The sequence below is a fragment of the Apium graveolens genome, chromosome 9 (genome assembly GCF_009905375.1).
Source record: "Apium graveolens cultivar Ventura chromosome 9, ASM990537v1, whole genome shotgun sequence".
NCBI lineage: Eukaryota > Viridiplantae > Streptophyta > Magnoliopsida > Apiales > Apiaceae > Apium > Apium graveolens.
In genome coordinates, this window is record NC_133655.1 from 74,826,163 (window position 1) to 74,970,341 (window position 144,179).

The following is a 144,179-nucleotide window of genomic DNA, read 5'->3' on the forward strand; positions in this document are numbered from 1 at the left end:
ATTTTAAATACTCGGAAAAAGATTTTATAAATTTCATATGATCCTTATAAATCCATAAATTAACATAAAAATAATTAGGAAGATATGACAATTATCTATGTTTTATTTTCGACATATAAAATTAAAATACTCAATTAATATTATTTTTGAATATCCAAGTACAGATAACACTTAACAATTAACTCACAGAATAGATACTAAACACACATAATAATTATTTAATATCAAAAATAATTACACGATATATCCCGGATATTACACCCTATGCCTGTGTTTATATACTACATAGTTACAAGATAATCTTCTAATTGATATCGAATATAATTCTGCTTCTTAATATATATATATCAATCAATTATCTTTTCTTCCAAGTATTCTATTCCTCATAGAATTCTTCTCCATGCATATCTCTTCAAATGTTTGTCTTGATCTTCTTTCCTTTCAATCAGCCGCCTTCCTTATCTGAACGTCTCCTTAAGTCCTGATATTATCTCCTGAAAAATATCTCCTGATAACTTAAGTTCTGACAACTTAAGATTTGATATCTTAAGTCCTGACTTCAGTATAAGTACTGATTTCCAGTTAAGTACTGATTTGTCCTGTTAAGTAAGATCTGAAAACTAAACACAAATCATATTAGACATGACATCACAAATATATCTAACAATCTCCCCCAACTTGTAAATTAGCATAATATACAAGTTCAACAGATATTTGATGATGTCAAAAACATTAAGTATAAATGCATGAGAATTTGACTAGATAACTACAACTTACAGTCCTTATAGCTTTACCATCCTCAAGGTCTGATAACAGCTTCGGTCTGTATACACTTCAGAATTTAAGCAGTTGTAGATCTTTGATTTGGCTTCAATTTCTGATCTCTTTGATATCAGGAGTTGTTCTGAGATAGTTCTTCAACAAACATCTCCCAGCATATTCAAGTTCATTGACCATCCTCCTTTTAGCATTCTTCAATTCAACTGTATTTTCACCAGTTTGAAAGATAGCAGTCCTGGGATCATTTATTTTAGCTTTCCTTATATCCTGATCTAGTCTGATGATATAGGCTTTATCAGACTCAAGATTGAATTCAAGTCCCTTAATACCAGAAAATGTAGTGATGATTTTAGCAGTATTAGGCTTCATTTCAACAATTTTTCCACTGTGAGATCTGTACTTAGGACAGTATGGGCTGTCAGAGTTTACAGAGTAAAGCTTCTTCTGTCTTTGAATATTTGATTTTAAACACCCTGCAGCACCATCTGTTGATTTGTTTTTTAACTTGAAGCAAAAATAGCACATGTTCCAGTTCTTCAAAATACTTCAATGAAATTGCATTCTCCCTGATCTGGAATACCCTCCCATCTGTCATAAAGTATAACATGATATCTTCTTTCAAAACGGAGTGGTAAACCATTTATACAGATTCAAGTTGATTCAATCTCTCAGGAGTTGCTCCTACACCTGGTTCACTTAAGGAAGTTGGATCGTTAGTAGTATTGCTTACTCTCTTCTCTTTTGAACTACCCAATACAGATTTGTATCTTGCTTCAAAACCACTTGATATAGTCTCTAAAGGTTGAGTCTATTGAGCTTTGGTGAATCCTGGTAGTAGCATCTTTGAAGGTTTAACATGACCAATGTCAGAGGTTTCCTTTTCCTTATCTTCTGATATCAAGCCAACTTGAGCTATGTTAGATGTTGCTTGCTTCACTGTCATATCAGAACTTACTACATCTTGACTCTGAACAACTTGAGCCATGTCAAAGGTTGGTTGAGAAATCTTCTTTTTCATCAGAGTAAGACTAGCATCTTCATCAGATATTTCTTCATCCATGACTGGCACATATACCTTTACAGGTTCATCAACTTTTTCTTTGCCCTTGGATCTTGGATCTACCTCCACTTGTGATTTGGCTTTGGTTGCCTCAGAATTTGTCATTTCCTTAATCACAATACCCTTAGGTTTTGGAAGTTTCTTTTCAACAACAGAAGCTTTAGATTTGGAGTTGACTTTTTCTGCTTTAAGTCTAGCTTCTTCTTCCTTTAGACTTTCAAAGTCCATTCCAGGATTTTCTTTAAGAAATAATCTTCTTGAAATTTCTTCATCAAGTTCCAGATGTTCACTAGAACTTATCCTTTTACCAGTATCAGAACTTATTCTTCTGCCAGTATCAGAACTTGTTCTTTGTGTAGAAATTTCAGTTGTCTTTGATGAAGATCCTTTACCTTGACCATGACCTCTACCCATTCCAGAGTTTCCCTGGTCATCATTTCCATCATCCTTACCCTTCAGTGATTTAGTAGATTTGCATTTGGACTTAATTACTTTCTCCCCCTTTTTGGCATCAGCAGGTAAAAGAAGAGAGATAAGCAATTCCACTGAGGATTGGATCTCATTGAGTTGAGTTTGATGAGAAGCTTGATTCTTTAGAATTTCATCAATCTGAGCTTGTTGCTTCTCCTGAGTTTTTTCAATATACCCAATTCTGTCAAAATTTGGCTTGAAAAATCTGTTCTTTTCCAATTTTATATTCATATCTTGCTGGATCAAAGATTCTTGAATTTTATTCACCTTGTCATGAGTGATTGAGTGTTGACCTTGAAGGTGCCCAGTACTCATTGCAGTAACTCTCAGCTGTGCCTTGAAATCATAATTTACCAGCATTTCATCACCTTTGGCAAGGTGCTCGGCAAGAATTTTTTCAGTAGGAACAAACCTAACTGAGTTCCATTCCTTAGTCCACTCCTTTCCTCTAGGAGTTTTACTCTAAGGTACTGGTGCATCCTCCCTAACAAACTTCTTGATCAAATCAGCTTTACATGAAGCTTGTTGAGGTGCATGTCCTGATGGACCAGCTGCATCAGCGTCTACATTTGCAGCAACTTTACCAGTAAGTTCAGCATTATCAGCATCAGAACTTATAGAGCCTGCAGCATCAGCATCCTCTGATAAAATAACAGTATGTGAGGCTATAGAGGCTTCAACATCATCCTCTAAGTGCTGATCTGCAACTAAGTTCTGATCAACAGCCAAATCTTGATGCCCACCTAAAATCTGATTTTCATCATCCAGATTCAGAATTGGTGTAGTTGGAATATCTTCATTGAAATCAGCATCTTGAATTGGTGTTGTTGGTGGAGTGAGTTGAGTTGGTGGAGCTTCCAAGTACAGAACCTCAGGCACAATCAAGTTATGAATATCAATTTCAGCACTTGTACCTGGGTCTTCAGTATGTACTGGATCAATTACGGGAGACACAGGAGGTGTAGACACTTGCTCTTGAATAGGAGACTTTGGAGCTTGAGTAAAGTCTGATTCAGCTGTGGAAAGTAATTCAATTACTATAGGTTCAGTTGGGATCAGAGATTTCTGACCCTCTTCCTTAGCTGTTTCTTCCAGAGTTGCTTTAGAGTGTGATGATACACTTACAGCCATCCTAGCTCTTTGCTTTTAAGTCTCTTTGCAGAATTAGAGACTTTGGGAGCTTCATCATCAGAATTTAGCTTTCTAAGCCTTTTGAGGGGCCTAGAACTCCCAGTTCCAGTATCTTTTTGAGAAGAGATCTTCTCAGCTTCTACTACAACAGGTTCTAATATTGGAACCTGTTCCTCATTGTCTGACTCATCTCTCTGAATAATTCTCCTTCTCTTCTGTTGAGACTGAGGTACTATCTTAGTCCTCTTGGGTTTGGAAGATGAAGGCTTCACCGGATGTGCTGAAGGTTGAGCTTGAGATAACTGTGATGGTTTGAAATATGTCCTGATGGAGGGTTGAGTTGGTTGAGGGTGAGAAGTGTGAGGTGTTTGTGTAGTTGTGGTATGTTCTGATGGCTGTTGTGTTGGCTGTGATGTGTTGGTGGGTTGAACATCAGGGTAAATAGATGTGTATGTTTGTGGATCAGCATTTACCAGAATCTGTTTTACTAACTGAGGAATCTGTAAGGGTCTCTGTACTTGTTTCTTAATATCGGCATTTAACAAATCATTAAAGGCCCTTTTTGCAAGCTTAAAGGGTGGAATTAAATCATTGGTAGGTTGGGGTTCATCAGCACAACAGAAAGTATATATAAGCTGACAGAATCTAGCAAAGTATACTACATTCCTATCCTCTGTCATCCTATCCCCTATGAAACCTAGCACAGCACTTGCAAAATCAAAATGAGTTTGATGAATAAGGGCATACCCGATTTGCTGACTCATGATGGGAATAGCATCAAAGTTGGAGCATTTATTGGCGAATGCCTTAGTGATACAATCAAAGAAAAAGCTCCATTTTTTTCTGATATTTGCTCTTTTCAGTTGACCCAGCTTTCCCAAACTTTTCTCATAGCCCAAACTGGCCATGAGCTGCTGTAAAACGGGATCCTCCACTGTTGAGAATGTGCAACCTTCAGGTAAGTGGAGAACTTTACGAACTGCTCCAGGAGTAACCACATGCTCGACATCTCCTGATGTGAAAAAGATGCTTGGAGTACCAGTAGCACCACCATCATCAAAAAGCCCAGTTCTCCAAAATGTCAGCACTTGTTGGCTTGAAATAGTTTGAGGTTGGGTCAAAGCATACCCAATCTCACTATGAGCTAATAAATCTTGCACAAAGTGCAAATTTGACGGAGCTTCAGCCTTGGTCAGGATTGCACAATAATTATTTGGGACAAACTTGGCTCCATCAACAATTAAATCCTTGGGCGCCATCAGAAATAAGTGAGAAGTTAGAGTGCCTGTAAGGTGTTTGAGAAAATGTCTGTAAAGAAAACTGTCAGAAAATGTGACAGAGAATAAGAAAAGAGAGAGAGTAGAATAAAAATGAAAATAAAAGATTTAAAAATCTCTTATCTCTTTTACTTAGACACCCCACGTGACAGCAGTTAATAAGAAGTGGAACAGACATTTACACATGTCAGGCATGCAGCAGTTAAGGCAAAAGTTAATGGGCACGGTAAATAAGTAATAATTACATTGCACGTTCAGTTTTTTAAAAAAATTGTTCCCACTAAACAAATGATTATTATTGCTTTATCTCACATAAACCAATATTCTGTAGAAATATGACTGTTCAAGTAATGACCAAAAATAAACCAAGTAAATAAATACTGCCACGTCAGCATCAGAACTTGATTATTATCAGGATTTAAAAGTCATCAGAATTTGGCTCCTTTACTCGAAAAGTGAATGTTTATTCCTGTTATTCTTCACACAAATACTGATATGGGTACATCATAACTTAATCATCAGAACTTCCATCAGAACTTGTCCTCGGAATTTATGTAACTGACACTTAAATTGTTCATCCAAAATAACATTTATCACCACAATAATTTTCATCATTCATATGGAGGGTATGTGTGTGCATTAAGCTAAATATCAGACAAAGAGTAAAGTCTGATTCACTTCAGTACATCTTAAAAATAAGGCATAACTAAAAACTTTGCTTACAATCTGTCATTATTCTGAAGTCTAATATAGAATGAGTTCATGCGTGAGTCCACCTCAACTGTTTTATGCTCATTTTATGCATCTTTTGAAATTCCTTTTTACAGTGGCTTCTCAGTGTAAGTGAGTCACAACTGCTTATCAAAATTTATGCTATTATCATAGTATTTCTCCAGTAATCAGAGAATGTGAAAAGTCACCAAGAAAATTTTATTTTGCTTTTCTAATGCAAGTTACTTAATATCAGTAATGCACTTGGGTCTTCCCTTCCACATATATTTTTCTCTAGATCTCAAAGGAGTACCTGATATTTATTACTTTTCTTTTTCTTTTGATAAGTGAGGCTTATCAGCACTTAGTACATCCATCAGATTTACTAACATCAGAACTTAACATATAAGAAGCACTATTCTAGTTTTTGACTTAGTAATAAGATACACAAAGTAAACTATAACCAAGCTCAATATCAGAATTTGCTTGTGTTAAAAGATTTCCATATAAACAATTAGTTCAAACATGGGATTATTAGTATATTAAAGACTACTAGGTCAGCATCTAGCACAGTTATCCTCATTGGATTGAATAGTCACAAAAACATTCATATCACTATCAGAGTTTAGAAATTCACATCAGACAACAATCAGCACTTAGAAAATTTCAATCTAAGCACAGAATACACAAAGATAGTAATATATGTAAATACTGATCATAAAGTCTGATGCATCAGAACATAAACTAAGTAGATTTAGAGAAAGAACCTGAAACCATTCCAAGTTCATTTACCAATCTTGTAGAAGTAGCTTCACACAGTGGTTTTGTGAAGATATCTGCTAGTTGTTGATCTGTTGGAACAAAATGCAATTCCACTGTACCCTCATCCACATGTCCCCTTATGAAGTGGTACCTAATGCTGATGTGTTTTGTCATTGAGTGTTGAACTAGATTACCTGTCATAGCAATAGCACTTTGATTATCACAGTAAATAGGGATTTTAGAATATGTTAACCCATAATCCAGTAACTGATTCTTCATCCAAAGAATCTGTGCACAACAGCTCCCTGCAACAATGTATTCAGCTTCTGCAGTTGATGTGGAAATTGACTTTTGTTTCTTGCTAAACCAAGAAACCAATCTGCCTCCAAGAAATCGGCAGCTTGCACTTGTGCTTTTCCTGTCAATTTTGCATCCTGCAAAATCTGCATCTGAGTAACCTATTAGCTTAAAGTCTAATTCCCTAGGATACCACAATCCTAGATCAGCTGTACCTTTAAGCTACTTGAAAATTCTTTTTACAACTGTTAAGTGAGGTTCTCTTGGATCTGCTTGAAATCTTGCACAAAGACAGGTAGCATACATGATATCAGGTCTACTTGCAGTTAGATAGAGTAGTGAGATAATCATACCTCCGTAATCAGTAATATCTACTGATGTACCAGTATCTTTATCCAATTTTGTTGCAGTGGCCATAGGAGTGGATGCACTTAAACAATCTTGCATTCCAAATTTCTTCAACAAATTTCTGGTGTACTTAGATTGACAAATAAAAGTTCCTTCTTCATTCTACTTGACTTGAAAGCCCAGAAAATAGCTGAGTTCCCCCATCATACTCATTTGATATCTTGACTGCATTAGCTTCGCAAACCTTTTACAAAGTCTGTCATTTATAGAACCAAAAATGATATCATCAACATATATCTGCACCAAAAGTAAGTCCTTTCCATGGTTGAGATAAAATAATGTTTTGTCAATAGTCCCTCTATTGAATCCACTTTCCAGAAGAAACTGAGCTAATGTCTCATACCATGCTCTGGTAGCTTGCTTAAGGCCATAAAGTGCTTTATCAAGTCTGTAGACATGATGAGGAAATTTTGAATCTATAAAACCTGGAGGTTGTTCAACATATACTTCTTCTTCTAATTTTCCATTAAGAAAAGCACTTTTTACATCCATTTGAAAGACTGTAAACTTTTTGTGAGCAGCATAAGCCAAAAATATCCTTATGGCTTCCAATCTAGCAACTAGTGCAAATATTTCATCATAATCAATTCCCTCATGTTGAGAATATCCTTTTGCAACCAGCCTTGCTTTATTCCTTGTAATTATGCCATCACTATCAGTTTTGTTTCTGAACACCCACTTTATACCAACAACAGATCTGTTCTTTGGTCTTGGCACAAGGGTCCAGACTTTATTTCTTTCAAATTCATTTAACTCTTCCTGCATTACTTGCACCCAATCAGCATCTTGAAGAGCTTCTTCCACTTTCTTTGGTTCAGTCTGAGAAAGAAAAGAGTGATAGAGACGTTCATTTGATGTTGGTGTAGTTCTTATACCTGCTTCAGGATCTCCAATAATCAAGTCAGGTGTATGTGCTTTAGTCCACTTCCTTGCAGATGGAAGGTTATCTCTGGAACTGGATGCTCCCCTATGATCCATGCTGTCTCCATCAACATTTTCTGATGCTCCCCATGAAATTATGCTCTCTGAGTTGGATCCTTCAGAATTTGAGTTTCCAGAATTATCAGAATTTGAGTTTCCAGAATTATCAGAACTTGAGTTTCAAAAATTATCAGAACTTGAGTTTCCAGAATTATCAGAACTTGGCTCATCAGAACTTGATGATTCAGAACTTGAAGAGCATGTTCTAGATTTTGATGCTTCTTAAGATATGCTTCTAGACATTGATAGATTCAATGACAACCCTTGTTCTTAAATTATAGACTCTGAAGGCTTTTGTGGAAAGTGGATATCCAACAAAAATTCCTTCATCAGCTTTTAGATAAAATTTGGATAGCTGTTCAGGATGAGTCTTAAGAACAAAACACTTGCATCCAAATACATGAAAATACTTCAGATTTGGCTTCTTTTTATTCACCATCTCATATGGTATCTTTCCATGCTTGTTGATAAGTGTTGCATTCTGAGTAAAACAAATAGTCTGCACAACTTCAGCCCAAAAATAGGTTGGTAATTTTGCTTCATCAAACATAGTTCATGCAGCTTCAATTAGAGTTATATTCTTTCTTTCAACAACTCCATTTTGCTGTGGAGTTCCAGGAGCAGAGAATTCCTGTTTGATTCCTTGGTCTTTGCAGAACTCTTCCATAATCAAATTCTTAAACTCAGCGCCATTATCACTTCTTATGATTTTCACAGAGTCTTTAATCACTTTATCCAGTTGTTTGACATGATCAATCAAGATAGACGCAGTTTACTAATTAGTAAGGGTAGGGAGGTCTTTTACTATAAGTGAGTTGTAGCTGTACTAGTATAAATATGAGAGGAGTCTGTACTTTTCATTATGCTTTGAACTATTATCAGAAAATGGAGTGTATTTTCCACCAACTCTCTCTCTTGTTTCTCACTCTAGTTTCTCTCTCTATAACTGCCTAGCTTCTTCTTCAAGTTATGCAATCTGGTCTCTCTTCTCTCTAAATCTCTTCTAATCTCTGCTCTATTACTTCATTTCTAGCTTATATCTACTGTTATAAGTATGATTATGCAAGATCTGGATCTGGAAATTGAGGTCAAGGAACCTGTTCTTCCGCAACTTCCAAATGGATCCTCAATTACAAGTAACAATGTTTGTACTGATTTTAAATGGATGTTGGGAAATGTTGACTTTACTACTGAAGCTTGACTGGTGGAATTACAAGATTGGGACATCATTCTAGGGGTGAGATGGTTATCTCAGTTGGGAATTATCCAGTGCAATTTTGACAAACACACCTTGCAGTTCCATTGGCAAGGGCATGCAGTTAATCTTACTAAAGATTCAGAGCTGGAGATCTTTGGATATTGCAATCAGCTAACTACCATAGTTCCCTTGTGGATGGAGCAGTTGGCTGAGAGCTACACAGGAGATGAGGAATTAAAGGATATTATGACTGAAACAGTTATAAATAAAACTGGTCCTCAACAATTCTATTTTGATTAATGGACTTTTGCAGTTTAAAGGAAAATGGGTGATTGGTAACCGTAGAGAATTGAGAAGGCAAGTGTTTGAAGAGCTGCACTCTAATGGAGTAGGAGGCCATTCTAGGAATAGAGCTACCTTTAAAAGAATTCGGGAGTACTTTTACTGGAGCACGAGACAAAACATTGGCCAATGGGTGAGAGAATGTGTTGTCTGCCAGCAAGTGAAGGGGGAACATGTCCATACCCCTGGACATTCCACAAGAGCCTTGGAAGGATATAACAATGGACTTCATCACAGGATTGCCTAAATCTAAAGGATTTGAGGTTATTGGGGTTATTGTGGACAGATTTAGCAGATATGCCCATTTTATTGCTTTGTCTCATCCTATTTCAGCAAGAGGATGGGCTCAGACCTTCTTTGAGCAGGTGTATAGGCTGCACGGCCTTCCAGATTCTATTGTGAGTGACAGAGACAGCCTATTTCTTAGTGAGTTATGGCAGACACTCTTTAAGATCTCTGGAACCAGGTTGAATCTCAGCTCAGCCTACCATCCTCAATCAGATGAAAGCACAGAGAGAGTCAACCAATGTGTGGAACATTATCTGAGAAGTATGACTTGTCATAGTCCAAAAAAATTGGGCTAGCTGGTTAGTTGCTGCTGAATGGTGGTACAATACCACCTTTCATACTACACTTAATTCTACTCCTTACCAGGTGGTGTATGGTATGTTAGGTCACACACACTGTAGAGGGGGGTGAATACAGTGTATAGCACAATCAAATCGAACTTTAATAACTCAAGTAACAGAAAACAAACTTTATTGAAACAATAAACTCTGTTACAGCATGGAACTGTTCTCTCTCAGTGATGAACAAATATCACGAGAGCTGCTAGGGTTACAAAAAAAAATAATCTTCTCGATTGTGATAACACTTATAGTGTAAACCCTATGTCTGTGTTTATATACTACTACACAGTTACAAGATAATCGCTAATTGATATGGAATATAATTCTGCTTCCTAAAATATATCAATCAGATATCTTTTCTTCCAAGTATTCTATTCTTTATAGAATTCCATCTTCATTCATATCTCTTCTTATGTTTGTCTCGATCTTTTTTCCTTTAACCAGCTGCCTTCCTTATCTGAACGTCCTTCAGTACTTAAGTTCTGATATCCATCTTCTGATAATTATCTCCTGATAATATAAGTACTGATATCCTTAAGTCCTGACTTCCAGTAAGTACTGATTTATCCTGTTTAAGTAAGATCTGAAAACTAAACATAAATCACATTAGCCATGACATTATCAAAATAACATAGACTGTTCATCTATGCAATCTGACACATAAACTGTTTATCAAAATAACATAGACTGTTCAACAGAACTTCTCCTCAGAATTTATGCAATCTGACACATAAACTGTTCATCTAAAATAACATAGATCACCACAGTAATTTTCATCATTCATATGGAGTGTTAGTGTGTGCATTAAGCTAAATATCAGGCAAAGAGTAAAGTCTGATTCACTTCAGTACATCTTAGAAATAAGGCATAACTAAAACTTTACTAAAAATCTGTCATTATTCTGAAGCCGACTATTGAATGAGTTCATGCTTGAGTCCACCTCAACTATTTTGTGTTAATTTTGTGCATCTTTTTAAATTCCATTTTACAGTGGCTTCTCAGTGTAACTGAGTCACGACTGCTTATCAGAATTTATGCTATTATCAGAGTATTTCTCCAGTAATCATAGAGTGTGAAGTCACCAAGAAAAATATTTATTTGCTTTTCTGATGCATATTACTTAATACCAGCATTGCACTTGGGTCTTCCCTTCCACATTTTTACTCTAGATCTCAAAGGAGTACCTGATTTTTATTCCTTGTTTCTTTTCCTTTTTCTTTTGATAAGTGAGGTTTATCAGCACTTAGTACATTCAACAGTTTTAATAGAATCAGAACTTAACAGATTAGAAGCATTATTCTAGTTTTTGACTTAGTAATAAGATAGACAAAGTAAACGCAACTAAGCTCAATATCAGAATTTGCTTGTGTCAATAGATTTCCATAAAAATAATTATTTCCAACATGGGATCTCTTGTGTATTGGAGAATACTAGGTGAGCATCTAGTATTGAATAGTTACATAAACAGACATATCACTATCAGAGTTTAGAAAGTCACATCAGACAACTGTCAGTACTTAAGCAATTTTCAATTAAGCACAGAATACACAAAGAGAGTAATTTCTGTAAATACTGATCATAAAGTCTGATGCATCAGAACAAAACTAAGCAGATTTAGAGAAAGAACATGAAACCATTCCAAGTTCATTTACCAATCTTGTAAAAGTAGCTTCACACAGTGGTTTTGTGAAGATATCTGCTAGTTGTTGATCTGTTGGAACAAAGTGCAATTCCACTGTACCTTCATCCACATGTTCCCTTATGAAGTGGTACCTGATGCTGATGTGCTTTGTCATTGAGTATTGAACTGGATTACCTGTCATAGCAATAGCACTTTGATTATCACAGTAAATAGGGATTTTAAAATATGTTAACCCATAATCCAGTAACTGATTCTTCATTCAAAGAATCTGTGCACAACAGCTTCCAGCAGCAATGTACTCTGCTTCTGCAGTTGATGTGGAAATTGACTTTTATTTCTTGCTAAACCAAGAAACCAATCTGCCTCCAAAAATTGGCAGCTTCCACTTATGCTTTTCCTGTCAATTTTACAACCTGCAAAATCTGCATCTGAGTAACCTATTAGTTTAAAATCTGATTCTCTGGGATATCACAATCCCAGATCAGCTGTTCCCTTAAGATATTTGATTTTTTTTTTCACAGCTGTTAAGTGAGGCTCTCTTGGATCTGCTTGAAATATTGCACAAAGACATGTAGCATACATGATATCAGGTCTACTAGCAGTTAGATAGAGTAGAGAGCCAATCATACCTCTGTAATCAGTAATATCTACTGATTTACCAGTATCCTTATCCAGTTTTGTTGCAGTGGCCATGAGAGTGGATGCACTTGAACAATCTTGCATTCCAAATTTTTTCAGCCAGTTTCTGGTGTACTTAGTTTGACAAATAAAAGTGTCTTCTTTATTCTGCTTGACTTGAAGGCCCAGAAAATAGCTGAGTTCCCCCATCATACTCATTTGATATCTTGACTGCATCAGTTTGGCAAATTTCTTGCAAAGTCTGTCATTTGTAAAACCAAAAATGATATTATCAACATAAATCTGAACCAGAAGTAAGTCCTTTCCATGGTTGAGGTAGAACAGTGTTTTGTCTATTGTTCCTCTGTTAAATCCACTTTCCAGAAGAAACTGAGCTAGAGTCTCATACCATGCTCTTTGGCAGTCCTCTCTCACAAGATCTTTCTTGACCAACTCATTTATATTGTTGAAATTTAAATGAGAGAGTTTCTTGTACCAATTCCAGCTTTCTTCAATTGATGCTCTACGTAACAGACAGATTGCAGAACCATCAGTACTTGTTGAAAGCTTGGCTTCATAAATGTTACCATGCCTGTATCCTTTCAGAACAACTTTACCTGTAGATTTGCTTACAACTTCACAGTGTTCTTCAAAGAAATCCACATGATAACCTCTGTCACAAATTTGACTAACACTCAGCAAATTGTGATTCAAGTCCTGAGACTAGAGCTACTTTTTCAATGATGAAATTCCCAAGATTGATATTGCCATATCCCAGAGTTTTTCCCATGTTGCCATCTCCATAAGAAACACCTGGGCCAGCTTTCTCCACAAAGTCTGATAGCAGGGCTTTATTTCCAGTCATATGTCCTGAACATCTACTGTCCAGAACTAGGATGTTTTTCCTGTTGCCCTGCAATCACAAAGACCACTAATGATTAGTTTTAAGGACCCAGACTTGCTTGGATCCTTTGGCCTTATTAAGTTTGTTAACATTTGCAGCGGATTTAACATCAGAGTTTATGTTAATATTTTTTTTATCAGAATTTACAGTATCAGACTTTGCATCAGAACTTACACTAGAAGGAATAATGCTAACTTTCTTTACAGAAGGTTTTATTTGATAATAATCATAGTACAAACTATGATATTCCTTACAAGTATAAATGGAATGCCATAAACTACCACAATGAAAACAAGGATTTTGTGGCCTATATCTAACAGACTGACTCTTAACTCCTGATTTTGAAGGTAAGGAGTTTATGTTTTTATTCTTCTTGCAAAAGGAAGCCAGATGGTTAGAATTTCCACAGTTATAACATTTCTTTCTAGGAGCATTAGGAACAGGCTTATAATCATTGCTTTTATTCACACTTTCCTTTCCATTCCTATTTTTCCTAGGTGGTTTTACCTTGTTTACATTCTTAACATCTTTCAGCTTATGCTTAAACTGCTTCTTTGTCATTAAGCCTATGTTAACTTCAGTTGGCTTATCCTGTTTTGGTTTGTCAGAAGTTAATTTCTCTTTAACTTCTGATTTATCAATATCAAACTTTACAGCTACAAACTTAACAGGATTTACCTTTGGGTTTTGTTTAACAACTATAGGCTCAATTTCTACAGTTCATTTATCATTCTTAACATCTCCATAACCTAAGCCCTCTTTCCAGTTTCCACTACTTAACAAATTCTGAGTTGTTCTGCCATAGTTAGTCCAAGTCCTAATAATCTATCTTTCCTTTTCTAACTCAGTTTTTAGAGATTCATTCATTTTAAGCACTTCATCTCTAACATAGAAAGCATTATCTCTATCTTTCTGAGTTTGATGGAACATAACTAACTCTTTTTCTTAAAAATCATTCCTCTTTTTATATGCAAGATTTTCAGAAGTTAATCTTTCACATGTTAAAGTTTGATCTCTATAACTAATGAACATGGTTGTTTGAGGTACCTTTAACTCAGCAACTTTAGAGCTGCTATCAGCATTTGCCATCAAGGCATAGTTCACCTCACTTTCAGAATCTGAAGTGTCTGTCTAGCTTTTCTTCTTTGTGACAAGAGCCTTGCCTTTGTCACTCTTCACTTTCTTGCAATCAGGAGATATGTGGCCTTTCCCACCACAGTTGTAGCATTTGACATTTGAGTAATCTCCTATGTCAGACTTTCCTCCTTTGCCTTCAGATTTTCTGAAACCTTTCTTATCAGAACTTGCACCTTTCCTGGAAAACTTCTTTCCCCTTCTGAATTTCCTGTATGCAATCTTTGTGATTCCTTTCACCATAAGAGCACACAGCTTCATCATCTCTTCATCAGGGTCCATCTCAGATAGACTTTCAGTTTCTGAATCCTCATCACTATCAGGACTTGATGACTCAGTATCAGACTTTGTGATGAGTGCCTTTCCTTTGCCTTTCTTTGAGACAACCACTTTAGGGGATTCCTCCTCAGCCTTAAGAGCAACTGTCCTTGACTTTCTCCCATGTCTCTTGCTTCTTTGATCCATCTCAAGTTCATGAGTCTTGAGCATGCCATAAATTTCATCAAGAATAGTTTTATCAAGAGCATAGTTGTCTCTTATAGTTGTGGCCTTCAAATCCTAACTTTCAGGAAGAGCTAAAAGGAATTTAAGATTAGTATCTTCAAGATCATATTCCTTATCCACCAGTGATAGATCATTCAAGAGTTTGACAAATCTATCATATAAACCAGTCAATGACTCATCAGGTTTTGAGTTAAAGTGCTCATACTCTTGAGTGAGTATAGTCCTCATATTCTTCTTAATTGAATCAGTTCCCTGATATCTTGTCTCCAAGGCATCCCATATCTCCTTTGCAGTCTTGCAGTTAATTACCCTGTTTGACATTACATTATCAATGGCACTGTGCATCAAATGTCTTACCTTTGCATCCTTTGCAATAGATGAGATATATTCAGCTGTATATTCACTTTTCTCCTTTGGTACAGTCTATGCTGGCTGATCTGCAACTATAACAGAGAGCTTGGTTGGCTTGTGTGGTCCTTCATTAATTTTGTCAAGGTATTCTGGATTTGTAGCTTCCAGAAACATAGACATCCTCACCTTTCATATGGGATACTCGAAAGGTTTCAGTATGGGAACCCTAATAGTCTCATATCGATTATGGATTTGAGTCTTTGGAGTTTCTTCAGTTTTGGTGGGCTTGGTTGGAGTTTATACTTCTTCAGACATGATTGTTTTTGGATCTTTACTGTATGTAAGTTAACAGATTGCTCTGATACCACTTGTTAGGTCACACACATTGTAGAAGGGGGTTGAATACAGTGTTTACTACAATCAAATCGAATATAAGAACTCAAGTAACAGAAAACAGATTTTATTCAACACAATAAACTCTGCTACAAAGAACTGTCATCTCTCAATGATGAACAAATTATCACGAGAGCTGCTAGGGTTACAATAAATAATAAACTCGATTATGATAACACATATAGTGTAAACCCTATGCTTGTATTTATATACTACACAGTTACAAGATAATCTTCTAATTGATATCGAATATAATTCTGCTTCTTAAAATATATATCAATCAGTTATCTTTTCTTCCAAGTATTCTATTTCTCATAGAATTCTTCTCCATGCATATCTCTTCTTATGTTTGTCTTGATCTTCTTTCCTTTCAATCAGCCGCCTTCCTAACGTCTCCTTAAGTCCTGATATTATCTCCTGATAAATATCTCCTGATAACTTAAGTTCTGACAACTTAAGTTCTGATATCTTAAGTCCTGACTTCAGTATAAGTACTGATTTCCAGTTAAGTACTGATTTGTCCTGTTAAGTAAAATCTGAAAACTAAACATAAATCATATTAGACATGACATCATAAATATATCTAACAGTGCTAATGCAACACAATAAGGTGATTGCATATGCATCCAGACATCTTAAACCTCATGAACTGAAATATACGACTCATGATCTGGAACTAGCCGCCATAGTGTTCGCACTCAAGATATGGAGACATTACTTATAAGGAGAGAAGTGTGAAATCTACGCGGATCATAAGAGCTTGAAGTATATATTTACCCAAAAAGAACTCAACATTAGACAACGGAGATGGTTGGAGCTAATCAAGGATTATGACTGTTCGATACATTACCATCCAGGGAAGGCAAATGTAGTAGTCGACGCTCTCAGTAGAAAGGAAAGAATGAATATGATCATGTTGCCAAGGGAGTTGTCTGAAGAGATTGAAAGATTTGACTTAAAACTTTGTGATCACGGAAGGGTAGAAGAGATTTGTCATGCTATGACCTTCCATCCAGAACTGAAAGAGAAGATAGGGAAATGTCAAGAAGAAGTGATAAGTCAAGAGGATAACCATCCGACGGGAGAGGAAATATGTATGCAAAGAGACGAACAAGGTATATTAAGGTTTTCATCAAGAATTTGGATTTCTCAAGTAACTGAACTAAAAAAATGAGATACTGCAAGAAGCCCACAACTCGAGACTTTCAATCCATCCGGGAAGCACTAAAATGTACGAAGATTTGAGAAAGAATTTTTGGTGGCCGAACATGAAAAGAGAAATTGCAGAATGGGTCGCAAAATGCTATACATGTCAACGGGTAAAAGCGGAACACCAAAGACCAAGCAGTTTGATCCAACCATTAAAAATTCCAGAATGGAAGTGGGAAAATATTTTCATGGATTTTATAGTGGGTTTACCTCGAACAAAATCCGGACACGATGCCATATGGGTTATAGTTGATCACCTTACAAAATTGGCACATTTTCTACCAATTAACGAGAGGACTTTATTAGATAGGTTGGTTCATATGTATGTGCGCGAGATCGTGTTACGTCATGGCATACCTATATCGATTGTTTCAAACTGAGATCCGCAATTCAACTCAAGATTTTGGAAACTATTCCAAGAAAGTCTTGGCACCAAGTTGAACATGAGCACGACATATCATCCGCAAATGGACGGTCAAAGCGAGCGGACTATACAAACAATTGAAGACATGAAAAGAAGTTGTGCTATCGATTTTGCGGGAAGTTGGGATGCAGTCGGAGAAGGAAAGATTCTAGGTCCCGAATTGGTCAAACAAATGAAAGAGACGGTCAAGCTGATCTAGAAAAGATTGCTTGTTGCTTAAGATAGGCAACGAAAGTACTGCAAACCCTTCTCGAAAGGATGTGAGTTTCCAAGTAGGCGAAGCTGTATTGTTAAAAGTGTCACCATGGAAAGGGTTAACTAGGTTTGGGAAAAAAGGGAAACTAGCACCTCGATATATAGGTCCTTTTAAAATTTTAAATCAAGTCAGGAAGGTAGCTTACGAATTAGCTCTGCCGCCTCAGTATCATCATATTCATAATGTATTCCATGTGTCTTTGCTTAAAAAGTATAATCTGGATGTCAATCATGTGATAGAGTATGAGCCGATAGAATTTCAGGCAGATTTGTCATATGTGGAGCAACCTGTTAAAATACTCGACTAGCAAGAAAATAGTCTTACAAACAAGTCAGTAAGGTTGGTAAGAGTGCTATGGAGGAATCCCAAAGTTGAAGAGTCAACATGGGAGCTAGAGTCTGAAATGCGATCCCGGTATCCTCACCTGTTCTCTTAGATTTTGCGGACAGAATCCTTTACGGGGGAGAGGATGTTATGACCGGTATTCCTTTAATCTTTAATTGAGTATTTTATAATTGTAATGGAGTCATTTATAAAATTATATGGATATGTGCTTGTGTGATTGTATTGGTGCATAATAATTGTGTTAAATTATTTAAGAATTTAGAAAAGCAAAAAATGTATTATTTGCTTTTTATGTGATTTATAGAGTGTAATTCTTATTTTGAGAAAAAATGTTTTAAAGATATTTTTATCAATAAATTTCAAAAGTGATCTTATACAATTTCAAAAATTCTAAGCTATTTTATGTAGGGGTGAGCAAAACCGAACCGAAACCGAAAAATCGAACTGAACTGGTAAATTTCGGTTTGGTTCGGTTCGGTTTAGTTTTTTTAAAAATTATGGTTATTTCGGTTTTTCGGTTTTAACCGAATTAAAATCAGTTCGGTTCACCATAATTTTGGTTCGGTTTTAACCGAATTAACAGAAATAAATATATCTATATTTTTTAATTATATTTTATAATTTAGTAAACATTACACAAAACATAACATGTGACTCTGTGAGTGTGAAGTGTCGACCAGATGACCTAACCTCATCTTAAAGTCGCCGCTGATTCATCTACTGATATACATCATCAAAGATTCATCATAGTTCATCTAAGTATCCAAGATCGAACAGGTATCTCATTTTTTCAATTAATGGAAGTATCCATAATACAGATTCATATTCAAAATTATTTTCCTGAATCTGCAAACCCAGTGAATGGCATTTAAGTTCCTATGTTTTGTTTGTGAAAATGCTATGTTTACTCAAATGCTTAGAATGTCTCTTAATTAAGTGCCTATTTTTTTAACAGAGGGTCTTTGTGCTTTGCTTGCGCCAGACTAGAGCACATATTCACAGACTGCAGTACTGTTGGATTTTTTATACTATTTAGGTTTGAAAAAACGGACCGAATAAATCGAAATAATTTGGTTCGGTTTACGGTTCGGTTCAGATATTAAATCGGTTCGGTTTGGTTTTCAAAAATATTTTATAAATCGGTTTTCGGTTAATTCGGTTCGGTCCGGTTTCTGACCAAACCGACCGAATGCTCAGCCCTAATTTTATGATACCACTCTTGTAATTTAGGAATTTATATTTTTATTTATACAATTATTTCTTGTAAATGATTTAAATATTAATTAGCAAATTACTATGTTACTCATACATGCATTCTACTCCCAATACAAAGACAAGGGTACCATTGGAATTTTCAACCCCACTAACCACTCCTCCACTAGCCAAATTACTCAATTAACCTTGCATGCAAATTTTGCTTTAAAGTGGGAGAGGGGTAAATTGGTAAAAGCAAAGTCCACTCACTCTTGAATGTGTATAAACGTAAAAAGAGATGATTGAACTCACTCCAACACTCAAACACTCCACACCACTCCACTCTCTCCTATTCTCTCCCTCACCCTCTCGGCCGAACACGCCCCACCCCCATTTCTTCCATTTTTCATTCTATTTTATACCTTCTTTTAGTGTAATCTCACTCCCTATGCTTAGTTTACTCACTTTCCAGAGATTTTATGTTGAGAAGTTGATGCTAAATGGTTGCATGTTTATCTTTTTGCTTGAACTCAAGAGAACACATTTGATTCTTGTGAATCCAAGGGTTTCTCCATGAGATACATTACTTATTGGCTAGTAACATGTATTTTTGTAAAGGAAACTTGATAAAACTCTTTGCATATTAGTGATCATTCTTGATATAGCTATTTCTAGTCATGCATGCTAGTTTTATAATGAGATTTTGATAAAAAAAAAACTATGATAGTTTACTAGTTCATTCGAAAGCATACACGTATGGTTTAAATCCTTGAATTTCGAATTTGTTTGTGCATATTAGGAGTTGTTACCATGTTAATTTGCTAAAATTAGCTAAGGTAAGTTAATGTGCATGACCATGATTGTTGGGTAAGTGTTAAAAGTCGAATTTATAAGGAGTAATCTCCCTTGTTTAGTCGAACTGTTGATGATTGATAACTTGTATTATTTTTTGTAATTTATTTGCATGAAGATGCACTAGGGTATGAATGACCTCCAAACTTTTTGAGGCATTAGTTGAGGGTATTAGTGCAGTAGGGTTACTTGGTTAAAGGTTGAGTGCTTGGTTTTGAAGTGGGAGTTAAGGTGGAAGGGTTTAGAGTAGAACACTTTGATTTTCCAGATTTGCACACTAGTTGTAGGAGAGTTTTGAATGGGCATTTCTTAGGCCTTGGTGGGACCGAGCTACCGAGAGTTGGGACTTGATATATATTTGAGTCCAGGGAAAATATATTTAAGAAACCTACCGTTTAGTGAGGTGCACAAACGGAAACGCTAAATCTGCCAAAACAGGGGACAGTTTAGGTTTGGTGAAGTTTGGAGGTCATAAAGTGATATTATGTGTAGCCTCTCATTAGGCCTTGATTAGTACTGATACTAGGAAGTCTAGGGAAGGTTTTCAAGTCGAAATATATTGATTTAGAGTTAGAATCAATGGTTAAAAGTAAGTCAAAAATAGGGAAGTTTTTAAGGCACCAAGCAGATTTGTGTCAACTTTGAGGGTAGGCGGAGGGAGGCCTGGGTTAGACCTTGGTGTCATTCCAAGTACATAAGTTAGATTTAGGTCTTAAGAATCCAGTGGGTTAGGTTTAGGAGGAATACCTAGAGTAGAAGGGTGTCAAAGACCCTAAGTCGCACAAGGTGTCGTCAAGGGAATGCAAATGAAAACGCTATGACTTAGCGTTTATGAACTGTCAAAGACCCTATGTCGCATAATGTTTTGACTTAAAGGTGTCAAAGACCCTAAGTCACACAAGGTGTCACCAAGGGTGTCGAAGACCCTAAGTCGCACAATGTTTTGACTTAAATAATGATGTCATCCATCCCAATTTCGAATTATGAATTGCTATGTTGTTAATTTATGTCTTATGATATATCTTGCTGAGCGTTGGCTCACTTCTTGCTATTTATCTATGTTATTACAACTATCAAGTATGAACAGAATACTCGTAAGTCTACCAGTGGAGACTACCAGTGGAGATGCTTGGGCTTATGTGAGCGCTCAGGTAGTATAGTTAGCGTATGTGCGAGGACCGGTAGTTATGTAAAAGTTGTAATAGTTGTAGTGTTGTACTGTTCAAAAATTGAACATTTGCGATCTTGGATTTTGTTGTAAACAGCCGTTTGTAATGATTTTATTTTTATCAGTTTTTATTTGTTAGTTTTATTTTCGGGTGTGACACAAATTGCCTTAAAATAATTATGTAATGTAGATTTAGGTTTTATTTCTAACAGATGTGCACATTTACTTGTTTACCTAATTTTTGATGTGAATGGTTATTAAAACATATTATTGTTAACTTCTATTTTAATACTTCTGCAATGTTTGCTTATGTAGGGAATTGTATGGCTTTTTGTTTTTTTAGTGTTGTAAATAATTAGGTAAATGTGAATAAAAAATGATAAAAGTGAAATATTTTTTTTAGTAAAAAAAAGTAAATTGTTGTAGTATATAGGGAGATAATTTAGGTTGAAATTGGTAGGGTAAAAGATTTTTTTATATATTCTTGCATTCCGGGGAAAGGAATAAATGCATTGTAACTTTAATTTATGAATTTTTTGTTAAAAAATTGTTAAAAATGAAGAATACATAATACATTTTTTATATATTTTTCCATGTATTGTTTTAAAAACTTATATTAAATTAATATTTATAGATGATTTTTAGGGGTTGTAAAGATTTTGATATATGTGGATTAAATGGTATATGTATTTTAATATTTTTCTAGAAGAGTAATTTAATGAATTACGTGTTGATTTTAAGAATTATTAACATGACTTAAAATTAATTACATAAAATTTTAAAATTGTATTATGGATATATAGTGTTGTTATTGATATAAATTTCAACTAATATGATAAATATAATAATTAAGGTAAGTTTACAATTTTTTGTTACCTCCTAGTTTACTTTACTTTAGCCTTTGGTGGACTTTTGGGTTTAAATAATAATTAAAATATTTAGGTTTTTAGTATCATTTTTTTATTGCTTTAGGTTAAAGCTCATATTTATTTATACACGTGTGTGTTTTATAACAATTATTATGTAAAATAAGTATACAATTTTTTGTTTTTCTTTTGTACATTTGGGGTTTAAATAATAATTTAAAATATGTAACTTTTGATGTGTTGGTTGGAATAGTAATTTTAAATATAGATGTTTTGGTACTTGCATATTATATTTATAGCAACTAGAAATTAATAATCACTTAATGATGTAGGTAGGGGTTTTTTTTTTTTTGTAGGGTTTAGGAGTTTAAAATAATTGTGAATTTATATTAATTTAAAATATGTATATTTAATATATATAAATTTTTAATTTTGTGAATTAATAATAATTTAAAATATGTATATTTAAGGTACTTAATTTTTTTAATAATTATATTTCTCGAAAATACTAAACTAATCTTTAATTATTTTTTTGATAACAATAATGTAGAAAATACTCAGCAATTGTTAAGTTAAATTCGGCTGCAGGTATATTTAGGTTTTTAGTATATTAATAATTTGTCACAAGCAGCCTCCCTCCTCTTCTCGCTCTTCTCATATCATGGGGTTTGGGTTTTTTCGTTTCTCAAGTTAATTGAGGGTTTTGCTGGTTTGCTTCGGTGAAAAGTCCCAATCGCTTTATTTTCTTTTTTTCTCCTTAATTTCTTTTTAATAAAATTTAAATTTTTGGGCGTTTGCGTGTCTCTTCTGTTGGACCGTATGTTTTATCTCTATTTTTTGAGTGTTTTGTTATATTTTTGTACAATTATGGTTGGTTTTATTTGAGGTTAAATCTGTTGAGAACGTTTTTATTGATATTTTTGATGATTTGTAAAGCTTTCATAGAGTCCGCGGTGGTGATTATTGCATGTTTATAGCTGGTACCTGACTTGTAGATAGTTTGGGTGTCTTCGACATATCTATAACTGGTATTCGGAATGTAGATAACTGGGGTGTTGTTTCCCCGATCTCAATTTATGCTATTGATGTTTCTGAATACTGGACCAACAATGATTTTTACATGACGAGATGTTTTCAGGGATGTTTGTGCAATTTGGATCGTTTGGAATGTCCTTGATTTTATTTTTAACGTCAAGAATTTTTAAATTCAATATATTAAACGGTTAGAAATTAAATTATTTAATCATTTTTTGTATGATATTTGTTTTTTATCGGTTGTTCAAGTCAAATGAAAAGTGCTTTTTATTTGTCAAAATAAATGATTTTTCATGTAAAGAGATTCTTATCGTATCTCGGTCAATATATTATGTACCGTACGTTTACATGATTTCAGTTTGCACGATGCAATTATGGTAAACTCAAAACTGACTTAACTCAAAACAAGATAATAGTTTATTTCTAAATAATACTGCAAGATTATACAAATTTTATGTTTGATATGTTTAAAATTAAACTTTAGTATCATGCCAAATTCTAGAACGGTATGTTTAGGGTTTGAACTTCATTTAAAATTCTGAATACAGTCAGATTGCATAATATTTTTTTAAGACATGATTTAATTTACCAAATACTTGCAAAAAAGTTGAGACTACTTTTTACTGGTTATCAAATGCATTCATCGATACCTCACACCGACACCTTTTCTAGGTCAGCAAATCCCAATAAGAGCTGAATGCTCGTTCTCATTTCTCAAGTTGCAATCAGAGGCTTCACAAGACTCATTCACTCATTACTTTAAAAAAAAATCCTGAAAATAATTTCAAACACTAAACCACATCCTAATAATAATATGCTTATTGTAATATTCAATAAAACCTTTAGATATCTGACAAAATGTTCATCTACTGGATGAACTGAAAGAACAGGTTACTAAAGTGTAAACAGAAAACAAATATGTAATAGCAAAATTTTGGTACATTAATAAGTTACAATTACAGCAAAAACTCCTACTTCTCAGTTATTATTACCTTAACTTGATGTTCAGCTTCATCTTTCGTAACTAGTTTATATTCAACTGTCGACAGCAAATAGCCTAATATATATACACTTAATCTCTAAATTATTGCATTCTGGAGAGGTGAGCAAATTAAAATATTCACCTCAGTACAAATTTAAATCATTACAAGAGGCTGTCAGTAGGACATCATCTTTACAAGTTACCCCCTACAATTGTGAAGGGCTTGAGTTATAATTCCAATTTTTTCTGCAAAAAAAGAATAAAATAATAGAAATTTAAATCATGTTGGCAGAATACAGGGGTTAGAACAACATTTTATGTCATGTTATATGGGATAATTTACCTTGTTTCAAGAAAAATGCTTGCATAAATTAATGGCGTACATATCAAAATGGTTACTCAATTGAATGTCATATATTAGTTTAATCATCAAACTTAACGGTGTATCATTTCAATCACTAAAATCATAATAAATATCAAACAGATACCTCAAAATATGTGCTCGAGAATTAAAAATTATTTTTATGGAGTTCGATACATTTTTCTAGAATCATATTACAACCAAACGAAAAGTTATAAATTTCTAGTATTTTAGATGATATAGTGAGATTTTTAAAATGTATCTACTATTAATTTTTATTTAAATTAAAAAATAACTAGAAAATGAAAAATAAATAGCATACAATTTTTTAAAAATCTCACTATATTATCTAAAATCCTAGAATTCATACATTTTTCATTTGGTTATAGTAGAATTCAAGAAAAATGTATAGAACTCCACAAAAATAATTTTAGTTTTTAAGCACATATTTAAAGATATCTGTTTGATATTTATTTAGACTTTAATGATTCAAAAATACCCCGTTAAGTTCAATGATTAAATTGATATATGACTTTCAGTTTTGTGACTATTTTGATATTTAAACCATAAATTAATGAATAGAGAGTTAAAACATCTAAATATAAGAAATTAAAGATAGAGATTTTATTGCTAAGATACCAATGTCTGGAAGAAACTAGCCGGACCTTTAATTTTTCTGAGTGCAAAGTGCAAACTGAACCACCAAATGCACTTTTGCAACAACTAATTCACATGCTTTTGTAAAGTTTGGCACTTCAATTCATCTTCGGCTCTTATCGATGAAAAGTGGGTTATTTTTATGCAACAATTTATATCCTTTTTTTACACTATCAGGAACTCTTGTTTTCTAGAATAGAAATGCAAGTGTTTTTGTGTTTTTGTGTGTTTATAAGCTGTATAACAGTTGATATAAGCTAAAAATGAAGTAATAGAGCAGAGATTAGAAGAGATTTAGAGAGAAAAGAGATCAGATTGCATAACTTGAAGAAGAAGCTAGGCAGTTATAGAGATAGAAACTAGAGTGAGAAACAAGAGAGAGAGAGAGAGAGTTGGTCGAAAATACATTCCATTTTCTGGTAATAGTTCAAAGCATAATGAAAAGTACGGAATCCTCTTCTATTTATACTAGTACTGCTACAACTGACTTATAGTAAAAGTCCTCCTTACCCTTACTAATTAGTAAACTGATACAGGGCAATACTCCTTATACTAATGCAACCATCCTATGTCCTAACATCCCTCCACCCTTCAAGACACAACCAAGTCCTCATGGTTGCTTGCTGAGAGAACTCCGAAAAGTTGCACTGCAATAAGTCTTCATCTTCCCAAGTTCCTTCATCAATGTTGCACCCTTTCCACTGAATTAAGAGCTGACAAACTACCTTCTTATCTCTAAGAATGCTTCTATTGTCCAACTTTCTTATAGGACTCAAATCAATTATGCCTTGAGCATTGACAGGAGGCAATTGGTGATGAGTTCTGAACTGTCCTATAGCCTTTTTAAGCTGAAATACATGAAAAACAGGATGTATCTTGGAAGATTCTGGTAAAGCCAACCTGTATGTTACAGGGCCAATCTTTTCAGTAATTTGATAAGGCCCAAAATACTTGGCTGAGAGCTTCAAGTTCTTCCTGATGGCCACTGTCACTTGTCTGTAAGGTTGTAACTTAAGATATACGAAGTCTCCTTCCTGAAACACCCTTTCTGTCCTCTTAGCATCCGCATAATTTTTCATTCTAACTTGAGCTTTCTCCCACAAATCCTTGAGTTCCATCCACTGTTTCTGCTTATCTTCCAGAAATGTTTCCAAGGTATCAATGTTCGTATGATTTCTAGTTTGCCATTCTAGGTGTCTAGGTTTGATACCATGTTAGATATATTTGATAATTTCATGGCTAATGTGATATATGTTTAGTTTTCAGATCTTACTTAAACAGGATAAATCAGTACTTACTGGAAGTCAGGACTTAAGAATATCAGTATTATATTATCAGGAGATAATTATCAGAAGATGGATATCAGAACTTAAGTACTGAAGGACGTTCAGATAAGGAAAGCAGCTGGTTAAAGGAAAGAAGATCGAGACAAACATAAGAAGAGATATGCATGAAGATGGAATTCTATGAAGAATAGAATACTTGGAAGAAAAGATATCTGATTGATATATTTTAGGAAGCAAAATTATATTCCATATCAATTAGCGATTATCTTGTAACTGTGTAGCATATAAACACAGACATAGGGTTTACACTATAAATGTTATCACAATCGAGAAGATTATTTTTTTTGTAACCCTAACAGCTCTCGTGATATTTGTTCATCACTGAGAGAGAACAGTTCCAAACTGTAACAAAGTTTATTTTTCAATAAAGTTTGTTTTCTGTTACTTGAGTTATTAAAGTTCGATTTGACTGTGCTATACACTGTATTCACCCCCCTCTACAGTGTGTGTGTGTGACCTAACAAGTGGTATCAGAGCCTATCTGTTAACACACAAACAGTTTAAGATGCAAAAACAATCATGTCTGAAGTGGAAACTCCAACTAAGCCCACCAAATCTGAAAAACCTCCAAAGACACAAATTCAAAGCAGATATGAGACTATTAAAGTTCCCATATTGAGATCATCTGAATATGGCATATGGAAGGTGAGGATAACCATGTTTCTGGAAGCTACAAGATGTCAGGGAACGGATACGATTAAGAAGAACAGGAAGACAATACTCACTCAAGAGTATAAACACTTTGACTCAAAGGCTAATGAGTTATTGACTGGTTTATATGATAGATTTGTCAATCTCTTGAATGATTTGGCACTAGTTAATAAGGAGTATGATCTTGAAGATTCAAACCTTAAATTCCTGTTAGCTCTTCCTGAATGCTGGGATTTAAAGGCAACAACAATAAGAGACAACTATAATCTTGATGAAACAACTCTTGATGAAATTTATGGAATGCTCAAGACTCATGAACTTGAGATAGAACAAAGAAGCAAGAGGAAAGGAGGAAAGTCAAGGACAATTACTCTTAAGGCTGAAGAAGAATCCCCCAAGGCAGCTACCTCAAGGAAAGACAAGGGTAAAACTCTCTTCACAAAGTCTGATACTGAGTCATCAAGTTCTGAAAGTGATGATGACTCAGAATCTGAAAGCTTGCCTGAGACGGATGCTGAAGAAGAGATGATGAAACTGTGTGCTCTTATGGTGAAATGAATCACAAAGATTGCATACAGGAAGTTCAGGAAGGGAAAGAAGTTTTCCAGGAAAGGCAAAAGATCTGATAAGAAGAATTTCAGAAAATCTGAGGGCAGAGGAGGAAAGTCTGACAGAGAAGATTATACAAATGTAAAATGCTACAACTGTGGTGAGAAAGGCCACGTATCTCCTGATTGCAAGAAAGTGAAGAGTGGCAAAGGCAAGGCTCTTGTCACAAAGAATAAAAACTGGACAGACACCTCAGATTCTGAAAGTGAGGAGAATTATGCCTTGATGGCAAATACTGATAAGGCAAGTGCTGAAAGCAGTTCTGAATCTGCTGAATTAAAGGTACCTCAAACTACTTATGACTTTCTAATGCTCCTAGGAAAACGTGTCATAACTGTGGAAGTTCTAACCATCTTGCTTCTTTTTGCAGGAAAAATAAGAACATAAACTCCTTACCTTCAAAGTCAGGAGTTAAGAGTCAGTCTGTTAGATATAAGCCACAAAATGCTTGTTTTCATTATGGTAGTTTATGGCATTCCATTTATACTTGTAAGGAATATCATAGTTTGTACTATGATTATTATCAAATAAAACCTTCTTTAAAGAAAGTTACCATTGTTCCTTCTAGTGTAAGTTCTGATTCAAAGTCTGAGAGTTTAAATTCTGATAAGAAAAATGTTAACATAAACTCTGATGCTAAATCCGCTGCAAATGTTAACAGACTTAATAAAGCCAAAGGATCCAAGCATGTCTGGGTCCTTAAAACTAATCATTAGTGGTCTTTGTGATTGCAGGGCAACTGGAAAAACATCCTAATTCTGGACAGTGGATGTTCAGGACATATGACTGGAAATAAAGCCCTGTTATCAGACTTTGTGGAGAAGGCTGGCCCAAGTGTTTCTTATGAAGATGGCAACATTGGAAAAACATTGGGATATGACAATATCAATTTTGGAAATGTCATCATTAAGGAAGTAGCTCTGGTCTCAGGACTTAAACACAATCTGCTGAGTGTCAGTCAAATCTGTGACAAAGGTTATCATGTGGATTTCTTTGAAGAATACTGTGAAGTTGTAAGTAAATCTACAGGCAAAGTTGTTTTGAAAGGATACAGACTTGGTAACATCTATGAAGTCAAGCTTTCAACAAGTACTGATGGTTCTGCAATCTGTCTGATTAGTAGAGCATCAATTGAAGAAAGCTGGAATTGGCACAAGAAACTCTCTCATTTAAATTTCAACAATATAAATGAGTTGGTCAAGAAAGATCTTGTGAGAGAGGACTGCCAAAGAGCATGGTATGAGACTCTAGCTCAGTTTCTTCTGGAAAGTGGATTTAACAGAGGAACAATAGACAAAACACTGTTCTACCTCAACCATGGAAAGGACTTACTTCTGGTTCAGATTTATGTTGATAATATCATTTTTGGTTTTACAAATGACAGACTTTGCAAGAAATTTGCCAAACTGATGCAGTCAAGATATCAAATGAGTATGATGGGGGAACTCAGCTATTTTCTGGGCCTTCAAGTCAAGCAGAATAAAGAAGACACTTTTATTTGTCAAACTAAGTACACCAGAAACTGGCTGAAAAAATTTGGAATGCAAGATTGTTCAAGTGCATCCACTCTCATGGCCACTGCAACAAAACTGGATAAGGATACTGGTAAATCAGTAGATATTACTGATTACAGAGGTATGATTGGCTCTCTACTCTATCTAACTGCTAGTAGACCTGATATCATGTATGCTACATGTCTTTGTGCAATATTTCAAGCAGATCCAAGAGAGCCTCACTTAACAGCTGTGAAAAAAAAAATCAAATATCTTAAGGGAACAGCTGATCTGGGATTGTGATATCCCAGAGAATCAGATTTTAAACTAATAGGTTACTCAGATGCAGATTTTGCAGGTTGTAAAATTGACAGGAAAAGCATAAGTGGAAGCTGCCAATTTTTGGAGGCAGATTGGTTTCTTGGTTTAGCAAGAAATAAAAGTCAATTTCCACATCAACTGCAGAAACAGAGTACATTGCTGCTGGAAGCTGTTGTGCACAGATTCTTTGAATGAAGAATCAGTTACTGGATTATGGGTTAACATATTTTAAAATCCCTATTTACTGTGATAATCAAAGTGCTATTGCTATGACAGGTAATCCAGTTCAATACTCAATGACAAAGCACATCAGCATCAGGTACCACTTCATAAGGGAACATGTGGATGAAGGTACAGTGGAATTGCAATTTGTTCCAACAGATCAACAACTAGCAGATATCTTCACAAAACCACTGTGTGAAGCTACTTTTACAAGATTGGTAAATGAACTTGGAATGGTTTCATGTTCTTTCTCTAAATCTGCTTAGTTTTGTTCTGATGCATCAGACTTTATAATCAGTATTTACAGAAATTACTCTCTTTGTGTATTCTGTGCTTAATTGAAAATTGCTTAAGTACTGACAGTTGTCTGATGTGACTTTCTAAACTCTGATAGTGATATGTCTGTTTATGTAACTATTCAATACTAGATGCTCACCTAGTATTCTCCAATACACAAGAGATCCCATGTTGGAAATAATTATTTTTATGGAAATCTATTGACACAAGCAAATTCTGATATTGAGCTTAGTTGCGTTTACTTTGTCTATCTTATTACTAAGTCAAAAACTAGAATAATGCTTCTAATCTGTTAAGTTCTGATTCTATTAAAACTGTTGAATGTACTAAGTGCTGATAAACCTCACTTATCAAAAGAAAAAGGAAAAGAAACAAGGAATAAAAATCAGGTACTCCTTTGAGATCTAGAGTAAAAATGTGGAAGGGAAGACCCAAGTGCAATGCTGGTATTAAGTAATATGCATCAGAAAAGCAAATAAATATTTTTCTTGGTGACTTCACACTCTATGATTACTGGAGAAATACTCTGATAATAGCATAAATTCTGATAAGCAGTCGTGACTCAGTTACACTGAGAAGCCACTGTAAAATGGAATTTAAAAAGATGCACAAAATTAACACAAAATAGTTGAGGTGGACTCAAGCATGAACTCATTCAATAGTCGGCTTCAGAATAATGACAGATTTTTAGTAAAGTTTTAGTTATGCCTTATTTCTAAGATGTACTGAAGTGAATCAGACTTTACTCTTTGCCTGATATTTAGCTTAATGCACACACTAACACTCCATATGAATGATGAAAATTACTGTGGTGATCTATGTTATTTTAGATGAACAGTTTATGTGTCAGATTGCATAAATTCTGAGGAGAAGTTCTGTTGAACAGTCTATGTTATTTTGATAAACAGTTTATGTGTCAGATTGCATAGATGAACAATCTATGTTATTTTGATAATGTCATGGCTAATGTGATTTATGTTTAGTTTTCAGATCTTACTTAAACAGGATAAATCAGTACTTACTGGAAGTCAGGACTTAAGGATATCAGTACTTATATTATCAGGAGATAATTATCAGAAGATGGATATCAGAACTTAAGTACTGAAGGACGTTCAGATAAGGAAGGCAGCTGGTTAAAGGAAAAAAGATCGAGACAAACATAAGAAGAGATATGAATGAAGATGGAATTCTATAAAGAATAGAATACTTGGAAGAAAAGATATCTGATTGATATATTTTAGGAAGCAGAATTATATTCCATATCAATTAGCGATTATCTTGTAACTGTGTAGTAGTATATAAACACAGACATAGGGTTTACACTATAAGTGTTATCACAATCGAGAAGATTATTTTTTTTTGTAACCCTAGCAGCTCTCGTGATATTTGTTCATCACTGAGAGAGAACAGTTCCATGCTGTAACAGAGTTTATTGTTTCAATAAAGTTTGTTTTCTGTTACTTGAGTTATTAAAGTTCGATTTGATTGTGCTATACACTGTATTCACCCCCCTCTACAGTGTGTGTGACCTAACATACCATACACCACCTGGTAAGGAGTAGAATTAAGTGTAGTATGAAAGGTGGTATTGTACCACCATTCAGCAGCAACTAACCAGCTAGCCCAATTTTTTTGGACTATGACAAGTCATACTTCTCAGATAATGTTCCACACATTGGTTGACTCTCTCTGTGCTTTCATCTGATTGAGGATGGTAGGCTGAGCTGAGATTCAACCTGGTTCCAGAGATCTTAAAGAGTGTCTGCCATAACTCACTAAGAAATAGGCTGTCTCTGTCACTCACAATAGAATCTGGAAGGCCGTGCAGCCTATACACCTGCTCAAAGAAGGTCTGAGCCCATCCTCTTGCTGAAATAGGATGAGACAAAGCAATAAAATGGGCATATCTGCTAAATCTGTCCACAATAACCCCAATAACCTCAAATCCTTTAGATTTAGGCAATCCTGTGATGAAGTCCATTGTTATATCCTTCCAAGGCTCTTGTGGAATGTCCAGGGGTATGGACATGTTCCCCCTTCACTTGCTGGCAGACAACACATTCTCTCACCCATTGGCCAATGTTTTGTCTCGTGCTCCAGTAAAAGTACTCCCGAATTCTTTTAAAGGTAGCTCTATTCCTAGAATGGCCTCCTACTCCATTAGAGTGCAGCTCTTCAAACACTTGCCTTCTCAATTCTCTACGGTTACCAATCACCCATTTTCCTTTAAACTGCAAAAGTCCATTAATCAAAATAGAATTGTTGAGGACCAGTTTTATTTATAACTGTTTCAGTCATAATATCCTTTAATTCCTCATCTCCTGTGTAGCTCTCAGCCAACTGCTCCATCCACAAGGGAACTATGGTAGTTAGCTGATTGCAATATCCAAAGATCTCCAGCTCTGAATCTTTAGTAAGATTAACTGCATGCCCTTGCCAATGGAACTGCAAGGTGTGTTTGTCAAAATTGCACCGGATAATTCCCAACTGAGATAACCATCTCACCCCTAGAATGATGTCCCAATCTTGTAATTCCACCAGTCAAGCTTCAGTAGTAAAGTCAACATTTCCCAACATCCATTTAAAATCAGTACAAACATTGTTACTTGTAATTGAGGATCCATTTGGAAGTTGCGGAAGAACAGGTTCCTTGACCTCAATTTCCAGATCCAGATCTTGCATAATCATACTTATAACAGTAGATATAAGCTAGAAATGAAGTAATAGAGCAGAGATTAGAAGAGATTTAGAGAGAAGAGAGACCAGATTGCATAACTTGAAGAAGAAGCTAGGCAGTTATAGAGAGAGAAACTAGAGTGAGAAACAAGAGAGAGAGTTGGTGGAAAATACACTCCATTTTCTGATAATAGTTCAAAGCATAATGAAAAGTACAGACTCCTCTCATATTTATACTAGTACAGCTACAACTCACTTATAGTAAAAGACCTCCCTACCCTTACTAATTAGTAAACTGATACAGTGCAATACTCCTTATACTAATGCAACCATCCTATGTCCTAACATACGACAACTCTTTCCAGAAACACTGTATATCCCAAGCCTCATTTTTGGTTTTTGCATATTATATTTCTAAAGTTGTACTCAATTAGACATAATGTGAAGATTTTCCTATATACCTGGGATACTATTGGTGATAGCTTCTGCAAAGCTGTTCTATCTCTTTTTTAGGATTGTAACATTCACCATTGCATCAACTCCACTAACATTGCTCTTGTACCAAAGGTACCCACTCAAACCGATATGAAATTTAAAGGACTATAAGCCAATCTCTTTAAGCATTGTTTCTTACAAATGTATATTTAATACTATTGCATCTAGGCTTAAAAGTGTCTTGCCTATTATCATTGATAATGCCCAATCGGCCTTAATTCGGGGTAGGCATATCCCAAATAATATCCTCATGGCTCAAGAGCTCTTTCGTGGCTACGATAGAGGAATGGGAGCATCTATGTGTGCTCTGAAAATTGATCTATTCGAACTTTTGATTCGTGAAGGTGGGAAATATTAACCAGATCCTCAAAAAATGCAAATTCCTAATTCGATTTATCAGTTGGATCAAAGCTTGCTTTGTTCAGTTACGTAACTTAGGCAGTTTCTGTTAAACTAAATGTAGTTGTGCATGGTTATTTCAAAGGCTCCAAAGGGATTAGACAAGGGAACCCCATGTCTCCCTATATTTTTGCTCTCTATATGTATAATCTATCTTGGATGCTCAAGACAAAACCCAGATAGATTCAAATATCACTGAAGGTGTAAGGAAATAGATCTAACTCACTTATTCTTTGCATATGATGTGCTGTTTGCTCATGGTGATAAAACTTCAATAGTTCACTTTATGGATTCTATTGCAAAATTCTCTGCTATTACTGGGTTATATCCCAGTATGCACAAACTGCTTACCAGAATTGATTTCCTGGTTTCACAACACTTATAGTACCTCATGGTGAGCTTACAATAAAATTCTTGGGGTTCCTCTTATCTCCTCAGCTTTTTGTAAATGACTGTATGCCCTTGATACAAAAGATCACTGCCAGAACAGAGGTATGGACTTCCGTCCAGCTATCGTTTGATGAGCGAGTTCTAGTGAAATATGTAATTCATGCATTTTGGACAAACCACTTCCAGCTTCCTTCTACAATTCATCAAATCATTTAAACCATGCTTAAGAGATTTCTTTGGCAGGGCAATATTCACACTAAAGGGGTAGCCAAAGTTAATTGGGATATCATTGCTTGCCAAGACAGGAAGGTGGGTTGAGCTAAAAAGCCTGATCGACTGGAATAGAGCTCAAATCATTCTTCACTTGATCAAGGTGATTATCACGGCTTCTTCTTTGTAGGCCTCGTAGCTTAATGCTACTGTGCTCAAGAGGCAACACTTTCGTGTCATGAAAATTCCTACAGATTTTTCTTAGATTAGAAGAAATCTGTTTCGCCTTAGGAAACTGTTGTTTAGTTCACAACTTATTCTATGACTGGCCATAACATTTCTTTAAGGTCTGAACCTCGGTAATATTTGCCTTGTTCCTAATGACTTGTCTCATTAGGCAATGTAGCTAGCCCAGTGCTCCCACGGTTAATAATATTTATAAGGGAGCAGGTTTCACCTCTTAAAAATCGTAGGCATCAACGTTTGCACCATTCTCTTACAATGACTTTAACGCTTTGATTATCCTGGGTTTGACCTTTCTTCTAGAGATAAAATTTTACGGGATGGAGATCAAAAGTCACATGTCTAGAAGAGCCTGTGTCACAGGGGTCCTCAGGTACCTTGGCATGACGCAGTTTGGCATCGTCTCAAAATAAATGGTTATGCCCATCACTAGCGGTTGCTTTGTCATGGTAGATTGAGTACCCCTCCAGGCTTGCTCGGCTTAGTATTCAAGTGCTTTAGCAATGTTACTTGTGTATTGGAGCTCCAGAATCTAATAACCATTTATTCCTCTACTGTCATTACAACAGATTTGTTCTTACTAAGCTTTTGTCTATGTTGAGGTTGTACATTCAGGGCGATACCTGGTTGGGCTTCCTATTTACATTTTGGGCATTCAGGATATTCCGAAAAGAAGGGTTGCTCTTCTTGTGGTTCAAGTTTATTCGTATCATCGGGATTCCGAAAAGAAGGGTTGCTCTTCTTGTGGTTCAAGTTTATTCGTATCATCGGGAGGGAGAGTAATGCTAAGGCGCATGACAAAGGATTCTTTGGCCCTTTGAAGCTAATGGATGATATTCTTGCAGATGTCAAAGCAAAGCTCTATATTTCGTTATGGTTCTCTACTCTTTCTTGTACTATATCAGACTTCAGTATTTTTTGTAGCTAAGAATTGTTCTGCCCTCTTTCGCTTTCTATATCCAATTCGTAATGCAGATTTCTTATACATAGTCCTCTCTATGGCATGTCATAAAGCTTGGGTTAGGCCCTCTTGTTCATTCTTTTCCTTCTCTAACATATGCAGTATAGCAAAAAAAAGACAGAATGGTCGACGTTCTTAATTAGAATAAATATACTTATAGGTTTAGTTTGGAAGCAAATAACATACTATTAAAGGTTTAGATGACAATTTTGCAGTTCATGGAGACTTTTAATTTTTGCTAAATTTTAAGGTATTCATATATACAAATTAGGTTCACTAAAGTATACCATAACACAATACCTTGTTTCTTCAAAGCATGGATACTGATCAAGCCTCTGTCAGTTTCAAGCGAGGAACAATATTCATAGATTGTAGTTCCTGGTAGGGCAAATACAGAGGAACTATTTAGAATTTATAACCAACAAGACACGTATAACATATCAAAATGGACAACAAACTAGGCATATCTCTTGAATGTGTGGCTACAAGTTTAACATTTTGACTTCCGCTATCTATGCAAATTGTTCAAAAATACAGTTTGCAGTTGAGATACTTACATTTTAACAATAGATCCCATATGCAGTAAAAAAGAAAATTTTCAAGCTCTAGCTACGGCTTTAAAAAATCATATCATCAAACAGAACCTAAACGAAAAAAGGCCCAAAATATCACTATTTGGGGCAGAATGGCCCTCAATGTCACTTTAGAAAAAGATGGCCCCAAATGTCACTTCAAAACCGAGCCTCGCATTTCGTTTTTTTTAATATAAAAAACGCAATTGCGCCTTGCGTTTTTCTTTCTTTTTCTTTTTTAAAATGTCAAAACGCAACTTGAGAAGTTGATTTGAGTGGCTCAAAACGTGAGGTCAAGTTTCGTTTTTGTTTTTTATTCCAAAACATGATCTGAAGTTTGGTTTCTTAAGGGAAACGCAAATTGAGCTGCCGATTTTGCACATTTTTTTTAATTTTTTCTTTACCTAAAATGTTAGATAGTATTGTGTTTTGAAGATTAAAACACAACTCTAAGGGGTATTTTGTTCGTATTTTATTCATATATATAAATATTTCAATATTTTTAAATCTTAAATTGAGAATTGGTGAACCAAAAAATATTACAAAGTGGACCCTAATTTAACAATTTTTAACATTTTAGAGTTCAACAATCCCCTTTTGGGTTTTAAAAATATTAAAAAATAAATTAATAAAACGTACACCGAATTAGGGTTTAGGGTTTAGGGCCTAAACCCTAATTTAATCTCGGGTTTAGGGCCTAAACCCTAATTTTAGGGTTCACCAATTCTCAATTTGGGTTTTAAAAATATTAAACTATTTATAAATATGAATAAAATACGAACAAAACGTCCCTTCGAATAATGTGTTAAGCTCAGAAACATTACATTATCTAGTATTTTTGGTAAAAAAAAATAAAAAGAAATGCAAAACGGAACTACAATTTGAGTTTTTCTACAAAACCAAACATGAGCTTCTGTTTTAACATAAGAAAACAAAAAAATTGAAAAACGCAACACGCATATGCGTTTTGCATGTTGAAAAATAAAATAAAATAAAAAACGAAACGCGAAATTACGTTTTGGATTATAGAAAAAAGGGACCCCGAGACCCCGTTTTGAAGTGACATTTGGGGTCATATTTTCCCAAAATGACATTGAGGGTCATTGTACCCCCAAAAAGTGACATTTGGGGCCAACACCCAACCGAAAAAAACATTCAAAAACACAAATTTAAAATAGTTTGTGATTGGTTCCGGTACACGTAGCATTACCCTTTACTAATGAAGTATTCATGTATTACCACTTATATGCTAGTAATAGTGTGTATGGGGCAGTGATAGTGTCTTGCTGTGATAGTATTGCTGAGTCGTGATAGTAATTGGAGGGTTAGTTGAGTCTTTCCATTAGATTTATCTATACATAAGTCAGGGTCTATAAATACTTGTAATAAATAATTATGTGTTCTCATTATGTGATATATGATATGGAAACAATTTCCACCAACTCCCTTTCTATCTCTTTAACAACTTTCTCTCTCTAGGTTTCTAACTCCAATCACTCTCTAAACTCTCACTACCCCCCCCCCCCTCCCTCCCTCTCATTTCTGCTCTAAGTCTCTCTGTTTCTCTTCTGATCTCTCTCTAAACTCTGCTGATTCTCTTATTTTGCAGACTGCTTGTTTGGAAAATCTATAAATGTTGAAAGTCCATTGCAGCTTACCACGTACTGTTTGGCTACTTCCATCTGGGAGCTTTTTTATAACTTAGGGAAATGGGACTATAATGTGTCTTAAAATCAAGTCTTTTACATTAAATTTTGTTTTTTTTTAATTTGAAATCCATATATTATATAATTTAATTTATAAAATATTTAGTAAATTATAAGTTACAATTATATAAATGCTTCACCAACTAATAAGTAAAATTATCCAAACACAGATATTTACTTCTCACTTGTATGACAGTTATATATTTTATGAATAAGTAACTTGTTTTAACATACCAAACACGCCCTATATCTCTTTCTCTGCAATTATACAATAGAAAATACCAAAAACATACAGAAAAACACATAACCATGGAAACCTGACAAATAAATAGAGAAGTGTGGTGAGTGCGGGAACAGATAAAACTGGTTGAGAATGAAGATCTTGCAACAATTATATTCCAAGTCATTTTTAGATACCAAAACACAAGATATTTATTTTGGTGTACAAAATTGTAGCATCTAATTTAGAAATACTATATGAGATATCAGAACATCAACAATGCTGATACTAACCTGTAAGTACTAATATGTAGCAACAAAATTATGAACAAAATATCGCACTAACCTGGAATAAAAGCTTGCATGCATATGGAAGTTTTAGAGTGGAAATTTTTTCCCCATCCTTGCATGTAGAGCAAATTGCTGCTTTCAGCTTATAGTTGTAATATCCTAGCAAACCACATTTTCTGCAAACCTGGGGGCATACATGATTGTTAAATCTTTAACATTCAAACCTCATTGCAGGCATTGGCATGTAAGTACTTCAATGTTTGCAATTGACCATTGCCAAAATAAACATAGGCATTAAAATGGGAGAAAATAACAACTGTAAGCAGGAGTAGCCCTTTGTTTAGGAAAATTAGATTCTATCTATTAAATAAAATATCATATTAAAATTAAATAATAGTTCAATTTCAGGGAGAAAAAATTAATGCATCATATTTCAAGACTAAAAAGTAAAATCAGAAGAGATTGGTAACTAAGCCCAGAGCACCTTCAATTTGATTTGCTTCATAAAATTTTATATTATTTACAACTACAACATGCAAAAGTGTAGTCAAAGTATTAGAACCTAATCTTGCCTCATGTGCATGAGTGCTCGATTTAGCTTTTACCGCTTCGTGCCTTCTCTAAGGACTCAGCTATTCTAAACTAAGTGCATCTAAATTTTGGGACTGGATCCAGGAACTGTACTCTGTGTTTGTGAGAGAGATTTTGAAAAAAAAGCACATCATTAACTGAAAACATGTGTACACAAATTTTAATACATTTGATCTGAAACAATAAATCACTACATATGTTCAGCTCAAGCAATAGGTTTCTGCTAATTACAGATGTGATATTAACCTGTGTTCCCATCTATTGATGCCACTAGGCACAACATGATTTAAGATGTCATGGTATATACCACAGATTCAGCAATGCAACATACCTGAACCTCAAAAGGATCACTGGATATCATCAAGCGCTCATAAATTAACATACTAGCACCGTATGCAATCAAACAATCACGTTCCATTTCTCCCACACGTAGTCCTGCAATACATCCAAAAATTAAATTCCAAATAGGTCACTAAAGTGATCATGGTTATAATTAAAGTACACACCTCCATTTCGGCTTCTCCCTTCAGTTGGTTGCCGAGTCATCATGACCTTTGGCCCGCTACCTCGAGCATGCATTTTATCTAAAACCTGAAATATGCCAGTATATTAAGTTATGCCAATATCATCACACATTACACATACAACTCCCACTTAGTCATGGGGGGTCTGATACATCTAATGTTTAAACTACCTAGAGTGCCACAACTTTAACAACAAACATTGGGGAAACTAATGTGAAAGAAAAAACCTAACTCAAGCAATGCCATATTCAAGGACTGCTGCTTCAGAAATGTAAACAATCCTCAATATAACATATTAAAAGAGGATTGCTCTGGGACAATCATTTGACATATAATTATCATTCTCCTATATTTTGAAAGTTACAAGAGCCAGGGTATAAATAAATTCTCATTTGAAGGAGACAACACTCCCTCTACTTGAAATTTTTAGGTCCATTAACACTTCCAATTTTCTAAAAAGAACTAATTTGAAAATAAAAATAGCAACTAATTTTTTATCCAAAAAAAATAATTAAATATGTTATAATTATAAATATATAACAGACAAAACAGAGCAACAATTAACATATTAAGCCCCACAAAACCAAAGTTCCCTATTAATAATAGAGATACTATGTTATAAATTGATTCAAAAGTTACAAATGTTTCTCACTGTTGACAACATTGAAAATTCTGTTTCTAGAAGATCCAGTTTGTTCATCAACAATTTTGTATATTTTCTGTACTTCAATTTTGAATGATAAACGTAAGATGATTACCCATTAACTGGTAGAAAGCAGAAAACTTTGGACATAAAAAGAGATACAATTAAATATCTTGCACTTGCTTTATCTGGCCGTTGTTAAGCAACCTTAAAAACTTTATAATGTAAATTTTTACTTCAAATCTAGCATTGTGCACAATATAATATCGAGAATGACAATATGCAAAATCATATATTAAGAAAGCACACTGCACTAGGTTATCGCTGTTTTTTTACTTAAAAAGACGAAACATCATATTTACATAATCACAAACACAGAATGGGCATGTGCCTTCATAGTAAGAAAAGAATTGAAAGTATATACAAGCTTTGAAGCCCGTCTGACATACCATATGTTTCAACTTCTGATAATATATTGGTCCCATGAAAATATATGCTTGTAGTGGCATACCTGTGATACCTGGACAAAAGAGACATTGAGTCTGATCTGGCCAAAATAAACTATATGCAACAAAATTATAAGCATGTTTGTATATTGCACATAGACTCGGCAAGTGGAACATTGTCCATGAGCAAAAAGCAATAAGAACATGTTAGGCAGCACTTGCCTACAGAATGAGCGAATGTTTCTAATTCTATCCTAACACGCAAACTTAAAAAACACAATTTATGCAAATACAGCATGATGCTTGATACACAAATCTCAAAACCAAATTCGACTAAATGACAACATTTTCAGACACTTAATATAATAGAATATTCGCGAAAATTAAGCATCCTGCTGTTTTCCCTAGTCTAACTCATTTAAGCATAATTCAAGAGAATATCTGTGTCACCAAATTATTTAAGTTTATCATGGTAACGTATTAAGATTGATCAGTATTAAGATTGATTAATAAAAGTAAAAAACCTGAATAAATAAAATCTTTTCCGGTGTAGCTGAAACCATGCTTCACTAGAGTTTCACTGCCATGAACAAGAAAAGATTAAAAAATAAAAATCTAATACAAAGTAATTTAAATGGAAAAACTCACCTTATTACTTCAACTTTGTCTGCATGGCCACTAGGTTCCCCAAACGCACTGCCATAATGGAACCTGCCACAAGAAACTCCGGCTTTGCCCCCAAGAAGCTCTATCATCTTACCAACAGTCATTCGGCTGGTATAGAGCATTTAAAATATGTAAATAAAAAAATAAGTAAAACATTACACTGGTGTCATCAGAAAAACCAAAATATTAACCAAAAACGATGCTATGATTTGCTTTTGAAAATTACAATGCCAGCTTAAGAAACAATGTACTTTATGTTGATATAATTATTCATAACTGTATATCTATGACCTAGTACTACCACTATTAAGTGTGCCAACAGAAATATATGATATGTACAAGGAAGATGTACAGATCTGATCATGATTTATGACATTGGCCTAATGGAAATGGATAGAAATAATCCACGAAGCTTGGATCGAATAAAAAAAAGAAACAATTTTAATTTAGCAAAAATTACAGAAAACCCACTTCTGATGATATGTTAATACGATATCTACCTTGGAAATCCATGAGGGTTCATGATCAAATCAGGGCAGATTCCACGCTCAGAGAACGGAAAATCTTCTTGTTGAACAATGGTACCGCAAACACCTTTTTGGCCATGTCGGCTACTAAATTTGTCACCAACCTGAGAGATAAATATATAAACATACTTTAAACACCAGATTACCTTGAGATTGGTCCTGCAAATATGACAGAACTATAAGAAATAAATCAGTTACCTCAGGCCTACGAGTATGACGTATCATAAAAGTGATACTCATGTTATCATTCCTGTCTGTTGAAAGAGCTACTCTATCCACAACAGCAGTCTCCCCTTCAGGACCCTTGTATGTTTGCCAACTATCTTTATAAAAACTGTACACGGAAATAATGGTAAGACCAACCATACACACACATGTGGCCTACGGTTAACAGGAGAAATAAATGTACCTCTCTGGTACGATCCCACTGATTGTATTTTTTGTATCAATCGGTGACTGCTTATAGATATAGACATCATGCGGCCTAATGATTTCTCCTGGGGCAGCAAGTCCATCTTCATCCAAAATCTAAAATAAGAACAAATTGGTGGCAAACTATAACTAATTTATACAATAAATATCAATTAACAATAGTAAACTCCTGAAGATACAATCATGTATCATGCACATCTAGTGGAGATTTGCACAAGCATTAAATTACTAAATGCCCACAAGTAAAAAGACCTTATTTTCAGGTGAAAACTTGATTATATTAACAAACTTGCAAACTGTCAGTACATCGTCACACTCGAGTGTACATCAAAACTAAGGTGGGGAACACATCCATGTCGGGACACAAAAAGTTTTGAGTGGAACAATCAAACTGTCATGGGGCTCTGAGAAACTGGGGCTCAAGGATGATCATGAAATCTGGGTTCAAGTGATTAGGCGCAAATACATAGTGTGACGGAAAGGCTAGACTTGTAAGAAAGCTTAGCCCACGTGAAAGGGAGCAAAAAGGGCATGACCCACAGTTTCTCAGAGCCCCGTGACCAACTTATTTAATTAGTTAAACAATCACAAGAAGGCAACATTGATGAGGAACGAGAATAAAGAATTAATATATAATTTATTAATTAGTTTATCTTTATTTGGTCTAAAGATAAATAATGTATTTATCTATATGTTTTATATGTGGGGCTTTTAGTTTATTAATTAAGTTGATTTTTTATAATAAAGCCCAATTGTTACGGGCCCTAGTCAATTAGATTATTTATTAGGGTTTCTATTCCTCTATATAAGCATTGTAATCCCCGCATTATTACCTAGCTTTGATCATACATTTTCTTGGGAATAATAATGATTAAATATTCTTGGGATTCGCATAATTCCTTGCTTTGATCTTGTTGTCGTGTTTTGTTTAATAAATATTGTTTCTACAATCTTGTCCTGCATCAAACACCGCCAGCCAGACCAGTGTATCGGATTTTTGAACAATTTTTAGATTCTTTTACACCTTAGTTTACCTTTATATGACAAAAAGGAGCTAAAGAGGCAGAAGGTAGCTGGTTTAGAAAAAAGACACCACTCCAATAGATACATACACACAAAGACAAACACTGTGTCTTTGCAGATACATTTAACTTTCCTGTAACATATGGCTTATGTGAGGTGAATACTTGCACTCATGACTACACTAGGAGGATTTTGCTCCTCGATGCACTTGGCCTGCAGATACATCATAAGTTCCCCTTAACATATGGCCATATGCAAGGTGAATACTTGTACTCATGCCTACACTACGAGGATTTTCTCCTAGATGCACTTCGCCTCTTATTTATGACTGAAATTACTAGAAAAAGAACTAGTTCCTGGATCTACAACACATGAGGATTCCAAACATTCTTATAAATAGATTGTTTGTGTATACATATTACATTTGCAGAAGAAAGATTGTTGTCTGCTCTACTTCGACAATGTCTTTGACATCTAACAAATAAAAAATTTGAGACATTGCACTGTATAAACTATTAACTAAATTCTTATATTAGCTAATAACACATAATCGAGAAGTTTCATTCAGACAGGTAATGCTTTGGTTGTAATATTAGGTGATGTAGATTACCTGCATCTTTTCCGCATTTCTTCCGTCTCTTTGTGGTCGAATTATTCTATCTGACGTGTTATTTGCATACTTTTGGTGTACAGCAGCCAACCTATGATAAAATAGCAAACAAGTCAAAAAGAATCTATTTTATATAACCCGAGTACAAGATAACTTGAAGTTCCCAATGTCGCTAAATGTGTAAATCTCAAATCAAAAGGCAATTGAGTTCATACTTTTTCATTACTATACAACGACCAAAACCACGATCAAGCGAGGATTTATTCATAACTATTGCATCCTCAATGTCGTAGCCACTATAACTCATGACCGCGACAGTTGCATTTTGCCCGGCTCCAAGCTTGTCATATCCCACCTTAGAAGGCCAAGAAAAAAAAAAGAATTCATGAAAATAGTAATTAGAATAGGAGAACCAGAAAACACAAAACAATGACAAAACACTAATAGGTAAAGAGACACAACAATACAAAACACTAACCAACTCAATTGTACGTGTTGTCAGCAATGGTCTTTGTGGATACACTAATAGGTAGATTAGTGTATCCATACGACATAGCTGCAGAACAAGAAACAATTTTAGCCATAAACTAAGATCATTTCGGACAGAAAGTCATAACACCAGAAACAGTGTCAGTACTATGAAGACTTTGAAACTAATAATATAATTCCAGACTACAGCATAGCAGCTACAGGTGTAATTAGATGTGTTCTTGATAAGTGGCATTTTATACCACTTAGAACGTCTTAAAATGGCTTAAATTGGTGTCTTGAAATCAAGTATTTTGTGTATTTGATGCGTTTTTCTAGTGTTTATGCATTTCAGGGTATTAGTTGCATTTCGGAGGAGGAATCATCAAGAATAAGCCTTGGCATGTGTTCACCATTGCGAGAGGAAAAGAACGGGCAGATTACGGCGAAGAAACGGAGCAAACCTGGAATTTTTCCAGTAGGGTCCTACGCGCCCGCGCAGCAATGCTGAGCGGCCGCGCAGCAGCCTTGCGTGCCCGCGCAGAAATGCTGAGCGGCCGCGCAGGGTCGGGGAAAAAGCTGAATTATTTTAGACTTCTACTTCTGTTTGGCTTCCAACTTCTATGTAATCTGAGTTTTATGGGACTATTATATAAGTAGATTTGAGACGTTTTCATAGAGAATATGAGAGAGATTATGTTTTAGATTGTGTTTTGCGCAAGAAGCGAAGGAGATAAGGAAGAAGACCGATTTAGCACACCGCAACGAAGAGGAAGCATATATTCTTGTGATTCTTGTTTCGTTGTAACGTTGGATGCTAGTTTTCTTGCTTTGACTTATTTACTCTTGTGACGTACTCTGTTTTAATATAATTAGTTTAGTTATTATTTTCTTGTGTCGTTTATCATGATTTCATATGAACCCATGATGGCGATAAGTTCTATTATGGGCTAATCGTGATCATGGGGTTGCAACGGATTTATTATGAAATTCTTTAGTTAATTGTTTAATACTTTAGTGTGTGATGATTGCATGATATCTAGTATTGGTTGTGCGTATTCGTCTTATGTGCGTCGCGAACATATAAGATAGGGTGTTAATCTCTTGTGAAGCGACGGTGGATCTTGAGATTTAGAACTTGCCATGCTAGCATAGGTTCATGTACGTTGTGCATGATTAGTGGGTAACTCTAACAGTTTTATTTGCCTTATGTAATCAAAAGGAATAACTTGTGCTTAAATCGTTGTGTTGTCAATTTCTGTAGACATATAGGAACTCAACATAATTGATGACTATTCAACTTCTATCTTAATTGTGGATGCTTGGTAGAATGGTATTAGTACAATGAAAGTTGGCTTTTATCAGTTTCGTGTTATTCGATTAATATCATCACTGTCACATGCTAAAGGTAATAACAATGGCTATAGAAGGAAGTAATAATGAAGTTGTGATCTCATGAGTGTTTTATTATTGATAAATTGAAGTGTTAGTTAAGTGGTATAGTTGAGGATGTGCTCGTCAAGGTGGATAAGCTCTTCTTTCCTGCAGATTTTGTTATTCTGGATTTTGAGGAAGATAAGAAGATTCCCATAATCTTGGGGAGGCCTTTCTTGGCTACTGGCCGTACCTTGATAGATGTGCAAAAAGGGGAACTTACTATGCGGGTCCAAGATCAGGATGTGACCTTCAACGTATTCAAGGCAATGAAATTCCCTACAGAAGATGAGGAGTGTTTAAAAGTGGATGTGATTGATTCCGCAGTTACTTCGGAACTCGATCACATGCTAATGTCTGATGCATTGGAAAAGGCCTTAGTGGGGGATTTTGACAGCGATGATGAAGATAGCAACGAGCAATTACAATATCTGAACGCTTCTCCATGGAAGCGAAAGCTCGACATACCATTTGAATCTCTTGGTACTTCTGACTTTAAGAATGCTGAAGGGAAGCTCAAACCATCAATATAGGAAGCACCTACCTTGGAGCTCAAACCATTACCTGAACACTTGAGGTATGCTTTTTTAGGTGATTCATCTACGTTACCTATTATTATTTCAGCTGACCTTTCAGGTAGTGAGGAAGACAAGCTCTTAAGGATTTTGAGAGAATTCAAATCGGCTATAGGATGGACCATAGCAGACATCAAGGGGATAAGTCCTTCATATTGTATGCATAAAATTCTGTTAGAGGAAGGTAGTAAGCCAACTGTGGAACAGCAGCGAAGACTGAACCCGATCATGAAGGAGGTGGTGAAGAAAGAAATTCTGAAATGGCTAGATGCAGGCATCATTTATCCTATTTCTGACAGCTCGTGGGTGAGCCCCGTGCAATGTGTACCTAAGAAAGGAGGTATCACTGTTGTCGCAAATGAAAAGAATGAGTTCATCCCTACTCGAACAGTTACAGGATGGAGATTATGCATGGATTATAGAAAATTGAACAAAGCCACAATGAAGGATCACTTCCCTCTCCCATTCATTGATCAAATGCTTGACAGATTGGCGGGACATGAGTATTTTTGTCTTCTGGATGGTTATTCCGGGTATAATCAGATTTGTATTGCACCAGAGGATCAGGAAAAGACTACCTTCACTTGTCCATTTGGCACATTTGCTTTTCGTAGAGTTTCGTTTGGGTTATGTGGCGCCCCGGCCACCTTTCAGAGATGTATGATGGCTATATTCTCTGACATGATTGGAAATAACGTCGAAGTGTTCATGGATGACTTTTCCGTCTTTGGACACTCATATGATGAATGTTTGAATAATCTGTGCGCCGTACTCAAAAGATGCGTGGAAATTAATTTGGTGCTTAATTGGGAGAAATGTTATTTTATGGTGCGTGAAGGCATTATCCTTGGGCATAAGGTCTCTAGCAAAGGTCTGGAGGTGGACAAGGCCAAGGTGGGAGTCATTGAAAATCTTCCCCCACCTAATTCGGTGAAAGGAATCCGTAGTTTTCTCGGTCATGCGGGTTTTTATCGGCGATTCATCAAGGACTTTTCAAAGATATCTAAGCCGTTGTGCAATTTACTTGAGAAAGATGTGCCTTTCAAATTTGATGATGAATGTTTGGCAGCATTCGAGACTCTCAAGGAGAGTTTGATCACGGCACCAGTTATTACAGCACCAGATTGGACAGAACCGTTTGAGATGATGTGTGATGCGAGTGACTATGCGGTAGGTGCAGTTCTGGGACAGCGCAAGAAAAATCTCTTCCATGTGGTCTACTATGCGAGTAAGACTTTAAATGGGGCCCAATTGAACTACACCACTACTGAGAAGGAGCTTTTGGCTATAGTCTTTGCATTTGAGAAATTTCGATCTTATCTGCTTGGTACGAAAGTAACAGTATTCACTGATCATGCAGCTATTCGCTATCTGGTTTCTAAGAAGGATTCGAAGCCGAGACTCATTCGTTGGGTGCTTTTACTTCAGGAATTTGAGTTAGAGATCAAAGATAGAAAAGGTACCGAGAATCAAGTAGCTGACCATCTCTCTAGGTTGGAGAATCCCGATTCTACTTCACAAGATAGGACGTTAATCAATGAATCTTTTCCGGATGAGCAGTTGTTTGCAATTCAGGAGGAAGAACCATGGTTTGCAGATATTGTAAACTATCTTGTCAGCAATATAATGCCGCTTAATTTGACATCCGCTCAAAAGAAGAAGTTTCTGCATGAGGTGAAGTGGTATATGTGGGATGAACCATATTTGTTTAGACAGGGAGCTGATCAGATCATCAGGAGATGTATCCCGTTCTGTGAGACGGAGGGGATATTACGAGACTGCCATTCCACGGTTTATGGTGGACACTATGGAGGTGAGAAGACGGCAGCTCGTATTCTGCAAGCAGGTTTTTTCTGGCCTACTTTGTTCAAGGATGCTCATCAGTTTTTTTTAAGGTGTGATCGTTGCCAAAGAGTGGGAAATTTGTCAAGGAAGGATGAGATGCCATTAAATGTGATGCTTGAAGTCGAGGTCTTTGATGTATGGGGAATAGATTTCATGGGGCCTTTTATCTCATTTTGCAATAATCAGTACATCTTGCTGGCAGTCGATTATGTCTCAAAATGGGTCGAAGTTAAAGCTTTACCGACAAATGATGCAAAGGTAGTACTAAATTTTCTTCATAAGCAAATTTTCACAAGGTTTGGAACGACTCGGGTAATCATAAGTGATGAAGGATCGCATTTTTGCAACCGTAAGTTCACTTCTATGATGCAGCGTTATAATGTGAATCATCGAGTAGCTACTGCCTATCATCCGCAAACAAATGGTCAAGCTGAAGTGTCTAACAGAGAGATAAAGCGCATTCTAGAGAAGGTTGTTTGTCCGTCAAGGAAGGATTGGTCTTTAAAGCTCGATGAAGCTGTTTGGGCTTACAGAACAGCATACAAAACTCCACTTGGGATGTCACCGTTTCAGTTGGTGTACGGTAAGGGATGTCATCTACCGGCGGAGCTTGAGCATAAGGCCTACTGGGCATTGAAGAAATTGAACCTGGATTTAGATGCAGCTGGTAAGAAAAGAATGCTTCAGCTTAATGAACTTGATGAATTTCGACTTCAAGCGTACGAGAATAACAAAATGTATAAGGAAAAGGTGAAGAGGTGGCACGATAGGAAGCTACATCCTAAGTTATTTGTGCCAGGGCAACAAGTTCTGTTATTCAACTCTCGGCTCCGACTTTTTCCTGGGAAGTTGAAATCAAGGTGGTCTGGACCTTTTATTGTCAAAACTGTGTTTCCACATGGAGCGGTGGAAATTTTTGAGAATGATTCGGACCAAGCATTCAAGGTTAACGGTCAGCGGTTGAAGCACTACTATGGGGACATGGCAAACCGAGAGGTGGTTAGTGCCATTTTGTTGACTACTTGAGAAAGGTACGGAACGTCAAGCTAATGACGAAAAAGAAAGCGCTGCGTGGGAGGCAACCCATGAATTGTTGTTACAGGAACCCTTAGAAGTTAATAACCTATCCAAAAACACAAAAAAATCAGAAAACAGGGGCTGAAAATTTTTTTCCAGAGACCCTCTGCGCGGCCGCGCAGCTTGCTGCGCGCCCGCGCAGAAATGCTGAGCGGCCGCGCAGGGGTCGAGTTCCAGAAAATTTTTTACAGTTCAGAAAAAAAAAAAAAAACAAAAACAAAAACACAAAAACCCATCACAGCCCATAAACCCACGACTTCTTTTCCCATTACCCCATGATTTTATCCCTCAACCCCACTCCTAATCTAATTTAACCTACTCCACACACTATATATACATACACCTATCCTACATATCTCCCACAAACTTCATACACTTAAACCCTCTCATAAACATCAAAAATCAGTTCTTACACACTTTTATTCACAAATCAATGGCACACAAGAGAGCACGCACTATTGACAGCAGCAGCAGCACAGTTCCTACTGCTGATTCATCAAGGGGTACTGCTGCAAGGCCTCGGTTAACTGACAGAGCTGCGGAGGAGGAGTACACTAGGCTGTTGGGGAAGCCGATTCTGAAAGAGAGGGGGTTTTTACCATCAGGGAGGGATGGTGAGTTGTTGCCCATGATTGCAGAGAAGGGGTGGATAGCTTTTTGTGAGTCACCCGAAGCAGTACCGATGAGTGTTGTTCGCGAGTTCTACGCGAACGCGAAGGCTGAAAAGAATGGGTTTTCTGTAGTTCGTGGGCTGACGGTTGATTATCATCCTGCGGCGATTCGCCGTGTGATTGGACAGCGAGAGAGGAAGCCCGAGGAGGAGAACTGGAATGAAAAGACTGCTGAGGATTTTGACTTGGATTTGATTTGTGCGACTCTCTATCGACCGGGCACAGTTTGGAACCGCAGTCCAGCCAATAATGAGTATCATCACTTTCCGGCGATCGCCATGAACAGGTATGCCCGTGCATGGAATGCATTTATATGTGCTAATATTTTGCCTTCTTCACATGCACACGAGGTCACAGTTGAGAGAGCACAGTTGTTGTGGGGAATTCTGAATGAGGAATACTATGTGGACCTTGGTGAGTTTATCTACCAAGGAATTCTGAAGTTTTTGAGGGGAGCAAAGCATATGAACATCCCTTATGCATCCACGGTTACGAAGCTATGGCGAGCAGTAGGAGTGAACTGGCCGGCTCATGAGCAGTTGCAGTTGCCAGCAGCTCCGATAGATTCTGGCACTCTGAATGGGATGTAGGAGTGGACCGGTGGTGAGCCTGAGGAGCATGGGCTGGGTTATCGTCTTCCAGGAGGGCGTCCAGCACGAGGTGCTACTATGGCTAGGTCAGGGCGTGGTGAGGCTGGTTCTTCGAGAGCTCAGGAGGGTGCTGGGATGGGTGATGCCCAGTATAGGAGGCTTTCACGGCGGATGGATGTCATGTATGAGACGCAGAGCAGGTTTGCTCAGGAGCTCACCCTTGCGTTAGGGACTGCTTTTCGAGGCCTTGGAGCTGATATCTAGTGGCCAGTTTTTGGTGAGGACTCTGCATACCCGCCGCCTGATACTCCACCCACTGAGGGTGATGATGATGATGACTCCGAGTAGGTATACCCTGTGTTCCTTTCTACTACCTTCACTGGGGACAGTGAAGATTTTAAGTTTGGGTGTGGTAGTTAAGGAATATTTTGTGTGTGTCATATAGCTGCATATTCATGATAGTTAGTTCATATAGTTGCATAATTTTTGCCATATAGTTTTTTTTTTATATAGCTTTATTTGTTTGTCATATCATATAGCTCATGCATATACCATGATCCCTTTTGCAATGATTTATCGACTGAATTGTGATATTGATGCAAGTGTAGTGATAGCATTAAAGTGTTATTAAGTTGTGTAGGTTGATATGCATGCTAGAAGCACTTGTATTTTCACTAAGTCTTAGAGAATGCTTAAGAGGCTAGATTGTTGTTATGATCTGATTATTTTCGAGGATAATCTATTTATTATGCTTAGAATTTGATAATAGGTTCTTAGTGGTAAAGGCATGAAAAAAAAAAGAAAAAAAAATGGAGTAAAAATGGAATTTGTTGCTAGTTGTGGCTAGGCGTCAAATGGCTAGTAGCCGGCTCGCATGTTATGCGAGTAGTCTAGGGTTGAGCAAGATGGAGCGAAACGCACTTGCTCAGAAAAGAAAAAGAAAAAAAAAAATTGCATTATTGATCAAGAGTGGGTTCTTTGGTATTCGAGTTATTAAGTTCTTAGGGGACTTTGTGCATAGTGACCTAAGGCTTTTAGAGTCTGGGATCCGCTAACCTAACGCTCGTTACATGGATACCATTGTATAAGTCTTTTATGGACCTCACTCATTGCACGGTCAAATAAGCATTTGAGTTGTAAATAAAAAGCACGATTCCGTAGTAAGCTCCAAAGTTCTTGTAGTGTTGTATATCACTTTGTGCCTAGAATTTTTATTCTTTGTATAATCGTAGGATTGCCTTGAGGATAGTCTAGTCATAGTAATTGGTCCAGTTCCGAAGCATATCTGTTAAGCATTTGCACACACCACGTTTCTGGCTGTATGTCCGTTTGCATGAGTTTATTGATCTTTAGTGTCTAACTGCATTTGTTGAGACGTGACAATTTGGTTGGTTAATTGTAGTAAGGGGGATCGTTGCATTTTCATATAGATTGCATTCATGCATATTTTTAGTTGTTTTGAGTCTGTGACGCTTGAGGGCAAGCATCGATTCAAGTTTGGGGGTGTGATAAGTGGCATTTTATACCACTTAGAACGTCTTAAAATGGCTTAAATTGGTGTCTTGAAATCAAGTATTTTGTGTATTTGATGCGTTTTTCTAGTGTTTATGCATTTCAGGGTATTAGTTGCATTTCGGAGGAGGAATCATCAAGAATAAGCCTTGCCATGTGTTCACCATTGCGAGAGGAAAAGAACGGGCAGATTACGGCGAAGAAACGGAGCAAACCTGGAATTTTTCCAGTAGGGTCCTGCACGCCCGCGCAGCAATGCTGAGCGGCCGCGCAGCAATGCTGAGCGGCCGCGCAGCAGCCTTGCGCGCCCGCGCAGAAATGCTGAGCGGCCGCGCAGGGTCGGGGAAAAAGCTGAATTATTTTAGACTTCTACTTCTGTTTGGCTTCCAACTTCTATGTAATCTGAGTTTTATGGGACTATTATATAAGTAGATTTGAGACGTTTTCATAGAGAATATGAGAGAGATTATGTTTTAGATTGTGTTTTGCGCAAGAAGCGAAGGAGATAAGGAAGAAGACCGATTTAGCACACCGCAACGAAGAGGAAGCATATATTCTTGTGATTCTTGTTTCGTTGTAACGTTGGATGCAGATTTTCTTGCTTTGACTTATTTACTCTTGTGACGTACTCTGTTTTAATATAATTAGTTTAGTTATTATTTTCTTGTGTCGTTTATCATGATTTCATATGAACCCATGATGGCGATGAGTTCTATTATGGGCTAATCGTGATCATGGGGCTGCAACGGATTTATTATGAAATTCTTTAGTTAATTGTTTAATACTTTAGTGTGTGATGATTGCATGATATCTAGTATTGGTTGTGCGTATTCGTCTTATGTGCGTCGCGAACATATAAGATAGGGTGTTAATCTCTTGTGAAGCGACGGTGGATCTTGAGATTTAGAACTTGCCATGCTAGCATAGGTTCATGTACGTTGTGCATGATTAGTGGGTAACTCTAACAGTTTTATTTGCCTTATGTAATCAAAAGGAATAACTTGTGCTTAAATCGTTGTGTTGTCAATTTCTGTAGACATATAGGAACTCAACATAATTGATGACTATTCAACTTCTATCTTAATTGTGGATGCTTGGTAGAATGGTATTAGTACAATGAAAGTTGGCTTTTATCAGTTTCGTGTTATTCGATTAATATCATCACTGTCACATGCTAAAGGTAATAACAATGGCTATAGAAGAAAGTAATAATGAAGTTGTGATCTCATGAGTGTTTTATTATTGATAAATTGAAGTGTTAGTTAAGTGGTTAAGTAAGTAGTTAATTATAGTTAATATTTTATCAACAATTTTAAGTGTTATCTTAATATTGAGAAGTAATCATACATTGGTGAGTGAGTTAATTAGACAATAACTTAGTCTGAGTCTCTGAGGGAACGAACTAGAAAGTATTCTATATTACTTGCGAACGCGTATACTTGCGTGAATATTAGTGCGTGATTTCGCCCTAACAGTTCTCATCTAGGCCAAACCAATCAATCAAAGATTGAGAATTTAATATCACTATTGCCAATTTTGGAGGGATATTGAAGGTATAGGCAGCGTTAACAGTTGAATAAAAGGGATTACCATTAGAGCTGGCAATTCGTTCGTTTCGTGTACTTTCGTGTCGTGTACTTTCGTGTTTCGTGTCATGAATGTCTAATCCAAACCCGAACCGTTAAGGATTCGTTTCGTTTCGTGTTCGTGTACCTTCATTTCGTGTCCGTTTCGTGTCATGTTTCGTGTAATTTAAAATTAATAATAAAAATAAAGATAAATAAAATCTATATTTAAATATTAAATTTTTACTAGTCGAGTTTTAAGTCAATAAGTCATAAAGACTCAAGTGCAATCAAGTTTTATGAAATTTAAATTTGAATCTATTTTGTATCTATATTCTGTAAATATTATATGTAAAATATTATTGTAAGATATATGTATTCATATAATTTTGATAAATTTATTTAAATATTTATTTATTTTGTGTACTTTCGTTTCGTGTCGTGTACCCAAGTGTAAACCGACGATAAATTTATCCGTGTACTTTCATTTTCGTGTTCGTGTACCAAAAATGTCAAACCAAACTCATTATTCTCGTGTCGTTTTCATGTCGTGTTATCGTGTCGTATACGAAATTGCCGGCTCTAATTACCATACCTTAGCTTCGTAAGATAAAGTACAGAGGACAACACGGAAGAAGTCAAAAACCCCAGCAGGCAAGCAATTCTTCTACTACACAAAGACGGGCAAAAAAAGAGGAGAGCCCTAAGGTATCTTATTAGCAACCAACATTGTTAATATCTGTGAATTAGTAGGATAACACGGTTTTGGCTTCTGTACTGAGTTAAAATACTCTGCATTCAGTGAAAAGACTAATTTCAATATTATAATAAATCTATACCGTGCATCTTACTAATTCTATTCGAATAGATCTTCAATTGTAGCTTTTCAGCATTGTTCGAACCTTAGCAGCCCAGTTTACTGCAGATCTTCATCACAGCTAGCCAATTTTGAAATCTGGCGCTACGACTAGCTCCATACAATAGCACAATTTCAGTGTCAAAATGTTAGTACTAGTTTCCCGTTAATCTGTATTATATTCTGAGTCTATTTTTTTCAATTTGTTTATCTTTAGGTTTTGTAGAAAATATTGGTATCATTAAAGTGTGATTCAGTTAACAAAAATAAGATCTAGGAATTAAGAAGGAAATCAAATTCTTTTCTCACTAGACTAAGGTCAATCCATACATCAGAGAGACTGTAATTGAGCCCATGAGATGGAAAAGAGAAAACTTAAACAATTACATAAATGCCTAGACTTGGAGCCAAATACAAAAAAAAAATATCATTTATAACCAAACCTTATGCTTATAAATAGTACTTCTCATGTATACTAATGCCGTGTTAGTTGGGGTGTATGGAATGGAATGGGAGTGAAACGAAATTATTGGAAGGTAGGAGCAAGAACTCAGAAATGAAAATTTCGCCATTGGTTACTGGTTGAGCCGCTGGAATGGAATGAGATAAGAATCTCTAGATATTTGTGTGAAAATACAAAAGTCTACTTCAAATGTTGCAAATGTAAGAACTGGGGCTTCACCCAAAGACTCTGTGTGTGTGTGTGTGAACAAAATATACAAGTCTACTTCATATCCTGCAAAATATAGGGAGGGGCTTCGTCCAATGTAGTCAGAGAAAAAGTAGTCAATGTAAGGATTTTTAAGGACAACTTACCTGGTTATAAGCGATATTTCCCATTGCTTGCTTTCCCATTGCACACTAAGGGAACAATGGAAACAAAAAAGATAACTAAATCAAGCTTAAATCAAAAATTGAATTAGAAATCCAAAATATCACTAAAAACAAACTATAACCTGATAGGTGTTTCTTGGTGACTGATTGTGATGAGGAAAAGGAATTAATCCAGCGCAAACACCCAGAATAGTAAAAGGTTCAATTTCGATGTGGGTTGTATCTATTGTAGCCTCTCCTTCGTATAAAGCAATCTATATGCAATTATGCATAAAAGATACAGTAAGAATGACTTTCGATAGATATGTTATACACTACTGTACTAGGTATGAACACACCAATGCATTGTTCTCCTCATTAACATCGAGATACTCTATCAACCCCTCTCGTAAAAAACTGTCGAAATTGCGCATTCCGTCCTATAAAGTAACAAATGTTTATTACGTAACATATAAGGACATATGGAAACAACAGACAGAAACTTACCTTCAACTCTCTCATGTGATGTTCCTTGATTCTAGAAACACCCCTGTCAGCAATTACTAGAGGTCGACATACTCTGCCACCATCTGAAGCAATGTAGAGGCAGTGCTGCCAGATTTCGTTATTATTAATTCAAGTATTCAACTACAAGCATTCAAAAATATCAAGATTCAAAAAAACAAATTGAGGAAACATATACAATAAAATAGTGATCATAGAACGAAACGGATTATTCCTAGTTAAATGACATATGATGAGGATTCAGCAACGGGCAGTAGTAATTTTTTTTCCAATAGAATAATGAAAAAAAGAATCATATGGACGTTTAAAATATCAATGTCGAAATTCAATAATTTTTAAGTCATCCTATCCTGTACGCATTTCAAGTAATGAAATCTGAAATTAAAAAATGTAAGCGAAGCTTTAAAATATAATCTTTAAAAAATGTAATCTGAAATTCAACTTTAGAACTTGAGTAAAATGTAAGCGAAGCTTTAAAATATTTACAAAAGCTATACCACTTCCAGAATTAAAAGAATTTTCAATCAGTTATGGTGCAACTAGTTGCATATGAACATGCCATTAGATACCCTTACACATTCATTTTTATTGTTTGATTTTAGCTCTGACAGCATAATGCAATAGTTAAAGGTAAGGGAAGACTAAAGATCTTGTGTGATAATTCTTTATGGTGCAATAATTTAGACAAAGGTCAAACATCAAAATTTAAAACGAACTGCAGAAAGAAATTGTGTTGATTGAAGCTCCTACAAGTTGCTTCCAAGTTCCAAGTATATCTCAAAATTTTCTACAGAATCAATTATAGCAGTAATAAAGATAATGACAATTACAAAGACGAGAATTACAGTATTTTTTTTAAAATCAACCTGAACAGATTCCTGTTTCCAGGTGCAAAATTAGCCAATTTAAGAAAATAACATAACTATAATAGGAATATTTTACAATCTACTCAGGAAATTGTCAGATTTAGATACTAGGTAATATTTATCTAATAGGAATCTAGAGAATTACGTAAATTAGTTTCCCCATATCCAGGGTTTTTGCTCATTCTTCAGATTTTAAGATATCTGATTAAAAATTTGCAATCTTCATTTCTGAGAGAATTGGAAATAGAATATCCAATGATTCATTTGTTTGTCTACAAATTCTATTCGGAGACAGATTACATCCATTTTTATCCTTGTCATACATGAAAGTTTCAAATGGTGTCATTAATTAGGTAACTAGATAACCAATGAAATTATTATTCGTTTGTTTAGAATAATTAGTTATACTTCGGGTTTACTTCGTGAATATTATCAATAACAAATATTAGATATGTTTGAGGATTTATTTGTGTGTCAATCGATTCTCTTCAGAGATAGGATTCATACCAGAAATCAACCATTTTTAGACTTTGTCCTGCAACACACCCTTATAAAGTTCTCTCCCCGATATCATAAATTAGTAAGTCTTTAAATCACAACTATATACGCACAAGATCTAAAATATGAATATATTGTTTGTTTTTCGTCAAAAAATTTAGGTGTACAGAAATTGCTACATTGTCAGTATCTTTTAATATAGATCATCCGATAGAATATGTTAATGGGAATAGAGAGCTTATAAAGGGGAGTACAGTACTATGCTAACACATTCATATCTTTCATCCTTTTTTTGTTCATTTACAATAGTTAATTTAGCCCGAAGTATGAACAAGAATGATTTATCATGTACCTTTGGCACTAGGTTGCCACCATCAACAAGTTCATATGCATTTTTGAGTTCCTTATTTTGCAAATACTTTTTATCATGGATAAACAATTCAATTCAGCTTGCCAATACTCAAATCAAAGTCCTCAACCAACCTCCAACACTTGAACACATAAACATACAATGATATTTTTTAACTGAGAGTATTGTACTGTAAGCACCAACATAGTCACTACCTTGATGCCTGGTAAATAATTTATATAACAACTGAAATATACACACACACACACACACACACATAACCTTCTCATTCTAAGTCTTAAAAATTTTAATTCAAAATTGGCTACTTTTCTTTGTTTGTTAAAAAACTTATGACACTAAATTATAACTTTAATTTTAAATAGGAAGAAGCTACTTAATTTTTACTTGACATGATTTAATTTTACCCTCGGCCCTCACCACATGGCTTCTTGTATATTCTGTCAATTTCTCACCTTTGATAGCTAACAAGTTGCACATTATCCATTTAATGATCCTGACACATAACTGATAGATAAATATTACAAGTTTCTTTCTACTCAGTAATAAATATTACTTTTACTTACAAGTAATAAAATAACTATAAATTAAATTAGTAAGTTTTCTTAAGCTAAGCCAAACAGGATATCAACAAAGGTTGGTTATAAATCCATACTAAGTAACCCATTTTTAATTCCTGTAGCAATCATATCAAAATTATAAGTAGTCATCACTGAGATACGGATTGACTTTAAGTTACAAGCTCGCTAAACCCTTAAAATCTTAGGACTTAAATGGATCATAACATAAATATACATGTCTAACACTCACCCTAACTTGAAATCTCATAGTGGGTTGGAACCCATCTTTGCTGCAACAATCAGCCTTAGGTCCAAATAAAATAGTTGAGAATATTAGGGTGAGGTGGGTCCTTACACGCTCTGCTAGAACGTGGAGGTGTAAGGAGGATGTAATTAATCCAAATATACACTTGGTAGATATTTAGAAAAAATAATAAAGACAATAATGCTCGCTCAGGCACAGTTTTATATCCAATTCTGTACTACTTTCTGAGACAATAATGTTTACCTGCTTCTCATTTACGAAAATGCTAATGAACTCGCCAATTTTACCAGATCTTCGCAGCTTTCTCATTGCTTGTGCAAATTGCTGGACAATTAATAAGACAGTGCATAAATATATACATATTCTCTTCATTATTAAATACGCAAAAGACTAACAATTATATATAAATCCTTCTGCATCACGTATATCAATAAATGCCTAAAACGAGCACAATACCTTCGGCCTCCGATGCTTGCCAAGAATTAGCCCATTTAATATAATGAGGTATGAATTTGGTGCATGAAGTTCTTCTCCAGACAGTAATTCGAGATCTTCAACACCCAAACAGTAGCACTAACACAATTCAAGCATATGAACATGTAAATATGAGACTAAGCTTAAAAGTTTTATTATTCTAAAGAGGACATCAAAATAGAACTCGAGCAACCACAAACATTGGTAGTAGCAGCAGGTATTTGCAAAAAAATATAAAAAAAAAAATAGCACAATTCTACTTTAGAAAATCTTTCGAAATCATAACTATAAACAGCAATGCAATGATGAGTTTAAATTTGTTTATCCTTCAGTACTTCTATGTACTTAACTAAACAAGAAAACAATGCAACTTGCTCAGAGACTAATGGACCAATTGAAAACTCTAGAACAAGGAGCAATAGAACTTGGCAAACTTATAATCAAGTGAGAGATTTATACAGACAGACAACAAAAATTCTAAATACAGATGCAGTTACGGAATGACGCACTCAAAAGTAAACAAACATGCAACTTAAAAAAAGGGTTGAAGGAAGATCTTACAAGTCAGAAACATCTATTACTTTCCAATATGGTCTAGATTGTAAAATCATCGTAAGTGTGACCCCTTTTTGAAAATCATCTACTGATTGTAAACTCATCATAACTAACAATAGTTACAGGTTATGGTTTATAATAAGTTAATCTAAAATTTTCATAAGAATTAGAAGATAAGAACTCAAAAATGTAAAATAACTGGTGCAATCATGTTGAAAGTAAAGATGCCCCACAGCATACCAGGAAAATGAGTCTCGTGGCAGTGGAACAATGCCAATTTTTTTTGTCTATACATCTCTGAATTAGAACTACAAGAGACAGAAAAGTACCAGAGAAATTATAGGGCCTTCCTCTTGGTCAGTTGTAACATGAGTCATCAAAGCCAAGTTCTTTACCAACCCGCATGCTTCACCTTCTGGAGTGTCACAAGGGCAAAGCATTCCCCACTGCAAGTGAAAAAATTTGATACATATAGAAGTATCACTACAACATTATTAAAAAGTACAAGAAAAAAATTCACCTACAAAAATTTCTAAGGTCTCTATATAGACTATATTAGCATTACCTGGCTAGGTTGTAAGGCTCTAGGTCCACTAACTTTCCTCGACTTCTCAAATTGTGGTTGGATTCTTGTCATCATACCTAATGTTCCTATGAAGGAAAGTCTAGCAACAACCTGCACAGACATGTATGTTTAACCCATATTGCTCTTCATATTAAAAAAAACTAAGATGTGATTTTAATGAATAATAAAGGAAGGAGTAAAACACCTGTGTCATGCCTTTCCGGTTCATTCTAAACCTTTTGACGTCCCAGTTACCTGTAGAAAGGGCCCTTTCTAGACCAACTGTAATTCTACCTCTAGTAATATACTGTAGAAGGCCAATATAAAGTCAAAGGATGAATATTGCAGCATAAATTTAACAGATAAGATTCTAATGACATGTCTTTAGCTAACTTACAGTAGAAAAATCAAACCGAGATCTACTTGGCTTGTTCAGGAAGGCATCCACTTCCTTCACAGCTTCTTCATTCAGCGTCTTGAACAAATCCTGTTATACATGTTCCATCATGTAGCTAAGAAACCATACCGCTTCATCTCTTCTGTTTTTCATTATAGAAGAGTAGGCAATCGTAGGGAGTACCTCAAAGAGTAAAGACAATAATTGCCCAGAAAGCTCCAATCTTTTGTTCCCCACATAATCCTATAACACGAGGGACTTGTAAGGAAAAAAAATGTAAAAGCTTATTTATCACATATGAAACTGGCGGAGACCTTGGTCAGTAGCACATAACAAAGCCATTGAAAGCCTTAGACATGCATGCCAAAATATGTACTTTATTTATGCTTTAACAATGTACAAAATAATACATCTTATATTAAGCAAGCAAAATGCATCACATGAAATAACCATATTTTTTTTAAAGATCGAGAGCTCCTACCAACTACACATACAAGACTCAGTTATCAAGGCAAAAGGTTCGCTATCATTGCTGTTCAAATAGATATATTCAGAGTCAATATGTCATCAATCTGTTGACATTACAACACTTCAAAATGTGTGTTGCAGCCTATCATCACATTACAAAGACAGACAAATTCATAGTGGGTCAATGTGTATCAGGCCTTACAATTAATATTTGAAAGTAAGGTGTACCACTGTACCTATAACTGATGACAAAAGGTCCACAGTTTGTAAGACCATGTTATCTAACGTACTTAATTTTAGTAGGGGAAAAAAGAATTATTTAATAGATATTAAAAAATAGAAGTAACTTACGAAAGATAAAAAAAAATTACTTAAAATTTAATTAATATTAGTACAAGTTAGAAGAATTTATTCCCATTGGCAGCCAAACCTTAATCAATCTATAGTTCAGATGTTTAAGTCAAATGTGACTTTTCAAAAAATCAAATAACTGACACATTGAGTTCTAACTACACAGTAAATTTTACTTCTCTCTCTCAGAGATCTCTGGAATGTCGATAGATAACAAGGTGAACAAAGGGAACTTGTTACTGGTATCTAATCTAACAATGAGATCCTCCCATACTGCATATAACTAGATATTAATATTCAGCCATTCTACTTGACAGCATATCTTAAAGTAGACAATTTCCGTATTTATCGCCAATTCAGGTTAAGTGAAAAAAATTATGATAATCAAGTTTCTTGAAATCACCTTGTCATCCATTGCATCTTTGTTTATAATTGCTTCCATCATGCGTCTCAACATTACAGCCACATACATACACTTCAATCGAAAATTGTTTTCTCGAACCTGCATATATAAATTATGCACACAATGCATGAAGATCAAAAAAATACATGAAAAATTAAATGTCTTTAAAACTTTGACTTACCGGGATGTTAGCAACGAATACATCACGGAGGATAACCATAGCTCGACCTTCCTGCTCACGATAATGAACAGCATTAACTAGTATGTTACTAGAAGAAAGAAAAATAAATAAATGCAAGTACAGAATAGGAGACCTTTTCAACCGTAGCACTATAAAAACGTGACTTTGCTACCTGAAAATGGCAAGTAAAATCACATCAATAAATGTATGAAGGGACAGCCACAATACGTGAAGCCAATAATTACAGTTCAGCAGTATGGTAATAAACAACAATACTTTAGCATCCTAGAAAGAAGCCAACTTGTGCTAGCAGATAAGTAACAACTTTGGACAACATTATGCTCCAGGAAACTTAATTTCATCGAAATGCATATACTGGATTTACTCAAAAGAACATTTAGCAAGTTATATCTGCTCCAAGTTGATGAAAAGTATTGTTTCATTAGAAAGGAAAATTAATTATTTAGATTTAACTAATATTAAACTACAATCTAAATTCTCTACAATTTACACAGAATAAGCCAACCTTTCCCTCAAGGAACTCAAGGGCCTCCTGCTGTGTGTATACATGATGGCTTGCACATTCCTGAAATTAGAACCACATTAAATAATAAATCTACAAAAAACAAACAGAAAATTGATGAATAAATCAGAAATCATTTTATCTGACCAAAATAAATACGATATCATTTGATCTGACTGAAATAAATATTACAAGTTACAATAGACCTGCTCATATTGTGAATAACAAAAAGATAGGGCAATATCTCACAGTAACTATTGAGATTTGAGAGACCTTCAACAGAATCACTACACATGTAAAACGGTTTTACAAGAGGTTTTTCAGCAGAAACCAACACAATCATAAGTGCTGTTCTCTCACTTTATTTCCATTCTTCTTTACAGGGCTTTTGAAGATTAGGACAAAAACAAATTTACCTCAATAGATGGCAAAAGTAATGCACCATATCTAGGATCCCTTCCAAGCATCTGCACAACCTCTTGGTCACTCTCCATATCCATAGCCTTCATAACGGCCATAATAGGTACCTATTAAATCACAATAAGAACTTTTAACTCTGTTTTAAATAATAGACTAAATATGAGGAAATTTTAATGGTAAATCACACGGTACGGGAAAAAAATAAATTTAAGATTCTCACCTTCTTTTCAAATTGATTCAGACTCAAATAAATCTTCTCTTTCTCCATTACAATAACTGTTTTACTTTTCCGTGCTTCTGTACTGCTCATAACAGAGGCTTGGACACTAAAAACAGTAGAAAAAGGAGAAATAAATTAATAAAAATTTCACACAAGTTTAGTGATTACTATGAACTGCATGATGTGACAATAACTGTAGTAAAACTTTCTATGATAGAACTTCTGTGACGAGTGAGAAAACACAGTTTAAGAGAGTAAATATTAATGGTATTTACAAGAAGTGTGACCAATTAATTATATCATCCTATTCTCAATTCTGTTTCCTGCAATTAGTCTAAAATGGCACCTTACAAAATGTAATACATGAAAAGCTCCAGCAAAAATCGGCCTCAACCGAATTAAAAAATACATAACAAATGCAAAAGTTAAAATATCTATACGTTTAAATAAACTTTCTGATTTTATTTGCATCAATGTTTATATCATAGTTCTTTTTTTGTATTCTTTTATGTACAGATATTGTTTGATTTATGTTTACAGTCTCTTGTCTTTTATACCATGCTCTTATGATCTTTGTCTCTCGTCAGTTAAGAGAATGCTCTTTTTACTGTTTTACATATTCTACAAGCCAAGGATCTTTGCAGAAGTAGTCTCTCAAATCTTTTAAAATAGAGGTAAGGTTTGCGTACATCTTACCTTCCGAAAATCCTGCTATATATATAATTAGCATTTTCTGTTTGGTTTTATTGCAGTTCATTCTAACAAATCCAAAAAGTATGCAGCAAGTTGTACATTATATACAGCTCATGTAGTGAAGGAAAAAAATCAGCAGCTTATAAATTCTGTAATTAAGTCAGAATCGTTGACCTAAGACATAAACCCCTCCTGTTTTCAACTAAATGAATTTAGCTGATATTCCACTTACTTAAAGAGGGCATGCAAATTATAACCTAATCACAAGGAAGTAACAATCCAGAAAATAGAAGAAATGGTGTTTGACTATCACTATATTACCTTTTATTATTTTTTACCATTTTTCTAAATCAACTCTTATCATCATTGTTTCTATAGTTTGTTCTATCTAGTTTTGGCATCACATGTTCCAGAGCTAATTTTTTTTATCTACTTCTGGCATGGACAAGTTTTATACTAGTGATATCTGTTCATCTTCCAGGTATTCCTTTTCCCAATTTCCCAGGCAAACTAGGTTTTTAAGTCTTATAAAACTGAATCATTTGATAGAAGATAATTTCTAAACTCGAAATACACTTTTTACTATTGCATGTTATCACACTCACCCACTAATCTAAACTTGATTCTAGTTTTTGCTGTATATTCACCCTAGTTCATCATTCTAATGTTAATATTCTCATTTTACCGCTGCTCATACTTTCTCAGGTTGGTCAAATTGATAAAATAAGAACTAATGATGATATATGTTTAAAATAAAAAGAACAAACATTATTCTGGAATCTCCTTACCATCCTTTCTTATCGGTGTCAATAATAATTCTGTTCTTGGAAAGTTGTTCTTGAATTAAAATCACCTGGAAAATGTTGATATAGTCAATTTACAGATTGTCATATGCATTATTAAAACCAACAAGTTAGTTTCAACAAGAAACATGCCATATTCTGTTCTAAAATTTATGTAATTTAAGTAATGCATAATACAAGTTCCAGAATCACTTGAAAAGTAATCACCTTTTCTGTTCCTTTGACAATAAAATATCCTCCGGGATCAAGTGGGCACTCACCTAAAATATAAAGGAAAGTATTAGCTTCAAACACTAAGTAAACACAAAATATACATATCATTTATATTACAATGCACTGTCCTAGATACTCAATTAAGCATCCAAGCCAGCCTACTGATAAAATAATCTTAAAGACGACTTCAGAAAAATTAAAAAAGCATAATGGAATAAGTATGAATATACTTATTCATAATGGAACATTGAACAACTTCAGAAAATTTGTTCAATGTTGGAGAACCATAATATATGCATAATAATACTGCTTAGAGATTGTAATTCTGATCACTATTACAACAATAATATGTCCATCTAATGCTAAGAAAAACTTGTACTTCAGAATATTGCATGCTTACACGTAAAACCTATATCTATCGGTGAATCGTATTGGATACTTATGTTATGGTTGGGTGTCTCCCTCTTATGTGCTCCAACTGAAGTTATAAAAAACAAAATGATTCTAAAGTTTCTTGTAATTTCCAAATATGCAATGTCAACTGCATATACGTAACTTAAATTTTAAATGTACAACAAAATTTGCAGTTGACTAACCAAGTCTTGCCAGTTCTTCTTCATCTTTCCCATATAAGAGACAACAGCAGCTCCTTAACATTATAGGCATTTTCCCGATGATTACATCACTCTGAAAACACAAGCTTTACATAGTAAGAAGATTTACTAGATTGTGAGCATCACAATGAGAAAATATAATATTGAAATTGGAGAAAGATAAACTTGCCTTAGTCGCTATGCTCTTTTTACCATTACTTTCTGTAACATATTCAATATCAACATATATTGGAGCAGCATACCTAGAAACATATATGTAGATGAAAAAGATAGACCACAAAAAATATCTTAATAAATTTTTAGAAATAACATGTCATGATCAAACACGAAGATAAAGAGAAAGGACAAAGAGGGAAAATTGGGTAGACCATAAGCTAAGACACATATTAATGAAACTTAAGAAGCTATCTACCCCAAAGGCAAAAACAATAACCTTGTTTTACTCATATACATGAACACTATCCGGATCCACTTAAATATAGTGGAATATACCATGAAGTCATGAACTCTAAAGTTTGCAAAGAAAATTTAACTACTCAGAGTTGTTATGACTGTACCCCTAAAGTATAAATTTATAATATGATTTAACTTCTAAAAATAAGATGGAAGAGGTGAAGTGAGGTGATGTGGGAAGCTAACAAAGACTACAAAGCAGACAAGGACAACTGGGTAAAGGACAATTACTGTCCCTAGTACAATATTTATATAGGGATAGACATTTACGTGATATCAGATAAACGGCATCTATGAGGGCTGAGCTGATCCATGACACTATTAACCACCACCGAAGGTTCACCAATTCGAACACTTTTATATCTAAAAGCAAGTATAAGCAAATGAAACAGGAAAATTTTAGTCCAGAATCCACATAGCAATTCAGTGCAAAACATTGCAATATGATTCAAGCACAGTGGACCGGAATTTTAAGTGTTACCTGAGGTAAACATTTTTATCAACAGTAGATCTTATCTCTTTATTGGCACGCACAATATTTTTCATTCCTGTCCTGACGAAGTAATTAAAAGAATCAAGATGTTGCTTCACCAAGCCTCTCACCTACAACTCCAAAACAATAAGACATAACAACCATAATTCAACTTCATATCTGGATATCTGCAACTTAAACCATATCACAAATCATGATGTTGCTAAGTGGCACTCCAAAAAATGCCTAGTTCTGGGGTATGGCTAATCTCAACACCTAATAACCTCATTCACCACTTAACCTAATTCTCACTTTCATGTTCTAGCATATGTGTGTGTGGACTGGAGAAAAAAATAGGAAACCTAACAATTTCATAAAATCGTGAAGCTACACAGAACTTTACATAATTATAGTTCTATTAATTAAATGTATTCTGTCGTCCTCTAATTAGTTTAAACTCTATAACAGAACTTCATGTTTCTTTTACCATGAAATAAAAAACAAGTAGGCTTTTCATTGTTCATTTGTAATCAATTATCCTCCAAATACTCTTTAAATCAGTAAGAACGCTACAAGCAGACAAGATACTAAAATATAGAACTTAAAGTTTCTTTTATCATAGATGAAGAAGCCTTCTATTATTCTCATTAAGAATCACAATCAAGGAAGCAGGGATTCTTCGGTCACCCAACGAATCCCCGTATCTTCACGCACCCCCGTATCGGATACTCGGATTCTTGGGGATACTCCGATATTCAAAATTCTCAAAAATTCTCAACTATAATACATATTTTTTAATATTTATACTACATATATAAGTAATTTTAGTTTAAATTCACGTTTTATAGATGCTTATATGATGTATTTGATGCAATTTGCATAAAACTATCAGTTTTGTAAATAGATTTCATAATATATTTATAATAAATATATGTACCGTATCCCCGCACCCGAATCCCCATATTATTTTATTTACCGAATCAATGTATCCCCGCACTACGCACCCACATCCCCGCACCCATATCCTTGCTTCTTAGATCACAATGGTATAATAGCATACAATTCCATTTTACAGATTCAGGGACATGAATCAATGTAATAAATTTGGATTAAACAGCTTGACAAATAAAATGAGACGAAATCAAACGAAACATTATTAACCAGGTAAAATAATAGTATAACAATTCCCCTCACAATCCATCGTCTCTCAACATTCATTAAATTTTACCTTTAGAAACTCAGGAAGAAGCTGGAACTTATCCACAGCAGATTTCACCGGAGCGGCAAGAAATTGCTTGTCGATTCCAACACTACAACACACAAAACACAGTTCCAAACACATTAGCTAATAAAAATTCGTACGTGTATATATAAATCTCACAATTAGAAATTATGCGTACCAACTACTAAGTTACTAGCTGTCACGACTTGAGTTTGGTGGTAATGTTGGGCTTGATATTATGTGGGCCGAGTATAGTGTTAGATTATATGTTTGGTCCGGCCCAATAACTTAGTAGCCAGAGGAGTGATATTGTGTATCGCATATATAATGTTCCTTATTCTTCATTTTGGGATTATCAAGGAGAATGAATGTTTAAGTTTTACTTTAATTTCCAGTATTGTTTTCTTTCATGTTTTCTTCTTGTTTGTTAGTTTAACTTTAACAAAAAGCCTAAAAGAAGTGTCAAAATCATGACAAATGGTATCAGAGCTAGTGGTTTCTCGGACATGTCTACCGCCGCTAGTGTCACTGCACATTCCTTGTACCCAATTCAAAACCCTAACCCTAATTTCTATCATTCCTACCAGTACCCATCCCTTGTAACTCCTCTGTACACACCACCTCCAACCCCTACATATCAGTATACACCTGCCCCAACACCTCCTCATGTTTACCATCATATTCAACCACCACCAGAACCACTGTATTATTTCTACACTACTCCCGAAACAACTTATGTTACCACATCTTCGATGCTGATTTCTGATACTACCAAGTGTTTTCTACACCAAATGGATAGCAAAATCACTCAACTGGATGACAAAATCAATCAAATGCGAGTGTTAATTGAGGAGAGGCAGATAAGCCTGCTTAAAGATGAAGAAACTGTTACAACTTGCGAAGTGTCAAATTCCTGTCCTGTTGGTGATGTTGGGATCAATATGGAGGATAAAATGACTCGAATAATTCAAATTCTTGAGAAGATGGGGAAAAGCTATGAAAAATCATCAAAGCTAGTCAATGAGGCTATATTAGGAAAAGAAGTTGAAGCAGATGTATCCAAACTAGTTAAGGATGATGTGTTGGAAATTATTGAAGATTGTGAAAAGAGAACCCTGCAGAAACAGTCGAAGCAAACGGGCTCAAATATGGTGAAATTACTACCTGCAATACCAGCACACAAGGTGTTCGATGATTACTCTAAGAGAGTATTTTCCCGAAAAGCGCCAGTGTTGATTCCCCGAGGTACAAATCCAATTATTTACTCTCCCACACTCTATTGGAATGTTTTGAAAATAGATTATTACAGTGTTGTGGTTTATAAGCTCCATGAGAACGAATATGGTAAAGTTTTTGAAAATTTTGGTGTTAAATTTAAAAACGATGTAAATGCAAATTTTTTGGTAATGAAAAGATCACTTGGAAGATGAATTTATTTGGGTTGGTTAATCAGTTCTTGTAACACGAGAGGATGTGAATTGTTTGGAAATATGCTTCAGAGGAAATCAGTGGCTCATGATATTAGACATGGAATTAGTACTTACCGCAAGCAAATTGTCAAGGGGGGATTAATGATAATTTCCCCGAGAAATATATATGTGATTTGCATCAGAATTTAGTTGTAACTAGGAGGAGGACGGTTCATGTTAAGAAGTGCTTTCAGTGTTGGGACAAAGTTGGTGAACTAAAATGTTATAAGATTCACGAGAACGAGTATGGTAAGGTTCCAGGTAAAAGTAGTATAAACCCAGGTGGTTTGGAGTTGCTCGACAAAAGTATTGAATTAAATGTTCAATTAAACTGTTCAGAGGTGAAGGAATTTATGAAAGTATTGCAGGCTGGCGTTGATGTAAGGTTGATTGGGCAATTTGGTGTAGGGTTCTCCTCTGCTTACCTTGTCGCGGATAAAGTCATTGTGACTACTAGGCACAACGATGATGGACAATATGCTTGGAAGTCCCAAGCTGGTGCTTCATTTACAGTCACAAGAGGTGTAGATGGGAAACAACTTGGTTGCTTCAAGGAAGATCAGATAGAGTATCTTGAGGTGAGACGTATCAAGGACTTAATCAAGAAACATCTGGAGTTTACTAATTTTCACATTTATCTCTGGGTTGAGAAGATAAATGAGAAGGAGATTGGTGATGATGAAGAAGATGAAGACCAAGAGAAGGAAGGTGATGTGGAAGAAGTTGAGGAGGAGAAAGAAAAGAGCGAGCCTAGGAAGAAGAAAATCAAGGAGGTCACTCATGAATGGGGGTTAACTAACAAGCAGAAGCCTATCTGGTTGCGGACGCCTGAGGAGATCATAAATAAGGAATATGCAGCTTTCTACAAAAGCTTTCCAAATGATTTAGAGGAACATTTTGATGCTGAAGAGATCTCTTCTAGGGTTCTTATCGAGTTGAAAGAGATTGCAGGGGCGTTAGACTCAATCGTAAAGAATGTTGTTACTGTTCCAGATTATGTCAAGGATTCGCAAAGGCTCGCAAGAAAGGATATTATTTCTGGCCTTAATTTACTGCGAATTATTAACAAGCCTACTATAGCTACTATTTCCTATGGTCTTGACAAGAAGGCTTCAAGTGTTGGCGAGAAGAACGTACTAATGTTTGATTTAGGCGAGGGTACTTTTGATGTGTCACTTTTTACAATTCAAGAGGGTATTTTTGAGGTGAAAATTATTGCCGGTTACACTCATTTGGGAGGTGAAGATTTTGATAACAATATGGTGAATCATTTTGTATAAGTGTTTATGAGGACGAACACGAAAGATATTAGTGGAAGTGCGAGGACGTTGAGAATTCCCAAAGTCCAGCTACTGTTGCATGACTTTTTAAACGAGAATGAGTTATGCAAGATTATTAATCCTGAAGAAGCCTTTACTAATGGTCCAACTGTTCAGGCGGCAATTCTTAGTGGTTTGCAGGCAGAAATTGAAGTACAAGGAAACCAAAGAAAATTGAAGGCTCTATATGTCAAAGTTATGAAGAAATTACAAGATGCTATAAACATCCTTGAGGACAAGGATATTTTGAAGGAGTGGAGTATGTTACGATTGGACCTATGTGACAATGTTGGGCCTAATATTTAGAATGGGGTTATTAGTTTAGTTCGGCCCAATGATATATTCACCAGAGGAGTGTTAATGCATATATAATGTACTTTCTTCTTCATTTTAGGGTATCGAATGAAATGAAATGAACCTTTATTTTATCTTTTATTTTCTCTGCATTTCTATTCCTTTGTTCTTAGCTTAACTTCAATCAAAAAACCCAAAAATATTGTCAAGATCATGACACTAGCTAATCAGAAAATTTCAATTCCGACTCAACATTACAGGAACACAGTGCCAGATAAATAGCAAACAAGAATACTACAATACAAATATATATCTTTATATACATATAATCATCTGAATTTGTCAAATACAGAATCCAAAATCACTAGTATATCAAAAAAAACTCAATTCCGACTCCGCAACACAGCAACGGAGCCCCAAACATATCGTCAACAAAGAAACTTCACACACACACACACACAATCAAAATATAGATTCTGTGTGTTTCAATTCTGTACATAGGCACCAAAATCAAATACATTGGCACTGCATTTACAAATATATAAACACACACATACATAATTATCTGTATAATTAAACATATGTATGAAGCTATTTGTGCACATAATGAACAGCATAAAATTAACATTTAAACCCTAATTTAAACAATAATCATTTCAAAAATTAAAAATAAATATTGATAATAGAGCATACTCTTGTTGATTCTCGTTGGCAACCATGGTGTATGTGTATAGAAGGCGCGGCTGAAGCGTAAGGGTTTTATGGGTTTAAAGATTGAAGTTGTACGGTAAAAGAACGGTAAATATAAGGATTTTCCCTGTCACCCAAATTATTGTTTCATCATAAAATTACCATTCAACTATAATTTTTTTTTTGTTTTTTGTTTTACTCCCTAATGTTATATTTGGATTTTTTTTAGTCATTAATATTAGGTTCGGATTTGATTATTAGTATTTTGTCAATTTTCTATATATTATTAAAATATAGTGATAACCAATAAAAAAGTGAACAAAGGACCAAAATGTCACTATTTGAATAAATAATGCCCAGAATGTCACTTCCTGGAAAAAAAGGCCCAATATGTCATCTCATAACGGAACACAAACTTCCGTTTTAAAAAAAAGTAAAACGGAACATCGTTCCCTGTTTTTGTTCTTTTATATTTAAAAAAAATCTATCAGTTAAACATTACGGTACATAAACTCCCGTTTTTAAAAAACACAAAAACGGGACATCGTTCCCTGTTTTGCTTCTTTTATATTTAAAAAAAATACCCGTTAAACATTAAACAGATACATTACACGAACAAAACACGACAGAGCTGTAAATTGTCTATTTGTCTAGGGAATTTTTTGTGAATTTTGAAGTCGTTGATTGGAGAGGGAGAAGTGCGATCTTCAGTGCAAGCAGAGCTTTGAATTTAAGTTACTTTACTGCATCAATCATGAATATTGAGGTAATTTTCAAAATTGCGTCCATGTTGTTTGATGAAATTACCCAATGATAAATATACTTTGATTTGCGTTTATATAGTCTAGTGCATTACAAGTTATCAAGAATGTGAAACTAACCCATATTATATGATAAATATACTCTGATTTGCGTTTATATAGTCTAGTTTATTGTTTTTATGTGATAATCAAAGCTTTGCAATATTTTTCGCTCTCTGGAGACTTTAGCATGAATGTAGAGGCATCAATGTGCTCACTCGCATAATATACATCAAAAGTTTTATATAGAAATGTACTTTTGATGATTCTATGATATGAATATTATTGACATTAGATAGAAATGTACTTTTGATGCTTCTGTGATATGAATATTATTGAGATTAAATAGAAATGGATGCTTGTACAGTGGAAAATTGTTTCTTAGGCATTAGAAAAAGGGTCCAGTATTTTTGGGGATCGATTATCGAACATATGTAATGACTGGATTGTCAAAGATTGGGTGTCTTTACGCAAATTGCATCTCTATTCCTATGGAGTGGAGGTAAAGTTTGCGTACATCTTACCATTCTTTAGAAGCGAGATGTACTGGCTGTGTATATTTCAACCAGTTTGGAAAATGTTTTCTGGTTTTTTGATGTGCCTTAAGATCTGATATTTATGCTACCAGTTATCTCCATATACAATTATAGATTTCTCAGAGTGGCTAACAAAGACTGAAACTTATATAATTCGTTTTTTTAATCTTGATCACAACTATTGTTATAGTACTAGACTACTAGTGATGAATTGAACTTTCTGTTAAGTTGAAATGGAGTACCTCCCGGTACTTCATTTCAGCTGCTACAACTCAATCTCAGTAGTAAATTGTGATTGTTTTTTTGCTTAAGTTCTGTTTTTGCAGCAACTGTAATTGTTTTTTTAACTAGTTTTTCTATATGTTTGCAGGATGTGCATCTGGGTCCTGTTAACCCTAGCCTTCTTCATCTTCAGCATACACATACATCTTTAGATATTTGGAGGTTAGGTGGTGGTGATATGTTGAAGTGTCGCCGAAAAAACCCTAATAATGAAGATGATCTTCCACCGCTAGATCTTCGTATGGTCCCTTTACTTCAGTCTACTGGTTTCTATAGCGTTACTCTAGTGGCATCTTTACAGCTGGATTGGAGTCTAATATCAGCTCTTGTTGAGAGATGGCGGCCAGAGACTCATACCTTTCACTTGCCTATGGGAGAGGTTACTATTACTCTACAGGATGTAGGTGTTCTTTTAGGGCTTCCTATTGATGGTGATGCTGTTATTTCTGATATCACCCCTGGCCCTAATATGAGTTGGCATTCTTATGTTGCTGAGCTTTTTGGTAGAGATCCCGATCCGAAGAGAGACATGAATGGATCCAGAGTTCGGTTGTCCTTTATTACTTCATGTGCTCCAGCACGTTTACCGCAGGATGCATCAGCAGATGATATTCGCTTTCAGGTCTTGTGTTATCTTGTTCATCTATTTGGTGGTGTACTCTTCACTGATCATTCGGGAGGTCTCTTTCGTCCCATGTTTTTACATTTCATTCGTGATCTAGATAGATGCGGAGATTATGCTTGGGGTGCTGCAGTTCTTGCATATTTGTATAGGGAGTTATGCAAGACAAGTAAGAAGGACGTTGATGAGGTAGCTGGTTGTCTGTTATTGTTGCAGTTATGGGCGTGGGAGAGATTGCCCACTCTTGCTCCCATTCGCACCTCTTCTATCTTGTTTGATGCTCGTTTCTGGGAGGGTCAGGTTGCAGCTCCACGTGGACTGAGGTACTTAGCATTTATTATTTTCTTTCTGTTTTAGAATCGTTAAAAGAACTTCCTATGTAATGGAACGGTTAGGGTTTAGGGTTATACTTTATTTGCATGTTAGATTAGAATTTATCAATTTTTAATATATTAGGGTTCATTAATCCCCAAATTGGGTTTTAGAAGCGTTTACGTGAGCTTAATAAGATATTTAACGGCTTAGGGTTTATGATTCGTGGTTTAGGCCGTAAACCATGGAGCATAAACACTAATTGTTGCTAGGGTGGCCTTAAACCCTAGGAACCAGAATTTATTTTCATGTTAGATTAGAATTTAACACTTTTTAATGTTTTAGGGTTCATTAATCCCCAAATTGGGTTTTAGAGCGCTTAAATGAATTTAATATGATATGGAACGATTTAGCGTTTAAATGTAGTTGATATGATATTTAACCGGTGAGGGTTTATGGTTCGTGGTTTAGGGCATTTAGGCCCTAAACCATGGAGCATAAACCCTAATTGTTACTAGGGTTTAGGGCGCCCTAAACCCTAGGAACCACAATTTATTTTCATGTTAGATTAGAATTTAACACTTTTTAATGGTTTAGGGTTCATTAATCCCCAAATTGGATTTTAGAAGCGCTTAAATGAACTTGATATAATATGGAATGATTTAGCGTTTAAATGTAGTTGATATGATATTTAACTGGTTAGGGTTTATGGTTCGTGGTTTAGGGTCTTTAGGCCCTAAACCATGGAGCATAAACCCTAGGAACCAGAATTTATTTTCATGTTAGATTAGAATTTAACACTTTTTAATGTTTTAGGGTTCATTAATCCCCAAATTGGGTTTTAGAAGCGCTTAAATGAACTTGATATGATACGGACTTTTAATTTAAATATGAAACTGACTGTTTATAGTAATGTCATTATAGGTGGCTTCATGGTCATTCCTACACTAGCACGGGTGGCCGTACCCTTTCAGCTATTCGGACACTATTGGATGGGCTTGGACCATCTCAGTTTATATGGCAACCATACTCTGTTGATGTCATTTTTGAGCTTCCTGCATATTGTTTCACTGGTGAGTGTATTTGGCGCTACTACGGGCCTTTGATTTGTATTTTCATAGTCGAGCTTCACTGCCCTAATAGAGTTGCTAGACAGTTTGGGCTCGTGCGGACTATACCAGTTGATGTTGTTTACTCGGAGGCAGAGCATAGTACAAACTTGAGGGGCAATGACAAAATCAGATGGATTCAGAAACATGCAGCTAGCACATCTATCTGGGCGTATCGTTTAGATCATTTGTTTGTTGGAGATGCGATTGTTACCGAGAGTTCAATGCCTGAGTACCATCCTTGGTATTTGGAGAGGACTGTTAGATTCATTTCACGTGTTGGTGCATTTAATCATCGCATCGTAAGTTTTCTTATTGTTCATTTAATTTATTGAATAAGTTGTTTTTCTTTCCTAGTTTCATCACAAATGCTTTAGTAGTTTCTTTATTCCATACAAGAATCTTGTAACATGTGTGTCTTTTCTTTGTTTGTTTATTCAGGATCTTATATTCAGGCAGATATATGAGCGGACACAGGATGTTCTTCCTGATGTTTCTCGTTATGCTGACTAGTGTTGTGATTTTGTCAGAGCCTACACATTATATGGTTTTGATGAGATGCCTGTGGAGGTTCGTAGAGCTAGGCAGTTGGAGGAGAGGCAGCAACCGGCCCGTCGAGGTAGACGCGGCGGTGGACGAGCTGGTGGTGGTAGGCGAGCTAGGGTTTTGGTTAACGATGATCTTGTTGCTATAGAGCTTGGAGATGATGGTATTCCATTACATTCTGATTCTCATGATGTGCCCGAGTCATCTACTCATGCTCGTACTGATCCTATGGCTACGGATCTTGGCGATGATCGGGATCCTCCTGTACGTGATTCTGTTGTTCATACTGTTTCTGTTCATTTAACGAGATCATCTACTCGCTTCCAGCATGATTCTCAGATTCCGGATAGGTATGGATATGTTCCTCCTTTTGATATTTGCTTGACTCCTACTCCCGAGCAGCCTCGTACCGAGGACCCTTCCACAGAGCAGCCTTGTATCGAGGACCCTTCCACTGAGCAGCCTCCTCCTCTGCATCGTTCTCACAGGCCTACTGAGCATGTATGTATGGATTTCTCCATTTATCATTCAGTCTCCATGTTACACCTTCACCTCCTACTGATCCTGATGCCGGTACGGATGTCACTTCTTCACAGAGTACCCAGGACCAGAGTTCCCAAGACCGGCCCGGGAAGTATGGTCATTTCTACACTTATCAGGGTAAACGGCGTTCAAAGAGAACTGCTAATCCTCCAAACTGTGGAACAGATGGGCAGAAGTGCGCGAAGAAATGAGGGTAAGCTTAACTTTAAGTTCTTAAGTGTGTGTGTTTAATTGTGTATGTTTAGTATGCATCTTAATTGTAAATTTAAGTGTTGAATTGTGTGTTACTTGTCAAATGTAATTTCTATTTTATACTGTATATTTATAAAATTTATTTTTTATGCAGATGATGGACTGGATTGTGGATCATAGCTACTATGCGGATATTGAAAAATGCAGATGATATAGTTCCTTGTGCTTATTTTCACTATTTGTGTTATATTACTGTATTTCGTAATGTAGTTTGTATTGTAGTTATATTACTATATTGATTGTGTTGATTGTGTTATATTATTGTGTTGTAGTTTATTTTGTAATATATTTGGTTAAGAAGTTAAGATATTTTATTAAGCAATTTTATTTTAACAAAACAGGGCTTTCATATTTTTTTAAACAGAACAGTATAAAACAAAAGAAAGAAAACAGCAGATAAAACCACGTTTTGGTAGATGTAAGGCAAAACGGAACTTCGCCTTCCGTTTTACCTCTTTTAAAAAAAATAAAACTAAAGGGTTGATCGTCCTCCGTTTTATATGTTTACATGATTTAGATATAAAACGGAAGTTCGTGTTCCGTTTTGACAGTTTTTAAAAACAACCTCTAACGGCTCATCGTGTGCCGTTTTACTTGTTTAAAAAAAAATAGCTTAACGGGGGACGAAGTTCCGTTTTGCATTATTATTGCAAATATAACAGACGCACATAACTGTTTGCTGTGTCTCTCACTTTGCAAACACAAGTGTCTTCTGCTTCTTACTTTGCAAACCTAAAATTCGAATGTCAAGATAAAATTATATATATATTTAATAAAATTCTTAAAGATTTATTAATGGCTTCGGGTTCGGAATCTGGAGCATAATCAGTGACGATGATTGCGTGTATTTATACCGATGGTAATATACGACAAACTCAATTAGAGGGTTACGTATATGATAAACCGGTTTTTAAGCAAGTAAGACTCGATTCTAGTATGAATTTTAATAATTTGCGCGACGTATTGTTTTTGAAATTAAAAATTGATAGGAGTTTGTATGATTTTAAGTTGTGTTATCGATGGAAAAATTTCAATGATATGAAATTTGGTATTATTCCGGTTGATGATGATGATGATGTTGAGATGATGTTTGGAATTATTGTTTCGAATGGACCTCCTTTCTTTGTTGAAATTTATTTACAAAAAAATTCAACTTGTCCATTGATTGAAACAAGTACGAGAGTTGTGGAAACTAGTTCGAGAGTTTTCGAGATGAGTGGTAGTAGGGGTTTTGATTGTCAAACTACTAGTAGTATGTATGTTGGTGGTGATACGGTTAGTAGTAGAAGTTTGGATGCTTACGATGTTGTTGATTCGACTTTGATTACACGAGAGGAGACATTGGAGCCAATTGAGTTGAGGGAGGGGATGATATTCGACTCAAAAAAAGTGTTGATGCATACGGTTAGAGATTTTCATATCTGGAATCATCAAGAGATTAAGGTGGTTAGATCAAGTGATGTGTATTGGATTGTTGTTTGTAAGAATAAGGATAGTGGTTGTGACTGGAGTTTAAAAGCTAGGTTGCGAAAAACACTTGTAAAATTTCAAATTATGGAAACTTTGGGACCACACACATGTTTGCGCACCACAATTACTCAAGACCATCCTAATATGACATCTCATGATATTCTTGAACTAGTTAAGGATCAAATCGTTGTCGATCCCATATTTAAGGAAAAAGTGTTGATGGCCACGGTGAAAAGTATTTTTGGTTACCAATCGGGAAGAAAGAAGATTAGAGATGCGAAAAAGCTAGCAATGAATAAGGAACATGGTTCTTGGGAAGGTTCATATGATGATCTCCCTTTTTTGATGGAAGCGTTTCAATGTTTTAATGTGAGAACCAAGGTTGATTGGTTTTTTAAGGAGGATGAGATGGAAGATCGTGGGAGCTTAAAGGTATTCTATCCCTTTATACTAGTATCGCATAGATTTTTAAATGATTTTCCATATTTATGTAATGTTTTTGTAGTTAACGAGTATATTATGTCTTATTTGGAACAGGAAGTGACATTCAAGAGACTCTTCTGGGCTTTCAAACGATGCATTGATGGATTTGAGCATTGTATGCCTGTCATACATATAGATGGGACTCACATATACGGTCCATATTCGGGTGTACTATTGAGTGTTGTGGCAGTGGATGGGTTTAGTCATATTCTTCCACTTGCATTTGTTATTGTCGAATACGAGAATGTTTCTAGTTGGGGGTGGTTTATGGATAGATTGAGGAGGTTTGTGGCAGGTAGGAGACATGGGATTTGTGTTATTGTTGATAGACATGCTGGTATTATTGCTGCTATGTAACATATAGAATGGTGCGAGCCCCTTGTGTAATATCCGGGATATATCGTGTAATTATTTTTGCTATTAAATAATTATTATCTGTGTTCAGTATCTATTCTGTGAATTAATTGTTAAGTGTTATCTGTGTTTGGATATTTAAAAATAATATTAATTAAGTATTTTAATTTTTATATGTCCAAAATAAAATATAGATAATTGTCATATCTTCCAAATTATTTTTATGTTGATTTATGGATTTATAAGAATCATATGAAATTTATAAAATCTTTTTCCGAGCATTTAAAATCTATTTTATAGAAACGGGAACCAATCGAAATCATCTGTTGTTACGTTTTTGGAACCCAAAACTCTTCCGAGAACTCCTTCTTAACCTAATTGTATATTCCGAGCATATTCCATATTTCGACTTTTTCGATCCGGCGTACGGTTTGTTCTACGCGGGTCCCGACGCAACATTTTTGATACAATATTTGTTTCGGTAAATCAATAAAACCCGTATTTTCAATAAACGGAAGTTTTTTATTAAACTATCCCAATTATCACCTTGTAGTACGTGTAACCAGGCGCTGAGACCAAGACCGCAGTACAAATTGTACTGGTTTGGATAATTATCCCGAAAACCGATACCGTTTGGATCAGTTTTTATAAATAAATGTACCATTTTATATCCGGAATGATCCAACAGGATACTAATTTTCTGTAATTATAAATAGCCTTTTACCGTATTTTATTTCGTATCAAAATCATTTGCAGACAGATAATTATATAATTTTACAGAGAAAAATCATATATTCATAAACTGTTCCAAGAATCAAACCAACTTTTGAAGGTGTTATTGATCTTTGTTTGAAAAGCTCGAGTACCAGATTTGAAGGTCTTGAAGAGATCTATCAGATTCCATTACCTGTTTTACTGCAGAATCAAAGGTTAATTTTATATATTTTTATTAATTTTCGAATTATTTTGATTAAAAATATGAATTTTTGTTCGGATGATTGTTTGTATGATTTGATGATTGCATGTTGTAGAGCTTGTTTTCCTGATGATTTTGATATATTATACGTCTGATTTGGAGTTCAATAACATGTTCAAATTTGAGTTTGATTTTCGAATTTAAAATTAGGGTTTATAACCCGTATGAATGTTTTCAATTGAAATTTGGGGGTTTTTGATTTAGGGGTTATTAGCTGTTGATTTATAGTGGGTTGTGTTCCTTATGAAATTTGCAATCGATTGGTATATAGCTCGTTAATAGAGGATTAGTGAATCGAAGGGAGTTGTATTTTGAAGTTTTCCGATGTTCGCCGGAAACCGGCGATGTTCTTGGCCAATTTCCGGCCAGAACAAGAATGATTAGAATGATTTGTTTCCATAAATATGTTCCTGGTGAAGTGTAGTTGTCATCTGGACAGTTTGGTGGCCTAAGGTGGTCGGAATCATGTTCTCCGGCCACACTCCAGCGAGGTCGACGGCGGGGCTGGCAAAATTGCAAACAGGCCCTTGTAGTTTTAAAAACGATACAGTTAGGTCCCTGAAGTTTCCAGACTTTGCAAATTTAGGATTCTTGTTTTAAAAATGTTTAAAAAATCATATTTCCTATTTATTTTTATTATAAAAATTCATTTTTAATTTCTGAAAATTCTAAAAATTATTATTTTAATTCCGAAAATTATTTTTAATTCAAAAATAAATCTGAATTAATTAGTTAATTAATTCCAGTTAATTTTTAATTGATTAATTGGTCAGTTAATTTGAAAATTAATTGATTAATTGATTTAATTAATTATTAATTGATTTTAGTTAATTATTTAATTAGATTTAATTATTTAAAAGTGATTTAAAAATTTTGAAAAATAAATTCGAGCTTTAAAATATTATTCTAAATTATTTCCAAGCCTCGATAATTATTATAAAATTGTTTCGGAGCCAGAATTGGCCAACCGAACCCTGTTTATTATCCCGAAATTGATTTAACGGCCCGTTTTAATTCCGAAAAATATTTTAAAAATCGTTTTAAATACTAGAAAACCTTTTTATGACCCGAAATGTCTTTATAAATGATATGTCATTGATTATGTGACGTATTATGTGATATATGTGACATGTTGGTTGACTGTCGGTCTATATATATTCGATGTTTACTGTTTATCGCGTAACTTTCAATCCGTTAATCGGATTTGGATAAAATGAAGGGTAGATAGAAGTATATGTTAAATAGAATCATATGAGTTGAATATTGATAGATGCTTATGATATGTGAGCAGAAGAGGCAAGACGTAGGAAAGGGAAATAGGTAGTTGAGAAGTAAGACGGTTGAGATTGGAAGCGAGTGCAGTGTAATAAGCTAATACCAGGCAAGTGCTCTGAACTTTCTCGAGATATTGTAGTACTTGATAGTCTTGTTGATATTGCAAGTGCTTTAAAGCACTAAAACCCACACCCTGATTCCAGTTATTGTTCTTGAGCCGTAAACCTTATTCTTTCTAGGCCATTGATTATTGCATACCCAAACACAAACCACAAATCTACGATACTACTCTACAAATACATACAAAATAAATACTAGACACTGGACTGAATTACTTATATACTCAACCCAATCTATTTTATGCTTTGAAAGACCAAATCTTTGAAACCCTGAAACGTTGATTCCTTTGTTATCCAATTCTTTCATTACCCAACATCCAAGCTTTGAAGTTACCTTGTAGATCCGTACAAGGATTGAAATCCTTTCATTGTTAAGCACTCACTGTTGTTAATGATTCTGGTTATTGTTTATTATTGTTCATTTTATTATTATGTTAGAATTGGATTGTTTTTATAAAATTTTGGACCAGATTCGTGGTCAGACCATATAATGGTCAAGTTAGGCCAATGTGTGCCTTGGATCCAGTAGTTAGAGCAATGTTGTGTGCTTTGCTCGGGGTTAGTGCGTGACTGATCAGCAGCCTAACCTTGGTTTTAAAATAAAAGTACAATGTCCAATTCTAAATCATAATCCACTGTTCACTTGATATCATAACCATATTCACTTGATGATCATTATTCTCAGTTTTGTCATTGTGACTTGCTGAGCTAGTTAGCTCATTTGTGCGATGTTGTTTATATTCTTTCCAGTTAAAAAGGAACCAGTTGGTAGCAAGGATCCCCAATACAGCGCGAGAGCTAGGGATTAAGGTTGAGAAAGCTGAGCTAGTAGGCTTCTTTTGAAATAAATTAAGTTTGTAAAAGTTTGTAATAATGTTTAATATTCAGTTTGAGTTTGAATGGTTGGGATTTGAACGGTTTGTAATATAAGTAGATGTGTTTGGCTTGTGTGCATACTTTAAACTGTTGCGGTTCGTGGTAGTTAGTAAGTAGGGTCACTGCATCTTATTGTTATCTTTATTATTGTTATAAGCAGGTTATAATTAAGGTATGTGTGTGGACCCCAAACTTCTGACCCGGGTTTGGAGGGCGCCACACCTTGACCATCATAGGTTTTGTATTAGACACTTGGCTGCAAATTTTTGTACTACACATAGGAGAAAGGGTTTGAAAAATAGGTTAGTTGAGTTGGCTTCTCAGGTGCAAGAGAAGAAGTTTGAATTTTTATGGGAGCAATTGTTGATTGTGGAGCCTAGGACGACAAAATGGTTTGAGGATAAACCATTAAGTAAATGGTCTTTAGCATATAATGGAGGGAAACGTTATGGTATGATGACCATCAACCATGCGGAAAGTTGGAACAACGCGATCCTTGATGCTAGAAAACTCCCGAATAGTTCATTGGTTAGAGCACTATTTTTGAAGACGGTTGAGTATTTTGATGAAAGGCGTTTGGAAATTGCAACCGAATTATCTAAAGTTTGATTGTTTACTAATCATGCAAGCAAGAGGTTGAGTTGGTTTATTATACGTGCTAGGGGTCATAGTGTTAAAGTTTATGATCGAAATTCATTATTGTTTGAAGTAGTCACTAGAAAGGTTGACCAAAAGGGGGGAATAAGCATACTGTTAGGATTCCCGAGTACTTGTGTTCTTGTGGGAAATGGCAAACGTATCGTATTCCATGTTCTCATGTTATAGCATGTTGCGCGCATTTGAAATTGAGTCATGAATCGTTGGTTGACGAAATCTATAGGTTAGACAATGCATCGATGGTTTACAATGGTGTTTTCGAACCCATTCCGAGCAAAGGAGATTCTCGTTGGCCGACGGGTATTAATTTCCCAACCGTGATACATGACAAAGATGTTGAGAAAAAGAAAGGAAGAAGGAAGTTGACGAGGTATCAAAATGCAATGGATTTTCAAGCACCCAAGGGGAAAAAATTAGTTGTATTAGTGATTTGTTTAGTAATAATGATTCTTAAAAAATTGTATTGAATTTGAAGATTTTTATTACTTATTATAATATATTCATGTGTTTTTTTTTTGTCAATTTAATTATATGTTTTAATTCCATGAAATAGCAAGTTTTTATAATATTTTTTATGTATTTTAGTAAAAATTTTAAAAATTTCCAGTAGCTGCTGAAAAAAGCAGAAGCTGCTGAAGTTCAAGAAGCAAAAACGGAAGATTAAACCACGTTTTGGTGTAAATAAACAAAATGGTGCTTCGTCTTCCGTTTCAACTCTTTTAAAACCAAAGCAGTAAAACGTTTCTTTATAAAACGTTTTGCCTCTATCAAAAACAAATGAAGTAAAACGTTTTTTTAAAACCCGTTTATTTGTTCAAAAGGATAACGCCTCTTCGTGCGCCGTTTTAGAAATTAAATAATATAAAACATTATTTCGTGATCCGTTTTACAGTCATTTAAAAAATAGACAGTATTTTAATAGTATTTAGAAATTTTTTTTAAAACCCCAAAACGGAAGACGAAGTTCCGTTTTACCTTAAAAAAAAAAGCAAAACGGAACACGATGTTCTGTTAAGAGGTGACATATAGGGCCATCTTTTTCTAAAATAACAATTTGGGCCATTTTCAATGTCAAAGTGACATATAGAGCCACCACCCTAAAAAAGTGACATATGTGTCTTATAAGAAAGTTTATATGTGTTTGAGTTTGTTAGATGCATATGGAGGAGTCGTATAATGTCAATTATATACGCATGTTATAGAAAGGACGCATATTATTTTAAAAATCTGATCAGAACAGATGTATATACATTGTAAACAGACGCATAAAATCAGTTAATATATGTATTTTACTTTTTAGGTGGGGTACTAAGCTCAAAACCAAAATTATTAGAAAGAGGCATCCCAATCCGTACTAAAATTATTGGGAAATAAATAAAAAATAAAAAATTCTATATAATCAAATTAGCAAACTGATCATAAAATACTAAAAATATTAAAAAAATTACATATCAATATTTTACCAAATGACACTTTCAAAAACCAAATAAAATCACTAATCACAACTTTTTCATGCAACTTTTACCGACCCAAAATCAAAACTATAAACACATCCACTTTAATAGAATTGTGAAACAAGTATATATAAACACAAAAATAGAATAATATTGTAATAATGTGAATTTGTTATTAAATCGAACAACTCTCACAAGATATTTTTTTTACAAACATAGTTTTATAACTTATTTTTAAGATTTTTTTTGTATATAAAAATTTAAACGTTAAATTATTATTCAGAAGACAAAAAATAAAACAATTCATGAAACTACATCTTTTAGGAGGCTTAAAATGTTTGTCAAACTCTCATCACCAAGGTAAACGTCTTGGGGGACATATGGAGTACTATATATAAAGATATAAATATATATCTAATCATTAAAATATTACAGACTACCACTATATTTTAATAATGCTACAAAAAATTGACATAATGTTAATAATCAAATCTGAACCTAACGTTAGTGACTAAAAACAAATATGAACCTAATATTAATGAGCAAAAGAAAAAAATAATAGTTGAATTATAAGTTCCCAAAAACATGATAAGTTGGGTGACAAAAAAATGTATTTCCCCTAAATATAAACAAAAACTTGTCCTAAATGTTGCCTTGTTCAATTGAAAAATGTTACTAGGCATACGATCACGACTCACGAGAGTTCATATATTATTTTTAATTTCATTATATAAAAATTGATCATTACACGAAAATTTCGGATATTAACTTTACTAGCTTATAACTTGTGCTATGCACGGACCGATTATAACATTTGTAATTTTATTATTTTTATATTAATAAAATATAATAAAACTAATTATATATTATTGAGATTAATTAAGTTAAAATATTTACTTATTATTTTGTAGTATCATATTATTGAAGTATTCAAAATTTTGATAGTTAATATTTTAAATGTCCTCCTATTACAGCCAATAGGTCGCTTCGTTGTGGGGTTAGATAGCCTATAGGAAAGTGGGAGTTTTGAATAGCAATGATATATGCGGATAATTTGGTATTATTTTTAATATTATTTTTTATTTTTTTCTTGATTTATTAATTATTTTTTTATATTATAATTGGAAATACTAAAATGAGTTTGGAAGTGTTTGGTTCCCTACATAAAAGATAAAAAAGAAGTTGAGTGTAATTAGAAATTAAGTTGGATAATAATTCATAAAGTTTGTAGTCATATTAGATACGTGATTTAATTTCTTTAATAAAATTATATTTGTTTAAAATTTGTTTAACAAAATCATGTTTCGCTTACAATAATAGAGTATATATGCAGTCTCAATCGGCGAAGCCTTCAGCCCAGGGAAGCAACAATTGAATTCTTAATGTGTGTGCCAGTACCGAGCAATCCTGGTCAGGGAAGGCTAAGACGGCGCCTCGAATATGGGTAGCAAGAGGGCGCTTTTGAAAACTCCTTATTTTCAATATTCAATCATTTTACATTTGTAAACAGTTTGTCACTTGTTTGATAACTTATTTGTATTTTTTATTAAACTAAGTTGAACATCAGTTTAAATACTTTGAATATTTATCAAATAATATTTCATAGTCAAAGTTGCAGAAAGTTGATATACATTTTTTTAGTATAATGGAAATGGAATATCTTGAGGAAAAAAGCCTAACAATCTAGCACAAGTAGCTTAAACATCTCGGTTACAAAAATAACCGTTTACATTCTGAATTAGTAACGGGTCTAATTGACTTGGAGAACGCTCAATAATGAAGACTCCAGGGGAAAAATCCCATATGAAAAATAAAATCAGCACATCGATTTGCTTCCCTCACGACATGCCGTAAAGAAAGTTGACATGTTTTTTTTTGGCATCTCCTATATATCATAGATAATGTTAAACTGAGGATGACTCGAATCTGTATGTAAAACACAATTAATTGCATCAAGAGAATCAAAATCCCCAATATGTTGTTCAAGATCCCCGAAAATTGTATATTCTCAAAAAACTCATTTTTACCCATTGTCATGCCAACGCTAACATTTTTTTACAATTATCAATCATGTTTCACGCTCAATCAAGTACGTAATGATGATATGCAATTTGATTACTACTGAACCTTAAAGTTGTATCCATATTAAGTGAACATGGTATGCTGTTTATCATCCCCACAAATTGCATTTACTTAATAAACTCATTTTTAGCTCATGTCGATTATTTGGTCAACACTAAAATTTCGTTATAATGATCAATTATGTTAACTTTCATTCATCTTAAAAATATTGTTTATGTGTAATATATTTTGCACACTCTCATCAAACATTACGTCATATATGTCATAGACTTTCCGAAATTTTTTGGCGTATTTATTAGTCTCGAACACCTTTATTAGATCATCTTCACAAATATCTGAGGTAGTTGCACTACTTATAAAATATTAGTCAACATTAAATCTCAAATATCATACTTGTTTAATGTAAAAATAATTACCAATAAATATGACATGTAAGAGTCAATCGTTGATAGTTAAATACTATCGCAATAATATTGCGTCTTTTAATTTATTTTCAAAAACAATATTATAATACTATTATAATCATTTTTTTATCTAGTTTGTTTCCTAAAAATATTTATTGATGTTGTTATATATGAAAATAATTTTATCTAGTTGGCTCGGTTTGAATTAAACCGATAATTCTAGATGAAATTAATTTTAAAATAATTTTAAAAGATATAAAGACTGAGTTTTTCTTGGATGTAGATAATAAATTTTAAAGGATAAATAAAAATTCATGTGATGTAGTTGTTTTATATGTGAATAAAAACTATTCTTATACTTTTACTAACCTTGAGGTCATGAGTTCGATTCTCAACAAAACATTTCTTTACCATATCTTTTGTGTTCGACGAGAATCGAGTTCAAAAAAGTTCGGCTCGACTCGAGTTTTTTATCGAGTCTGAAAATACGATCGAGTTCAAGCCGAATCGAACCTCATTTTATTGAGCCGGTTTTGAGTACTTCACTAATAAATGATAAACGTAAAGTAATTTATGAAAAATAATAAAAAAAAATTTATAAGATAGTTTAGTAATGACACATAAATTAACAAATGTATAAATCTATTTATTATTTTTTTTAAAAAAGAATCGAGTTCGAGTCATGTCGAGTTTAATAAAACTTGACTTGACACGAGTTTTTTTATCGAGGTCAAAATGTTTTCGAACTTGATAATAAGTTCAAGTCGAGTCGAGCACCATTTTATTGAGTCGAGTTCGAGTTGTCTCGGCTCGAACTACATATATAGTTTAACATGAAATTAATTTTAAAACAATATAAAAAGAAGATATAGAGACCAGGTTTTTAGTAGATTTAGATAATGATTTTTAAAGTAGTAACAAGAGCCTAGTGTGATGTTGTGGTTGTAAATGTGAACTAAAATATCCTTTATTAACCTTGAGGTCATCAGTTCAATTCTCAACAAAAACATTTTTCTAACAATTTTTTTTCATATATGACTATTGAATAAATGGTACATTGGTAATTTTCTAAATTAGAATAAAACACCATGTTGCTCCATAACATATACAATACATAGATAGATATATTTCACCCATACTTATTGAAATCGATGGATTTTATAAATCGCTAAAAAATTGGTCAAAAATATTTGTACAATAAAATCGATTCATGATAAATTACCTATAAATTATCCGATTTTTTAAAAGTTACTTGATAAATCATAAATCGATACCTCAGTCGAATAGTTCCGATTTTTGAAATCTGTAACCATGATTGCATTAAATTTTTATTTTATTTTTAATTAAATATAGCATAAAAATGCATCTTATATTGATGCTTATAATTTGGTAAACTATTTTTTGGTTGATTTAATTATCCTTGATCTTCTTAATTAATGATCCTCCAAATACTAAAGAATATACACAAATCAAGTTCTTATATTCGAACCCCACCAACAACATTTATTTATATAATTATATATACATTATTCAAATTTCAGGTTTGAATCTCGGCAATAACAAAATATTATATTATTATTTATAAAAATACTAATAAGGTTAATGGTTTAAATCTCATCAATTTTATATTTATTTATTTTTTTGAAATAAAGGTACTTGCTTCTATTAAAAATCATCCATCATAAGAGTACATGAAATAAAATCTGGCATGGTAATGAACCACTCCATTAGACCTCTACTAGAATAAGCAGCTCGAGCAATCTCATGGGCTACCTTATTCACAGATCGTGGTATGAACTAAAACAACACGTTCTCATAATATTTAGCTAACTCATTACAATCCTCTACGATTGTATGAAACAAAGAACTCCCTGATTGTTTATCCATTGCATCGATTAATAACTTGGAGTCTGATTCATACACAGAGTTACTACTTCCCCGGTCCTTTATCCAGGATAAAGCTTCTCGCATACTTAAGGCTTCTACTTCCCTTGGCGATCTAGCACCTCTGACTATGTTACTCATGGCTCGTAGAAAATGACCAGATGCATCCCGAACCACACACCCAACAGCCACAAACTCCCTTTCTTGATTACAGGCTGCATCGTTATTCACTTTAACCCATCCATCCAAAGGTCTACTCCATGATTTAGCCTGCTCTATTTGCCTATTTTTCTGCTGTGTATCCCGTGCATTAGCTCGGTTCAAGGTAGACAGAAAATTGATAGCCATATGTTTTACCCCAAAAACTGACATGTTTATCTTTTCCCACACCCACTTATTTCTCCTCATCCATAGTCCCCAGCAAAGCAAACTAAACATTACACTCTTCTCCTTAGTAGTTGTCTGGAAAACTCGTTTGATAGTCTCCTCTCCCGTCTCCACATTCCCACCGAACACTAAATTTTGCATGCCTATACTCTCCCATACCTCTCGTGTAAAAGAACACTGGAACAATACATGTGCTACGTCTTCTATATGATTATGACACCACAGACATGCTGGTAAGATGTCAACATATTTACTACACAGAGCACCTGCTGTTGGTAATACACCTCTGGTTACTCGCCATAAGAAATTTGAAACTTTACCTGGCAATTTCAGTTTCCACAGTCTTGCCCACACTTCCCTTTCTTGACCAGATGATTTACCCCACAACAATCTGTAGTAGCCGCGTACTGTAAATTCACCCCTGTTACCTGGTAACCAAAACCAAGAGTCTGATTTTTTATGGGAATTGGTATTTGGTAAATAAGCTTTTTGTCTCTGTCATTACACATCTCATCCAAAATCTCTGCGTCCCAAGTATGGTCCTCTACCTTCATCAGGCTATCCACCGTCACTTCTGCAAGCTCCGGATACATAATACTTGTCATATATCCATTGTCCGTATTTGGTAACCAAGCCACCTGCCATACCTTTGTGTCCTTCCCATCTCCTATATGTCTCCTACAGCCTTGATTTACAACAACCTTTCCTTCGACTATACTACGCCAGGCATGATTTGGATTGTTCCCCAGAGAAGCATCCAAAAAATCTGTCTTTGGATAATACCGAGCCTTCATTAGTTGAGTTACCAGAGGATTGACATTTTTCAATAATCGCCAGGCTTGTTTTGCAAGCATTGCCACATTAAATTCACATAACTTCTTGAACCCCAATCTCCCCTCCTCTTTCACCTCACACAATCTATCCCAAGCCAACCATTTTATTCCACCTGTATCTCCAATATTACACCACCAAAAAGCATTCATCTTTCTTTCAATTCTATCAACGATCTCTCTTGGAATTAAAAATAAACTCATCCAGAAATTTGGAATAGTTTGCACCGCTGCTTTAAGAAGAGTGATCTTCCCTGCTTTTGAAATGACTTTGTTTCCCCAGTTCTGCAACTTTTAGTCGACTTTGTCCAATAAGAACTTAAATTTGGCCACCTTTCTTCTTTCCACCATCATGGGCATTCCCAAATAACTTCCCGGGTTATCAACTTCACGCACACCCAGCTGAGTACATACTTTCACTCGATTTTCTTCCTTCGTATTAGGAGAGAAAACAACAGTAGATTTATTATAATTGACGACTTGTCCCGAGATTTCTTCATATCTATTTAATATACGTTTCATTACCACGACCTCTGCTTCCACGGCTCTGAAGAAGAAATAACAGTTGTCGGCAAATAAGAGAAGCGATATTTTGGGTGCCTCTCTTGCAATCGTGCATCCATGTACTAAACCAACACTTTCATTTCGTCGAAGCATTGCACTTAGACCTTCAGCGCATAATATATAAATATATGGGGACATAGGATCCCCTGGCGCAGACCACGGGACAGAACAACATTACCAAACTCTTGGCCATTTTGAGTGAAACTATATGATACCGAAGTAACTATCTTTATTACTCGATCAATCCAAACTTGCTGGAACCCAAACTTATGCATCATGTTTATAATGAATCCCCATTCTAATCGATCATAAGCCTTCGAGATGTCTATTTTGAAACCAGCTACACCCTTATTACCTTGATTTTTCCTCCTCATATAATGGTTTACGTCGAATGCCATAAGTGCGTTATCATTTAACAACCAACCCTCAATAAATGCACTATGTTTATATGAAATAATAAAACCAAAACATGGCTTCAAGCTGTTAGACAACACCTTTGATAGTATTCTCATAAGAACATTACATAAAGATATTGGACGTAAGTCTGCCATTGTTTGAGGTGTTTTGATCTTCGGTATGAGACAAACTAGTGTCTTGTTCACCCTATTTGGTAACTCACCCGTGTACATGAACCTTCGGCAGAACTGAATCACATCACCCTTAACCACATCCCAAAATGATTGGTAAAATGTGGGATTAAACACATCTATCCCCGGAGCTTTCTCAGGATGCATAGAGAATACCGCTGATTTCACCTATTCCTCGGTAATAATTGGAAGCATGCCTAGTTTGTGTTGCTCAGTTAACTTCTTGACTTCTTCATGTTCTGACAATCGACCATCCAATGTTGCTGCTGTGAACAAATTTGAGAAATAACTCTCGATAACATTCTGGATTTCTTCATTTTTTTCACACCATACCCCATCACTATTCTGTATTTTCTTCACTGAATTCATTTTTTCCTCTGTGAAGCATATCTGTGGAAAAAACGTGTGTTTTGATCGCCATCCTTTAGCCAAAACTCTTTAGCACGCCATTTCCAATAGACTTCTTGCTTTTCTAACAGCTGCAGGAACTCCCATCTGACCTTCTTATACACCTTGATTCCATAAGCATCTCTTCTGGATCTCATATTACGTAACTTAGTTTTACATAACTTCATTTTCTCATTATACTCCTTGCTTATACCTCCCCCCCACTCTTGAAGTTTCAACCCATAATATTCAATCTTTTCCAAGATTTCTGTATTACCCGCTTCTTCCCACCCGTTGACAATAATTCGCCTACACACATCCTCTTTCAACCATAAATTTTCAAATTTAAATCTATGCTTCTTTGGCACATACACTTGTCTGTGTAGCTGAATATATATCGGTAAATGGTCAGATGTCGAGACATCCAACACTTTTAATCCCGTCTGAGGGAATAAGTCACACCACAACTGATTTGTAAATGCCCTGTCCATTCTCTCCTGCACCCAGTTTGCCTGACCTCTATACTTCTCCCAAGTATATTTTTCACCCGTGAAACCTATGTCCAGCAAACCACATTCATTTATCATTTCTGAAAAACCCGTTAACAAGCCAAATAGCTGTGCACACCCACCTCGCTTATCCTCTGCCATCATCATGTCGTTAAAATCACCCAAAACACACCATGACAACGTTGAATTTTCAGCTAGACCCCGTAAAAACTCCCAGGAAAATCTCCTTCGACTCCTTTTGGGACACCCGTAAAAACCAGTATATCGCCAACGCTCAACTTGGTCATTCTCCACCTCAAAATCAATATAATGAGTGTCACTATCCTTTACCTTACATCCCCCTTCCGTTTTCCATATCAATACTAAACCACCACTACGCCCTCGTGCCTCCACTGCCCAATACTCTGCAAAATGAAGAGTTTTACACAACTCCTTTATTTTATTTTTATTAGACAAGGTGTCTGATAGAAAAATAACATTAGGTTTTATTTCGTGTGAAATTTTCTTAATAAATTAAATTGCTCGTGGGTTACCCAGCCCACGACAATTCCACGCCAAGATACTCATTTGTCTAGGTGGGCCTGCATCACAGGTCCCACCTTTTGCTCATTTTTGGGCCCATTTCTTATCTCCATAGCTGACTATTTTACAGGCCCATTTTCTTTGATGTCCGTTTTCTTCTCGATTCGTTTCCTTTTTGGGTCCAAGATAATAATTTAATTTTCAAACTTATTCCCGCTTTGCGTCATCTCATCCATGTTTATCGCTTCACTCTCATTTGATTTGTTCCCCAAATCTCGCGACACATAACGAATACCCCCATCAACTCCCGAAATCTCTCCTATCAGCCCATCAACCTTCATGAAATGCGTTGTCACCGTTTCACCACTATGACTCTCCCCTGAACTATACGATGTGCCACTACTTGTTGTCCATGACTATTCTCCGGCAACTCCGTTCCTCAACCAACAAGCTCCAATATTTTGATTCCTCGTATTTCTCATAGGTGCTCTTAGCCATGTCCCGTAAGCCTTTTCAATGACTTTGTCTAGATTTGCATATGTTACCGCACAGTCTCGTTCTGCATGCCCTAATAATCCATAAACAAAACAAAAAGTGCTCAGTTTCTCATACTTAAATTCACCCAGCTCCAATCACCCCCTCTCTTAATCTTTATCCGTCTTTTCAATGGCTTGTTAATGTCCATTGTAACTCTAACTCGTACATACATTCTCAGTGCACCAGAATTGTTATTTGGATCAACCTTGCAAAATGACCCTATATAATTTCCAATGCTTTACAATACCCTTTCTAAGTTCATTCTAATGGGCAAGTCATACAGTTGAACCCATATATCTACTTTATTCAGACTTAATGAGTGTGGATCTTCATTTATATCCAATTTTTTGTAGACCAGTAAGTTTTGCTCAAATGTCCAAGGTCCCCCGTCTAAGACTTTCTTCAGATCCAGCACATGAAAAAATGTAAATGAATACCTCTGCTCGCCCAAATCATGTATTTCAATCCCTTCTTTAGGCCTCCATTAAGATGCTAGTACATTCTGCATGGCCTGAAAATTTATAGTCTTATCCGTGATGAATTTCCCTATCAATACATATGTGTTTACAGTCTGAATCCCCTCCGCTCCTATGACCACCCCCTGTTTCCTCCTCCTCCAACATCATCTTAGAATACATCTCTTCCGGATTACCCATAGGCGTCGCCATTAAATCTACGTATCAAAATACCAAATAATACTCTAAAATTTCGGCAATACTAAGCAAAAAGAATGAGTGAATGATAAAATTAATTACTTGTCATATTGACAAGACAGAAAAACTTACAAAGATGCAAGACTACGTTGCGTGATTTGATTTAGGCAAGTTATATGTTCACATGAAGGAACTTAAAGTAAAGAAGTAAATTCATCAATTTCATATTATTTAATTTTAACTAAAGTGAAATTTTATTACAATTATATAAAATATTAAATTTATAAAATACATGGGATTATTAAGCTGGTAAATTATAAATTAAGTTTTGAGTTTGAGACTACTATGTACGTACTCTCCCAACTTAGGTGAATATAAAGTTTTTTTAATGTGAATACATAAGGGATACATATGTAATTACACAAATTAATCAAAAATCACTAATTTTATTAATAAAATACAATATATACTCATATAACTCTCTTAAGTACATACTTGGGGATCATTTTTCTCTTAAGTATTTTGACCTTTTTGTAACTTATAAATATTTTAATACATAGAATTATATTGGTGTTTTAGTCATAACACGTATCCATTAGGCGAAAAGATAGATCATTCCTATTTTAATTATTACAAAATCATATAATCATTGTAATGTTATTTAAAAATAATAAATGCTTAATATTTTGGTTATTGCAATAATGTTAGTATTATTCTTATTATTCAACTCAAATACTTCAATGACTATTTGATGTAGTACATTTTGTTTTCATTAACATGTAACATCTCAATTTTTCTTTGTGCCGCTTTTTCTTGATTGAGAATTTGAGGTGCCGCTTTTTCTTGATTGAGAATTTTGTGTTATATTAGGATGGTTCAACATTTCCACTAATATATTAGATATGCAAAAAAACATGGCAACTTTCTTATAGGCATGTAATGAGGTAAACAAATCGGTTTGCCGGTTTTGTTTCTTATACCGGATTTTCTCATAATTACAGAGTCTCCATTCTTGAGAGTTCCCCAACTGATTTAGACCCGTCACTGTTTAATTTTTTGATAAGCATGTTTAAACTATTTGTACTAGATTGTTGAGCTTTTTCCCTCAGGATATTATTTTCCATTGAACTGAAAAAATTATAAGTACGTGGGAAGTAAAATGTAAGGACTAATGACGTGATTTCGGTTTTTGAAGCAGAGGTAGTAATAATTTTTGAATCTCTTTTTTGATTTTTATGTTGTCAATTTTTATTTTTGATATTGTAAATGATTCACTCTATCTGGTGCAAGTCTAAACAAGGATATTGCAACCAACTTGAAGTAGGCAATATTCTTGATTATTGCGTTAAATGCTTCTCTTTTAGAGTGATAGTTTAGTACAATTTTGTTTAAAAGCAAGCAAATGGTTGTGATGAATCGAGTTCCCTACGAGTTTATTGACTATAGTGTATTGATGTCTCATCCCCGTAAAATAGTGGAGATCTTTTTATCTGATTTATTCCCATATTAACGAAAGTTCCTCAATTTTTCAGAAATAATATTTTTTAAATTGATTATAGTAGCTTATAACCCGTGCCATGCAAAGGCTACCTACTATATTTGAATTTTATATATTAATTTATTATTTTTCAATGCTAAATAATTTTATGTATTCTTATAAATTTATATTCTATTATCATTTATACATATTATATACAAGTATAATCAAAATAGGGTGTCTTTGTAAGTTGTTTAATTACATCATAAAATAATTCGTACAAAATTAATTTTATAAAATTAAAATAAGAAAGGTGTAAGTGATTTCTAGATAAAAATTCAAACTTCATATTAAAGACGAAGAAATAAAAATTATTATGTATAGTAATTTAAGGTTTTAGTTAAAATCATCTAATTTAAACACATGACCTATTTACTTTGCGGGTACATGTATTTCAAAATCTATTAACTTATTTAATGAACTTATTTATATAAAATCTAATTTAATGGTTTTGACTATTTTTAGAATTTGTTACCTATTTTCACATGTCTAATAATGTACATAGCTATTTTATTTAAGAATTTATTTACACACACATGTGTGTGCGCGTGCGCGCGTGTGTGTACTTATTAGGCAGATTTACCTTTTTTAAAAAAATAAAAAAAAAATTAATGAAATAACAATTATTAAAAAAATCATGAATCGCACTAGTCATGGGTTAGTATTAATTAATGCCACTATTATGATAGTTTAAATAATCTATAATTTAACGGAGTACTAATACAATTTTGTACCCTATATAATTTGTCTCATTAATTATTTTTTTCTAATGAATGATAACTTTGTAATTTAGCTTTAAAAGGTTGTTTATTGGATGTGAAATTGTTGAATCTTGGTAGCGTGTTTGTTTCAAATAGCTAGAGTTGTATTGTGTTTCAAATAAATAATTGCACTGAAAATTATGTTACTTGTGTTTTCAATCATACACATGGTATGTATGTGTGTGCCGCGTGAATAAAATAATATTTGGTATTATTATTATGATTTATTAACAATTTTTTATCAAAATTTTAGTTTTACATATCTTAATTCGGATTATAATATATTATTTCACATTATAGTATGAATAAATTATATATAATATATAGATGGACTATATTTCAAAGTAGTGTTAAATAATAATAATAATAATAAACTACTACATATGAAAATAATAATAATAAACTACTACATATGAAAATCAGATCACGCGCCCACCTAATCTTATATTTTCACTCATACACGTGATACGTGTGTGAGCGTGTCGCGTATAATAGAAATATTGGGTATTTTAATTATTTTAACTTATTAAAAATATTTAAACACAGTATTTTTTTGTATTTATTTATTCAAATTATATTATATTACTTTATGATTTAAAATAAAACAAGCAAGTTAGATTAGACTCTAAAGTAGCGCATACCTTTAGTGAATTGCTAACAACATTCCCATATATATTGAATCGATGAAGAACATCAGGGACACATCAACCCAATTATAGAGAAGGAAATTTGACAGATAGGCCATCATGTACCAATATACATTTCAAATCAAAATTACATCATGTACTAATAAATATTTCACACAAGAACTGTTATGTATGGATGAAACTATATAAGCTGGAAAAAAACTCTACTTTTATGAATTGGGTACATAAAGAAATTTTTTGTCCACAATTTTGTTATCTATGTGACTCTTTGCAAACATGGACCAAAAACACAAGTAAGTCATTTATAAACATTGTGCACAATCTTGTAAACTATTAAGTATCTACACTACTCATTTCGCAAAACAAAAATATTTCAATTATGGATAGTTTTCATCTATAACTAGGTAATTCTATAGCTAAAATACAACATATTCATCACCAAATAATGAATATGGCACACACCACACAATCTCGAAAATTTAAAATTTATACTAGAACATGACCCGTGCCTCGCACGGGTTTTCATGCTAGTAGATAAATAGACTTTAGAATACGTGTTAGTCCATTTTAGTGTAATTTTTGTAAGCTGTGCATGTTTTTCTATAAAACATGTCACGGGTTCTCTGTTTAGGGGTAACAAACAGATCTAGAAATCTTATATTCTCTCAAGAGAAGTAGCTGAGTTTTTATTTTTCAAGAACATGGATTTATAACACAACAAATTTGATTTAAATATAAATCAAGCGAGTTTTGATAAATTGCTTATGTCTTTTACATTCAGTTATTTATCACTACAAATTCATATCTAGCTGTTGAAGTTCCAAAGCCTAAAATACAATCTGATTTTTAAGACTGTAAAATCAAGAAAATCAAGAAAACACATTCACCCCCTATGTGTTGCACTTCATACCTAACAAGTGGTATCATAGAAAAATCTGAAAGTAAACAGATTAGATCTTGGAAGTATGTGTGCACAAAAGATTTGCAGTATCAAGATTCTTATCTTTGATAAGGTAAACTACACTCTGTGGAAAAAGAAGATGATGTCGTTCATCAGGATGGCTAACTCACTATATCTTGAAATTCTCAAGCATGGACCCTTCATTCCTATGATGAGGATACCTAAAGCAACTGATGGTGATATGGTCATTCCTGGTCACCTTTCTCCTAAGAATCCATCTACATATACAGAACAGGAAAAGGAGAAAGTTTGACTTGATTGTAGCTTGCAACTCATTCTTATTGAATTTGTTGATAATGTCATGTACAACAACCTTATCAACTGTGAGTCGTCCAAGCAGAACTGGGAAAACGTAGAGATTTTATGTGAAGGTAATGAGGAAGTGGGTCAAACCAAAGAAGGATTCCGGTCTCACACTATGAGGGTTTTATGGCTAAACCTAAAGAAGGTATTACTGAGATTTTTGAAAGGTTCAACAAATTGATAAATGGCTTGCAGCTGCATGACAAATACTATGAAGCTAAGGAGGTCAAACTAAAATTCTTTCTCACTTTTCCTGACCATTTAGAACAAAAAAATTCTGTAATAAGGGAAGGGAGAGATCTAGGGAGAATAATTTTGGAGGTTTTATATGGCATTCTTAAAATTTTAGGAGTTGGAGATGATGCAGAGAAAATAATTAAATCTGAGTCAAGAATATGTTGTAGATGTGTCAAGTGCCTTGATAGCTACAAGAAAATAACTAAAGATGAAACTGAATCTCAGACTCAAGTTATGCAACTTGTTGAGTAGAAGAATAAGGAACCTCAAAAGCAAGTCATTCTGGAGTTGGAAGAGAATGAGTATTACACTCTAGATGAGTTGGATGAAATGGACCAGTCTATGGCCTATCCGGCAAGGAAGTTTTCAAATATAAGAGTCAAGAATCCTAGGTATTTCAAGGGTAAAGGTCAAACATCCTACAACAACTGGAAAGGAAAAACTCAAACAAATGCAACTGGAAAAGGTGGCTATAAATCAGGACTTGTGGCAAGATCTAAGATTAGATGTTATAACTGTGATGAACTTGGTCACTTTGCCACAAAATATAGATAACCAACAAAGGTGAAGAAATATAAGGCATATTTGGAATTTGAAGCTATGTATGAAGCACTTTCGAAGAAACAACAAGGAAAAGCTTATATTACTGCAGGAAAGAGTTTGGATGACATAGATGATGAAAATGATTATGAAGAATAAAGAAATTATGCTCTCATGGCCTTGAAGGAAGGAGAATAATTTGCATCAAAATATGAGGTACCTATCCTAACCACCATTAATTTGAATATTTCATAATATAAGGAAAGTGTTGAAAAGATGAGTGTAGAAATGTTTCACATTCACACAAGCATGGTGGCTGCTACTAAGGAAATGAGTAGGCTATCAAAAGTAAATGAAAAACTTGAGATTGAGAAACAAGAACTAGAAATACAGCTTGTAATCCTAGAGTCAGTCATGCAATAGAATGAATATCTTAAAAATAAGCTGAAATGTGCAGATGAAGTAGAAGCTGTATTGAGAGATAAAATTGAAAAAATTAGATTCAAAAATCATTTAAAAATGCTTCTCAATAGGTTGGTCAATACCATGAAAAGAACAAGCCTCGTGCTAATATAGCTATTGGATTGGACTACGAGACTGGTTCATCTCAAAATAAAAGCCAAATTGACAAGGGAAATGAAAGGTTGAAAAAAGAAGTTTATGTTGTGCTTAAAAAGGTGAATGAATTTTTGTTTAAAGTTTGTAAGGTGAACTTCAGTGAAGAGGAGCTTATCATCAAGAAAGAAATTGTAGATGAAGATGAAGAAAAGAAAAATGTCAAATCAACTCTCAACACTAAAAGTGAGAAAAAGCCTAAAGCTAGTCCAGTCATCAAAACACCAGAAACTGAAATAAAAAAATGAAAGCACATGAAAGAAAAAGTAGAACAGAAATGGAAAGATAGGTGTCAAAAAAAGCAACAACTATGCATATGTTGCAGATGCTCCCAGAAAAAAGTGTCAAAGATGCGGCTCAACAAATCACCTAACTCATATTTTTAAAAAGATTGTTTGTGAGCCAAAATATGAAGCATGCAAGTATAATGAAGCTCAAGCTGATGACCCCTACTCTTTCTGTGATAAGTATGATTGCATTCCATGCAACATGAAAATTATGACTAGCTGTCATAAGTTAAGAAAAGATCTAAAAGAAGTTAATTTTAGATCTGTGATCAAAGAAGAAAAATGTTAGTCAAACTAAGAAAGCTTTCTCTCTCTTGATTGTTCAAGTTTTACTCCTGCTAACTCTGTCAAGAAAAAGAATATGCCCAACATTGATTGGGTAGCTAAAAACACTTAAACCTCCTTGTGTGCATGACAAGAAGAATAAAGTCATGTGGATCATTGACAGTGGATGATCCAGGCACATGACAGGTGATAAAGCCCTGCTATCACAGTTTATGGAGATGGCTGGCCCTATGGTGACCTTTGGAAATAACAACAAAGGATTTATGATGGGATATGGAAGTTTAATTTATGGGAATGTTGTCATTCAAGATGTAGCACTGGTTGCAGATCTTGAAGTAAATCTTCTACGTGTCTGTAAATTTACTGATAAGGGTTTCAAGGTTATTTTTGACAAAAAAGATTGCTCAATCACAAGCAAGAAGACTGGTGAATTTGCTCTAAAACGAGTAAGAAAAGGAAGCCTGTTTGTTGTAGATATAAATTCGGTAAACAAGGATAAGATATGTTGCTTTTACACCAAGGAATCAAGTGAACAAAGCAAACTCTAGCACAAGAAGCTCTCTCACTTAAACTACAAAGAAACCAATACTCATGTGAAAGGAGAATTGGTGAGAGACATGTCAGCCTTAGAATTTGTTTAAAATGAAGTTTGTTAAGCTTGTTAGAAAGGCGAAATAAGAGATCAAGTCATAAAAGGAAAGTTGTGAATTCCATTAATGTTCCACTACAACTTATCCATATGGATTTGTTTGCTCCTATAAATGTCATGTCCATTTCTAAGAGAAGATATACACTGGTAATGGTGGATGACTACTCAAGATACGCTTGGGTGGAATTTATGCATTCAAAAGATGAAATTGTTAGTGTGTGTGCCCTAGAGATAACACTGTTATGTTTATATTATGAAATATTTGGATTATTAATTATTATTCTATGAATTATTCTTTAGTAATTTATTACATCTTTATTTTCTGTGATAAAATGTTAGATTAATAAATGCCCTTAGAATATGATATGTAAATCTATATCTCTAAGTACGTGACTTAGAAATGAGATTATGAGAATAGTATTGATATTCCTAAATGTCCCTAGTCAAGTATTATTGTTAAAGGACGATAATAAATATATTGAGATTAGTGTGTTTGTTGACTGATGATCACATCTCATTGATCATAGGTATTGTGATACTAAAGTCAAAATACAGGCACATGTATTAGATACATGGTGCTGGATTGACCCGTTGTGAGATACTACATGTTTAAAGTGTCATAAGTTAATCTCATAGTGATAATGATGTATTGGTCCTTAGACCTGAAATCATTATATTTCTATACGATAATTAATATACTTTGATACTATTGAAAGTTATCCTTAACCGGGTAATAATAAAAGTAGACATTGGGTATATTATGAATCGTATGAGAAATATGAATGATCAAGATGGGATTTAACTCTCATATATTAAAGGAGTGATATTATTGGCCTATTAATTGAGTAAGACTATAAAATGCATGGCCGTGCTCAAAACTGATTTGTTTAATAGTTTACTCATTGATCAAGGAAGGAAGGATTAAACGTTAACAGAGGATGACAAAATACATGCCTCGAGTTTGATCTATAATATAAGGCTAACGGGATTATATTATATTGTACATTATTCACGAAAGGTTTAATTGAACCAATTATTATTATTACTTGGGGAGCAATGATGTATTACTAGATGCACTCATTGTTTATAATTTTATTATTAGATAATAAAATTATTGCCAACATAATACTAACCTAAAGGGTCACACACAAAGAACGTTTAAAACAGAGTGTTATTTAAATTATGAATTTAAATATTTTTATTATTAATTCAAATTTAATTATTAAATTAATTTAGTGAGACTTGATTAATTGTAAATATATTAGAATTCAAATTTAATAATAATATAAACCCAAAATCAGAATGGATCATATTAGAAGACCATTAAGATTAGGGTTAGGTCCTAATCCTCTCTCCCCTATATATATACATGAAGATGTATATTTTTAGGGTTAGAAGTTGCATCACGTTTTTGAAAAAAAACCCTAGCAACTCTACATCTTAGAGAGGCTAGATAGAGAGAGAAAAAAGGCAACCAAATCAGTTAGTACCGGCTCCGGTGATCGTTGTACGATCAGACGTTCGTGTGGATACCTTGGAGAGCATATCTCTGAAAGGAGGGCTGTTGTGGTTCATCAAGAATCGGAACGTCCATTACAATCAGAAGGAAAGCTATATTAAGGTAAACATGTATTCTCCATAATTATCTAGTCATTATACATAGATCTTGCGATAGGAATTCGAAATTTTTATTTTTCCGTTGCGTTTTATTGCTCGAATCCCTAACAGAAACTTCATACATTATCATTAAACACATAAAAAAGATTGAAAAGTAAGTTGAAGATCAATATTCTGTGAAAAGATTGAGGAGTGACAATGGTACTGAATTCAGAAATTCCATACTAAAGAAAAATGCATCATTAAAAAGTTCTCTGCTCCAAGAAAACTTCAACAAAATGGCGTGGTTAAAAGAAAGAACATAAATCTAGTTGAAACTAAAAGGACAATGCTACTGGATGCCAAGTTGCCAACCAGTTTTTGGGAAAAAGCTGTTAACATAACATGATATACTCAAAATAGATATTTGGTGAACAAAAACTTTGGAAAATCACCCTATTCAATCATGTCTAAAAGGAAGCTTACAGTTAAGCATCTTCATGTGTTTGGAAGCAAGTGCTTTGTGTTAAAAGACAACCCTGAATATGTTGGAAAATTTGACTCCAAAGTATTTTAAGCTATTTTTCTTGGATATTCATCGGAAAGGACTGCTTATAAAGTCTATGTGCTAGAGCAAAAGAAGATAATAGAAAGCACAGATGTGACATTTGATGATGACAAGTATCTTGGTTTAGAATGCCTTGATGAGAATGAAGCTTAAGCTTTGAAATTTGATAACCTCAATTTTGATAGTGATTCTGTAGATGAAATTGAAAATAATGCAGACAACAGAGAAGAAGAGGAAGCTAGTGAACCAATGAATTCTTCAAATGAGAACTCATCTCAAGAAAGAATCTTACCTGAATTTGATAGCACAAACTCAGGAGAAAAGAGATGATGGTTCTGCAAGTCATGCCAACAATGAGAAAAATGAGGACACCTCTAGTCATCAAAATTATCACACCAGAAAATGGGATAGGAGTCACATGAGAGACACTATCAATGGTGACCCCAATGCTAGAGTGAGGACTATTAGTGCCACTGCAAATGAATGTCTACATGCATGCTTTGAGTCTCAAATTGAGCCCAAAAAAACTGAAGAAGCTCTACTTGATCCTGACTGGATAACTGCTGTGCAAGAAAAGCTAAATCAATTTGAAAGAAACAAGGTTTGGGAATTGGTTCATGCACCAAGAAACAGAAGCATCATTGGAACTAAGTGGGTGTACAGGAACAAAATGGATGAAAATGGTATTGTCACTGGAAACAAAGCAAGACTGGTTGCCAAGGGCTACTCACAAGAAGAAGGAATTTATTTTGATGAAACTTTTCCTTTAGTTGTTAGACTTGAAACAATAAGAATTTTTCTTGCATTTGCTACACACTCAAATTTCAAGGTGTATCAGATGGATGTGAAAAGTGCATTCCTTAATGGTGACCTAAAAGAAGAAGTCTATATACAACAACCTCCTGGCTTTGAAGATTCAAAATTTCCAGATTTTGTTTACAGACTATTAAAGGCTCTCTATGGAATAAAGCAAGTACGAAGAGCATGGTATGATAACTTGTCAGAAGTTTTAATCAAGAATGGATTCATTAGAGGCACAATTGACAAAACTCTATTCTACAAGCAACATGGTGATGACATTATTCTAATTCAAATCTATATGGATGATATCATCTTTGGGTCTACTATTGAGAAGCTGTGTCAAAGATTCTCCAAACTCATGCAAAGTGAATATGAGATGAGCATGATGGGAGAATTAAGTTACTTTCTTGGCCTTCAAGTGAGTCAAAGAAGTGTTGGAATTTTCATTAGTCAGATTAAATATGTCAAAGATCTTCTAAAGAAATTTGGAATGGTGGATTGTTCACCTGCATCTACTCCTATGTCTACAGTTACCAAATTGGATGAAGATAAAAAAGGAAAAAGTGTAGACATTTCAAGCTATATGGGTATGATTGGATCTCTACTTCATCTGACTACAAGTAGACCAGACATCATGATTGCTACATGTTTGTGTGCAAGATTTCAAAAAAATCTTAAAGAATCACATCTAATGGCTGTCAAGAGGATTTTCAGATATTTGAAGGGAATACCAAACTCGGGATTGTGGTATTTTAAGGGAACTAGTTTTGAAGCTGTTGGATACACATATGCAGATTTTACTGGATGCAGGGTAGACATAAAGAGTACTAGTGGAAGCGGTCAATTCCTTGGTCAAAGACTTGTATCATGGTACAGTAAGAACAATAATCTGTGTCAACTTTCCCAGCTAAGGCTGAATACATAGCTGCTGGAAGTTGTTGTGCTCGAGTGCTTTGGATTAGAAATCAATTAATGGATTATAACCTAGTGTTATAAAAGATTCTCATCATGCGTGACAATACTAGTACAATATTTATTATTTCTAATCATGTTAACTATTCTAGAACTAAGCAAATTGATGTGAGGTACCATTTTATTAGATAACATGATGCAAATGGTACCATTGAGCTTGTTTTTATTCCAACAGAAAAACAATTAGCTGACATTTTTACTAAACCTTTGGACGAAGCAATTTTCACAAGGCTTGTAAGTGAAACTGGTTTTAGCAGATTAATTCTTCATGAATCAAAACTATTTTTGATTTAGTTAGGAATTAACTGGAATATGATTTATAAATATTTCAGCATTCTCTATATCTTTATTTCTCAAAAATAAATCGAAATTAGAATTTTTCTAATTCTAAGAAAAACTGTCCATATATTGGCTCACATTTTGACATGTGAAATTAATATAGGACAGAGTCTAGTAAGAAAAAAAGTATGTAAAGAATTGAGTTATCGATAAGTATAAATGACTTGTCAATAAGTCTCTAAGTGACTTCTCAATAGAGTTCTCAATAAATATTTTTCATGACTTCTCGATAGACTTCTCGATAAGTCTTTTCATGACTTCTCGACAAGCAATGTCGAGATCTCGATATACTTATCAATATGGAGTTCTCTATAATTCAAATTTTAAACTTCTCGATAACTCAGAACTGGAATGATTTAATTCAATAAATTATTTCATTAAAATACTTTGATATAAAATTAATTCTAATTTTATGTTGATTTATCAATATAAATTAGAATAATTTAGTCCAAAAGGATAAACTTGGTATTTGTACAACATATTGATATATCACTATCTAGTTCTCGATAAGAGTCAAGCAAATGACATCTCGACATGGGTTCTTTATATGTCACGTGACTTTTCTACATGATTTTTAACCGTTCATTATTCTCTTATCGATAAGTCATACCTCTACACTATAAATACCCAAACATCTCGACATAACCCCTCTTTACTCTTTCGAGATCTCAATTAACCTAATTACTGCGATTTTTCACCATTCTCAAATCTTTCAAGCTTTCTCTCTCACAAACACTTACCCACTCAAATTCAAAACAATATCAAATGGCATCAAACACTAACAATGTAATAGCAGCAATCCCCAAGGATTGAACCAACTGTCTAGCTTTTGTTGACCCAACACAGGCACCTGATAATTTCAAGTGTTTATGAAATTTGTGGATGATTCTTACCTTGCAAGAGCCCTAACAGCCAACCTTGTGCTATAATTGGATGCTCTCAACGAATTCTGGAACACTACGGTTCTTCACACCAATTTAGATAATAATCAAACCGTTTCCATGGTGGTGAACTGCACAATTAAGGGTGTAGCTGTTGAGTTTAATGCAATTGACATCAACAAGGCACTGGGCATCTCTACAGAAAAAATGGGTGCATCTCCTAGCTCAGAGAAACTTTCTGAGTTCATAAGCTTTATCAATTACAGTGATAAAGTTGATTTCTTCAGGCTCAATAAGAATTATCCGAGGAAAGAATGGAGTTTTGTATTTAACACTATCATCAGGGCATTTACATGCAGGAAGACACGCTATGAAAATATTTTAAGTATGGTACAGAAGCTGGTGTACTCAATGGCCTATGACAAACACCTTGATGTTGGAAGTGTGATTCTTGGAGAGGTGAGCACAAGGCTAACCATGCCTTTGGAAAATAAAGGCAAAGAAATATTCTATTTTATATTTATTATGTCTACTTTAAATCATAAAGTAAATGACATACATTTACTTGAAGGAATAGATGTCAGTAAAATAGACATTTGTAAGTCAGTGTCCAAGATTCCATTTGGATCACTAAACACAAAGAACCAGGTAAAGGTAAGTCTAAATATCACTGACTCCATGTTGGAGAAGTTTAGAAATTACCCTTACCCCAAGCCTAACATGGGGAGTAATGCAATATCTTGTACAACTATGGCTTCTGGTTACGTAGCAGCACAAATACAGGAACACCCATAAGAGCCTACCATAGCTGAGACCACTTCTTCAATACCTCTAGATGCTACAAAACCAACTTCTTCATCCTCTCAAAAGGGCGGAGTTAGTAAAAAGAAGAGAAAGAAGACAAACATAGTAGTAATTAGTGAGAGTGGAGAGGAACCAAGTGATGATACGTCACCCTTGGTCAAGAAACCAAAAAAAAGAAAAAGCTAGAGCTTACCACTTACTTGACCACCTCTGCATCTTCTAAAAAAGATGTAGTTGCAAATATAAAACAGAATTAGACTCTAGTGGAACCTTCTCAACACAGTGTCACTATTGAACAAAGCATTCTCCTAAATACACCTTGTAATGAGTCTACACCCTCTCTTGAGCACTCTCAAGAAGGTGAAAGAAGAATTTTGGAAGGCACACACATGAGTGAGATCATATCATTTGAAACTTCCTCTTTTACTTAGGGAGAGTTCTTGTGCAAGACATGCATGTATATAACAAGACTAAGTCATATTGACAACCCTAAGATTTAGTTGTATGATAATCTATATTTGTATTATGTAATAGTATTCCTTGAGTCTGTAAAAAACTTTAGTAGATTAGACTGGGGATTTTTCTGTGAACAACCTTCAAGCTAAGGAATAAACTATGAAAGAAGATCATATCCTGATCATGCCTTAGAGAAAAGTGTAGCAGTTTGGATTTGAATAATACTGTTCCAGGAAAAATGTTCTAAGTCAGATATCGACAAGTCACAGATCAAGGGATATCGAGAAGTCTATCGAGAAGTCCAAAATGACTTATCGAGAAGTCCCGTGAGATATCGATAAGTAAATCCACATGTAGAGATCTGAGATATCGACAAGTCAAATTTCTAATGTAGAGAACTGGAGATATCGACAAGCCATTTCTTCATCTAGAGTTCTAGAGATATCGACAAGGCAAATCCTCATGTAGAGAACTCAAGATATCGACAAGTTAAAAGCTTATATCGAGAACTAGAGATTCAATAAGCTATTCTACATTCCAAGAACTAGAAAACTCTACAAGTCATTTATATATGTCAAGAACTCGAGATATCGATAAGCCATTTCATTTATCGATATATCACTTCTTGATAGAACAAAAGGAGACCTCGACAACCTATCTCATAATTCAGAATGTAGACAAGTTCAAGATTCAAGATTATCAGTCAACAAACAATTCATTCACTGAATTGGAAAGACTACAAAAACAGCTTGAAGAATACAAGATCAAGGGCCAAGATTTACTGGATAAAGGATGGTCACAGACCTACAAGATTCTGTAGAGATTTGCTAACAACAGAAAAGGAAATATACAAGGGTTATTTAAAAAATGGTTTAGTACATTTTAGTGCAAGTTTTGTAGACCCGTGCTACTAGTCTATAAAGCATGCACGAGTCCTTAGTTCAGATGTAACAAAAACAGTTCTAGAAAAATCTTATATTTTCTCTCAAGATAGCAGCCGAGTTCTTATTTCTAAGAACACAGATTTGTATCAAGACAAACTTGATTAATACAATGATGTGAGTTTTTGGATATTGTATTTTGTGTGTTCACTATTAAACATTATATCTACAATTCTTAGAGAGAATGGTCATTTATCTTTGACTCCATCATTAGAGCCTTCACATGCAGGAAGACTGGATATGATAATATCTTCAATATTGTGTAGAAGTTGGTGCATTCTATAGCATACAACATGCACCTCAATGTTGGCATGTTGATTCTGGAAGAGCTTAGCACAAGGCTGACCATGCCTTTGGTTAGTAGAGATAAGGAAATTTTCTTTCCTAGGTTTATAATGTCCACTTTAACTCATAAAGTAGCTGACATTTATGTGACTAATGGTATAGATAGAAACCAAATAGGCATTTGTAAACAGGTGTTCAAAGTTTTATTTGTTTCACTAAATACAAAAATCAGGTAAAGGTAGCTCTAAATATCACTAACTTTATGTTGGAGAGATTTAGAACCTACCCTTACCGAATGCCTGACATGAGATCAAGTGCTATAACTAGTACAACTATGGCCTCTACACCTTTAGAAGTACACAAATAGGATAGCACAAAGGGGCCTTCCACAGTTGAGACCATTTCTTCAAAACCATTAGAAGCTAGGAAACCAACCACTTCATCCTCTCAACAGGGCTGAGTCAGTAAAAAGAAGAGAAAACAAACACCCATGGTAGTTGTTACTCAGAGTGGTGAGGACCAAACAAACACAGAGAAACCTGGTTAGAAAGCCAAAAAAGAAAAGGAATCTTGAGTTGACCACTCAAATAGCCACCTCAGCATCTTCTAAAAAAGATGCAGTTCTAACAAAGGGGCATCAACAGACTCCCGGGGCACCTCCTCAACAAGGTGTCACTATTGAACAAAACATTCTCCCCAATACATTCTGTATAGAGTCTGCACCGCCTCTTGAGCACTCGCAAGAGGTTGAAAGAAGTCATTTGGTTGTCACACACAATGTGAGCACATCAGTTAAAACTTCCTCATCCATTCAAGAGGAGTCGCCAAAAGTCAATTATGAAATCTCTAATCTTATTTCCTAAATTTCTTCTTCATATAATGAAGGCTTGAATCCACCTATCAAGCATTTCCAACATCAAGTGACACAGTTCAAAAAACTATGGTCATCACTCAGAAACAATCATTAAATGGTGTAAGGCTACATACTGAGGTAGACCTTGATGACACCATAAAAAACATATGGGTTTCATCAGTTCTTATTGAAGAACCAGTGCATGTTACTATTTGATAAGTGGCATTTTATACCACTTAGAACGTCTTAAAATGGATTAAATTGGTGTCTTGAAATCAAGTATTTTGTGTATTTGATGCGTTTTTCTAGTGTTTGTGCATTTCAGGGTATAAGTTGCATTTCGGAGGAGTAATCATCAAGAATAAGCCTTGGCATGTGTTAAGCATTGCGAGAGAAAAGAAAGGGGCAGATTGTAGCGAAGAAACGGAGCAAACTCAAGAATTTTCCAGTAGGGTCCTGAGCGTCCGCTCAGCTATGCTGAGCGGCCGCGTAGAAGGCTGAGCGCCCGCTCAGCTATGCTGAGCGGCCGTGCAGGGTCGGGAAAAATAATAATCTGTTTTAGACTTCTACCTCTGTTTGGCTTCCAACTTCTATGTAATCTGAGTTTTATGGGACTATTATATAAGTAGATTTTGAGACGTTTTCACAAGGTTGGATCGTTGTATTAAGCAAGGAGCGAAGGAGATAAGGAAGAAGACCGTTTTAGCATACCGCAATGAAGAGGAAGCATATTTTCTTGTGATTCTTATTTCGTTGTAACGTTGGATGCTAGTTTTCTTGCTTTTGAACCTAATTACTCTTGTGACGTACTCTGGTTTAATATAATTAATTTAGTTATTATTTTCTTGTGTTTATTTATCATGTTTTCATATGAACCCATGATGACGATAAGTGCTATCATGGGCTAATCGTGATCATGGGGTCGTAACGGATTTGCTATAGAATTCTTTAGTTAATTGTTTAATACCTTAGTATGTGATGATTATATGATATCTAGTATTGGTTGTGCGTATTCGTCTTATGTGCGCCGCGAACATATAAGATAGGGTGTTAATCTCTTGTGAAGCGACGGTGGATCTTGAGATTTAGAACTTGCCATGCTAGCATAGGTTCATGTATGATGTGCATGATTAGTGGGTAACTCTAACCGTTTTATTCGCCCTGTGTAATCAAAAGGGAATAACTTGTGCTTAAATCATTATGTTGTCAATTTCTGTAGACATATGGGGACTCAACATAATTGATGCCTATTCAACTTCTATCTTAATTATGGATGTTTGGTAGAATGGTATTAGTACAATGAGAGTTGGCTTTTATCAGTTTCGTGTTATTCGATTAATATCATCACTGTTGCATGCTAAGGGTAATAACAATAACTATTGAAGGAAGTAGTAATGAAGTTGTGATCTCATGAGTGTTTTAATGTTGTTAATTCGAAGTGTTAATTAGGTGATTAATTAAGTAGTTAATATTTAGTCAATAATTCTAAGTGTTAGTGTCTTAACATTGAGAAGTAATCATACACTGGTGAGTGAGTTTAATTGAACAATAATTAGTCTGAGTCTCTGTGGGAACGAACTAGAAAGTATTCTATATTACTTGAGAACGCGTATACTTGCGTGTATTATTAGCGCGTGTTTTCATCCTAACAAGTTTTTGGCACCGCTGCCGGGGACTCGGCGAATTTGTTTAGTTTATGTACTTACCATCATTGGTCGTTAGGACTCAGTGATTAAGACGTATTAGTTACTTATTGTTTCTGGTTGTGTTTCAGGTACTTTAGTGAGCGTTTATGCAAAATCGTTCTCGTACTCGCAAGAGAACTTTAGATACAGCTGAGGAGACAGACGAAGTTCTTGATATTCTGGAGAAGATAGATTTTGAAGATTCGGATTCAGGAAGTGAGCAGAAAGAACCAGTAATCATGGGTGATCGTACTGCTCAGGACGATCCAGCTCTTATGGACTTTTCTCGGCCTTAAATTGATGACATTCAGTCAAGCATTCTTCATCCGGCTATTCAAGCTAACACCTTTGAAATCAAGCCGGGCACTATTCAGATGGTGCATAATTCTGTTTCTTTTGGAGGTGCTGCCACTGAAGACCCCAACATGCACATAAGGAATTTTGTCGAGATCTGTAGTACTTTCAAGTATAATGGCGTGACTGATGAGGCTATAAAACTGAGGCTTTTCCCATTCTCACTGACGGACAAAGCTAAGGACTGGTTACATTCTGAACCAGCTGGGTCCATCACTACTTGGCAAAATCTTGCGCAAAAGTTTCTGGTGAAGTTTTATCCGATGGCAAAGACTGCTGCTATGAGGAGTGCCCTTACTCAGTTTGCGCATCAACCTACAGAATCTATGTGCGAAGCTTAGGAACGCTACAAGGAAATGTTGAGAAAGTGTCCACATCATGGAATGCCCGATTGGATGGTGATCACTGGTTTCTATAATGGTTTGGGGGCCCAATCTCGGCCCATGCTCGATGCAGCAGCTGGAGGCGCCTTGTGGGCCAAAAGCTATACTGAGGTGTATAATCTTATCGAGACTATGGATGCAAATGAGCATCAAAACCCAACTCAGAGGATGATGCCTGGGAAGGTAGCAGGTATTCTGGAAGTCGATAAAGCCACTGCTATTGTAGCGCAGCTCCAAGCACTGTCTATGAAGGTCGATTCTTTAGCTACATATGGAGTTAATCAAATAGCTATGGTCTGTGAGCTTTGTGCAGGGTCGCTTGCTACGGATCAGTATTCTCTCGTCAACGAATCTGTTCAGTATGTGAATAATTATCAGCGACAACAGCAGCCTGTATCAGCTACTTATCATCCTAACAACAGAAATCATCCAAATTTCAGCTGGGGTAATAATCAGAATGCTATTCAGCCACCATATTAGCAAGGTGTGAGTAAACAGTTTAATCCCCCTGGATTCCAGCAACCGCAGCAATATGCTCAAAGGCAATCATATCCTCAACAGGGAAGTGCAGCTGCACCTACTATTGCTGATTTTGAGGAACTTAAGCTGTTATGCAAGAGTCAGGCGGTTTCTATCAAGACCTTGGAAAATCAAATCGATCAAATAGCCAATGCAGTGCTCAATCGTCAACCTGGAAAACTTCCCAGTGACACGGAAGTGCCAGGCAGGAAGGAAGCTAAAGAGCAAGTCAAGGCTATTACCTTAAGGTCTGGGAAAGTTGCTGATGCTGAAAAGGCAAAAGAAGGAGAAGCTGAAGTTAGAGATGAAGAAGCTAAGCAAAAGGAGAAAGTGAAAGGAATATGTCCTAAGTCCAATCATGTATTAGGATTTAGGAATAACTTTTATGTAATCTGTTTTGATTTCATTGATATTAATAAAGACTTGTTTTGTTTTTATTACAGGCTTTATCTATTTAAGTGTTTAAATAAGATATACCATAGTTTAGAGTAAAGCTTTTTATGGATTATGATGAGATCATAATAGTGAGACCTAAAAAGATGATAACTCTAAACTTAAATAGTTCCTGGTCATAGGATTACTAACTGGTAATTAATAATCCGCAAAGATCGGTACATACTATGCTTGCTTCATTATGAAGGATGTCTGTTCTCATAGACATTTGTGTGGTGACACTATAGCTAGTATGTAGGTGCTTATTATAGAATAAGTTCATTGAACATGACTCACCAAGCTGAACAACTGATGGAGTTCACTCACGTGTCAGCAGTTGTTCGCTTAGTGATAGTTGTACAAGTATCCTTAGACTTGAGGTCATCATAGTCATCTTGTGTACACTGAACTATGCTTTGGTTTAGTTCTTAGTCTCCAGGGACAATTATTAGGGCTCTTCTGGGTATAGGAATTTGTACACGAAGATAGTGTATGATCAATAAAGGATCTACCCCTTCCAGTGAAGGAAGCGAATGTTCAAGGCTGATCCACTTATGCTAGTTCAGGAATCTCTGGCCAGAGTGAATGAAATTAGAAAGGAGTTTCTAATTTGCATAGAACTACGCATAGTAAATGGTAAGCAAGTGATTGAATTAGATAGGCTTGACACGAGATCCATGCCTTGTATTTAATCGGGACATTGTAGGGTAGAAGGAGTTTATTGTACGGTAACTATTCACTGACAGGTTCTTGGTATTCTAAGCAGTGAATTCATATTATCCGGATAGTCGCGATATGTTGAGAAGCATCACTCACGATGTAGAATAAATGTGATTAATTAATTAATCATATTTAATAAATTAGAGAATTTATATAAATAATGATAAAATAGTTTTATTATTATTTATTTCTACTACCGGCTTAATATTGAACCTACATGGTCACACCATAAAAAGAGAATGATTTATTGGTGGAGGAATTAATTAATAATTATTTATTTGTGAAATAAATAATTATTTGGCAAATTTAATAATTGATTAAATGAGATTTAATTGATTATAAATTAATTAAGAAAAGTTCTTAATATTATTAATTAAGGATTTAATTTTTGGAAATTAAATCAAGAGAGAGAATTATTTCTAAAGTGTTTAGAAAAAGGATTAATGATTAAAATGTGTTTTAATTATTAATGAGAATAATAAATGGGATAATAATAATAATATTTATGGGAAAATTTCAGCTGAAAATTTTGCCTATAAATACACTATTATAGACCCTAATTTTATTCTAACCTCGAAACCCGAAAACCCAAAAAGTTTGGAAAACCCAATTCTCTCCACCTCCTTCCTCCTCCTTAACATCGTTTTCTTGGTGGATACCGGTGGAGTGCTTCACACTTGAGGAGCAACTGCTAAGGATCTCTGATCGTTGTCTCCGAATTATTTTAAAAGGTTAGATTCGATCTCTCGAATTTTTATTCACGATTTATATGCTTTTATTTGGATTTTATATGTGTAAAAGTGTTTTGCCATGGCCCCGCTGCGTTTAAAAATCCAACAATGGTATCAGAGCATAGGTTGTATGCATATAGATCTATGGTAAAAATTTCAGAATTTTATGTGCTTGTATGAATTAATTATGATTTTTACAAGTTATATCATGGATTAATTTTGTCTGATGAGAAATCGTTTCTCAGAATTATTTTGAATGTTGATCTGGGTTCTACAAGTGTTGTAGATCGTCTGGATATTTTTTTCATAATTTTATGATGTATAGATTTTTTATTATGAATTTTTGAAGATCTTACAATTAAATTCGTAATTAAATAAATAAATATATGTGTATATAGTATATATATATATGTTTGTATTGCTGCTGTAAAAGAATACATCTGTCTGCTGTATTGTCTGTTATTCTGCACGGAGAAAAGAGAAGATGACAGAGAAGGTACGGCGGCTCGCTAATCGAGAAACGGCGGCTGCTGCAGAAAAAAGAAAAAATAAAAATTAGGGGTGTAACGCATTCCGAGAATGCGTTACAGACCTGTGGCGCATTCACGGAATGCGTTACCCCCTTTAATGGCTGAAAAAGGGTGTAACGCATCACCGGAATGCGTTACAGGTCTTGTAACGCGTTCCTGTAATGCGTTACAGCCCTTCTGTTGATTTTAAAATTGATTTTCTGGGAGTTTCGTAACTCCGTTTTAGGCGTGCAATATACCGTTGGATTCGTTTTTCCGAGACGGATCTAATGGAGTGATCAATTTTAGTCTATATAAAAGTTTTGAACTATTTATATTTCCATGAAGTGTTTTCAAGCTGTTTTTGATTGTTTTAATTGATTTTAAATGCTTCATGTGATACATAGAGATGTATAATGCTTAGACTAATGTGCTAGATGATGTAACATGCCTACCTTGATGTTTATTCATGTTGATATATGTGATATATGCTTAGTTTATCATGCGATGATAGATTTAGGTGAACTTAAATAAACATAAGGCATTTTTTAGACAACCTAGTATAGTGAAATTGTTTCATAACCTTAATAACAATATTATGAATACAATCATGAGATTCTTGTGTTTGTGAAACACGTAACTGAATATGAATTTTCGATATGAGAGAAAGGATGATTCTGTCAACAACAAATTTCTATCTGTAAGAAAAGGTTATTAAGTGACGCTTCTTGACAATGCTCCACCCGATCTGGGAATCATCTGATTATTGATTATTGATTTGAAATATTTAATTTAAAAGGAAGAATTTCTTTATAATATGATTATGATTGTAACGTAATATAATCCCTCTAAAATTAAATAATATCAAGTAGTAATTGGCCAATGATACAACGGGCTTGTGTCGGTCATAGCCTTCCAACATGATAGAAAGTAGTTCTTATTTTTGAATCATTGTCGGTTCGTGCTACAGCCGAGGGCTTTGATTTCGAAATAAGAAATACTTGTCTATTACATAGAGATGTGTACATTGAATAAGAATCTAAAGGTCGGTACGTGCTACAGCCGTGGGCCTTTGGGGACTGATTCAACTGTACGGAATGTTGGGTTAGACTTGACTTAGAATATTGAGTTTGTCGTGCTACAGCCGAGACTCAATTATTCAAGAGGCTAAAGTTTGATTAGGGAATAACATGAGATGTATTTGACAAGAGTTGTCTGCCTATTGAACATTACATGGCGGTTCGTGCTATAGCCGGGGTTGTGTATTGGAATGTAGGATCCCTATTCCCACTAGCATTATGAATGCTTAATTTTTCACGTAGGGGGTTGAATAAATTAGGTAAACTAGTGGGAGCCACTTATGAATAAAGACCCGATTCATATAGTGTTTTGAAATGAAATCAATTATTTGCTAAGTGTTGTTATGTGTTTATCATTTACAGATTTACTTTGTACGTTATGTCTTCTGCACTATCACTCAGGAGCATACTGGATGCTCACAAATTGACTGGTCCTAATTATGCTGACTGGCTTCGAAACTTGAGAATTGTTCTCAGGATTGAGAAGCTGGAATACGTGATTGACTCACCTAAGCCTACTGAACCTGCTAGCGATGCGCATAATGATAAACATGTTGTGTATCGTAAGTGGATAGATGATGCAAATGTTGCTCAATGCATCATGCTAGCTTCCATGAACATTGAGCTACAGAAGCAACATGAGCATATGGATGCTCACACTATCCTCATGCATCTACAAGAGTTGTATGATGTGGCGGGGAGGACAGCTCGATATGAGATATCGAAGGAGCTGTTCGGTTGTAGGATGTCTGAGGGATCATCTGTGAATGACCATGTACTTAAGATGATCAATTTGATTGAACGTCTTGGACAACTTGGTTTTGCCATGGATGGGGAGCTGAGCCAAGACTTGGTCTTGCAATCGCTTCCTAGTTCGTTCTCGCAGTTTGTTGTGAACTTTCACATGAATAAGTTGGATGTCAGCCTGCCTGAACTCCACAACATGTTGAAGACTGCGGAATCAAATTTTCCCCCTAAGAAGAGTTCTGTTCTTCTAATTGGTGAAGGTTCCAATCCTAAGAAAAGGAAAAGGAACCCTTCCAAGAAGAAGAAAGTAGGTGAGAAAACGCCGGTTCCACCAAAAGCTGAAGAACCCAAGAGCAAAGTTGTTTGCTTTCACTATAACAAGGTGGGGCACTGGAAGAGGAACTGCAAGGTTTACCTTGCAGAATTGAAGAAGAAGAAGGGTAGTGAGACTACCGCTTCTGATTCAGGTATGTTCATGATAAAAATGAATATGTCATTAAATTAAATTTCTACTTGGGTATTAGATACCGCCTGTGGTTCTCAAATCTGCAATTTGTTGCAGGGACCAAGGAGAAGTAGGACTCTTGAGGAAGAGGAGGTGATTCTACTGATGGGAAATGGAGCAAGAGTTGTTGCTGAAGATGTAGAATCATTTCATTTACATAGGCCTACGGGCAAGAGTATTGTTTGAAATAATTGTTATTTTGTTCCCTCGATTGTGAGGAATATTATTCCCATGTTAGACTTGGCTGGATTTTCATTTATTATTGAGAATAATGAATGTTCTATTCTTAGAGATAATATTCTTTATGGACGTGGTACTTTAAATAATGGTTTGTATATATGTGACATAATTTATTTCAGATTGAACAAACTAATAAAAGAAAATGGATGATGAAAATCTCACTTTATAGTGGCATTGCAGTCTCCATTTAGTAGACATGGAGAGAGGGCTGCAAATTTGCTAGGAATGGTACACACAGATGTATGTGGACCAATGTCTACGCAAGCCATGGGTGGATTTTCATACTTCATTACTTTCATGGATAATAGATCTAGATTCAGATATGTTTTTGATGAAACACAAGTCTGAAGCCTTTGAAAAGTTCAAAGAGTATAAGTATGAAGTGGAGAAACAAACCAAACATAGTATTATAATTCTTCGATTAGATCGAGGTGGTGAATACTTTAATGGAGTGTTTCTAGACTATCTCAAAGTAAATGGTATAGTCTCCCAGTGGACTCCTCCAGATTGGTATCTGAAAGGAGAAATCGAACTTTGTTAGACATAGTTCGGTCCATGATGAGCTATGCAAATCTTCCAGTATTCCTATGGGGTTATGCATTGGAAACCTCAGCATATGTACTGAATAAGGTGCCTTCCAAAATCTGTTCCTCAAACTTCGTATGAGATATGGAAAGAAAGGAAACCGAGTCTTAAACACGTTAAGATTTGGGGATGTCCAGCTTATGTCAAGAAAGTTGACCCAGATAAGCTGGAATATCGATCCGTAAAATGTAGTTTTGTGGGATATCCTAAAGAGACTTTAGGGTATTACTTTTGCACCGATCATCGGGTGTTTGTCTCCAGACATGCTACCTTCTTGGAAAAGGAGTTTATCCTTGAAGGAAACAGTGGGAGCAAAATTGAACTTGATGAAGTTCAAGAAGCACAAACTACTACGGATCAAGTGGAAACACCTGTTCTGACTGAACAACCTTTTGTGGAACAGCCCATTCATAGGTCAGGGAGAGTGTCTCGCCAACCTGAGAGGAAATATGGCCTTGTCATTGAGAATGACAATGAGTTGTCGATCATTGATGATGACGACCCTGTGACCTATAATGAGGCTATGAGTAGTGTTGACTCAGAAAAATGGCATAGTGCCATGAAATCCGGAATGGAATCTATGTATACGGTATACGTAAGAATGATTAGAGCAGATAACCAGGTGGAGACCTTTAAGGCCAGGCTTGTGGCAAAAGAATTCAAACAAAGGCAATGGATTGACTTTGATGAAACCTTTTACCTGTAGCCCTGTTAAAATCAGTTCGGATTTTGCTTGCGAATGCTGCTTACAACGACTATGAGATCTGGCAATTAGCCAGATGGTTTTCTTTCCAAGAGAAATGAAAACCTAGTGTGTAAGCTGCTGCAAACCATATGTGGTTTAAAGCAGGCTTCTCGAAAGATGGAACATTCGTTTTGATGAGACAATCAAAGAGTTTGATTTTATCAAAAACGAAGATGAACCATGCATCTACAAAAGGGTTAGTGGGAGCGCGGTAACATTTCTTATATTGTATTGAATTAGAGTTGACACACATAACAATATAGCAGACCCACTCACAAAGCTACTTTATGAAAGTCACTTTGATCGTCATAAAGACAAGATGGGTATTAAATACCAGAGTGATTGGCTTTAGTACAAGTGGGAGATTGAAATGAATATGTCCTAAGTCCAATCATGTATTAGGATTTAGGAATAACTTTTATGTAATCTGTTTTGATTTCATTGATATTAATAAAGACTTGTTTTGTTTTTATTGCGGGCTTTATCTATTTAAGTGTTTAAATAAGATATACCATAGTTTAGAGTAAAGCTTTTTATGGATTATGATGAGATCATAATAGTGAGACCTAAAAAGATGATAACTCTAAACTTAAATAGTTCCTGGTCATAGGATTACTAACTGGTAATTAATAATCCACAAAGATCGGTACATACTATGCTTGCTTCATTATGAAGGATGTCTGTTCTCATAGACATTTGTGTGGTGACACTATAGCTAGTATGTAGGTGCTTATTATAGAATAAGTTCACTGAACATGACTCGCCAAGCTGAACAACTGATGGAGTTCACTCACGTGTCAGCAGTTGTTCGCTTAGTGCTAGTTGTACAAGTATCCTTAGACTTGAGGTCATCATAGTCATCTTGTGTACACTGAACTATGCTTTGGTTTAGTTCTTAGTCTCCAGGGACAATTATTAGGGCTCTTCAGGGTATAGGAATTTGTACACGAAGATAGTGTATGATCAATAAAGGATCTACCCTTTCCAGTGAAGGAAGCGAATATTCAAGGCTGATCCACTTATGCTAGTTCAGGAATCTCTGGCCAGAGTGAATGAAATTAGAAAGGAGTTTCTAATTTGCATAGAACTACGCATAGTAAATGGTAAGCAAGTGATTGAATTAGATAGGCTTGACACGAGATCCATGCCTTGTATTTAATCGGAACATTGTAGGGTAGAAGGAGTTTATTGTACGGTAACTATTCACTGACAGGTTCTTGGTATTCTAAGCAGTGAATTCATATTATCCGGATAGTCGCGATATGTTGAGAAGCATCACTCACGATGTAGAATAAATGTGATTAATTAATTAATCATATTTAATAAATTAGAGAATTTATATAAATAATGATAAACTAGTTTTATTATTATTTATTTCTACTACCGGCTTAATATTGAACCTACATGGTCACACCATAAAAAGAGAATGATTTATTGGTGGAGGAATTAATTAATAATGGCTAATAATTATTTATTTGTGAAATAAATAATTATTTGGAAAATTTAATAATTGATTAAATGAGATTTAATTGATTATAAATTAATTAAGAAAAGTTCTTAATATTATTAATTAAGGATTTAATTTTTGGAAATTAAATTAAGAGAGAGAATTATTTCTAAAGTGTTTAGAAAAAGGATTAATGATTAAAAGGTGTTTTAATTACTAATGAGAATAATAAATGGGATAATAATAATAATATTTATGGGAAAATTTCAGCTGAAAATTTTGCCTATAAATACACTATTATAGACCCTAATTTTATTCTAACCTCGAAACCCGAAAACCCAAAAAGTTTGGAAAACCCAATTCTCTCCACCTCCTTCCTCCTCCTTAACATCGTTTTCTTGGTGGATACCGGTAGAGTGCTTCACACTTGAGGAGCAACTGCTAAGGATCTCTGATCGTTGTCTCCGAATTATTTTAAAAGGTTAGATTCGATCTCTCGAATTTTTATTCACGATTTATATGCTTTTATTTGGATTTTATATGTGTAAAAGTATTTTGCCATTCCTCCGCTGCGTTTAAAAATCCAACAGAAAGCGGCGGAACCAAGGAAGACTACTGTTGAAGACACTCTGCCTGAGGGTAATACACGGGAGAAACAGCTCTATCCTCTACCACCTTTCCCTAAGAGATTGCAACAACAAAAGCTGGATAAGCAGTTTGGTAAGTTTCTGGAGGTGTTCAAGAAACTTCACATCAATATACCTTTCGCTGAGGCTCTGGAGCAAATGCCTAGTTATGCGAAGTTTATGAAGAGTATTCTTTCAAGGAAGGTGAAATTGGATGACCTTGAGACCGTTGCTCTAACGGAAGAATGCAGCGCTGTTCTGCAACAAAAGTTACCTCCAAAGCTTAAAGATCCAGGTAGCTTCACCATTCCTTGCACCATTGGCAAGTTGTCATTTGACAAGTGCCTTTGTGATTTGGGAGCAAGCATCAATCTGATGCCGTTGTCGATCTTTAAAAAGTTGGACTTGCCTGATCCAAAACCCACCTTCATGTCTCTACAATTGGCTGATCGTTCTATTACTTACCCAAGGGGCATAGTGGAGGATGTGCTAGTCAAGGTGGATAAGCTCTTCTTTCCTACAGACTTTGTTATTCTGGATTTCGAGGAAGATAAGAAGATTCCCATAATCTTGGGAAGACCTTTCTTGGCTAATGGCCGTACCTTGATAGATGTGCAGAAAGGTGAACTTACTATGCGGGTGCAGGATCAGGATGTGACGTTCAATGTATTCAAAGCAATGAAATTCCCTATAGAAGATGAGGAGTGCTTAAAAGTGGATGTGATTGATTCTGCAGTTACGTCAGAACTCGATCATATGCTAATGTCTGATGCATTAGAAAAGGCCTTAGTGGGGGATTTTGATAGTGATGATGAAGATGGCAACGAGCAATTACAATTTTTGAATGCTTCTCCCTGGAGGCGAAAGCTGGACATGCCGTTTGAATCTCTTGGTACTTCTGACCTCAAGAATGCTGAAGGAAAGCTCAAACCATCAATTGAGGAAACACCTACCTTGGAGCTCAAGCCATTACCTGAACACTTGAGGTATGCTTTTTTAGGTGAGGCGTCTACTTTACCTGTTATTATTGCATCTGACCTTTCAGGTAGTGAGGAAGACAAGCTCTTAAGGATTTTGAGAAAATTCAAATCAGCTATTGGATGGACCATATCAGACATCAAGGGGATCAGCCCTTCATATTGTATGCATAAAATTCTGCTAGAGGAGGGTAGTAAGCCAACTGTTGAGCAACAGCGCAGACTGAATCCTATCATGAAGGAGGTGGTGAAGAAAGAAATTCTGAAATGGCTGGATGCATGCATCATTTATCCTATTTCTGATAGTTCTTGGGTGAGCCCCGTACAATGTGTGCCTAAGAAAGGAGGTATCATTGTGGTAGCAAATGAGAAGAATGAGCTCATCCCCACTCGAAAAGTTATAGGATGGAGAGTATGCATGGATTACCGAAAGCTGAACAAGGCCACAAGGAAGGATCACTTCCCTCTCCCATTTATTGATCAGATGCTTGACAGGTTGGCTGGTCATGAGTATTATTGTCTTCTGGATAGCTACTCAGGGTATAATCAGATTTGTATTGCACCAGAGGATCAGGAAAAGACTACCTTCACTTGTCCATATGACACGTTTGCTTTTCGCAGAGTTTCGTTTGTGTTATATGGCGCACCGGCCACTTTTCAGAGATGTATGATGGCTATATTCTCTGACATGATTGGGAATAATGTTGAGGTGTTCATGGATGACTTCTCCGTCTTTGGACATTCGTATGATGAATGTTTGAATAATCTTTGTGTCGTGCTCAAAAGGTGTGTGGAAACTAATTTGGTGCTCAATTGGGAGAAATGTCATTTTATGGTGCGTGAAGGCATTATTCTGGGGCATAAGGTCTTTAGCAAGGGTCTTGAGGTGGATAAAGCCAAGGTGGGAGTCATTGAAAATCTTCCACCACCTATTTCTGTGAAAGGAATCCGTAGTTTTCTTGGTCATGTGGGTTTTTATCAGCGGTTCATCAAGGACTTTTCAAAGATATCTAAGCCGTTGTGCAACTTGCTTGAGAAAGATGTGCCTTTCAAATTTGATGATGAATGTTTGACGGCATTCGAGACTATCAAGAAGAGTTTAATCACTGCACCAGTTATTACAGCACTGGATTGGACAGAGCCTTTTGAGATGATGTGTGATGCGAGTGATTATGCGGTAGGTGCAGTTCTTGGGCAGCGCAAGAATAATCTCTTTCATGTGGTCTACTATGCTAGTAAGACCTTAAATAGGGCCCAAATGAACTACACCACTACTGAGAAGGAGCTCTTGGCTATAGTCTTTGGTTTCGAGAAATTTCGATCTTATCTGCTTGGGACAAAAGTGACAGTATTCCCGGATCATGTGGCCATTCGCTATTTGGTTTCCAAGAAGGATTCGAAGCCGAGACTCATTCGTTGGGTGCTCTTACTACAGGAATTTGAGTTGGAGATCAAGGATCGAAAAGATACTGAGAATCAAGTGGCTGACCATCTCTCTAGATTGGAGAATCTCGAGTCTACTTCACAGGATAAGACATTGATCAACGAATCTTTTCCGGATGAGCAGTTGTTCGCAGTTCAGGAGGAAGAGCCATGGTTTGCCGATATTGTAAACTATCTTGTCAGCAATATAATGCCTCCTAATTTAACCTCGGCTCAAAAGAAAAAGTTTTTGCATGAGGTGAAGTGGTATATGTGGGATGAACCATATTTGTTTAGACAGGGAGCTGACCAGATCATCAGGAGATGTATCCCGTTCTGTGAGACGGAGGGGATATTACGAGACTACCACTCCAGAGTTTATGGTGGACACTATGGTGGTGAGAAGACGGCAACTCGTATTCTGCAAGCAGATTTTTTCTGGACTACTTTGTTTAAGGACGCTCATCAGTTTGTTTTAAGGTGTGATCGTTGCCAAAGAGTGGGAAATTTGACGAGAAAGGATGAGATGCCGTTAAATGTGATACTTGAAGTCGAGGTCTTTGATGTTTGGGGAATCGATTTCATGGGGCCTTTTGTCTCGTCCTGCAATAATCAGTACATCTTGCTGGCAGTCGATTATGTCTCAAAATGGGTAGAAGTCAAAGCTCTACCGACAAATGATGCAAAGGCAGTGTTGAATTATCTTCATAAGCAGATTTTCACAAGGTTTGGAACGCCTCGGGTAATCATAAGTGATGAAGGGTCGCATTTCTGCAACCGTAAGTTCACTTCTATGATGCAGCGTTATAATGTGAATCATCGAGTTGCTACTGCCTATCATCCGTAAACAAATGGTCAAGCGGAAGTGTCTAACAGAGAGATCAAGCGCATCCTAGAGAAGGTTGTTTGTCCGTCAAGGAAGGATTGGTCTTTAAAGCTCGATAAAGCTGTTTGGGCTTACAGAACAACATACAAAACTCCACTTGGTATATCCCCGTTTCAACTGGTGTATGGTAAGGGATGTCATTTACCTGCGGAGCTTGAGCATAAGGCTTATTGGGCGTTGAAAAAGTTGAACCTGGATTTAGATGCAGCTGGGAAGAAGGGAATGCTTCAGCTTAATGAACTTGATAAATTTCGACTTCAAGCGTATGAGAATAACAAAATGTACAAGGAAAATGTGAAGAGGTGGCACGATAGGAAGCTACATCCTAAGTTATTCGTGCCGGGGCAACAAGTACTTTTATTCAACTCTCGTCTCCGACTTTTTCCTGGGAAATTGAAATCAAGGTGGTCTGGACCTTTTATTGTCAAAACTACATTTCCACATGGAGCGGTGGAGATTTTTGAGAACGATCCGGACCAAGCATTCAAGATTAATGGTCAGCGTTTGAAGCACTACTATGGGGATACGGCAAACCAAAAAGTGGTTAGTGCCGTTTTATTGTCAACTTGAGGAAGGTACGCAACGTCAAGCAAATGACGAAAAAGAAGCGCTGCGTGGGAGGCAACCCATGATTTGTTGCTACAGGAACCCTTAGAAGTTAATAACCTATCCAAAACCACAAAAAAATCAGAAAAACTGGGCTCAAATTTTTTTTTTCCAGAAACCCCCTGAGCACCCGCTCAGCAAGCTGAGCGCCCGCTCAGCTTTGCTGAGTGACCGCTCAGGGGTCGGCTGCCAGAAATTTTTTTTAGTTCAGAAAAAATCCAAAAAAAAAATCAGAAAATAAAAAAAAATAAAATTACAGCCCCATTACCCACGATTTCTTTTTCCCATTACCCCATGATTTTATCCCTCAAACCCACTCCTAATCTTATTTTAACCTAATCCATACCCTATATATACATACACCTATCCCATACATCTCCCACACACTTTCTACACTCAAACTCTCTCCCAAACACAAAAACACTATTCTCAAGCACTTTTATTCAGATTCAACACCCAAGAGAGCAAGGACTATTGATAGCAGCAGCACAATCTCTACTGCTGATTCATCGAGGGGTACTGCTGCGAGGCCTCGGTTGAATGACAGAGCTGCGGAGGAGGAGTACACTAGGCTTTTGGGGAAGCCGATTCTGAAGGAGAGGGGGTTTTTACCATCAGGGAGGGATGGTGAGTTGCTACCTATGATTGCAGAGAAGGGGTGGATAGCTTTCTGTGAGTCACCTGAAGCAGTGCCGATGAGCGTGGTTCATGATTTCTATACGAACGCGAAGGCCGAGAATAATGGGTTTTCTGTGGTCTGAGGGCTGACGGTTGATTATCACCCAGCGGCAATTCGCCGTGTGATTGGGCAGCGAGAGAGGAAGCCCGAAGAGGAGAACTGGAATGAGAAGACTGCTGAGGATTTCGACTTGGATTTGATTTGTGCTACTCTCTGTAGGTCGGGCACAGTTTGGACCTTCAGGACAGAAACTAATGAGTATCGTCACTTCCCGGCGATCGCTATGAACAGGTATGCCCGTGCATGGAATGCGTTTATTTGTGCTAATATTCTGCCTTCTTCGCATGGACATGAGGTCACAGTTGAGAGAGCACAGTTGTTGTGGGGAATTTTGAAAGAGGAGTACTATGTGGACCTTGGTGAGTTCATCTACCAAGGGATTCTGAAGTTTTTGAGGGGAGCTAAGCACATGAACATCCCTTATGCATCCACGGTCACGAAGCTTTGCCGAGCAGTGGGAGTGAACTGGCCGTCTCATGAGCAGTTGCAGTTGCCGGCCGCTCCGATTGATTCTGGGACTCTGAATGGGATGCAGGAGTGGACCGGTGGTGAGCCCGAGGAGCATGGGCTGGGTTATCGTCTTCCAGGAGGGCGTCCAGCACGAGGTGCTACTATAGCTAGGCCTAGGCGTGATGAGGCTGGTTCTTTGAGAGCTCAGGTGGGTGCTGGGATGGCAGATACCCAGTATAGGAGGCTGTCACGGCAGATGGATGCCATGTACGAGATGCATAGCAGGTTTGCTCAGGAGCTCACCCTTGCGTTAGGGACTGCTTTTCGGGGCCTTGGAGCTGACATTCAGTGGCCAGTTTTCGGTGAGTACTCTACATACCCGCCGCCTGATACTCCACCCACTGAGGGTGATGATGATGATGACTCTGAGTAGGTATACCCTGTGTTCCTTTCTACTACCTTCACTGGGGACAATGAAGATTTTAAGTTTGGGGGTGGTAGTTAAGGAATATTTTGTGTGTGTGTCATATAGCTGCATATTCATGATAGTTTAGTTCATATAGTTGCATAATTTTTGCCATATAGTTTTTTATTATTTATTTATAGCTTTATTTGTTTATCATATCGTATAGCTCATGCATATGCCATGATCCCTTTTGCGATGATTTATCGACTAATTTGTGATGTTGATACGAGTGCAGTGATGGCATTAAAGTGATGATTGAGTCATGTAAATTGATATGCATGCTAGAAGCACTTGTATTTTCGCTAAGTCTTAGAGAATGCTTAAGGACTAGATTGTTGTTATGATCTGATTGTTTTCGAGTTTAATCTAGTTATTATGCTTAGAATTTGATAATAGGTTCTTAGTGATAAAGGCATGAAAAAGAATAAAATGGAGTAAAAATGGAATTTGTTTCTAGTTGTGGCTAGGCGTCAATTGGCTAGTAGCCGGCTCGCATGTTATGCGAGTAGTCTAGGGTTGAGCAAGATGGAGCGAAACGCACTTGCTCAGAAATTTTGAAAAAAAAAAGAAAAAAGAAAAAAAGAAAAAAAACAGAAAAAGAAAAAGGGAAAAAAGAAGAAGTATGTGTTTATGCATAATTGATCACAAGTGGGCTCTTTAGTATTCGAGTTATTAAGTTCTTAGGGGACTTTTTGCCTAGTGACCTACGGCTTTTAGAGTTTGGGATCCGCTAACCTAACGCTCGCTACATGGATATCATTGTATAAGTCTTTTGTGGACCTCACTCATTGCACGGTCAAATAAGCATTATTGTTGTGAATAAAAAGCATGATTCCGTAATAAGCTCCATGATTCTTGTAGTGTTATAAGTCACTTTGTGCCTAGAATTTTTATTCTTTGTATAATCATGTGATTGCCTTGATGATAGTTGAGTCATAATAATTGGTCTAGTTCCGAAGCATATCTGTAAGCATCTCCACACACCACGTTTCTGGCTGTATGTTTGTTTGCATAATTTGATTGATCTTTAGTCGCCTAATTGCATTTGTTGAGATGTTGTAAGTTGGTTGGATTGGTCATAGTAAGGGGGATCGCTGCATTTCATATAGATTGCATTCATGCATGTTTTTATTTGTTTTTGAGTCTGTGACGCTTGAGGACAAGCATCGATTTAAGTTTGGGGGTTTGATAAGTGGCATTTTATACCACTTAGAACGTCTTAAAATGACTTAAATTGGTGTCTTGAAATCAAGTATTTTGTGTATTTGATGCGTTTTTCTAGTGTTTGTGCATTTCAGGGTGTAAGTTACATTTCGGAGGAGTAATCATCAAGAATAAGCCTTGGCATGTGTTAAGCATTGCTAGAGGAAAGAAAGGGGCAGATTGCAGCGAAGAAATGGAGCAAACTCAGGAGTTTTCCAGTAGGGTCCTGAGCGCCCGCTCAGCTATGCTGAGCGGCCGCGCAGAAGGCTGAGCGCCCGCTCAGCTATGCTGAGCGGCCGCGCAGGGTCGGGAAAAATAATAATCTATTTTAGACTTCTACTTCTGTTTGGCTTCCAACTTCTATGTAATCTGAGTTTTATGGGACTATTATATAAGTAGATTTTGAGACGTTTTCACAAGGTTGGATCGTTGTATTAAGCAAGGAGCGAAGGAGATAAGGAAAAAGACCGTTTTAACACACCGCAACGAAGAGGAAGCATATTTTCTTGTGATTCTTATTTCGTTGTAACGTTGGATGCTAGTTTTCTTACTTTTGAACCTAATTACTCTTGTGACGTACTCTGGTTTAATATAATTAGTTTAGTTATTATTTTCTGGTGTTTATTTATCATGTTTTCATATGAACCCATGATGACGATAAGTGCTATCATGGGCTAATCGTGATCATGGGGTCGTAACGGATTTGCTATGGAATTCTTTAGTTAATTGTTTAATACCTTAGTATGTGTTGATTGTATGATATCTAGTATTGGTTGTGCGTATTCGTCTTATGTGCATCGCGAACATATAAGATAGGGTGTTAATCTCTTGTGAAGCGACGGTGGATCTTGAGATTTAGAACTTGCCATGCTAGCATAGGTTCATGTATGATGTGCATGATTAGTGGGTAACTCTAACCGTTTTATTCGCCCTGTGTAATCAAAAGGGAATAACTTGTGCTTAAATCATTATGTTGTCAATTTCTGTAGACATATGGGGACTCAACATAATTGATGCCTATTCAACTTCTATCTTAATTGTGGATGTTTGGTAAAATGGTATTAGTACAATGAGAGTTGGCTTTTATCAGTTTCGTGTTATTCGATTAATATCATCACTGTTGCATGCTAAGGGTAATAACAATAACTATTGAAGGAAGTAGTAATGAAGTTGTGATCTCATGAGTGTTTTAATATTATTAATTCGAAGTGTTAATTAGGTGATTAATTAAGTAGTTAATTGTAGTTAATATTTAGTCAATAATTCTAAGTGTTAGTGTCTTAACATTGAGAAGTAATCATACACTGGTGAGTGAGTTTAATTGAACAATAATTAGTCTGAGTCTCTGTGGGAACGAACTAGAAAGTATTCTATATTACTTGCGAACGCGTATACTTGCATGTATTATTAGAGCGTGTTTTCGCCCTAACACTATTGCACCTTCATGTGCACCACGGTATTCACAGACTGCTAGGTTTGTGCGTAGTACTCTTGAGGGGAGCTACTTAAATCCTTTCTAATTCCAATGGAGGTTTCTCAAGCATGAACAACTCCCCTTATAACCCTAGCTGAAATTGTTTTGTCAATTGAAGCTGGGAGTAAAATTGCCAATGATCCGGTCATTGAAAAAGAAATTCTAGCACATCCAGGTGCCAATTCCTTCTAAGAAGAACAAGGGTTTGAGGCCATGGTACGTGATAGTAACCTGGTCAAATCCCCTCTAATTCAAATGGAGGTTTACTCTTCTAGTGAACAACACGTTATCACAACCACAGTTCCTACTGTGAGTCCAATTGTGACCCCTGTCATATGAACAGTTACCCCCTCTATCCCTTCCACTTCAAACACTTCCAACCAACCAACCCTCAACATCAACCACTACACACCATCCTGAACACCTTATTTCTCAATGGCTGCAAGATGTTCAAGCCCAACCAAACACAGTTAATGATATTTTGGTTGATCAACTTGCAAGCCTAGCCAACATAACCCAACAACTCCTTACCACTGACATGTCCAACCAAGAGTATCAGGCCATACTGCTCTCATACAAGGAGGATGTTGACGAGCAACAAGAGAAGATTGCAGATGAAGCAGATGGTAATATGGATATATGGTTGTCAAAGGACTTCACAGTATCCATGGAAGAGGCCTTGGCTTAGAGAGGAATATGTCACCATTCTGGGAAACAATGTCAAGGTCCTCACTCTTCAAGAGGTTTATGATGCTATAACAGAAGTATACAAAGCTTAACTGAAGACCTTTCATCATATTGGAAGAGCCGTGGAGAACACTCTAGACAAACATCAAACTGGAGTCAAGAAAATTGTCAATGATAGGATTGATGAATTGATGCCTACTTTCTCAAATATGAAATCCAAGTTCAACAAGTTTTCAGATAAGCTTCAAGCTCTCTCTCTTGCATTAGTTGAAGAAAGTGTTAAAAAACTGAGGGAATCTTTCATAGCCTTGCATGAGGTGATCCAGAAGCAGATAACTCAGAATAATGACTCCAAGGTCAAGCTGGATTAGTTGGGGAAATTGTTGTGTAAGACATGTCTGTATATAACAAGACTAAGCCATATTGACAACCCTAAGATTTAGTTGTATGAAAATCTTTATTTGCAATTTGTAATTGTATTCCTCGAGTTTATAAAAAAGTTTAGTAGATTAGACTGGGGAATTTTTTCTGTGAACAACCTTCAAGCTAAGAAATAAACTCTGGAAGAAGATCAAATCATGATAATGCCTCAAAGAAAAGTGTAGCAGCTTGGATTTGAATAATACTATTCTAGGAAAAATGTTTTAAGTTAGATATCAACAAGTCACAGATCAAAGGATATCGAGAAGTCTGTCGAGAAGACCAAAATGACTTATCAAGAAGTCCCAGGAGATATCGATAAGTCAATCTATATGTAGAGATCTCAGATATCGATAAGTCAAATTTCCTATATAGAGAACCGGAGATATCGACAAGCCATTTCTTTATGTAAAAATCTAGAGATATCGACAAGGAAAATCCTTATGTAGAGAATTCAAGATATCGAGAAGTCAAAAGCTTATATCGAGAACTAGAGATGTCGACAAGATATTCTACATGCCAAGAACTATAGAACTCGACAAGTCATTTATATATGTCGAGAACTCAAGATATCAATAAGCCATTTCACTTATCAATATGTCACTTCTCGGCAGAACAAAAGGAGATCTCAACAACCTATCTCATAATTCAGAATGCAGACAAGTTCAAGATTCAAGATTATCAGTCAACAAACAATTCATTCACTGAATTAGAATTACTACAAAAGTTACTTGAAGAATATAAGATCAAGGGCCAAGATTTACTGGACAAAGGATGGTCACAGGCCTGCAAGATTCTGCATAGATTTGCTAATACCAGAAAAGGAAATAAACAAGGTTGCTTTAGAAAATGGTTTAGTACATTTTAGTGCAAGTTTTATAAACCCGTGCTGCTAGTCTATAAAGCATGCATGGGTCCTTAGTTCATATGTAACAAAAAAAGATCTAGAAAAATCTTGTATTCTCTCTCAAGATAGCAACTGAGTTCTTATTTCTAAGAACACATATTTGTAGCAAGACAAACTTGATAAATACAATTAAGTGGGTTTTTTGATATTGTGTTTTTTATGTTCACCGTTAAACATTATATCTCTTCAATTCTTATTTGCTCCAAACAGTTTTAAAAGTCAAGTAAAATCCAAAAAACACATTCACCCCTGTGTTATATTTCATTGCACTTAATATCTAACAAGAGTTTCCAACACTCACTTCTAAAATATCAAATCTTATTTCTAAAATTTCATCTTCATATAATGAAGAGTTTGAATCCACCTCTCAAGCTCTGCCAAAATTAAGTGACATGGTTCTTGAAACTGTGATCACCACTCAGAACCCATATTTGGATGGTGAGAGGCTACATGCCGAAGTTGACCTTGATGACACTATCACCAACACAGGGGTTCCATTAATTTTTACTAAAGACCTTGGAATTAAAGTTACCAATGCACCTTCATGTGCACAACAGTCTTCACAGACTGCAAGGTTTGAGGGTAGTACTTTTGAGGGGGAGCTACTCAAATCCGCTCCAATTCAATTGGAGGTTTCTCATGCAGGAACAACTCCCCTCACAATTTAATTGGAGGTTTCTTATGCAGGAACAACTCCCCTCAAAATCCAAGCTGAAATTGCACTAACAATTGAAGCTAGGAGTCCAATTGCCAATGATCCACTCACTCAGGAGGCAAGTATAATATTACATTCAAGTGCTAGTTCTTTGCAAGAAGAACACTGGTTTAAGGCCATGGTACATGAAAGTAACCTGGTCAAATTCCCTCCAATTTAAATGGAGGGTCACTCTAAAAGTGATCAATACACTATCATAACCATAGTTCCCACTGTGAGTCAAACTATGACATTTGTCATATGTGCACCATCCACCTCAACCACCATACAACCAAACACTGAACAACCTTCCACCTTTACCCAACAAATACATCTTCTTAAAAATTGGCTTTAAGATACACAGGCTCAAACACAAATTGTAGATGAAATGCTTGTAGAACAGATATAAGGGTTTGTAAATATAGCTCAATAACTTCTTACATCAGACATGTCAAACCAGGACTACCAAGCAATTCTTCTAAACTACAGAGAGGAAGTTGAAGAACAACAAGAAAAGATGGTAGATGCAGCCGAGAGAGATGGAAATGTGGATGCTTGGTTATCTAACTCTTTCACTATTTACATGGAGGAAGCTCTCTCAAGGTTCAGGAAAGACTACATCACCATTCTTGGTAGCAATGTTCGAGAGCTTACACCTCAAGAAGTTTATGATGCTGTCACAGAGATTCAAAAAGCTCAACTCAAGGATTCAATTTTATTGGTAAAGCCTTAGATAAAACACTAGAAAGACATCAAGAACAAGTCAATCACATGGTGAATACTAAAATTGATGAGTTTTTACCGAGTTAAGGGGAATTTAAGAGCAAATTTGGAAAATTCCCTGATAAGCTAATCAAGCTAGATCTCATAATCGTTGAGCCTAGTATCAAGTAACTCATGGAGTCCTTTGTGGCCCTTCATATAGTTTTCCAGACTCATATCACTCAAAATAATGACACTAAGGTCAAACTGGATCAACTTCACAAGGCTAGGTATGAACCATCTACCTTGATGATGGATGAAGTTAGAAGGGTGGTTCAAGAGTCTTTTGGTGGTGGAATATCTACAAACTCAATGCCCTCTTCATCAACCTCTTCATCTTCTCAATAACAATCTCTATAAAACCATGTGGCTGAGCTTACAACCTCCAACAATTCTCTTATCTCTCAGGTCACTCAATTCACATCACTGGTTCACAGTCAGTAGAGTGACATCAAAACATTGATAGTCTCCCAAAATTATTATCAGATGTAGACAAGAGTGTCATTGGGAGCTATCATGGGTGCACTCAAAGTCCCTCTTCAAGAAACACCACAAGTTATTAGGAAACAGATGCCCCAGGATTTTCAAATGCCTGCTACGAAGCCTAGGGGGAGATGAAATCCAAGCTAAAAACCCTCAAGTCAAAATATAGATGTTGGAATTGAGGAGAGACTCATAATGGCAGCTGAAGGCCCTTGTCTTGACAAGGAGTTTGGTGACTTCCTAGAAAGCTTAAGAGTTTCACTAAATTTCAATCATTTCTTCTACAAGAAAGCTGTCAAAAACAATGTGAACTTCTTGAGAGAGACAAATGCTGAAGAAAAAGAGAGCTGTGATCAATATAAATAATTCTGGAGTTGACAAATGTATGCAAGTCTCACTAGCATTTCTCAAATTAAGGAGAGCATCAGAACTAGACATCTTTATAAATAAAGTCAAAGTGATGATCCACGAGGACACTCAATTGCTTAGGGAACTCAAAGAAGGCTGATAAGGAGCTTTTCCTGAGACATATCTTGAACCTAACAAGGGAGTGGCCTACATCTATCCAACTACCAAGAAGTGCATACACTTTCAAATTCCAAACCACTGTGTGATGAAGAATAAGAAGACCATGATAACTATTGAGACAAAGTTAAAAACCAAGAAGATCAAGTTTGATGAGGATATTGAGATGATCACTATTCTTTCAAATGTTATGGATTAAAACTAATATATATATAATTGCTGTATCTAATAATAAGGAATGTGAGCTTCAAGGCTCGATTTGACTGCTCTTGTGTTTCGTGACTCAATCTGCCTTAACAAGATGCCTACGTACCTTTCTGATTGCCAAGGATCAAGTCAAAAAATGTAGTTCTGATCTGTGGGGTGAGGCCCCTTATATAGATGTTGAGAGTCCTTGAATTGGACTTGGTATAGGAGACTTGGTGGTCAAGTCTCTGAATTAGGATAGACTTAGGAGTCCTAGGGAGTAGAAAGCTGATTCCTTATCCCATGAGGTTCTTTGGAGGCCAATCTACAAGGATTTATATCCTCACTAGGACTTATCTTAATAGATGTTTTTCTCCCTTATTTATTAATCACGAAATTAATAAATAATCGGGGTTTTTGGGCCTTCTTTGTTCCATCAGGCCTAATCTGGTCCACCAGGCCTGATCGACATGTTAACCTTTCTGGTCTTGAATGTCATACATCTTCTTATTGGGCCTTGCAGCCCAAACTAATATGTAATCAGAATTTATTTATCCCTATCATTTACCCCCCAACTTTTGGGAAACATTGATTAGGTTTTGCAGAAGTTAAGTCTATTCATTCCCTTACATGGTTTCATTTTTGCGTAAAGTGTGGAGCGACCTACACGTTTACAACGATTGTTCCTTTTATCCAGGAATTATCTTAATTTCCAGGAATTTTTCCCTTACTTCCGGGATTTTTCCCTAATTTTCTGGATTTTTTCCATAACTTCTAGGATTTATCCTTAATTTCTGGATTTTTCCCTAATTTTCCGGGATTTATCCTTAATTTTCCAGGATTTATCCTTATTTTTGGGGATTTTTCAGATTTCCAGCCCTTTTTCGACCAGGATCCTAGTCGAAATTTCGACCTGGATCCTAGTCGAAGTAGGGGGCAACCTTGCAATCCTGGTCGAAGGAGTTCGACTAGGATCCACGACCTGGAATTCGACCAGGATCCTAGTCGAACTTTCGACCTGGATCTAGGTCGAATACTCACCCCCCTTTTTTTATTCCTGGACTTGAGCCTATCGACTAGAACTCTAGTCGATATTTCGACCTGGATCCTGTTCGAGAACTCTTTGATTCTTATGCTTCGACCAGGATCCACGACCTGGTTTTCGACCAGGATCCTAGTCGATCTTCGACCAGGGTTTTTATCTGGGTTTTTTAATCCCCATTCCTGAAAAATGCTTGATTCCTTTGACCTCGTTCCTGGTCGAGGTTTCGACCTCAATTCAGTCCTGCTATTCCAGTTATTTTCGGGTGTCTGCTCGAAAAATTTCGGGCAGGATTCACGACCTGAATTTCGATCTGGATTCTGGTCTTTTTTACCCGTTATTTTCGGGTGTCTGCTCGAATAATTTTGGGCAGGATTCACGACCTGGATTTCGACCTGGATTCTGGTCTTCCACTAGCCTTCTTCATTGGGCTTTACATCTTTTAGGGCTTTAATTTAGGGTATTGTTTTTTCCAAAACCTAATTGGATTTGGGCCTGGCCTTCTTTTATTGGGCTTAATATTGATCTGGGCTTATTATACCCTGTTTAGAATCCCTTAGAATTCCCAGGAATATTCTGGAATATTCCTTTTTCTGGGCTTTTTCCTTTGGGCCTTTGTCCCTAATGGGCTTTTGTCCCTTCAACTTCCCTTTTCCTCTTATATAAAGGACTGAGGAGAGGCTACTACTCCTCACTTTCTCATTTCTAAGTTCTTCTTCTTTCTCCTCCTGCTAAGATTCTCAGAGCAATAACAGCAAGTCGGAGCTCAAAACCTTTTTTAGGAGCGCTTCTTCAGGTAAAATCCCTCCCTTTACTTTTCGTGTCTATTTTTCCATTGTGTGCCCTTTTAAGATAGCCTGTCTTCGTGCCCTTTTTATCAGATGGCTGACAAGAAAATGACTCGCTTGGCCAAGATGAACGGGGCTAGAAAGTCCAATGAATTTCCTATTCGATCGAGGTACACTTCCTTAATCGACATGATCAACACTCGAGGGGATGAGTACCCGTCTGATGCGCATCTGGACGCGCACGACCATATTAATGCTTTGCGGGATCCCAAGGAGCTGGAAAAGTTGAGGAGCTGCTTCAAAATCAAGGAACCTTTCAAGCTGGTTCTTGCAGGTCCGGCCGATAGGGCCTGCCAGTGGAGGAAGGACGCATTATGCGTCTATAGGGATACTCTAAGGGCAGGTATCAGACTCCCTTTTCATCCGTTCATTCCTCTTTTACTAGCTGATGTGGGCATCAGCCCTTGCCAACTTCCCCCTAATTCTTGGAGGCTTATTTTGTGCTATCTGTCACAATGTGCCAAGCACTATGTCCCCACTTCTGTTGCCGTTTTCAGAAAGATTTTCCAGTTCAAAAACAGCCCTGATAAAAGTCCGGGTTGGGTTTCTCTAAACCAGCGCCCTACTATTCCCCACATTGTGAACGGGAAGTCCATCCCTGACAACAACTTGGGGTGGAAGAAAGATTTTTTGTTCGTCGTTTGGGAGGGTGGCGATTGGGGCACCCTGTTTCGATCGTCCTTTGGGCTTGCCATCGATGGGAGCCAAAATGACATAACTTTGTCTGAGGAGGAGGCTAGAGCTTTCAACCTCCTCACACAAGATAATAGGACTTCCCATTCTTGGGATCTTATCCGGGAGACCGTTCTTGTAGAACGCGGCCTCTCTCCCGTCCCTAAGAAAAGTAAGTTTCCTTCATTATATCTCTTTTTTATTTCCTTCATTTTCTATTCCGCTGATTCTTCAACTTATCTCACTTGTTTGCAGTGGCTGAGAAGATTGAGGAGGCTACCAAGCCTAAAGACCTGGAGACAACCAGGATGAAGTGGACTGGGAAGGTCTTTAAAGACCCACGCCTTGGTGATCGCTTCCCTGAGTTCCTACTCCAAGTAATGGAACCAGGCGAGGAAGGCCCCAGCCAAGTTATGCGCACCAAGCAGAGGCCAGGGGCCTATTTTCAACCTGCTTGGGGAATCCGGGGCAAGGATTCAATCATTGGCAGCACGGCTCTTGCCAAGGAATGGTCTAAGCATTCCATCTCCCCGGTGGATTATCAAGACTTTGTCCTTCAACAGGATTTAGAGGGGAACGAGCTTTTCGGAGCCCAGGCTTTGGCGACGGTACGTTTTTTTTTCTATGCCCTTCATACTTGCCCTTTTCGATTTTCTTATCTCATACTTTTGCTGCTTCTCTTATAGGCTAACGCCCACTTTCAAGGGGCGATTCACCAAGCCAAGGCTTGGAAGGTTGGCCTGGAGGACGCTAACAAGAAGTTGGAGGAGGCCAACCAGAGAATAGAGGCCCTTGAAGCTCAACTTGCCTCTTCCACTTCTGACTTGGAAACGGCCCGGGCTGAGAATGTTATCCTGAAGGCTCAGAAGGATAAAGCCTTTGATGGCTGGATGGACACTCAAGAGTTCAAGGACTTGATGGTGGAGCACGATGCTCTCCTACATCCAGTTAGCTATAGAGAAGGCTGGGATGCTGCTGTGGAGGCCATACAAGATGAATTTACAGAAGTCCTCGAGCAGTCCTCCTTTCCTTGCCCTGTGCGAGTTCCAGAGCTTGGGGGTGTTACTGAGAAGCTTGCTGATATGATCAAGGACGACCCTTCAGGGAGCCAAGGCCACAAGAGAAAAGAGCTTGGGTCCAGCTCCGGAGAGGAGGAAGATTATTCTGAAGAGGAGTTTGAGCCTGTCACTAAGAAGGTCAGGGTGGAAGAGCCTCCAAGAGCAGCGCCTCAGCAACCAACATCTCCCACAGAGGGATCCTCTACAGGGACTTCGGAGGGGACGACCGAGACGTCCGAAGGGACGACTGAGACATCCGAGGAGACTTCGGATAGTGGTTCCGAGGAATCCCAGCCTTCCAAGGCCTAAGTTTTTTTTATGTATATCTTCTTTTTGAACTTTATTCATATCATAACTTGTTACCCTGCGGGGTTATATTTCATATGCTGCTTTTCTTACTCGCCTTTCTTTCCAATACTTAATACGCGTTTAGGAATGAATTTTTGTTATACCCACACAAGGTATTATCATAACTTAAACATCTAAAGGTTGAAATAATTTCAAACTCTTAATCATGAAGTCTGGATTTTTAAAACCTTACATGGTATGGGTTCGACCCTTAACAATAATAACTCGATAATGTAAATTCTACTGGAATATAAAATCCTACACAAGCAAAGCTTCAAGGTGCTTTTAAACCTACTTGTCATACTGACAAGTGAGAATCGTACTTCAATTATCCTACACATAGTAAACCTTCAGGTTTTACGCATGCCAAGTTCTCGGGATTTCAAAACCATCCATAGTCTCTAGCTTGTAGGTTCCTCTACCCTGAACACTCCTGACTCTGTACGGCCCTTCCCAATTCGGGGCAAGTTTCCCTTTTTGTCCTACACCAGATGCTTCTATCTTCCTCAAGACTAGATCGCCTTGCTTGAAAAACCTTTCTTTAACCCTTAGGTTGTAGTAGAATGAAGCCTTTTTCTGATATTCTACTATCTTTGCATGTGCCTTATCTCGCACTTCATCGATTAGATCCAGGGCTAACCTCTGCTCTTCTTCATTTTCTTCTGCATTGAAAGCCTGAATCCTTGGAGAGGAATGTGATATCTCCACTGGAACTACTACTTCTGCCCCATATGCCAATATGAAGGGAGTTGCTCCTGTCGTGACTCTACAGGTAGTCCTATAGGCCCATAATATGGGAAGTATCTCATCCACCCAATTATTTCTTGACTTCTCGATCCTCTTCTTTAGTCCATCCAGGATTATTCGATTTGCTACTTTCGCTTGCCCATTGGCTTGTGGGTGAGCCATAGAGGTGAACCGTAACTCAATTTCATTTTCTTCACAATACTTTTTGAATTCCTCATTGTTGAATTGTGTTCCATTGTCAGTGACGAGGATACGGAGAATTCCATATCGGCACATAATATTTTCCCACAGGAATTGTGCAACTTGCTTAGTTATGATTTTGGCCAAGGGTTTGGCTTCAATCCACTTGGTGAAATAATCAATGGCGATAATAAAATTTTCCTTTATCCCGGGGCCATAGGGAAAGGCCCCAGAATATCCATCCCCCACATAGCAAAGGGAATGGGCGAGTTGATAGATGTCAGCATCTCGGGAGGTTGTCTAACAACAGGTGCATGCTTTTGACAGCGATCACACTTCTTCACATATTCTTTGGCATCGGCCATCGTTTCTGGCCAATAAAAGCCTAGACGAGTTATCTTATGAGCCAAGGCCCTGCCCCCCAAGTGTTGTCCACAAATACCTTCATGCACTTCTTCAAGAGCCAAGCGTGCCTCATCGGGCCTGAGACACCTCAAGTAGGGAACCACGAAAGATCTTTTGTAAAGAATCCCATCTATCAAAGAGTACCTTAGTGCTCGAACAGTTAACTTCCGTGCTTCAGTTGCATCACTTGGCAACCAACCGGTTTGAATGTGAGCCTTGATAGGATCAATCCATGACGTCCCCAGGCCTATGGGAGCCACAAGCTTAACATCTATGCTTCGTGTCTTCAAAACACGGAAGTACACACTTCCTGAACTTTCTTCTATCTCAGATGAAGCAAACTTTGATAGCGCATCTGCCTTAGCATTTTCTTCCCTTGGAATGTGTTCAACATGGCATTCATTAAATTGGGTCATCACAACCTTTACTAGGCGGACATACTTAGCCATCGTATCATCCCTTGCCTCAAATTCTCCCTTTACCTGGGATATGATCAGCTTCGAGTCTCCACGGACTTTTAAGTTTTTGACTCTAAGTGTCCCAGCTAGACCAAGGCCAGCTATCAGGGCTTCATATTCTGCCTCATTGTTTGTGGTTGGGAAGTCTAGCTTCATAGCATACTCAATTAAGAACCCATCAGGGCTTTGCAAAACCAACCCTGCTCCACTGGAATTTGTTTTTGATGCTCCATCAAAATAGAGGACCCAATATTCTTTGTCCTTATCATCCTTCTCTCTGTCCCCATTATCGACTCCCTTGTCTTGAGGTATGGTATCTTCCTGCCCCCTGACTTCTTGGTTGGGTATGGTACATTCCACCACGAAGTCAGCTAGTGCCTGGGCTTTTATGGCCGTACGTGGCTTATACTTGAGATCGAACTCTCCCAACTCTATTGCCCACTTAATCAACCTCCCACTTGCCTTGGGACTGTGAATGATATTTCTTAGTGGCTGATTCATTAGCACCTCAATCTGATGAGCCTGAAAGTAAGGACGCAGTTTTCTCGAAGCCATTACCAAGGCTAGAGCAAATTTCTCAATAGTTGAATAATTCAATTCAACACCATGCAGAATTTTGCTGACATAATATACGGGTTTCTGAACTTTTAGCTCCTCCTTAACCAACACCGCGCTCAAGGCGCTCTCTGAAACAGCCAAGTACAAGAATAAAACTTCATTCAAAGATGGTTTGGCCAACAACGGGGCCTAAGCCATATACTTCTTTAACTCTTCGAACGCCTTCTGGCTTTCCTCATTCCATACAAAGTTTTTGATATTCTTTAGTGACTTGAAGAATGACAAGCACTTGTCTCCTGACTTGGAGATGAATCGTCCTAGTGCAACGACCCTTCCTGTGAGCTTCTGAACATCCTTGACAGTTTCTGGTGGTTCCATGTCCAGGATTGCCTTTATTTTATCGGGGTTAGCCTCAATTCCTCTCCTTGAGACCATCAATCCCAAGAATTTTCCAGATCCTACTCCGAAAGGGCACTTCGTAGGATTCAACATCATCTTGTGGTACCTCAGGACCTCAAAAGCTTCCCTCAAATGGGTTATATGATCAGTCTTTACTAGACTCTTGACTAACATGTCATCAACATAGACTTCCATAGTCTTACCAATAAGATCCTTAAAAATTTTATTTACCAACCTTTGATAGGTGGCTCCTGCATTCTTGAGACCAAACGCCATAACAAGATAACAATAAACACCAAAGTCAGTGATGAATGATACCTTTGGAATGTCATCCTTATGCATTTTGATCTGGTTGTATCCGCTAAATCCATCCATGAAACTCAGCATCTCATGCCCAGCAGTGGCATCAATCAAAGTATCAATTCTTGGCAGCGGAAAACAGTCTTTAAGGCATGCATCATTCAGATCAGTAAAGTCTATACACATCCTCCACTTTCCATTAGCCTTCCTCACCATTACATGGTTTGCTAACCACTCCAGAAATTGGATCTCCTCAATGAAACCAGCCTCTAAGAGCTTTTCTACTTCCTGTTTTATAGCCTCTTGTCTTTCCGGGGCAAAATTTCTTTTCTTTTGCTTCACTGTCTTCTGGCTTGGATCCACGTTTAACCTGTGAGTAATCAATTCCGAGTCTATGCCTGGCATATCAGCTGCTGACCATGCAAACACATCACTATTTTCTTGCAAAAATTTCACCAACTTCCCTCTAAGGGGCTCCTCTAATATGGCTCCAATGAAAGTCATCCTCTCAGGATTCTCGGGGTCTAAAGGAATGGAAACCAAGTCTTCTGTTGGCCTTCCTCTATTCTCGTCATTTTCTCGGACATTCATATCTTCAATAGGAAGAACCTGCCCCCCGACTCCATCTGCCCTTAAAGAGGCCACATAACAGCTTCTAGCCATTTTTTGATCTCCTCTCTCTTCTCCAATCCCGTTTCGGGTGGGAAACTTCATAACTGAATGGTAGGAAGAGGGGACCACCTTAAAGGCATGTATCCCTGTTCTCCCCATGATAGCATTATAAGTTGAACTAGCCTTTACTACCACGAAATCAAACATCTGCGTTGCTTGTCTTGGTTCCGTACCTATGGTGGTTGGCAATTTGATTATCCCTTCCATAGGACTTTCTACTCCAGCAAATCCATATATCGGCATGTCGGTTGGTGTCAACTGGGAATCGTTATACCCTATCCTTAGAAAGGCATCGTGGAGCAATATATCCACAGAAGCACCATTATCCACAAGAACCCTCTTAACCGGGCTATTTACTATTATTGGTGTTATGACCAGCGGGTCGTCATGAGGAAACTTTACATCCTCTAGATCAGAATCATCAAAAGCCAATGTTACTTCTGTCCTGGCCCTCTTCGGGGCTTCTCCAACAATATGCATAACCTCTCTAGTATATGCCTTTCTGGAATTTTTAGACAATCCAGCAGCAATTGGACCTCCAAATATCGTGTTTATCACAGGGCCTTGAGGTCGCGACCCTCCAAAAATTGCATTTATAACCGGCCCTCTAGGTTGGGGATTCCGCCCCTGATCATCTTGGTCCCTCCTATGATCTTCAAAGTTCTTCCTTCCATTATTATTCCTGTCCCCTCCTTCTCCAGTATACTTGTTCAATCTTCCTTTTCGAATCAAAAACTCAATTTCGTCTTTCAATTGCCTACACTCATCGGTGTCATGGCCAACATCTTTGTGGAATTTGCAATACTTGCTCTTGTCCAGCTTGGCAGGATCAGCTTTCAAGGGCTTAGGCCAACGAATATCTCGATCTTTCTCGATTTCCATCAAGATCTGGCTTCTAGGAGCATTCAGCTTAGCGTATTCGGTGAACTTTTGCCCAGGTCCTCCCTTCTTGCGGGTTGAATCAGGGTTTTGTTCGGTTCTAGGATATTTGTCCTTGGCGATATACTCCAGATCAGTTTTTCGCTTCTTGCCTCCAGTGGACTCATTACTTACTACGGTCTTCTTCATGCTTTCTTCAACCTTGATATACTTCCCTGCCCTCTCTTGGAGCTGCAACATGCTTTCAGGGGGATGTTTGGCCAAGGACATCTTAAAAAACTCATCCCTAGTTCCTTGTTGCAGTGCTATCATGGCTACCTTATCATCAAGGTCTGGGACTTTTAAAGCCTCCTTTGTAAAACGATTCAGGTAATCTCTCAAAGACTCCTTAGCTCCCTGCACAATACTCATAAGAGATGCTGAACTTTTCTCATGGACTCTCCCACTGATGAACTGCTTAATAAAAGCCTGACTTAATTCTCTGAACGATCCAATAGAGTTTGGGGGCAAGCGACTGTACCATCTTTGAGCCATACCCGACAGGGTTTGAGGGAAGGCCCGACACTTTATAGCATCATTCACGGGTTGCAGCAGCAGTGCATTAGAGAATGTCCTAACATGATTAGCGGGGTCTCCCGTGCCATCATAGGCTTTAATAGTGGGCATATTGAATTTCCTTGAGATATGGGCATTCATTATCTCTTCTGTGAAGGGTGGAGTTGGATCATCAGGATCTCCAAGGGGAAGGAGATTGCTTGGATCAGTTCTTGGGACGACAGCCCTTCTTCGTACCGGACCATCCAGGTCTATGACAGGAGGAGGATTTCTCCCCCTAGGAGGTATCTGGGGTCTGGTGGCCTGGTGAGCCTCCAAATCACGCCTCAGCCTTTGGATCCCAGTCTCATGAGCCCTGATCCTTTCCTGCACTTCTTGGGGATTCGCCCCTTGGGTGCTTTGAGGGCGTTGCCTTCCATCGGCCATTGGCTCTTTCCCAGGACGCCTCCTTCTCGGGGCCACTTCATCATCCGAAGATTCGGAGTCTCTCTCAGTGTAAGGACCAGAAAATTCCCGATCCTCGGGGATAGGAGCCAAACCTCGTATATAGGGGGGCGATTGCCCTAGTGCTTCACTTCGCCCAACATATCCACTTCCTCCAACCTCGGGGTGAAGGGGCATCCCATAAGGGGGGTTAGTAGTAACAACAATTGTATTCATACCCGACGGGTCGGGAATTCACAGGTATATGTACTTGTTGAACTTGAGGATTCGTACCTTGAATAGTCGGGGGAGTCGTCCCTTGTGGCTGAGGTTGAGTTGCCCCTATCTGGGTTTCCGCTTGAGTAGATGCATAAGTTGAGTGGGGAGGTATCTCCACGGTGGACGAAATCATCTGGGTTATTCCCAATGGTGTTCCTTCCTCCAGAGCTCTAGTTGTTCTCCGTGTTCTCGCCATGGTTGTTGTTGTGCCTTCCCACAGACGGCGCCAAATGTTATGGATTAAAACTAATATATATAATTGCTGTATCTAATAATAAGGAACGTGAGCTTCAAGGCTCGATTTGACTGCTCTTGTGTTTCGTGACTCAATCTGCCTTAACAAGATGCCTACGTACCTTGCTGATTGCCAATGATCAAGTCAAAAAACGTAGTTCTGATCTGTGGGGTGAGGCCCCTTATATAGATGTTGAGAGTCCTTGAATTGGACTTGGTATAGGAGACTTGGTGGTCAAGTCTCTGAATTAGGATAGACTTAGGAGTCCTAGGGAGTAGGAAGCTGATTCCTTATCCCATGAGGTTCCTTGGAGGCCAATCTACAAGGATTTATATCCTCACTAGGACTTATCTTAATAGCTATTTTTCTCCCTTATTTATTAATCACGAAATTAATAAATAATCGGGGTTTTTGGGCCTTCTTTGTTCCATCAGGCCTGATCTGGTCGACCAGGCCTGATCGACATGTTAACCTTTCTGGTCTTGAATGTCATACATCTTCTTATTGGGCCTTGCAGCACAAACTAATATGTAATCAGAATTTATTTATCCCTATCACAAGATATGTAAACAATGTTGATGCCCTCCTACCAAAAACCAATATAAACATAAAATATGCTGATCATGATGATGATGATGAGCAAAAGAAAAGTGAACCTAAATCTTTTGGCTAAAATCGTAGTCACTCTAGCAATGGTTATGGCAGTTAGAAAGAGGCTTCTAAGAAAAAGGATGAGAAGAAAGGTGGTGATAAAGATGGAGAGAAGAAGAAGAGTGGAAGAGATGGTAAAGATACAAAGAAAACATCAATAAGCCAAACATTCAAACCTCTACAAACCTCAACCCAAATTCCTAGCCAAACACAAACTCAAAGCTTCAAACCTTCAAGAGTAAATATCTTTACAAACCTACAATCAACTCTCTACTCAAAATAGTTATCCTAGCCAATCATACCTCCTTGAAGAAACTGATCAAACCTCCATCATTCAAACAACCAACCAAAACTCACTTCAAGTCTACTGGGAGAAAAACAAAGAAAAGAGAAGCTGAAATGGGTGCTCTTTGGAACTGCTTCAATCAAAATGATTTTCTACCAATCTCAGAAGAAATATCAGATGATGACTACAATAATCAACTAGCTGAAGAAATAGTAAAAGTCTATGTAGAAACTCTAGAAGTGGTAAAAAAATTACTTTAAAGACGCACTACGCCATAGATCGGATTCTGCAACCCCAAGAAACCTTTACTAAAAGCCAAAAAACCATTACTACAGGTCAAAAAAATGCTATTGCAACGATTTTTTGGGGTTGCAATTTTAGCCGTTGGGAAAGCACTTTTTTGCAAACCCGACAAATTCTATTGCAACCCCTGCTTATCTGTTATAGAAACATTCTATTGCAATACCAACTGAGTTGCAATAGGACTTGACCAGTATTACAACAGGGTTTGGGCTATCAGTATAATATTGTGGGCCCCACATGTGGGCCCCCATTTTGTATTATTTACTAATTTGCATATCCCAAAAATATATAACATGTTAATTTCAATACTAAATAATACCAAAGGCAATCAATATTTACCAAAATTGTGACAATCAGTAAATATTTGAATTATTTTATAAGTATGATATATATATATATATATATATTTGTAAATAATTTATGATATAATGTCAATTATGCGGATTCCTTATATATTGTGTATAAATTTATCGTATAGTATTGCGAATGTTGTCGGGATATTTTTAAGCGTATAACTTTTGTACGCGAGTAAGATTTTCGTTACGCAATTAAATAAGTAGCGCGAT

The 144,179-nt window shown here is 36.0% G+C and overlaps 6 protein-coding genes across 9 annotated transcripts; 2 read left to right on the forward strand and 4 right to left on the reverse strand.

The window, feature by feature from the left end:
* Positions 1-23,863: 23,863 nt before the first annotated feature.
* LOC141684183 (DNA-directed RNA polymerase III subunit 2-like) lies at positions 23,864-70,918 on the reverse strand. Of its 4 annotated transcripts, none has more exons than XM_074489019.1 (39): positions 70,795-70,918; positions 67,026-67,107; positions 65,807-65,928; positions 65,596-65,688; positions 65,042-65,114; positions 64,855-64,945; positions 64,253-64,305; positions 64,031-64,095; positions 62,550-62,655; positions 62,326-62,436; positions 61,913-61,972; positions 61,520-61,558; positions 61,387-61,437; positions 61,206-61,304; positions 60,167-60,226; positions 59,984-60,073; positions 59,792-59,893; positions 59,587-59,697; positions 59,351-59,467; positions 58,449-58,565; positions 58,236-58,316; positions 55,419-55,523; positions 55,271-55,351; positions 55,055-55,186; positions 54,915-54,959; positions 43,984-44,061; positions 43,721-43,860; positions 43,506-43,596; positions 41,850-41,968; positions 41,639-41,774; positions 41,414-41,544; positions 40,896-41,021; positions 40,772-40,827; positions 40,251-40,321; positions 39,141-39,225; positions 38,966-39,069; positions 38,099-38,227; positions 35,556-35,633; positions 23,864-24,170 (listed from the first exon to the last, which is right to left on the reverse strand). In XM_074489019.1, the coding sequence occupies exons 1-38, from the start codon at positions 70,818-70,820 to the stop codon at positions 35,583-35,585; spliced, it is 3,429 nt and encodes a 1,142-aa protein (XP_074345120.1). In that variant the 5' UTR covers positions 70,821-70,918; the 3' UTR covers positions 23,864-24,170; positions 35,556-35,582. The 4 variants fall into 4 exon arrangements, with proteins under 4 accessions (XP_074345120.1, XP_074345122.1, XP_074345121.1 ...); XM_074489021.1 differs by lacking the exon at positions 70,795-70,918 and adding an exon at positions 67,198-68,248; XM_074489020.1 differs by lacking the exon at positions 65,596-65,688.
* A 1,442-nt stretch (positions 70,919-72,360) lies between these two features.
* LOC141685329 (serine/threonine-protein phosphatase 7 long form homolog) lies at positions 72,361-74,965 on the forward strand. Its single transcript, XM_074490438.1, has 4 exons — positions 72,361-72,375; positions 72,498-73,354; positions 74,268-74,754; positions 74,894-74,965. Exons 1-4 carry the CDS (start codon positions 72,361-72,363, stop codon positions 74,963-74,965), a joined length of 1,431 nt encoding a protein of 476 aa, XP_074346539.1.
* Positions 74,966-76,627: 1,662 nt separating this feature from the next.
* LOC141685330 (uncharacterized) lies at positions 76,628-81,955 on the forward strand. Its single transcript, XM_074490439.1, has 3 exons — positions 76,628-77,695; positions 77,801-78,099; positions 81,628-81,955. Exons 1-3 carry the CDS (start codon positions 76,628-76,630, stop codon positions 81,953-81,955), a joined length of 1,695 nt encoding a protein of 564 aa, XP_074346540.1.
* A 5,785-nt stretch (positions 81,956-87,740) lies between these two features.
* On the reverse strand, positions 87,741-88,355 carry LOC141685331 (uncharacterized). Its single transcript, XM_074490440.1, has one exon. The coding sequence runs from the start codon at positions 88,353-88,355 to the stop codon at positions 87,741-87,743; it is 615 nt and encodes a 204-aa protein (XP_074346541.1).
* A 188-nt stretch (positions 88,356-88,543) lies between these two features.
* Positions 88,544-90,342, reverse strand: LOC141685332 (uncharacterized). The gene is made up of 3 exons (XM_074490441.1): positions 90,228-90,342; positions 89,570-89,712; positions 88,544-89,329 (listed from the first exon to the last, which is right to left on the reverse strand). Exons 1-3 carry the CDS (start codon positions 90,340-90,342, stop codon positions 88,544-88,546), a joined length of 1,044 nt encoding a protein of 347 aa, XP_074346542.1.
* Positions 90,343-90,363: 21 nt separating this feature from the next.
* LOC141685333 (uncharacterized) lies at positions 90,364-91,658 on the reverse strand. The gene is made up of 3 exons (XM_074490442.1): positions 91,625-91,658; positions 90,696-91,495; positions 90,364-90,585 (listed from the first exon to the last, which is right to left on the reverse strand). Exons 1-3 carry the CDS (start codon positions 91,656-91,658, stop codon positions 90,364-90,366), a joined length of 1,056 nt encoding a protein of 351 aa, XP_074346543.1.
* Positions 91,659-144,179: the final 52,521 nt, after the last annotated feature.

Bases quoted from the DNA above. Each gene is read 5' to 3' on its own strand.
- LOC141684183 (XM_074489019.1), bottom strand. From the start codon at position 70,820: ATGGTTGCCAACGAGAATCAACAAGA. The intron at 64,096-64,252 runs GTGATTACTTTT...AACATTTTCCAG, and splicing joins TTGTCAAAGGAACAGAAAAG to GTGATTTTAATTCAAGAACA. The intron at 58,566-59,350 runs GTACTTTTCTGT...GAATTGTGTTAG, and splicing joins AAGGCCCTATAATTTCTCTG to TGCTACTGTTTGGGTGTTGA.
- LOC141685333 (XM_074490442.1), bottom strand. From the start codon at position 91,658: ATGAGTATCTTGGCGTGGAATTGTCGTGGGCTGG. The intron at 91,496-91,624 runs GTAACCCACGAG...TTCATTTTGCAG, and splicing joins GTGGAATTGTCGTGGGCTGG to AGTATTGGGCAGTGGAGGCA. The intron at 90,586-90,695 runs GTCAGATGGGAG...TTTTTTCCACAG, and splicing joins GAATCAAGGTGTATAAGAAG to ATATGCTTCACAGAGGAAAA.
- LOC141685329 (XM_074490438.1), top strand. The intron at 73,355-74,267 runs GTACTTAGCATT...ATGTCATTATAG, and splicing joins GCAGCTCCACGTGGACTGAG to GTGGCTTCATGGTCATTCCT. The intron at 74,755-74,893 runs GTAAGTTTTCTT...TTGTTTATTCAG, and splicing joins GTGCATTTAATCATCGCATC to GATCTTATATTCAGGCAGAT.
- LOC141685332 (XM_074490441.1), bottom strand. From the start codon at position 90,342: ATGCATCCTGAGAAAGCTCCGGGGATAGATGTGTTTAATCCCACATTT. The intron at 89,713-90,227 runs GTGAGTTACCAA...TATGCGCTGAAG, and splicing joins CCGAAGGTTCATGTACACGG to GTCTAAGTGCAATGCTTCGA. The intron at 89,330-89,569 runs GTAATGAAACGT...TAAAAGTTGCAG, and splicing joins CCGTGGAAGCAGAGGTCGTG to AACTGGGGAAACAAAGTCAT.
- LOC141685331 (XM_074490440.1), bottom strand. From the start codon at position 88,355: ATGCAAAATTTAGTGTTCGGTGGGAATGTGGAGACGGGAGAGGAGACT.
- LOC141685330 (XM_074490439.1), top strand. From the start codon at position 76,628: ATGATTGCGTGTATTTATACCGATGGTAATATACGACAAACTCAATTA. The intron at 77,696-77,800 runs GTATTCTATCCC...TATTTGGAACAG, and splicing joins AAGATCGTGGGAGCTTAAAG to GAAGTGACATTCAAGAGACT. The intron at 78,100-81,627 runs GTAACATATAGA...TACTACACATAG, and splicing joins GCTGGTATTATTGCTGCTAT to GAGAAAGGGTTTGAAAAATA.